This window comes from Triturus cristatus, chromosome 10 (genome assembly GCF_964204655.1).
Source record: "Triturus cristatus chromosome 10, aTriCri1.1, whole genome shotgun sequence".
In the NCBI taxonomy this organism is placed as follows: domain Eukaryota; kingdom Metazoa; phylum Chordata; class Amphibia; order Caudata; family Salamandridae; genus Triturus; species Triturus cristatus.
Window position 1 is genome coordinate 1,195,952,062 of NC_140593.1, and position 144,179 is coordinate 1,196,096,240.

Genomic DNA, 144,179 nt, shown 5'->3' on the forward strand with positions numbered 1-144,179 from the left:
GGAGCTTCTGAGAGGCGGTCAGGTGTGACTTCGGCACATTGATGGAGAACCCCAGCGAATGCAGGAGGTCGGCCGTAGCCTGGAGATGGGAGATGACTGCTTGGGGCAAGCCCTCCAACAACCAGTCGTCGAGAAAGGGAAAGACTGGAAACCCTGATCTGCGCAGATGAGCTGCGACCACCGCCATCACTTTCGTGAACACCCAAGGGGTGCAGGTAAGGCCAAAGGGGAGCACGGAAAACTGAAAGTACTCGTGGCCTACCGTGAACCGCAGGTAACGCCGGTGGGCCGGCAATGTGAAAAAAAGCATCCTGCAAGTCCAACACTACCATATAGTCTCCAGGGTTGAGGGCAGACAGGACCTGGGCCAGGGTCAACAATTTGAACTTCTCCTTCTGAGGGAAGCGGTTGAAGTTCCTGAGATCAAAGATAGGACGCAGGCCCTTGTCCTTCTTGGCACCAGAAAGTAGTGGGAATAGCAACCATGACCTACTTCTGGGGCAGGAATTCATTCAATGGCTCCCTCAGGTGTTTGTTTGTTAAGCGCGACTACTCACCCATAAGGGTCTCAAGGCGCGGAAGGGGGGGGGGGGGGTTGTCGCAGGTTCCAGTCCATCAAGGAGGGGGTCTGTCGAAGAGCCAGGTTTTGAGGTTGCTTGCGAAGACGGGGAGCGATGTTATCTGTCTGAGGTGGAGCGGAAGGTCGTTCCAGGCTCTGGCCGTGAGGAAGGAGAATGAGCGGCCTCCCGATCTGATCTTTCTGGTGCGGGGGACCCCTGCGTAGGAGAGCTGGGCTGATCGTAGGGTCCTTTTGGGTGTGTGGAATTTGAGTCGGCTGTTCAGGTATGCTGGTCCGGTGTCGTGGGGGCCTTGTGAGCGTGGGTTAGTATCTCTAAGGTGACTCTAGCTTCGATGGGGAGCCAGTGGAGTGTTCACAGGTGCTGGGAGATGTGGCAGTGTCTTGGCAGGATGAGGCCCAGTCTTGCGGCGGCGTTTGGATGTTCTGTAGCTTGCGGGCAAGGTTTTTGTTTATTCCGGCATAGAGTGCATTGCCGTAGTCAAGCCTGCTGGTGACCAGGGCGTGAGTGACGGTCTGTGTTCAAGGGGGATCCATTTGAAGGTCTTACGTAGGAGGCGGAGCGTGTGGAAGCAGGAGTACGAGACGGAGTTGATCTGGCGGTCCATTTTGAGTTCCGAGTCCAGGATGATTTCCAGGTTGCATGCGTGGTCCGTGGGGGTAGGCGGGCTTCCGAGGGCGGGGGGCCACCAGGTGTCATTCCAGGCGTCTGGGTTTGGGCCAATGATGAGTACTTCCGTTTTGTTGGTGTTTAGTTGTAGGCAGCTGTTTTTCATCCATTTGGCGACGGCTTCCATGCCTTCTCGAAAGATGTATCTGGCGGTGTTGGGTTCGTTGGATAGGGAGGGGAGGAGTTGGGTGTCGTCTGCGTATGACACAATGTTGAGTCCGTAGGTTCCGACGACAGGGGCGAGCGGAGCCATGTAGATGTTGAAGAGCATAGGGCTGAGGGAGGACCCCTGGGGGACTCCGCAGGTGGTAGGTGTAGGGTCTGAGAGGAGGGGGAGGGGGGGGTCTGACCCGCTGTGTTGTGCCGGAGAGGAAGGAGCGGTTACAGTCGAGGCCCGTGTCTTCGATCCCTGCATCTTGGAGTCTGCGTATTAGGGAGAGGTGAGAGACTATGTCGAACGCCGCTGAGAGGTCGAGGAGGATGAGGGCTGCTGTTTCTCCTTTGTCCAGTAAGGTACGGATGTTCTGTTGCGGCGAGGAGGGGGGTTTCTGTACTGTGGTTTTTTCTGAAGCCGGATTGGGAGGAATCGAGGATGTTGTGCTCTTCGATGAATGTGGGGAGTTGGCTGTTGATGGCTTTCTTGATGACTTTTGCTGGGAACGGGAGTAGGGAGATGGGTCTGTCGTTTTTGAGGTCGGTGGGGTCCGCAGAGGGTTTCTTCTGGAGGGGGTTGATCTCAGCGTGTTTCCAGTCGTCAAGGAATGAGGTGGTTGCCAGGGAGCAGTTGACGGTGTGGCAGAGTATGGGTGCGATGGTGTCGGCGGCTGTTGAAAATGTGGTGGGGGCAGGGGTCCGTGGGGGCCATGGAGTGGGTTGACTTCATCGTCTTCAGTGTGTCTTCGGTGGCGAGGGCTGTCCAGTTGTCGATCGCTGGCTTTAGGGTGTCGGGGTGGTTGGTGAGGGTTCAGTGTGTTGGTTGTCTTCGTCGAAGTTGTCGTAGATGCTCTTGATTTTGTGGTGGAAAAAGGTGCTGAGTTTGTCGCAGAGGTCTTCTGAGGGAAGGATGTCGGTGGACTCGCTAGTGGGTTGGGCGAACTCCTTGAAGTTCTTTGTTGTTGTGTGCATGAGTGGAGATTCTGTCTTCAATCGTTTTTCTGATGAGTTGGTGGTGAGCGTTGGTGGCGGCTCTGAAGTTGTTGTGGGCTTCTGTGGATTTGGTGTTCCTCCAGGCCTTTGAGGCGGCGGCAAGTGCGTCTGGACTCTCGTAGTTCAGTGGTGAACCATCTAGCTTTCTTGGCGTGGGTGTTGTTGTTTTTCTTGAGGGGGACTATGGTGTTGGCGCTGTCGGAGAGCCATCTGTGCAGGGTTCAGGCTGCGGTGTTGGCGTCGTTTTCCGCGATGGTTGGGGTGGAGTTGCTGAGTGATGAGTGCTGGTCTTCGGTGATTCTGGTCCAGTTTCTTCGTGGGAGCAGGTGCTGGTGTCTGTGGATGGTGGGTGTCCCTTGGCCAAGAGAGCCGTAACTTCCTGTTGGAAAAGGGCCAGATGATCCCCGACATTTGATGGTACTGAGGTGGCATGGCTGGAGGGGGTAGTCTCGAAGGGGAGGGAGTAGGCCCTTCGGACTATTTGCAAAACCCACCTGTCTGACGTGATGGTACGCCAGTGGGGGAAGATGATGGCGAATCCTGCCACCCACTGGCGTGTGATGGGCCTGAAAGGTTGGACTAGGAGGATTTGGAGGCTGCTGCAGAGGGGGCGGTGGTGGACTTGCTCGCCCGCTGGCCCCCAGAACCACTGCGATGGTTCCCACGTCCCCAGCCGCGCTTGCGCCAGTCTGTGGCCCTGGAGGGACATGGTGAGGCACTCCTTCCGCAGCCACGAACGGGGCGAAAAGCAGACTGTGCAGGGCGTGTGGTGGAGAGGCCCAAAGACTTGGCCGTAGCCCGAGAGTCCTTGAAGCACTCTAGCCCACTGTCTGCTTTGTCGCCAAACAGGCGACGACCATCAAAGGGCATGTCCATTAGGGTGTTCTGGACAACGCCAGAAAAGCCAGTCGACCTCAGCCAGGTGTAGCGTCGAAGGGCTAAAGACATTGAAATAGTCCTACCCAGCGAGTCGGCGGTGTCCAGTCCACAGCAGATGGTAAACTTTGCTGCGTCTCTCTCCTTGGGCAACTGCACGGAGAGCACGGCCCAGGCCTCCCCCGGGCACTGGGGCAGCACTTGCGCAACCGTATCCCACACAGAGAGGGAATAACGGCCCAACAGACATGCAGTGTTACCCGACCGCAGTCCCAAGCTGGAGGAAGAAAACATCTTGCGAAGTTGGTCCAGCTTTTTGGATTCCCTATCAGGTGGCGCGTTAGGGAATGCGCCTTTGGATGTCGAGGGTTGGACCACCAAGCTCTCAGGGGTGGGGTGTTGGGAGAGGAAAGTGGGGTCACCTGGGGCTGGGTGGAGGCCTCTGGCAATCATCCTATCCACAGGACCTCCTGAGTTGGGCCTGGACCAGGTGCCCAAAAGGATGTCGGTTAGGGCTTCAATGAACAGCAGCAGGGGCTCCGAAGAGCTCGCTGCCGGCTGAAGCACCTGTCATGTTAATCCCAACGGCCACCGTAGGTAGAACGAGGTGGATCGCCTCGGCCGCCCTACACAACACCACAGCGTAAGACGCTCCCTTCTCCGTAGCCACCATAGGAGGAAACAATATGCCACAGTCTGGTGAAGTATCCAGGCCACTGGCATCCCCCAGTTCCTCTCTCCAGTCAGGATCATAATCCAACTGGTCGGTCAAAGGGGCTCCAGACCCCTCCCAGTCTTCCTCACCCTCCTCTGGCTGTCAATCTGGCTGTTAAGGGCCAGGGTGGAACACAGGCACAAAAATAGCCATCAGCGCCGGTCCGGCTCAGTTTCCACATCGGGCAGAAGCCGGGGTCCAGCCAAGTCCGCAGGGCCCGAAGGTGCACAGGCAGAGTCGAACTGCCCAAAGATGGCATGCATCGCAGAACTGACGAAGCTAGGCAGGGGGTCGCTGTCGCTCCCGCGAAGGGAGGAAAGCCTGGAGTCGACCCTGTGGGCTCTGCAAGCAGAGTCACGAGAGGGGCACCACCCTTACCCTTCATCGCGTCAGGAAGTCGAAGAGAGACTATGCTTCTGTAACTTCTTATTGTGCTTCGACTTACCGGACTCAGAGTGCGAAGACTTGGAAGAGGTATGATGATGGCTCAGCAACCGGTCCCTGGACCTCCCACGGGACCGGGAGCAACGCAGAGCCGACTGCTGGGCCTCGAGTAGCTTTCGTGACCGCTCCCGCAAAGACTTCGGGGCCATGGTCCGGCAGTAGGAGCACGACTTGGGGTCGTGGTCGCGCTCCAGTCACTAGAGGCCCACGCGGTGCAGATCCATCACCAGTCGGTTACAGGAACCACAGGCCTTGAAGCCAGGCATCCCTCGTGCACCAGGAGTCGATGGACTCAAAAAAACGATGTCGACAAAAGTCAGTCAAAAAGTGACTTGATGTACTGCTCTCTCCGGATCTGCGCTTGCTGGCACGGAGAATGAAAGAACTGACATCACATGAGGGCGGCGTCTATGTAGCTACCGCGAAGTCATCTCGGCGACCATGACAACGAACACAGAGTCGATGGACGCCACCTTCCGACACGTCTTTTATTTCTATTTCTGCTCCTTATAGTTCTCTTCCTTGGTGAAGAGGGTGAGTTTGTTAGTGAATCCAGAAAATTCTTCAAGCAGCAAAACTACACCGACAGGTAAAAAACGATTAGTTTAGGAGCGTGAATCTTTTCTGGATTCAATATGCTGTACATAGACTTTGTAGCGGTTTGCTAGTCTTGTGGTAGCTGGGTGGAAGATGAACTTTGGTTTGTAAATAGATGATGCAAGACCTTTTGTCCTACTTGTGCTTCCTTGTTCATTTGAATGTCCACACAGTAATGTTTTGTGAATGTGTGTACCAAAGACCATGTGGCAGCCATGCAAATGTCTTGACTAAGAGTGTTAGCAAGCAATTGTTGCTCCTTTCTTTCTGTGGAGATTCTTGTAAAATTTGTCCTGCATGCTTGTGACACAGTTGTATGGCTTTTGCTATCCATCTTGCGATTGTGTTTTTGGTTACTGGCCTTCCCAGGAAGCTTTTTGCAAAGGATACAAATAATTGTGTTGTCTTCCTGTATTCTTTAGTCTTTTCCACGTAATACATAATTGCTCTTCTTGCGTCAAGTGTGTGCAAAGCTCTTTCCGCTTTGTCCTTTGGATTTTGAAAGAAACTTGGTATCTGTATACTTTGATACCACCTTTGGCATGAATTGTGGATCTATCCTCATGACAATTCTGTTACTATGTATTTGAAAGTAGGGTCACTATAGTGTTAGCGCTTGTAGTTAGCCAACTCTACGTAGCGATTTTATTGCCACTAAAAATGCTGTTTTTATTGTGAACATTTGTAGCGTTGCCTCGTGCAGTGGTTCGAAAGGTGCCTTCATTAATTGTGCTAGAACAAGGTTTCGGTTCCATGTTAGTGCTTGTACCACTTTTGGAGGTGCAATTCTTTTTGCCCCTTCCAGGAATCATTTGACCACATGTGAGGTGAAGAAACTCTTCCCGGTTTCTCCTCTTGTGTACGCGACAATTGCTGCGAAGTGTACTTTTAGTGAGGTAAAACATAATTTACTTTGTAGTAAATGTGAGGTATTTCAGCACTGTTCTTTCTCTTGTGATCTTTGATGACAGACTTTAAGACACCATTGTGTGTATCTTTTCCATTTTGCTGTGTATCATTTTTTTGTTGCTGGTTTCCTAGCTTCTTTTAGAACAGCCATTGTGCTTTCGGGTAGTTTGAGGTGTGCAAATTCTAAGTCTTCAGGAGCCATGCTGCTAAGCCTAAGCTCTCTGGTTCAAGTACTTTCCCGTTTTGCATTGTTAGCAAATCTTTTCTTCTTGGGATTTTGTACATTGACCCCTGTGAAATTTCCATTAGTTCCGGGAACCAAGTCTGTCTGGCCCATTGTGGTGCTATGAGAATCATTGTCATCTTGCAGATTCTGCATTTACAGATTACCTTTTTCAGTAATGGTATTGGGGTGAAAAGCGTATGCAAATATCCCTGACTAGTCTATCCATAGCACATTTCCCAGGGACTGGTTGCAGGGTCGCCTAGATGCGAAGCGTTGGCATTTTGCATTCTGGGGTGTTGCAAATAGGTCGATTTGTGGAGTTCCCCATTTTTTATAAAATGTTTTGCACTTCGGTTTGGTTCAGTTCCCACTCGTGGGATGCTGCTGTCTGCTTCTAGATTGTCCTTCCCTGGTAGGTGTAGTGCTAACATACCTATTCCTTTTGTAATTGCCCATCTCCGCGTCTGCTGTGCTAGATGCGAGAGTGCTACAGTGAGAGTCCCTCCTTGTTGGTTTATGTAAAACATAGTTGTGGTGTTGTCTGTTTGTATCAACACCTTTTCCCCATATAGCTCTTTCTGAATGGCTTTTAAGGATAAGAACACCGTTTTTAGTTCCAAGATATTGATGTGCTTCACCGCATCTTGAGATAACCATAATCCCCTTATTTTGAGATTGTCCATTTGTGCTCCCCATCCCATTAGGGACGCATCGGTTATGGTCATTGTTGGAGGTGTGAAAGGTCTTCCCTGTGGTGTTTGCTCTGTTCCACCATGCCATCTCCTGATGAACTTCGTTGGTGACACCTACTAGATCCTCCCAACTCCCTGTAGCTTGTGACCATTGTGTTTGGAGCCATTCTTGAAATGGTCTCATGTGTAGACGGATATTGGGAACTAAGTGAATGCATGAGGCCATCATTCCTAGTAATTTCCCCACTGTCCTCACGGTCAGGTGATGCCGCCTTCTGGTATAGGAGAGTCTCTTTTAGTAGGAGGTGTTATCCTTTTCTCGTTAGTGAATGCTTTCCCAAACAGTGTTTATTTCTGCACCCAGACAGGGATCCTTATTGGATATAGTGCTACATATATCAAAGTATTGTTTTACCCTAATTATTCCCTCTCCTTCCTCCCTTTTTCCTTCTTCTTGCCTTTCCTTTCTATACGTTTCACAGTTTTACACTATCACAGTACTTGTTAAGACAATTTTCATGTATTATTTTTCTCACATTGGGTGCAAGTAGAATTTCGGTGTAGCTACTCATTATTGGGATTTATTTGGCAATACACGCTAAAAGAACCAATCACATAATTATGGAACTCAGTGTGGCCTCTTTTAAGGTCTTTTTAAGAATTGTGTTTTAGTTTTTAATCTGTTCTGTAGGATAAGGTCGTGGCCCTCCTGATTAAGACAGTGCCGAAATGCACGTTGAGAAGATCCATCTCTTAGCCACCAATTTTGACTTTAGATTTATATTTAAATGTATGGATGTTTGTCCAACCTTTCACTGATCAAATTGTGTTTTATATGATTTGTCGACACCATGTTGTATTGTAATTATGTATTGTCTTAATATTCTTGAAAAAAATCCCTTTTAAAACAAACCAAATAAAATGTATATATGTTTTAATATAGTTAACATGTGTTCACACTGAGTTCTCTCTATCATGTCTTCCTGTTTTCTAAGATTTGCTAAATTCAGTGACCGTTTTTTTGACCTAGGGTTTTTACCTTCAATTGTACTATTGCCCAGCCTAAGGAGCTCTAGAGCATTTGCAGGGGGGTATATATATATATATATATATATATATATATATATATATATATATACACACACACACACACACACACACCTGTTGAGCAATGCATTCGAATTTGCAATGCACCACTGGTTTGCTGCGCTGCTCTCCACCTTTCTTCTCACAAAGTCCATCCTCTTACTTTCCTTGTCAGGAGGTGGTCCCACAGTAGAAAGCACATTTGCCCTCTTCCTTGCTGTTAAGGCAATGATAGAGTCAGCTGGCACTGATCCCCTGATATATAAAGGGTCTTTAGAGGAGTGTTCATACTTTTTCTCTGATCTTGGTGTTATAGCCTTGCAAACAGCAGGCTCCTTGAATGCCTCTTTCCCGGGTCTAAGACACTAGGTAGCATTGGTAGGAATTGGTTCCTAGATTGTGTAGGCATCAAAGTCTGCAATTAAAAAAACAGGATTGAGGTTTTTCTTCCTCTAGCTGAACCCCATAAGTTTCTGAAGCCCTTTTTATCATCTGGTTATACATGCCAGTGTCATCTGGGGGTGATGGCCTCGAAGGATATGATTCTACAGACTCTTCGGTGTCGAGATCTTGCCATTGGAACTCTTGAGTCTGAGTTCGACGTTTCCGCGTATGCTTGTACATCGAGTTCTTCCCTGAAGTAGTAAGAACCTTCCTCCTACTCTTCGATTATTTCTGGGGGTTTTGGTGGTATTGTATCTCTGGTAACCCCTTGGGTTTCGGTTTCCCTTGTTTTCGCCAGTATCCTGAATTGCTTCAAGCTTTCGACTGAGTCTTTTTTGCACTGAAGGATATTCGCTATTTCAGCTTTGAGCCTTCTCAATCTCTGCTTCTTGTGTTCCAGGCGCCAAGATTGTCCGCTTTCTGACTGATGAAGCATCCTTTTCAAGACAGTCCTTCAACGTCTTGGTCTTTGAGGACCTTTGCCGCTCCGGAGTCATTACCCAAGGATCCTACGGTCTGTTTGGATGCAGCTACGGTCGCCGAATGCTTAGACCCAGAGGATCCCCTTTGTGGTGTAAGAGTTCAATTTTCAAGACTCTTCTGTTTTTTTCGAGGTCGACTACTCTTACCTCCTTCGAAGTCTTCTTCTCTACTTCCACGACCAAAACTTCTGTCTCCTCGTCGCCTTCTGGTCCTTCTGCGACGTCGTTTTCCTCCTCACTGGAGAGGCCCAGGTCTTGCAGCGGTGGTCCTTGGCCTTGCATGTTGTAATTGGCTCGTCGCTGCCTTTCTCTTACCCTCAACGTCTTCGGGGTGAAGACTGAGCAGGCGTTAGTCATCGCTTCGATGATCCAGCGGCAGGTACAGGTTACAGACTGTGTGCTGATCCTTTTGAGCGTATTTGTGGTGGCAGTTCTTACAAAACTTGAATGGCATTTTGTCCATTACTGCGCCCGTGGAGCCCCCTGCATGCGCATTCTCCGGTCGTCGACAAAGTTCTGGATTTCTTCTTTTCATCAAACTGCGGCGGTCACAGATTTAAAGATAATGGAAGATAACGCTCTACCAGTTTGCCAACGATTTTTCTCAGTTTTTCGACGATTCTTCTCTCCAATCTCAGGAGCTTCTCCGTATCAATCCAGACCCAACGGCAGAAAAAAATAATCTGAAGATTGTTACCAAAGGTGGGGCTTCCGGAGGAAGTCAGTCAACTTCATAGAAGGGCACCAAATAGTACTACGTCATCAACACCCACCAACAACAAAAATACAATTACGGACCCAACCACTAGATGGCGGAATAATGCACAGCATAGCGAATCCAGAAAAGATTCACGCTGCAAAACTATAACTAACAGTTTCTTTGATAGTTTGCTTCATGGCATTCGTGGGACTCCAGAGTCCTGACTTTCAGGTTGTCCATGTACACTCCAACCCTTGTTGGATGAATCAGTCACTGTCATCACCATGGGGGCTGCTGATCTGAACAGTCTACCCATCCCCACATTTGTCAGGTTCCACCATTCCATTTCCTTTTGCACGCTTGCTGTGACAACCACCAAATCCCATCCATTGCAGATCCATTCTTGTATGGGGCACATGTGTAGTCTTGCATGTGGTATAGGGAAATACACGATACCATTATGCCCATCAATTTAACAACAGTCCTCACTGTCAGATTGACCCTACTGGTAAAGGGAATTTGCTCTATAATTGCTGCTGTTCTGTTAGTGTCTGGGTATACCCATTCAGTTCTTACATTTGGGTCACTACTAGGAAGACTTTCACCTGTCCTGGTGAAGATTTCTCATGGCGAACCCAAGGTAGTGTACCGTTGCAATTACTGTTTATATGTCTTGGTAGCATTTTGGACTTTGCTTTTACCAGCCAGTCATCTAGGTATGGGTAGACATGGATGTCCTATCCTCAGTTATGATGCCAATGCTGCTAGACATTTTGTAAATACTTGGTGCAGATTTTATGCCAAATGGTAGCACTCTGAATTGGTAGTTTACCCTGTCCAGGACATATCGGAGGTACTTCTTGAGGCTCTGGTTTATTGATACACGCAGGTAGGCATCCTTTAGATCCAAGGTGGCCATGTAATCTCTTCCTTAGGAGTGGTGTTACCTCTTGTTGTGATGTCATTTTGAAGTGTTGAGTCAATATGAACTTGTTTAGATACCTACGGTCAGCTTCCCTTTTAAGTCTGGTTTTAGTACTGGGCAGTATGTGAGGCGATCCCACTGCCTGCCTCCCTCAGGGCAGGAGGCCTTCCCTATATGCTCATTTTCTGGATGTCTGACTTGTGCGATTTCCTGCACCCTTTAGGGTTTTGTTTTACTCTTGGAGGGGCGTGTGGCAGAGGTTTGGGGAGTCCTATTTAGCAAACACAAAAAGTGACAGAGGAATGATTGCACTTGGTCTAACCACTGGCAATTACACAGTGTAGCAATCCATCACTCTTACTCATCATGCCACCTCAGTGTGGACCAATCCATACTCAATCAGGCTTGACCCTTCTCTGCAAAAGAGCAATCCAGTATGAACTGCCGCCAGGCCCTCCCTGAACTGGAACACAAGCAACCCAGGACTGGTTTTGCCCTAGTTATGGTCTCATCACCCGGGTACAGCTTGGTTCCAGTGAGCACGGGACTCATGTCAGGGCATACCGATGCCACTTAGGGCAAGGTGCGAAACAAAAAGTGATGGAATTAATGCTTGCAATTGGTCTAACTATTGGCATTCGCTCAGGGTAGCATCCAAACTTACTCTTCTTTTGCTCACCATACTACCTGAGTTTGGACTCTGGCATGGTGAGCAAAAGAAAGCTGGGTTGGGATTCTACCTAGAGACATTGCAAGTGGTTAGACAAATGCAAGTATTCCTCTCATCGTCTGTTGTGTTTCGAGTCCCTATGCAGTAGCCAGGTCTTATGAATACGAGACAATTGCCTGAGACGATTGACTGCCACTTCTGGAAAAACCCTCCTATTCAGCCCCCACCCCTCCCCCCTCTGGTTTTTCGTGGTGGGGCTGTGTGGCAAATGAGTCACGTATTGTTGATCCACCATCCAAGGTTGGGTGTGGCCTCTCCTCAAAAGGGCTGCCTTGCTGGATGCTGCCCCTGCTGGTGTGCCTGTTGTGATGAGTGAGGCTTTGTTGTTACTGGCACTGTTCGGTTGGAAAGCCTGCCCTGCCTGTTGAGTGTTCTGGCAGTCGTTCCTCTTCTAAAAGATCTTTTGCACTGCCCCTTTTGCAGCCTTTTTATTATTTGTTGCAACGCCTCATCTGCTTGTCCAAATAGGGTTTCAACAGTGAAAGGTGTATGGATGACTGAAGTCTACACTTCGTTTGAAGTGCGAGACTCTCAACCAGGTGTGCCCCCTGAATGGGGTGCCTGTAAACATCTGTCTGCTGCATCCAGCAGTTGAGGCAGGAGTGGCTGGTTTTTTAACTTTCTGGACCACTGCCATGTACCTCTTGCGGAACTCCTCCCATCAGCCCTTCCATCTCATCCCACTGCTGGTGCACATAGCAGTTAAGGAGCACATTGGAGTTGGCTATCCTCCATTGTGTGGTCACCTTTTCATCTTTCTGCCTACCAGGTCCACTCTTGCTCTCCTCTGGTGGTGGAGGCCCGGTGATGTGGGGACAATGTTTCTCTTCCTTGCAGCAGTCATAATGATCGAATGAGCAGGGACATTCCCTTTGATGTACTTGGGGGTCCTGTCAGGAATGCTTGCACTTTTCCACACAAGGGGTTATTGCTCTTGCTATGGCAGGTTCTCTGAAAGCCTTTCCCCTGGTCCAGGTAGCTGGGAAGCATGGGCAGATAGAGGTTTGCTTTCTAGCCATGCAAATTGTACCCCATACATGGCTGCGTTTTTGATAATACTGTTGTACAGGGACAGGTCACCCGGGGGGGGGGGGGGGGGGGTCGAAGGCATAGAGGGGTAGTTATCCATGCCCTCAGGGGACTCAGCATAGTTTGTTGTACTCCTCCTGTTCTCCCTCATGCGGGTCTAGGGTCCTCAATGTCTGGTTGCTACTTATCCTCAGATCCAGACGGCCTGGATTGGATGCAAAACTCCGGGGTTGAAACTCCTTCCTACTCTATAGAAGTGCTGCCATTTCGGCTTCGAGCCTTTGCTTTTTCCACTCCACCTAGAGCACTCTTTGACAGCATGGGTGGAGTCTTACTTTTCAGAATCAGCAGCTCCCCATACCTCATGTCTTTCCTCTTCTTTGTTTGCTCTAGAGTACCAATTTGCGTCACAGGTTTCGAAGGTTTGCCCAATCGGTGTCCTTTGGTCAGGATCCTTCACAGCTCCCTATGCTAGTGCTGTCCTTCAGCCATCAGGTGCGGATGCTGCTCTCAAGGAATTTAAGTCTGAGCATGTAACACCCAAGTCTTTCAGCAGTTTAATTACCTTTTGCAGTCTTTCAGCATCTTTTGCTGCCTTCTGACGCTTCTCTCCTGTCAGCGTCTTAGATGTCGGATTAGCGCCGGTTCAGCATCCAACATTCTTAGTCTTTGCTGGATAGGCCAAGGTCGTTCAGGGAATCCTGCATCTTGTGGGTGCAAGTCGTGGTGTGCTAGTCTTTGTCCGCATCGTACCTAGTCGCTCTTTAGCACAGGCTTCACAATCTTGGTCCTTGTGGTCTTTCGGCAGGCTCAGATTGCAGACCTTGTGTGGATCCCTCTGCGCAAACCTGGGGTGACTGTTTGGGCAAAATTTTAAATGGGTTTTTCTGTGACGCATTGCGGTCTCTCTCCTCTTCATTCTCTGGCCACATGGGTTTCACCGGCAGGTCCCAAAGGCTCCTCTTTTCTGTTAATTCTTCCAGTGGCTTTAGGTGTTCAGTGCTATTCTGGTCCCCCCCCCCCATTACTAGGAAGTCTTCTGTGCTCATCCGTCGTACTTCCAGACTTGAGGAAAAAAAAAAAAAAAAAATAATCTTAAGATGGCAACCACGCACTGGAACTTCCGCGGCACTGTCTGACGTCACACAGGGGATGGACTTGCCCTCAAATAGTGGTCGACAACCCAAACACACACACGAGAGAAGCATGTTTTCAGACCCAATCACTAGATGGCGGAATAGATGCACAGCATGTGAATCCAGAAAATGAATCATGCAGCAAAACACCAATTGAGTTTTAAAAACACAGAAGTAAAGATGAATAATCCAGAAGTCAATTCCTCCTCCACCTTTCATTCATCTTGCCACGGTAACCTGCTGGTCTAACTGCTTGACATTTAATAGAAAATGGGACTGACGGGAAGCAAGCGTGCAGACCAAGACACTTTCCTGCTCCAGTCCTCCCCTACAGTTAAACACACTCCTGATGATTTACTTATGTCCTGCTCCGACGTAATTTAACCCCACAGTCTATAGCTACAGCATCAGTTTTTGCAAGTTTAACATTTTGTACAGCATGATACGAGCTTCGAAGCACCACAGAAAGTAGGAGTAGTCATAGCTGCTCAAATGAAATGGGGAGTGATTGTCAGAACTTGGATCAAATTCCTTGCAGGATTATTATAATGGACATACCAAGAACACATCTTAAGGGCAAGAGAAAAAATGCAAAAAAAACATGTCACGTTTGAGTGCACTTTATGACTAATAAAGAATACGACACATTAGAAAAAAATTCAGTATAGTTTATTCAAAATAAAAATAAACGGAAACGGAGACTGGCAATTGTATGGCTTTTAGGTGCGCTACCCAAAAGCTTGTTTGTGGAAAGGGACAACCAAGGGGTCCGTGCTCCTTTTGTTAAGTCAGGTTCCTTAACATGAATGGGATTAAGATAATTTTCAAATAACTGTCATTTTAGTTGCCTTTAAAACAAACTAACTGCTCCCATTGAGAGCAACTCAATCTTCTTGCAAAGCCTCCCAAGTTTGTAAATTAATCTGGCCGGTGTTAATCTTCAGGCATCTATTTTGTGTACCTATCAGTAGCGTTACACACTAGTGGCACATCCGATAATGTATAAATAGAAAACAAAAAAAACATACCAGCCTACGTGGGAGGGCACAAGCCATCTACTCGCTTCAAATTAAGAGCACTTGAAGAGGTAATTATAGAAAAAAAAAAAAAAAACATGGCATAGAAGGATGGGAGGAGAGAAAACCTCTACCTCAAAGAAGGAAAAAATATAAAATCAAAAAAAACACCTCTGCTCCTAATTCCTGTTCAAGTCTTAAATTTGTAAAAATTTTATATACAAAAATGAGGTAATACACATACATATTTACATTCCAAGACAGACATGAGGTCTGGCAGTGTATGCCACAATGTAGCAAGCCCTTATTCATATGGGCTAACCACTCACAGGAAATAGGAAACTGGGGCACTGCTGGAATCAACAGATGAAATCACAGCGGAACCAAGGAGGCTTCCAGCTTCATCAAGCGCACACTAATGCATATATGGTCTCACTCTGGTCACTAAGCAATAGTCCACTCAAAACTGGCAAAGTGGTGAACAAAGGCTAAGCGATAGGACCAACACATGACCTGCTACCACATTAAGGGGACAGCTACGTTTAGTTTGATGTGCATTGGCATACGCAATAACAAACCAATCATTTCAGAGACATTTCTGGCTACCTTGCAAACGCCACCCTACCAGAATACTACAGTTCTCATAAGACACCTAGCAACTATAAACAAAAAACTGAATCCTTACCCACCTGTCACTTGATGCTTTAGTAAAAGAATCTAGTCTTCCTCCAAAATACACCCAGGTAAGCGCACCCCCATTCCAAAGGTTCCACTTTGTAAGGCGCTATATGATCAACAGAGCAATGTGGCTGTTTGAAATTCCCCATGAAGAAGGGCCATTCTATTTTGGGACAAGAGAAAGCACATACCTGGCAAGGTTGCAGATCATCTCGGGTAATTATTGCAGTTTCCCTGGAGAATATCCCCCCCCCCCCCCCCCAATTCCAATACAGATTCAACTGGAATAGATATAAAGACTACATATATAGTACTTCCTCCCTACTACACAAACATCACCTCCGCTCTTAGAACGAGAGATGCAGCAGTTGTATACCTTATGGAATGACACGTTTACTAGCCAAGAATCGTGACACAGCAAGTTGGATTCTGCTACAGAACTGGGATGCCACACCTCATAAAAAGAAGAAACGAAAGACAAAAAAAGGGAATATAAAAATTGTAAAAACCATTCGATAGGGTAGAACCAAACTCCAGTTCTCAAACGATCAAGGACGGGGAGCATCAAAACATTGTGGCGTACGGCCTTAAAGTGACCAAGGAAAGGGCACCACCTCCATTGGGAACCACAGAACAACCAAGAGTGGGATGCAAAATGGTTTAACCAGGAGAGCTGTTCTATGGCTTTGCTGCAGGCACATGCTTTTATACCACAACTCATGTTCCAGCCTCTATTCAGACATGGCCAGTAATTTCCATCCACAAGTTAACTTCCCCAGTCTGTCTTTAACGCAGTATACAAATAAAAACCAGAATTAAAAGAGCTGTAAAACTTCTTGTGCTGGGCTGAAGAAAGTGCATCCCTTGATGTCTTTTAGAAGAGGTACTTCCGGCAGCCCTCTGTCCCACATTTGCACTCTATCCGCACTCGCTTCTTCGGAGACGCCGCCAGACCGGCTAGTCCGAAATTGGAGTCCATCCGAGTACTTTCAGCATCCACGGGATCCACTGCAGACAAGGTGACAGAAAGGAACACTAGTACCAAACTACTTAAAAGTACCACCCATCTCTCACCCTACAACCGCACAGCCATAGTCCGGAGTATTGTAAACTCCTCTGCTAGCACACCTCACTCATGGCCCTAACATCGCATGAGCTAAGAGCGAGCAAACCGCTTCGCCTGGGAACATGCATCATACCTGCTAGCGAGTAGTGAAACACATTACCAATGCACGTCAATTGTTAAAAGCAGGACCCCATGCACAGCTTCTACTGGAGCAGACATGCAGCATCTCCTGAAAACTCAACATCCTAACAGAGCTCCAAGATGCACTCTAACAGGACCTCGCCACTCGTGTGACTGTATACCTTGCATGTTGTAGTCAAAGGTGAGCTCCTCCCCGGGGCGGATGGTGCGTGTGGCAAAGAATGCAATCCGAGGTAGCCTTTCATCGATGTTTTCAATGAAGACATTGTAGACCTGGAGATTTGGGTTACACTGGGGAAAGAGGACATGATCAGAAAGGCAAAGCAGAAAGAACGGAAAAAACCACCAAGACTATCCTCACAAACCAGAATTAAACACATGCATCCCCTCGTTATTTATATGAAAGTTAATTATTAATCCAGTACAATTTTCACAACAAAAAGTGGGTGGTATTGTTCAGCTCAACCCACATACCACTGTTGCTTTCTGTGTCAAGTCTGGAAGCTATCCCGCACCTGTAAGACTGACCCCCAACACCCAATCAATGGTGAGGGCACCAACAAGTTGTGTCAAAGCACACCCACCCGCCAGGTTACATCAAGGACCCTCGGGGTATGATGTCACAGATGGCCCCAATAAGAAAGGAATGCCTTCTAATTTGCTTACACTGTGGTTGACGAAGTGGGAGATGTTGCCATAGTAAGCCGCATCCACTGTGTACACATCCTCCACGTAGTCCAGATCGAAGAGATACGTGGCACCCTGGCGGTCATAGACCTGCCCCCGGCGCTCTGCCTCCTCGGAGGTGATGATCTTTCATGAGAAGAAAAACAAGCATGAGGATTGGCTGTGAAGGGAGAGAGACCGCGAGCGCAGAAGAGTTATGGTCTATAGTAAGAGGGACGATGCCCCTCAGGCTGGGACGTGGAACAGGGGGAAAGCATTTAAAGTGGAACAAAAGAGTCCGTTAGTCAGACTGACAAGAAGCAAGTGTATTAAGGAGGGCATCTCAGTACTGGGATCAAACAATGACTTTTTCACCACATTCAAAAATCTGGATTTGGAGTAATAGTGCTATGAAGGACACGGACACATGGGGACACACACATGGGAGGACACACACACACACACACACACACACACACACACACACACACACACACAGAGAGAGAGTCACACACACACAGTGAGACACACACAGGGAGACACACTGTGGGTGTTAATGACAGTTTAATTGGACACAAAGGACCACCAGGATTTCACATCATGTCTCGATAGAAGCTCTATTGAGAATGTCATGCTACAGACCCCCATGCTGATAATGGGGAATCCGAACGCAGAGACTGCAGTGTATTATTTAGTTTCATATAGAACTAGCTAGACCTGAAGGTATCGGAGCGCTTTGCACGGTATGTGAGTAAGTTTACAAGAGGTACATGAGGGACTCCCAAGAATAGTAGTTGAAAACATACAGCACTAAGTGGTTACCAAGCCACCCAAGCACATGCTATACCCGCTGCAGTGAGAGCACAGCACTGATGATTTCAGGGTCTCAGCTGGTCACAGCTCTGCGACGCCACATGGGGGACTCCAACTCGAAGCCTGGTGAAGTACTGCTGACCTCCCCATCCAGAAGCATCATAAACCGGGCACACTGCTAGCTGCCAATGTCCCTGCCTCGTGTTGGCGACTTTCATACTGGAGCGCAGATCACACGGCGTACCCATTCATCCTTGCAAGCCAAAAACAGACACCGGACGGCCACGCCGCACTGAATTATTAATGAATGATTGCCCTAGCAGCAATAATCCAAGGAGATAAACGTACAGGGGATAATCGGGATTTGGTCAAAACCTCAAGTGCCTATTTGAGTGCATGTCCAGATGTAGTTTAAGGCAGCTCCGGGGTCCTCCGAAGAGCCAGGTCTTATCTGAAGGCTGCCAGGATGAGACCTCCTTCGTTCCTTCCTGCAAATTTTGCCTGGTGATGTCGGGTTCCTTGGTGAGGGAGAGGATGAGCTGGGTGTCGTTGGCATAGGATACTATGCAAAGTCCATGGTTTCCAACTATGGTTGCAAGGGGGGGGGGGGGGGGGGGGGGCGCCACGTAGCTGTTGAGGAGCATGGGCCCGAGGGAGGATCCTTGAGGTGATTTGCATCTTATCTCTGTTGGTTCAGAGATGTAGGACGGGAGTCTTATTCCTTGTGTTCTGCAAGAGAGGAAAGAGCGAATCCAGTCTAAGGCAGTTCCCTGTATGCTGGCATCGTGGAGTCTGGCAGCTAGTGTGCGGTGGGAGACGGTGTTGAAGGCTGCTGAGAGGTTGCAGTGTGGCCATGATCTAGGAGGGTGCGAATGTCATCAGTGGCAGCTAGGAGGGCAGTCTCGGTGAAGTGTGGTAGCTGGGCGTTGACGAATTTCTCAATGACTTTGGTGGCAGAGGAGAGAGATGGGCCTGTAGTTCTTGAGGTCTGTCGGGTCTGCAGAGGGATTGGACTTCGGCGGGATCCCAGTCGCCGGGAAACATGCCTATGTCGAGGGCGCAATTGATTGTCAGTTGTAGTTCCGGTGCGATGGTGGAGGTGGCCCTGAGGAAGATGGGCAGCAGGCAGGGGTAAGTGGGTCCTCCAAAGTGGATGCTCTTCATAGTCTTTGCGATGTCTTCTGTGGGACAGGGGTCCAGGTGAGTAGGGTCGGCTGGGTGGCATAGCTGGTGGATGGTGTTGGGCCGGTGCCTTGGTAGTCAAAGTGGTCGTAGTGTCTCCTGATTGTGGCGGAAGAAGGAGCTGAGTTTATTGCAGAGGTCCTGGGAGGGGAGTCGGTGGTGGTTTCGCTGTGGGGTCTGTGGAATTCTTGTATGATGGTGAAGAGTTCCTTGGAGTTGTAGGATTTGAAGAGGATTTTGTCCTGAATTTGTCCTGAATGAAGTGTCTCTTCGTAGATCTGATGAGTTGGTGATGTGCTGTGGTGGCAGCCCTGTAGAGGGTCCGTGCGAGCTTGGATTCTCGGCGGTCCATGGTGAACCAGGTGGCTTTAGTGTTGTCTGTCATAGTTCTGGGAAGGGAGGGAGTGGGGTAAGAGTGTCTTGGCGCAGTCAGAGATCCATTGGTGGAGGTAGTTGGCTGCTGTGTTGGCGTCTGTTGAGGTAGGGGGGAGGAGTGCGGCTGAGGTGCTCTTCAGTGATCTTGCTCCAGTTTCTGCGCAGCAGGTGTGGCATCGGCTTGTGTGCGGTGGGTTTCGAGAAGGAGAAGTGGACTCAGTGGTGGTTCCGTGGTGCGATTGAAGCGAAGTTTCCTCCGGCGAAGGAGGGAAGGGAGGGGGCAGGGGCGTCGAGTGTCCCACTGTGTGGGTGTGTGTGGAGACGAGTTGCTTCAGTCCAATGTTGGAGGTTCTCTAGGAGGGTGGTGGAGTGTCTCCAAGCAGTATGTAGTCCGTGAAGTCAAGGGCGTGATGTAGTCTGCGATGGTGTTTGTGAACTGGGGCCGGGTGGTCTGTAGCAGTGTGTTCCGGAGTGTCGTTCTTGTGTTGGGCTGGATCTCGAAATCGATGTGTTCCAATGGGGGTGGGAGGGCGTAGTTTAAAAATGAGGCTGCCAGTTGGAGTAAGCTTTTATGGACAATGGCGAGGCCTCCTCCGGGGCGGTCTTTCCTCAGGATCTTGTACTCATCTGGGATGGCAGTTGCAGAGCTGGTGTTGGTCCAGGTCTCGGTGAGAAAGGAGACGTTGGGCGAGAGGGTGTTGAGGTGGTCCCAAACTTCTACTGTGTGTCTGTACAAGGAGCGGATCTTGGAGGATGCAGCTCAGGGGGGTTTGGGTGCGCTGGCGTCCGGTGGGTTGGCGGTAGTTGTCTGGGCACAGGAGGTGGGTGAAGGTGCGGCTGCAGTGTCCACAAGAGAATGGGCCTTGGGAGTTGCTCAGCGTCGAGAGCTGGCAATTGTTGATGCATCTAGGGTGGAGTGCGTGGAGAATGCATTGAGGGCCCCGTTCCACAAGTCTGTACACTTCCACATGGTCACAAGTGAGTGGACGGGATGCTCTCCGCGCAATTTCAAACTGAATGGCACGCGAGAGGGCTGCCCTCTCCCCCTCAAGGGGGGGCCCCTCCCTCCAACGGGTGCCCTCATACTGGAACCCACCGTTCGTAGAGACTCTGGATGGTCTGGAATACAGATAGAGGATAGAGCTTCATTATGCACTAATGACCTGCTTTTCTACATCCAAAATCAGGCCATCTCCATCCCAAGGTAGACTGAAATATGTAAGGTGTATGGAGGAGGTCTCTGGTTTACAAGTACACTGGCAGAAATCTACCCAAGACATACCAGAGGAGAGACCCGATGGTGCCTAGCCTCTACAGACCTTCAGGTCTCCAGTTATGCTCACTGTTTTGCCATGGAGGGTAGAAGTTGGGACCTGAATATGGTTTCCCTTCTGACAAACCTAAGGCGCCATCTCCGTTCATGGACTTGACTCCCCACTCAAAGGTGGTGTTTCAAAAGCGATAGCACTGCACAGATTATCAAAGCCTCCTCCACAGACCCCATTTTTTGTTATTTACAGCTGCAACATGACCTTTCCTATCATAAGGACAAACTAAGTAAGAGGCATTCAGGAATTTAACTACCTTGAGGCAAAACCAGTCTCCCAAAAACTAGGGGGGAAAAGCCTCCAGATTATAGCAAGCATTTGTGACTACCGCCCTAAACGCATTGATTCCACGGAGACAGAACTGGGAACAAGATGTGGGCCAGGTGAACGATGATGAATGCATATACAGCAGGATGGCCCAATGGTCATTGGCCATCTCCCCCCCCTTCCCTCCCCTCCCTTCGCATCCCACCAGCTTAAACGTCTTTATCGATACATCCAGATGCTGACGCAACTTCGGCATTTAGGGGGGATGGCTCAAATTCTCGACTTTACTAGAAGTAGTTTCCCCAAGGGTTACCAGTTACAAATGGTTTGGACGTCCCTTGGTGGCTGCCTATTGACAAATATGTTCAGTTCTCAGTAATATAACAGAGGACCAATAAAGCTCGACTCCAAGATAGGGTGGTTCCAGTTACACGTTCTTTTGTTGCCATTGGCCTCTTGGCGGCTAGGAGGGACATGGCGCGTCATCTGTGGGAAGCTGTGGCCCCCCTACAGTAGCAAAGTGGACTAATGGCACATATTTCTGTGCAAAGGATGAGGAGCTGGTGTACAAGGCATGTGGTGCTGCAAAAATAGATACAAAATAATAAACATAGATGGAATCAGTGGCAGAACTACTCACAACTTCAAATGAAATATTTTCCCTTTTGCCATGATATTGCATTTGTAAATGCCTCCGCACCCCCCCCTAAATTCCGAGCTTTTATCTTTGTTGATTTTACTCAATTAGTGGTTATATGCACTGCTGGGCAATGTGATAAATCTACATCTCTCTCTCCCTCTACATCCATCTCCCTCCACATCCATCTCCCTCTATCTATATAAATAACCTTCTAGTTAGCCTAAGATTTCACCTGTACAAAACCAGTGAAATTCAGCAATTGGTTACCTGAGCTAACTATAACTAGGTTCACGGAATGCACTGCTAATGACCTCACATATTACATCACTCATGACATGGTCAGTCACACCACAATATTGCCCTGGGGAGGTGGCAGTGATCCACGGGACTGCAGGATGTGAATTCAATTAAAGCCACAGGGGTGGGGCGGGTCGCATTGTTTGAAGATGAAGCCCCAGAGAGAAGGCAGTCCCTGGACATTAGTAAGCCCGGGGGGGGAGTGGGGGGGGGGGGCTGTGCGAACCCCCCACCAACACACACTATGCAAATGCCCCCAGGGCGTAGCCCTTGGAAACAGTGACATGAGCATTCACAATGAAGGGCATGAACACCACACAGGAGGATATTTAACAGGATTAGTTTTTTTCTGTCCAGAGGCACTACTGCAACAAAGACATGATTAGTTGAGTGTGCTCAATCACTTCCACCTAGGCAAACACTTGTACTAGTGTTGTGGGAAAGAGCCACTGCTTAAAGACTGCATGAACTAATGGGATAGGAAAGAAATCAAGGGCCAAAGGACTGATAATTTGAGGGTAGCAATATTAGGGGAGGACAGAGCAGAAGTGAGCAGAGTAAATCATTTGGCTTATTTAAAAAGGTCATAGTTGACAAGATTAGGGAAGCACAAATTAACAAATGGAACAGTGAAGTAGTATCTGGCCATCTGCCCCACTTTGGGGTTTGCCCAAAATAAGAATACAGGCTAAGTGTATGGACCATTCTCTAGGTGGCTGCTCTGCAGGCCAATAACAGAATGACTAGGGCAGCTATAGCTGCCTTCCCTCACAGCATGGGCCTCTGGGTAGCAAATATTTGATTAGTTCACCTTTCAACAGAATGCAGCTTTCAAATGCCTTATTTTGTCAAGAGCATCTAGCTCGACAAAACTTAAGTAGGCAGGTTTCTTGTATTCATCAACTCCTTTTATACTAAAATTGCTTCTAAATTTCGAAAAAAGGAACTACACAACTTCCATTCTTTTGATACACAGCACTGTATCAAGCAGCGTATCAAATATATATATTTTAATAGATGTCCCATAAATTAAAAACCCAGGCTGCTATAAACGAGATCTAAACAATCTCATTAAGGCACTAATAGATGGATTGTTAAAACAATGGATTGCTTCTCTGGTGGATCGAATATTTGCCTAGTTAAAAAATAAATCTGCGCAAACAAGATCTTCGACCTTGTAGATTGGGGCAGATACAAATATGTTCTATAGCCAGACTTTAAAATCACATTAATGATCTGAACAATTGCCCTATGTGTGGGTTTCAAGTACCTTCGAATTGATACAAAAGAACGTGCAAGCACAAGTCTTAAATATTTTTTTGTTTTTGCCTGTACGTTAAAAACAAAGCACAGTTGTTTTCAGACGGAGTAGGAATAAAATGTCAAGTTGCTATGTGGGTGATTAGAAAGAGCATAGATCTTCCAGTCTATAGTCCTGCTTAAACTTATTTTAATAGGTTTTTACGGGGTAGTCTTGAGACAGGTCAGGAAAATTGTGTTAGACTGCCCCAATGCAAAGTTCAGTTAAAAAAAAAAAACAAAAAAAATTACATTGCAGGTCCTTCTAGATTATCCACTTTAGTGTTAAGTCAATTGCATTATTACATCCACATAACTTGTACTGGTGAGGCATATAGTAGCAATGGTATAAAAGTTTGGCCGTCAGGGCTGTGACCAACTGGGTAATTGCTCCTCTTCCAAAGAGCTTGACAAACCTAATAGCTTTCCCAATTATGTTTTTTTTTGTTACTTCCTGGAATGTACATGTCCAGCCAGGAAAGTTTGGTGTCAATGATAACACCAAAGTACACATATATATCAAGTTGCGAGATTGCCTCCCCGAAAGACCAATTTATGGATTTAACTTCCCTCCCAAATGTAACCACTTTAGTTTAGGAATAATTCACTTGGAGCTTATTTTCCAAATTGTAGGGGTTTGAGCCAAGTTATGTTTCAGGACGGTTTATCAGCAGTGGGGAGGGGTCTAGGGGCAGGAGGAAAAGCTTCACATAATTGTTTTAGAACGCTATAAGTGGAGAATCAGATATTTGGCCTTTTTAAAAATATAAATCTGGTGCATAATGGAGCCTTTCCATGGCTCCGATATTAGTCCTTCTGAAAGAACATTTGGAAAGGAAATGGAAAATATATATATATATATATATATATATAAATAAAAGAGAGGCCCACAAACAAGGACTCACTTTTATAACATCCACTGGCAGGCCGTTCGGGCCTGCTGCTCTTGATGTTTTTATTAACTTTAATTCTTTAGTGATCTGGGGCAATGTGCTTCTGTAACTTGAACTTAAATAGTGAACTTAATAGAGCAGGAGTTTAACGCATTGATGTGGGATGCCGAGGTGTCATTGAAAACAACAAAATGGTTACTTACCAGTAGGAGTAGCTTTGCAACTTGAATTTTCTGGATTCACATGCTGTGCATTATTGCACCATCTAGTGGTTAGGTCCGGAATAGATTTTCTTGCTTGGTACATCTACCACCATTTGGTGCTGGGTCCATCTCGTGAAGTTAGACGGTGCCCGGAAGTTCCTGTGAGTGGTAGCCATCTTCGGATTCTTTTTTTCCCCCTTTTTTCTTTCGGGGAGGTCTTAAATCCTGTTGCCTTTAGGCGTTAGTTCTTTGGTTTCAGTGATCTTTTGTCCCACCCGTTAGCATTCCTCCTCTGAGGGGAGATGGGTGGATCGCATGTGAATCCATAAAACTCTTCAAGCTGCAAAACTACTCCTACTGGTAAGAAACCATTAAGTTTTGCATTATGAATCCTTTTGTGGATTTACATGTTGTGCATTAGATTATGTTGCAGTTTTCCCCTCTTTGGGGTGATTGTGGTAAGATGAGGAAGACTTTGCGAACAGGTGTAGAATGACCTTTTGTACCACTTGAGCTTTCTTAGGTATCTGTATATCCACGCAGTAATGTTTGGTAAATGTGTGTGGGGGATGCCAATGTTGCTGCAGCACATAGGGTGTCTATTGGCACGGCGGTGCCCCCTTTTTTTCCATGTTGAGTGGGCTCTATGCCGTGTGTAGAGTTTTTCCTGCTAAGGCATAGCATACTTGTACTGCCTGTACAATTAAACGTGCATTTGTCCCCTTTGTCACGGGTGCCCCCTTGTTGGACTTTGAGGGAGACACAAACAATGGATTACTTTTACAGCGGTTTGTCTGTTGGAGAATGTATAGTAAAGCCCTTACGTCCACGGTATGAAGGTTTCTTTCTAGCCGTGTTTGCAGGTTTTGGAAGAAGACTGCTAGCTGTATGCTTTGGTTCATGTGGAATTTGCTTACTACCTTACGTAGGAATTGAGGGTGTGTCCTTAGGATAACTTTGTCCTTTTGGATTTGCATGTATGGCTCCTCACTCCTTCACTTACTTGTCAGAGAGGTTATGACTATTAAGAAGGCAGTCTTTATGGTCATGTATTTGACTTCTGCTTTGTGCATGGGATCGAAGGGTCCAGTCATTTGTTTTGTTGGGACGGTGTTTAAGCTCCACATTGGGGCAGGAGCATTTCTTGGGGGTGCAATTCTCTTGAATCCTTCAAGGAATCTTTTGACGACAGGTGCTGTGAAAAAAAAAAAAAACACATTTACATTAATGTCTCCTTTTGTAGGCTACAATTGCTGTCAGGTACACCTTGAGGATGGAGTAGCTGATGTTATGGTCAAGCAAGTGTGTAAGATCTAGGGGCACTGTTTCCTGTGTGGAAATGGAGTGAAGGGTATTCTTTTTTGTTCGCCATATTGTGTACTGTTTCCACTTAGATGCAAAGCATTGTCTTGTGGTCTCTTTTCTTGCACCCTTTAGTATTCCCATTGTTCTTTGCGGAAAGTTTAAATGTCCAAACTATGTATTCAGGCGCCAGGCTGCTAGGCTGAGCGTTGCTGGTTCTGGGTGAAAGATTTGCCCCCTTTGCATTGTAAGGAGATCCTGGTCTGCCTTGAACTTGATAATTTGTCCCCTGGACAGTTCGAGTAGGCTTGAGTACCAGGTTGGTCATGCCTATTGAGGGGAGTATTAGATTGGTTTATGGTTGTTTGGCTTTCCCCAGAACCTTTTGTAGTAGAAGAACTGGAGGAAAAGCATATGCAAATGTCCCTGTTCAGTTTAGTGACCGGACATTCCCTCTTGATATGTGGTGTTGAAACCTGGATGCGAAGGGATGGCATTTTTTGTTCTCCATTGTTGCGAATAGGTCTATTTCTGGAGTTCCACAAAGGTTGAAGACCTGTTGCAGGCTCTTGTGTTTTATCTCCCACTCGTGCAAACTGCTGTTCTGTCAGCTGAATTGATCTGCTTCGGTGTGGTCCTTTCCTAGCAGGTGAATTGGTTGTAGGCTGATTTTCCTTGAATTGGCCAATTTCCATATTTCCTGAGCTAGTTTGCTTAGGGTGAATGAGTTCGTTCCTCCCTGTTTGTGAAAGCAAAACATGGTCAGGTTATTGTCCGTTTGGATCAATACTGTCTGTCTTCCTATGTGGGCTCAGAATGCCTTCAGTGCCAAGGAACACAGTCTTCATCTCTAGGAAGTGGATGTGTTTTATAGTGTCTGAATTGTTCCATTGACCCGTACCCTCAGGTTTTCTGAATGTGCTCCCTAAACCCTTGTGGGACGCATCTGTCACGATTGTCACTGAGGGAGTTCGTATTTTGAAAGGTGTGCCTAGTGTCATGTTCTTGGATGCTTACCATTGTATCTCCGTCGGAACCTTTTCTGTTAAACTAGATCTTCCCAACTCCCTGTGGTCTGTGACCAACTGCAGCACAGCCACTCTTGTAGAGGGTACACATGGAAGCGTGCATGAATGAAGAGGGGGAATGCATGATGCTATCATTCCCATGAGTTTGACAGTCCTCACTGTCAGATGGACCCTTATGGTAAAGAAGAGTTTGCTTGATAGCTTGTATTCTCCTTTGGGTCGGGTATGCCCGTGCAACCTTGGAGTTTAATCTTTCTCCCAAAAAGGTCTTTTTTGTTCTGGGTTTGTTGATGCATTTCTGGGGGGTTTATTGAAATACTCAATTTTTGCAGTGTGGTTATCACCCGATTGACCTGTGTGTAACATCTTTGCTTAGAATTTGCCTTCATCAGCAAATCATGTAGGGATAGGCGTGGATTCCTCTCCTTTTTAGGGATGCAGCAACCGCTGCTAGGCACTTTGTGAAGAATCTAGGTGCCGATTTTATCCCGAAAGGCAGGACTTTGAATTGGTAATGAGTGGTCTAGTGGAAGAACTGGAGGTATTTTCTTGTGAGCTTGGTTCATGGGGATGTATAGATAGGCGTCCTTTAGACATATTGTTGCCACGAAATCCCCTTTTTCTAGCTGTAGTATTACCTCCTGCAGTGCGGACATCTTGAAATGCTGAGTGCGAATGAATTGGTTTATGAATCGGAGGTCCAAGATGGGTCTTAGCATGAGATCTTACATTGGTTGCAAGGTGAATAGTTTCCTTTGAAGTGTTACCTTTTTGGAACCTTCTCGATTGCTTATTTTTGTAAGAGTTCCTTTATTTCTTGTCTTAATTGCAAGAGTTCTGTTCCTTGGAACCTCTTCCATTTTTTGCTGGGGGTTTATTACCTCTATACAATAGCAGTGGTGTACCAAATTTAAAATCCAACTATCTGTAGTGATGGCTTTCCATAGAACTAGTTGGTATGCTACTCTGCCACCCACAATGGTGTGTGGATGTAAGTCACTTGGAGTTTGCTCCTCCTCCTTTCAAGGTTTGTCCCCTGGCTCTTCCTCTGCGCCAAAAGGGCTGCCGTTACCATGCTTGGTATCCAGAATGCTGGTTTGATTGCTGTCCGCCGCCTAGCGCTTGTTGGCCTGTTAAGAGCCCCTTCATGTGGTTCTTCAGAGGTTAAAACCTCTTTTGAAAGTGCTTCTCTGTTGTGGGGCTCCCATAGATTTCCTCCCAGGGTTCCCCAGTGTTAGAGACCATTTCCTGTAACTTCGACACCATAGTATCCCATTGAGAAGCCAGGGTGGGCGTTGCTCCTCCTTGCCGCAGTGACAATGGAGTTTGGCACGGTGTTTCCCTGAATCTATTTAGGGTCTTTTGTGGAAGGTTTATATATTTTTTCAAACTTAGGGTTAACCAATTTGCTGAGGCAGGCGCCTTGAAAGCCTCCTTGCCCTGGTCTAGCATTGAGAGGTATTTTGTCCACTTGGTGGATGGTGCCAAAGTCTCTAGGAGGAAGCAGAAGTCTCCTTTCTACTCCTCTTAGGGGACCCCAAAGTTATCAGCTGCTCTCTTGATGAGGCTGTTTTGAGAACTTTCCTGAACTTCAGACAAGACCAGGGCAGATTTTGTTTTGGGTGAGGATTTAGAGTCTTGAGGCACGACACGAATGTTTGATTGAAATTTTTAGCGAAGGCCACAGCTTTGCAACTTGTCATTTAGTAGTCTCCCTATAGGGTCAATTTTTCATTAAGGAATACCATCTACCACAGTTACTCCTTTAAGAAAAGTTCAACACGATTAATGCTTTGAATTGTAGCCAAATGAAGTGACTGGATGGTTCTAAGTACTTCGCACCCAAGACTAGCCATAGTTCAGGATTCATTTTAATGTAGTGGCTTGTACAGGTTGTGATAGCGGTTCCAGGTATTAAGATAGTAAAGCAACAGATCTTCAAATACATCAATCTCCTGGGGACATGACTAGTGTTTATGTCCCAGCATGTGACTTTGTTAAAGTACTGCTTTGGAGATTGGAGATCTAGGACCTGAATATTACAATCAATAGAGAAACCCAGCAGTTTAGTCAACGCTACTAGGTTAGGAGCATGGCCACATGGATGATTGTTAAAACCAAAACTGAAAATTGGATTTGTATAAACTTAATCATAAATTCCTTCATGCGGAGATTATTGTGCAGGTCCAGGAAGGTTTTAAGAGGTTTGTCCACAGAGGACATCCAAAGCAATGTTGAGGTGTCAGGTTATTTTACCTGTCACCTTATGAGTCCAGGAATCTCCACAGAGTAGGTTGAAAATCGACCTGAGCCACTCCACAAGGCAATAGGTTATGTGATCTGGATCCTGCGGAAACTGGGACCATCTTTCTAGAAAGTAAGTGGACCAGTCCAAAGTAGACCAATGTATGTGTAGGGTGCCTGGTGTGATAAACATGCACTAAGAAAGCCAGGAACAACGCAGCTCCATTGTTCAATGTACAGTACATCACTAGCAGAGTGGCTGCCCTGCACCATTTAGAGCAAGCACCAGATTGGTCATTTCACAAAATGGTAATGGCTGAAGATGTGTTTGTAGTACAGTACCAACATGCAATCAAGGTTTTCCCCAAGGAATGGGAAATCATGCAGCAGATTTTCCCAGTTAGGTTCAGAAAGAAAGGCTGCACAAGTTTATGAAGGCTGCAAACTGGAGATTTAATTCAACGTTACATTCAGTTGAATTGTAAATGAGTCTCCAAAGATTTCACCGGGAACAATGGGGAAGGAACTGTGATGACATCAGCTATTCTGGTTATAGAACTCATGTGTCACAGAAACAATGCCATGCATTGCTCGCAGCACTTTCACAGTAAGCTGAAAATACATTTTTTTTAGGGTCAGAAATATTAACTTGTCTTTTGTTGTGCCTTTATAATTTACTAATGTAACCTCCTTCCCTAAAAAAAAAAAAAAAGGGGGGGGGGGGTCGGGGGGTTTGCAGACAGTATGAAAAGGTAGAGGCCGGGACAGGTGTTTGTAAACTACATTACAATTCTCAAATAAGTTGATAGAAAAATTGGTCCAGTCTCAAGACTATTCCCTACAAGCAGCTCCGCTTACGGTCGATCGGGGGGATATTAACTTTGCAACAGTTATGGGGAGTGGCCAACCGCTGACGGAGATAGCTGCTCACCGACTAAATCCCATCCAATCTTCGGCAACCACAGCGCTAAATGTCTGCTTCCTGACTCTTCTCCTCCAAACTCCCTCCCCCTCACCCATCCTCCCACCCCTCCCCACTATCTGTAGGCCATGCAACTGAGGAATAAGAGTGTGGCCTACCGCTCGAGATCGGAGGGGAGACCTGGATGATAAGGTGTAGCTGGGACCTCGAGTAGGCAGACGCCTCGGGAGACGTGAAAGCTGCAGGACACAATGCAGCCTAAACTTTGAGGCTCCGCTTCGGAGAATAGTGGATGCAGCCCAGAAGTTGTGTGGCCTGATACGGTTTGAGCGGCTCGCTGAAGACAGATTGCCTGGAGTTGCCAGGGGCGTGGACTGCCGCCTGATGCAGGAGTAGTAGGCCGGCCAGCATGGGACAGCCGCGACCACCATCGCTGCTGCTGGGCGGAGACTGGAGCCAGAGACCGCAGGCCACAGAAATAAAGGAGCTGCCCCCCCGGCTGGTTGCCACTTCGTGGTTGCACACCAATACATCCCTTCCCTGTAATGGAGCTGGGGAGGCTGGATTAGCCGCTCGAATGTCCTTCCAGCAGAGCGCCATGCCCCAAGCCCCAATTCGAAAGTACACAAAGCATGGACACATGTAAGGCATCAAGCGCCTAACAATCTAACATGGCGCGTGATACCATCTAACATCACTACATCACCTTCCCCCTTTACAGAAAGTAAAACATAAGATACAATGTACATTTCATAAAACCATTTTTCAACATATTTTGACTCGTACCTAAAATACATTTTTAATACCCAACAAAGTCTTCAAATCTTTTTGGAACCTTAGAGGTGCGACCACTGGAAGTGTGGACACTGCTTGTGCCCCCGGATTGTGAAGAAGACTTGTTAACACTAGAACGTAGAGGTTCCTCAATAGGTACAGTACCCTGACTGAGTGCACTTGAAGAATCAACGGCCCCATTCATTTTCACCCAATGACCCCAGTGTAGTTCGTCACACCTTTTTACTTGTCTGTCCAACAAAATTTTAGCTGGCACCTCAGAAACCCTCACGAGTTGTCTTTTGTTCCACCATTCCCTACTTCCAACAAAAGCAGCCCCTTTGCTCACTTTACATACCCTTTCTGGCATTAAAAACTTTGATTCCCTTTTTCTTACCTTGACAGGTTTTTTAATCAAAACCCAATCCCCCACCAATACATCCTCTTTTATAAGATGGCATTTTCTGTCAAAACTTTCCTTCAACAGTAATTACTTAGAACACTATTAGAAACAACTTTAATGTTAACCTTCATTTCACTAGATCTCTTTTAACCAAGATGGAAACAAAGATGTGTGGGCTTCCCTACCTCTTAATAACGTGAAAGGGGATACCCCAGTTGTACAGTGAGGAGAGGTATTATAGCTCCACAACTTCTCCTCCAAGGAAGTCTCTACATCCAGACCAGCAGCCAGGGCAGTCTGAATCCCTTCCTTCACGATTTTATTACCTCTTTCTACCAACCCGTTGGAAGTCAGGGAATACAATGCTACCTTCAGGTGCTTCACATCAAACAGTTTCAAAAACGTACACATTTTCTCTGAAACAAAATGTGTACCATTGTCAGTCACGATAACCTTAGGAGCCCATTCGATTGAAAAAATACTCCTTAAGAAGGTTAAAGTAGACTCTGTATCTGGAGACTCAACAAAACTGTGGTACATCCACTTTTTGTCATGGTTAAACAGAGTAGGGACCTGAAAAATCCAGGCCAATTTTTTCCCATGGTGTACTCGGAAAGTCAGTGGGCTGTAGTGGGGTCATCAAGGTACGCCAATGTTTGTCGGACACTAAACATTCAGGGCAATTGTCAATAGTGGCCTTAACCTGTGAATCTATCGCTGGCCACCAATAATGTGGTTTGATTTTCATTGCTGTTTTGGTGGATCCTAAATGACCCAAATGAGCAAACCAACCGGGGAATAAACCTGTCCCCCCCCCCCCCCCCCCCGACGGACAATCCCATTCTCAACTGACAATTCGCTTGCCACTTGAGCTAAGATTCTAAGGCCCCCCTTTAAACACCTAGGTTCAGGCCATGCACTAGATGAATACTTGGATCACCTTCCCTAACACAGTATCCCTGCTACATGCATCTCTCCACACATCCTCCGACAATACCGAATCATACGCCTGAACAGCATCCACCACTGCAACACATTCGATATCATCCATCATAGCATCTTCTTAGTCGTCCTTATCCGTAAGCAATCTAGACAAGCAATCCGCCCTGAAATTCTTCCCTCCCGGCATGTGCCTTACAGAAAAATTAAACTCTTGGACTTTTGAAACTAGGTGCATAAGTCTAGCAGACATGCTGGAGGTATTAATATTGTTAAAAATATACACAAGTGGTTTATGATCCGTTACTAACTCAAATCTTCGCCCCCAAATGTACGTCCTGAATTTATGTACTGCCCATACACACGCAAGTGCTTCCCTCTCAATCGTGCTGTACTGTTTCTCACATCGTCTCAAGGACCTGGAAGCAAATGCCACAGTCTGCTCGCATCCATCCACTTTTTGGCTTAGAACTGCTCCCAAACCGGACATACTTGCATCTACAGTTATAAAAGACATGCAGTCATCTCTAAATGCACATAAGGCTTGAGCGGATACGATCAGCCTCTTGACATTCTTGAATGCCAATTCAAGCTCATCATTCCAATTGAAACTATGTCCTTTTTTTTTTTTTTTAATAACTCGAGCAGAGGTTCCACGAACTGTTCATAATTAGGTAAGAACCTGGCGTAGTATTCTGCCAAACCGAGGAATGAACGCAATGCGTCCTTATCGGTTGGAGCTTTTGCCTCCTCTATAGCTCTGATCACCGAGAATTTCGGTTTAATTCCATTCTCGGACACCGTATGCCCCAAGTATTCAAGTTCCTGTACTGCGAACTTGCACTTGTCTGCCCTCACAGTCATCTCCCTAGACTTCAATATAGTAAGGACCCGTTTTAAGATCGTGCTCCGAGAGATTTAGCGAAAATTAAAATGTCGTCCAAATATGTCTGGACCCCAACAATCCCCTCGAAAAAGGTACCCATTAATTTTTGGAACACGCTTCTCGCTGATGCTAACCCAAATGGAAGGCGGAGGAATTTATACGCCCCAAACGGAGTCACAAATGTGGTTAAATCTTGAGATTCCTCCGATAATGGAACTTGGTGGTACGCTGACCTAAGGTCAATCAAACAAAACCATTTTGCCCCCCCCCCTAGGTTTGCTAGCAGGTCGTGGATTCTGGGCAGTGGATGGCAATCTACAACTATGTTCTTGTTGAGTGTGCGCAAGTCAGCACAAAGTCTGATCTCGCTGGATTTTTTTCGTGCGACCACGATGGGGGCCACCCACTGCGAAGAATCCGTAGGAATTATAATCTTTTGTTCACATAAAGTCTTCAAGGTGAGTTTAAGATCCTCACGAACGCTCATGGGAACCGTGCACACCTTATGTGCAATTGGTAGAACCCCATGCGAGCTAAATCCTTCCAACCAATTAGGTCTTTGCCTTTCTCTGCTACGTAAATCTTAGTTATAGTCTCTGTACCCAGGTATTGCATGCACACTTCCAGAAAAGTATCCTAAGATATCTATGTCTTTCTCCCCGAATGCTTTGGGATATACATCAGACTTAAGTAAAACTTTGACCTTCCAAAATTCATAAAATGTTGTGTCCCTTAAAATGAATATTGGTGACTCCGAATCAGCCATAACCTGCAAAGAAATGTTATCAATTGAAGCAACACATAAAGGACCTTTGATACAATAACTACCACAATCTAATGTTACAATAATATTGTTCAAAGAATTTGTACATGCATCGACTTTCAGTTTCAATACACTGAATATTAATCTGTTTCCTAGTATTCTTGCAAACCCCTTGGAAGTGACCAATTTTTTTGCAAATCACACACCGCTTGTTAATCGCTGGGCACCCAGGGAAGTTACCAATGTGGTTTCTGGATTCGCACCTATAACAAAATACATTTTGTTTCTTTAGTACAAATTTTTAACTTTTAGGCTTATTATTGACGGATGCCAATGTATTCTCCGGTTCCGATTCATTAGAGTTAATAGAGTGGATTCCAGTTTTGATATCGGTTTGCATGACTTTACTTGTGATAGTTGATCGCTCGATGCTTAGAGCCAGATCAATAACCTCAGACAATGGAGGGTTTTTACAACTCAAAATTCTCTAATCTTACGCGATGCACAATTAAACACGAATTGGTCCCTAATATAATTGTCAGTTAATGGGCCAAAACCGCAGGTAGTAGCCAGAACCATGAGAGCGGAAATGTATTCCTCCACCTTTTCCTCTCTGTTTGAGTGTAAAAATTGTGACGTTCAAGCATAATGTTAGGTTCCTCGTCAAATTGTTTTTTAAGTAGAGCAACGGCTTCTACCTAAACGTTCCATCGAGTATCCCCAGACTGACGATGGAGGTGGTATTGGGACAATACTATCGAAGATTCTTTGTGCCGCTTGCCCCAGGCAACCGAAGAGTAAAGCAAATTTGCGTGCAGGAGAATAATGGTCAGCATCTATAGCCACGAGGTGATTCTCAAAAAGTAAACCATTCAATCCAGTTGATTGGAGGGCTACCTGGTTTGCTTAGAAATGGTGGGGGTTGGGTAATCTGTTGAGCATTCGTGGCCATTTGAGAGTGTTATTTACTTGTTTACTAATACCTATCGATTGATCTTTTATTTATTTATTTTTCCTACTCTTTTTTCTTTAAAAAAAAAAAATAAGCAAGCAAGTTATTACTAAATTTGTAATGACCTTTGTATTATCGCAGAGAGTTACTAGTTCGCTGATAGGCACCAACTGGTTAGTAAGATATGCATGTAGATCAAGATGTTTTTAGAATGATAATATAATGGGTTGCAGTATTGAAGTCTATAAGTCATTAGCTCATGAGGAGTGACGCTTTATTAAATGCAGAGATGACGTGTGTATCGTCGAAGTGATCGGCAACACACGAGCTTCAAAATTAATTGTATCCGTGAAATGCACAGTAATATGCAGGATTCGTAAATTAATTCACTCGAACATGACGTGCGTGTCGTCGAGATGATAATCGGCAACACGCTGGCACTACCAGCTGCCTGACTGTCAGCGTTGCTTAATGGAGTTGCGGGCGAAAAGTCCCAATCCAAGATGGCGTCACGTGGAAAGCGCGATGACGTCGCTTGGAAGGGGGTAGTGCGCGAGTAATGCGCGCGCGTCCAAACGTGAACAGAGCAGCGCGCGAGGAACGCTTTTAGATATTACCTCAGAGGTGCTGCAGACTCCGAACCTTGACCCTCAGTCCACAAAGCGACCGCGGCAAATCGAAGGTGATGATCGGTCGACTGGCATTGGGCGAAGAGACGCCGTCCGTCAATCTTGCAGCGACACACTGAAAATCCGTAAATAGGCGTGGTTCGATGGGTGGAGCTGTTCCCAGCCGTCGCCAGATGAAATGAAGAGCAGAAGATGTCCAGGGTAAGATATATCCTTGATTAGACATACGGATTCACTCCACCCGTGGCAAGTAGCGTCCTCCTGGTCAGACGTCCGAACGGCAACTGATTAATGCCGCTCGAATGTCCTTCCAGCAGAGCGCCATGCTTAGAGCTCAAATTCGAAAGTACACAAAACATGAACACATGTAAGGCATCACGCGCCTAACAATCTAACATGGCACGCGATACCAACTAACCTCACTACACCGGGCCCTGAACACTGCCTGCAAGGGATCCGCCCTGTTGCGGGGGCCGGACTCTCCTGGCTAGATTCTTTTAAAGTGACGCCTTGAACACGTATACAACTCTGGGCCCTTCACTGCGCTACCGCTGCTAGCGACCTAAAGCAGCATCAACCTGCTGCAGCGCGGCACCCTTTATATTGGCGGCACTTCATGCAGGCGCCTCTCACTCTGAGCGTCAGGGCTAATCAAGAGACTTCTCCCAAACGTGGAGCAAATTGCTTACAGCCACTTTATGAACGGAGGCAATGGATAGGGTTGCGCAGAGGGGTGACGTCTGAGCTCTGCCATATTGAAAAAGACGTACAAAATAGTCACTCTGCACAACATACACACTCCCTCCCTCCTTCCCCCCTCCCCCTCCCCCTCCCCAGCCGCTCTCTGGGACTACTTGCCCTGGGTGCTGTTGTCGGGTTATGCAGAGTACCAGAGGGCCCCCATATCATACAAGAGGAGCCTTTAGCACTCAATGCAAGGCGGCCACGTGTCATTACTGGCAAGACCCATCGCATGAGGGCATACGCTGCTTGGGGTTCAGGAAGAAAACAAGAAAGCAGACAGGCAGCGAGTACTCGCTTATCTTCTCCCCAGCCCATTGTTCAGCGCAACGGTGGTGCTGTGGCAGATGCAAGGAGCGCCATCGGAAAAGACTATTGGCAGAGGTACGCACAGCCCACCAAACCAAACTCGACAAAATGTAATCAGCCGAGACAGTGAGTCAGTGCCATTGGTGGAGGAGCAACGCACCCCCCCCCCCCCCCAAAAAACCAAATCGCCCCCATTCTTTGCCCTCAAGAGTGCAAAAAACGCACTGGTCTTTTCTTGAAGTCAAAAGAGAATTGAGAGATCGCGCCATCAAGTACTCCATGATATGCCTGGCGAAACTGGGAGTGGCAACAGATGGGAAAACTTGAAACTTTACCACCCGAGGAGATTTGGGCCGGGCTGGAGAGTGGTGGGAAAGACCAGACTCCGGTCTCACCTGGACTGTGCCATGAGAGGATACAGGCTAATAGCATTGCCACGAATGAAGTAACTTTGGTACTACAAAGACGGTGCAATGAGCTATTTCTGAGTTTGCATGGATGGCACCCTCCGAGTATATGCGGACTGGATTTCTGTTTCTATCTAGAGACTTACGGTGGTAACATTCGCTTGCTTTATCTGGGTGGTGGTGGGGTGACATCCCTCGGTTAGTTTTAGGTTTTGGAGGCGACAGGCACTCTTCACAATTAGGACTGCAGGAAGTTCTAGGTCCGTCATGCAGAGGGGATATATTGGGATTTCTGGGGACAGGTTTGTTTTGCTACACTGTGGTAACTCCTGCACTTCATCACCACACACACGTCCCCAGCCAATCCAGAGGTTCACATCGGGAGGGAGGAAGAGGACCGAACCCAGCAGTCAGGATTAATCTGCACTTACGGCACCTGAGGTAAGAGTGGCACATCTTCGCCTTATGTCCTGGGTGACCAATTAAGAGTAGGGTTGTACTGCAATACATCAAGCCTCACTCACCAGATGTGCTCCTCCAAGCAACTCCTAGTGGACACAGCTTGTAGGACCATAGACCGTTAGGTCTTAAGATACTTGCACACGCAGGGTACTCCTCGGGTTCCAGGAGAGTAGTAATACTAGTTATAAAATCTTTGCCACTCATGGTTCACAATACATGGGCAGACACAAGCGGTCTGTGTGTAGCTCTTACTGGTACGAGAGGGGACAACCCTGAACATACTTGGTGTGCATGTCCCTCCATGACTGCATGACCTTAACCTCACAGGTTGAGCTCCCTACTGCTTAATCTCCCTGAAGGAGAACTATTTGTGGGTGGGGATTTAATTTATGACCTTCAGTGATGTGGAGGACCGTTGTCGCCGCCTACTCTCCCCCCACCCCCCATGGATGGTGTACCTAGGTCACCCCATAGCAGATTTCCTCTTGGCACTTGGCCTCGTGGCACACACCCAACCCCAATACTACACTTTTCACTCTGGGGCACATGATGCTTTTCCTGAATTTATTTTTATTTACTGTAGCTTATCGACTCCCTTGATTTCACAAGGTCGGATACTTGGTCAGAGGCATCTCTGACCACTCACCGCTTTGGGCTGTTTATTGCCTAGATACTACACTGGAGTGCCTTGAGATCACGCTCAATCACTGGCATCTACATATTCCCAGCATATGGGAGAGGCTTTTATAGACATACTACTTCGTGGGAAGCCTATAACGCAGTTATCAAGGGTCCGGTTTATTATTAATAGTGGGCTACAAGAAGGATAGAGGGGCAGAATTGAATGCACTCGAGCACAAGATCCAAGTTCTAGAGAATAAAATAGACCGGTCCAGTCCAAGAAGATATTGAAAACCCACCCTAACACTTAAACGAGAACATAGAGACATGGTAACTGAGGCCGGCATAGGGCGACTCTGCATCGCATCTATGAGGTGGGAGGCAAAGTGGGGAAGGCTCATACCCTGGTTGGATAGGAGGGTGGGGCAAGCTGCTGAGTCTTGAAAATTCGCAGAGAAAGGGCACTGGGCGACTGATAGGCAGGTTATTACTGAAGATTTTGCCTCCTATTACACCCAGCTTTACTACCAAACGCAGATCACTATGCCGGAACAATCCCGCAACCTCCTGGCAGATACAGCACTCCCAACCCTTACAAGTGACGACACTAACCTCAGTGGGTGACCAAAGATGATGAAATCTTCCTTGCTATCCAAGAACTGAACTCGAGCAAAGCAATCCGCCCCAATGGTATGCCAATAGAACTCTAAGATCACGGTAAAGAGACTTTCCCTGGGATCTGGAAATTTTGCGAGATCACCATAGTCGTTAAATATATGGCGGGCAAACCACCAGACATTCATAGACAGATTTTGCTCCTTAGCACGAACGTCAATATCCCGGCCCAACTCATGACCTCTAGACTGATCCAGATTATTGCCAGACTAGTCCATCCCGATCAATAGTAATGTCGGAGTTTCAGGTGGCGTGATTACCTGGCTGCGTTCCTTTTTAGATGGTAGAACGTTCCAGATCTTTGCAGGAGATACCACATCCAGGAGCTTATTGCTCAGCAGTGGAGTGCCCCAGGGCTCGTCATTGAGCCCCACATTATTCAATGTGTATATGAGGCAGCTTGCGATATTATCTTGCCATACGGGATTAAAATCGTCACATATGCTGACAATACGCAGTTGGTGGTTGCTCTTAAACACCTTCCGAATTTGCCACCTGACCTGGAATCCAGTTTATAGAAAGTGGCAATATGAAACACTCCTGTCTTCGGCTCAATGGAGAACAAGCATTTGCAATGAAATCGGTCTCCCATTTGCGAGAGTTTAAGCTATTGGTATTGTAAATGACAATGCCTTTTATTTAGGTTTAAAAAAGCTGCAAGTGGTTCAATTAACACACACTTTGTACTTATAGTCCTTGCTTACGAGAAGCAGCAAAATACTTAGTTACCGCCAGCGTTGCTTCTTGTAAGCAACCAGTGCAAGTACAAAGTGTTTGTTCATGCACCGCTGGCGGGTTCTTAAAATACATAAATAAAAAGTATTTACAATGCCAATAGCTCAAACGCTAGTCACTGCGAGACCTATTTCATTGCAAATGCTTGTTTTTACTGCTGACGGGAGGCAACACAGAGGGTAAGTTGGGGAAAAGAAAAAAAGCGCTGGTTCTTCCAGCAATGGCGGCACAGTGCTTTTTTATTTTATATATGGCTGGGGGGGTAGCAAGCAACAAGTTATTTGTAGCACTTGTATCGGGGCAGTACCAGCTCTTATCAGCAAGCCTGCAGCACTTTCAGTAGGGCAGCGCCAGCACTTCTGTGCACGAGTGGTGCACTTTTAGCAACCAAGAATTGTCACTGTCGCTATGCGGCACTTTCAACAGGACAACAGCAGTACTGGCTTTTTGCATGAGACGCTCTTCACGGAACAGCGCCAGCACTCTCGGCGAAGCAGTCACTTCTCTTTTTAGGGCCACTGGGTCCTGCTCAGTTTGCCAGTTCCTAAAAAGTCACGAAAAAAGCCAGAGTCCTGGAGTCAAAATGTTTTCTTGGTCCAATACGACATTAGGCAGATGCTGGTTTTTGCAGTATTTGTTCCCATTCCGACAACCAAAACAGTTTCACAATTTTTGCTAAATTTCCGTTGAAGCTGTGTAATATCGTCTAAGGTCTTTTAGTGTTTAAATAAAAAATAAGCTTGTGTTGCAAAAACAAAGTCTGAAATGGAAAGTAGTTAAACACTGCATTTTTTGGGGTGCAGTGTGGTCCGGCTCCCGGGCGCTGGACCCTTCCGTTGGCATGCAGGCTGGCATGATCTCACAGTGAGTGCTGAGGAAAGGTGGTGGGTGCAAGAAACGCACTGCTTCGGTTGCCTGAACTTTCCAACCTCGGCCATTTAAAACAGCAGCGTCCTGGAGCGCGGAGCTGCCTCTGCGCCTCGCTCCTAACAATGACCACATCCCTTAAACTTCACTCTCCTCACGGGGATCCCCTCCGAGTCCTCGTGTGAGCCGAGACAACCCACTTGGGTTGCAAACTTATGGAGCTCGCCACCCAGGTGGGCGGTTGTGGAAGAGACCAAAATACCACCAGGAGGATGACAACACAAAAACCGCCAAACTCCGGGGTGCACAGGGGGAGCTACTCAGGAGGCAGGTCCTTTTAAAGAGCCATGTGGCTCGGTGCACAATGGTGGCCGATGAGAGCTGCAGACAGGAGCTGTGTGTCCGCCCCTGCTGGCAGGCCCCACGCACACACACACGTGCAGCACAGCAGCGTGCTTGTGCGGTGTTGTACTAGGACTGTCTGCACAAGGACAGATGAAATTTGAAAAAATGATGGGGGCGGATAGCGCTGCAGGCAGGGAAAACAAATATTTGCAATGCAATAGGTCTCACATTTAAACGCGAGACCTATGCAGCTATTGTCCCGGCTGCTTCAAAAGAGTAAGTGCGCATGGCACACTAAATGTAGGCAGAGCACATCGTGCCTACAGCAACTCAAGAAAATAGTGCTCACAGCCCAAAAAAAAAAAAAAAAAATAAGGGACGTACCGTGCAACATCCGAAGTAAAAAGATCCAATCGCCATGGGAGGGTACAAATGAAGACACAGCAGTACGAAGGAGGGACTAAAAAGCATGTTTACAAATCAGATGCCAGCATTTACGAAGGACACCGACACAAGCCAATGGCAAATATGGCCAGAGAGTGGGCGGAGCTTCATTACATACTCCATTACAACAAGTCTCCCCTAGAACAGCGCTTGCGCACTGACTCTAGGCTCGACCTAAAAAACAGAGTTAATGCTCTTGGGCAATTCGCCTAATATGGATCTTAAATATGCATGTCCAAACTATCTTAGTCCGGCCCCGATTCCCAATACCAAGATTTAAAGTATAGGCGTCTGGCTGGACAAGTCAAATTTGTCAACCAAGCAGTGAAAGTGGCACTCAGACTGCTTCCGAAAGTCTTACCTCTCCTCCCCATGAGGGCAAGGAGAATTATGGTCCAAGCCCTGGTCCTCTCCCGTTTGGACTACGGTAATTCCCTACATATGGGAGCCCCTAAATCAATGATAAGGAAACTCCAAGTCGTTCAGAACTGTGCTGTTCAGCATTCCTAAAACTCAGTTGGTTAAGCCAGCCTTGAAGACCCTACACTGGCTGCCAATTGTGGAAAGAACACAATTTAAATCGGTGTATAGCCCTTAAGACCCTATGGGGGAAGGGCCCCTCAATTAATTGCCCTCATCACTTTCTACCGCCCTATGCAATGCCTTAGCTCGGCTAATTTAAAATTTAGCCATAATCCCTAAAAACAAAAAGGGTAAGATTGCAGGCAGTTCCTTTATTATAATATGGCTAGACTCTGAACACCCTTCCCCCACATCTGCGCTCAGTATCGCTATTTCGGGGGGGCGTGGCTTGCAGCCGATGAAGATGGCCGCAACCTACTTGGGCTCCGGGGAAGAGATCGACTCCCCGCTCATCCATCATTCATCCGCACACTGATCCGATCCCACAGGTCCAGAAACGGAGGTGGACACACGGCGGCGCTACCGGATCCAACTCAGAGTCCCTCAGACGTCTGGGACGGAAGCGGCAAGATCCGTAACTTTTTGGCCTGGTTCGGCGTGTGCGACCGGGGCCTCGAGTGGTGGGATGACCCCGGGCGCGGCGTGACCAGACCGGCCTGACCCGGAGGCGGAGGCTGGGCACCTACACGCAACTGCTGACGGCTGCGCTACCGGAGGCAGCCGGGGCTGAGATGAGGAGAGTGCTCCAGTGAGGGAGGCGTAATCGGGTCTGCTGATTTCGATCGGCCCGCAACGACGAACCTGCCCGGGGCTGAGGCGTGAGCTCCGCTACTTCTCCGGAGGGTTTCGCCCGCACTTGGAGGGCTGGTACCGGATGCCGAAGGGGCTTCCTCGAGCCTGCGCTGCTGGTGGGGACCGGTGGGGCGTACCGAGGACTGCGACCCTGCCCTGTGCCGGGCCCCACTGAGGCGTGCAGCCGGCCCGGCTGATCCGCACCACCCCTTGGGGGACGACCTGAAACTAAGCGCGCTCCCTGGGCTGCCTGAGGGGTTCGTGCCCGGCCTTTAGAGCCCTGGTGTGTCGACTCCCCGCTGGGCTGCGGGAGGGTCCTTTGAGAGGCATCATCCATCCGCGCCATGAGCGGGAAGGGAACCAAGGGGCACCATCAAGGCAAGCCCGATAAATTCGCCTATGCCAAAGACCCCGCGTGTCCGACCGCAGCGGCCGCGAGGAGAAGATGGCGGCGACCACCGACGCACCGAAGGTGACACTGGAGGACATTATGGCGGCCCTAACGCAGGTACAATCAACGGTGGGGACGATTTCTACGGACGTGTCCCTGCTCCGTGCGGACTTCCAGAAAATGTCCGCCAGGGTTGCGGAGGTGGAGCAGGTGACGGAGACTCTGGTAAAGGACTCGAAAGGCCTTCTGCAGAGGGTGTCGCAGTTGGAGTCAGAGAACAAACGTATGGCGGCCCGGTTGGATGACCAGGAAGGGCGTTCTCGCCGCAATAATGTGCGCATTATTGGGATTCCCGAAAGTGAGGGGCACCCAGCCATGGACCTATATGTCGAAGAACTGATCAAATCCAAGTTGCAGCCCCGGGGCCTCTCAGCGTTTTTCCTCGGTGGAGCGAGCACATAGGGTACCGGGAGGGCGTCCGAAGGTGGGAGCGCCTCCGAGGCCTGTCCTGGCCCGCCTGTTTACTTTCCGAGACAGGGACGCCATTCTGCAGGCGGCGCGGGTGGCACGACCTATCAAACTACAGAACTCCACGGTGTCCTTCTTCCCTGACTATACGGCTGCGGTGGCGGCGCAGCGGCGGAGTTTCGTGGAAGTCAAGAAGAAACTGAGGGCCAGAGAACTTCCATATGCAATGCTCTTCCCGGCCAGTCTTCGTGTGGCGGCGGAGGGCAAGACTCTCTTCTTTGACACACCAGAGGAGGCTCATGACTGGTTGGAGGGGTGGCGCCAGGCTGGTGGTGCACGGCGCTCTAGCCGGGGGACAAGGCGTCCCGGGAGTGCGGACGATCCTAATGTACAAGATCGGGGCCTTGAAGAGGTCGAGGAGGAGCCCACCGGTTGATGTGATGGCTTATATCGCTGCCGGAGTGTGGTTCGGGGCTTTTCTCCGGGGACCGCTGCTGCTGTGTGGTCCACACATTAGATGCTTTGGGACATGAACGATGGGACCTGGGGATAGGGGACGTCCTGGTCTCCCCCGGACTCCACGCTCCTTAAAGCGCAAGTACTGTTTGGGGTTCGTGGGATTGAGCACTCTGCTGAGTTGGGGTGGCGGGCAGTTCTGAGTCCGCATGGCAGGGAGGGGGCGGGGGGATGGGGTATGTTCTTTAGTTTTGTTCTTTGGTTCTGGTTATATAGGACACGGCCTTCAGACTTACACCACGCACATGCTCAACACAAGACCCGGGTTGCCTTCTGCACTATCCGACTCCTGCTTTGCCGCTTCACCCAGCCACCGTGAAGTTGAACTTGTTTAGTGAGGTAGCCCCCGACACTGACAGGACCCCGGTGCAGCCCCTCTCATTGCTTACCTGGAATGTTCGGGGTTTAGGAGATAAACTCGAGCGAGGCCTGGTCCTGCATAGTATCAAACGCTGTGCCCCGGCACTGGTCTTACTTCAGGAAACCCATCTCACAGGCACTGCTACTAAAGCACTGGACCGCTGGGGGTATAAGATGATGGTGCACTCTGAGTTCACCTCTGGGTCCCGGGGGGTTGGCATCTTGCTGCGCAAACAGTCCCACTTACTCGTGCTTGGTGTAAATACGGATGGGGCCGGGCGTTTTGCCGCTGCCCACATACAATGGGAAGGACATCTCTACAACGTAGTGTCGGTCTATATCCCTCCCGGGTTACATGCCGCGGCGCTGAGTGAATTTCTCCTCACCCTACCAGAGGGGGAGGTATTACTTGGGGGTGACTTTAATGCAGTGATGAATGACCACGTTGACCGGTCTCCACCTCGAACGCGCGGCAGCGGCGCAACGCGACTTGCGGGCTTCACGGCGGCGCTAGGGTTCACAGATCTTTGGCGGTGGTACCGCCCAGAGACGCGCTCGTACACGTTCCACTCCGGGGTCCACGACACTCTCACCCGTATTGATCACTTTCGGGGCTCCCCCGGTTGCCTTCACAACATTGCCAGTATTGACATTAAACCCAGGGGCATCTCTGATCACTCCCCGATCCTCTTGCACTACAATAGTCCTCACCTAATGCGCCGACGCGTATACCCGATACGCCCCAGTTACTTGCGACTCCCGAAGATTGGTAAAACCACCGCACGGGCGTCTAAACTCTACTTTCACGAAAACGCCGCTTCGGTCGACTCCCCTACGATTCTTTGGGAGGCGTACAAGACGGTGCTGCGGGGCCAGGCAATGGCTGCCATCACAGGTTATAAGCGCATGCAGACAGCGGAGCTGCAGTCGCTGGAGCTTGCGCTCCGGACTGCGGAGGCTCGCCAGGCCGAAACGAATAGTTTCTTACCTGTCGGTGTAGTTTTGCAGCTTGAAGATCTTTCTGGATTCACTATGCTGTGCATTATTCCGCGATCTTGTGGTTGGGTCCGGATTCGTAGTCTTTTCTGTGTTTTTTTATTTTTTTTTTCGTAGCCCAGGTGGGCGTCGACGTCCACCATTTGGTGCACCTCCCGTGACGTCGTCGTGCTTCCTGCGGAAGTCCCACCTTTGAGGCGCCATCTTCGGGTTCTTTTCCCTTTTTTTTTTTTCTTTTTTTTTTTAACCCTAGGCGATTGATTAATCCTTCTTGTCCCTTTATCTGTAGGTTTTCATTTCTTTGATCTTTTCCATTTTACCCCCTCTTCCTCCAGCCTCATCTTCCTGGCGGAGGTGGGTGGGTTCGCTAGTGAATCCAGAAAGATCTTCAAGCTGCAAAACTACACCGACAGGTAAGAAACTATTCGTTTTGCAGCATGAATCTTTCTGGATTCACTATGCTGTGCATAGACTTTGTAGCGGTTTTCCTAATTCTGTGGCGGCTGGGTGGTAGATGAGCGTTGGTCGTTGAAAATGTGCTGAAGCACCTTCTGTCCAACCTGTGCTTCCTTGTTCATCTGAATGTCCACGCAGTAGTGTTTCGTGAACGTGTGCACAGATGCCCAAGTTGCCGCGAGGCATATGTCCTGGATGGGCGTGTTCGCCAGGAAGGCCACGGTGGCCCCTTTCTTCCTTGTGGAGTGAGCCTGCGGCCCCTCCGCTAGCTCCTGTCCGGCCTGTTTGTGGCAGAATTGAATAGTGAGGGCAATCCACCTTGCGATGGTGCCCTTAGTCACTGGCCTACCCATGAAGCTAGTAGCAAAGGACACAAACAGCTGTTTCGACTTCCTGAGTTCCTTGGTTCTCTCAATGTAGTGCATCACCGCTCTTCTGGCATCGAGGGTGTGCAGTGCCTTTTCTGCGTTTGTAGTCGGGTTTTGGAAGAAACTTGGTATCTGGATACTCTGATTCATGTGGAACGCCGACACTACCTTGGGCATGAAGTGTGGGTCCGTTCTCAGGACTATTCTATCTTTGTGAATCTGAATGTAGGGTTCCTGCAGCGTTAGTGCTTGAAGCTCGCTCACCCTGCGTAGTGAGGTTATGGCCACCAGAAAGGCTGTTTTCATAGTCAACATCTGCAGTGTGGCCTTGTGAATGGGTTCAAACGGTGCCTTCATGAGCTCCGTCAGGACCACATTCAGATTCAATGCCGGCGGCGGCAACCTTTTCGGGGGGGGGCCATCCTTTTGGCTCCTTCCATGAATCTCCTCACCACCTGCGAGCTGAAGAAACTTCCACCTTTTTCACCTCTGGTGTAGGCCACGATGGCCGCTAGGTGTACCCTTAGTGAGCTCGAGCAGAGGTTACTCTTTAGAAGGTGTGTGAGGTACCTCAGTACTGTTGAGTCTCTTGTCATTCTGTTTTGCAGGCCCTTTTTCCGGCACCACACAGTGAACCTCTTCCATTTTGCGCTGTAGCATTTTCGTGTAGTTGGTTTCCTCGCCTCCCGTAGCACTCGCATCGTGCTCGGCGGCAATCGTAGGTGTGCGAACTCTAGGTCTTCAGGAGCCATGCCGCCAGGTTGGGGGTCTCTGGCTCTGGGTGCAGGACCTCTCCGTTTTGCATTGAGAGCAGGTCCTTCCTCCTCTCGAACCTGTATGGGTCGCCTTGTGCCATTTCTTGAATTTGTGAGAACCATGTCTGCCTCGCCCACTGCGGAGCCACCAGGATCAGAGTCATGTTGCTGGTTCTGCACTTGTCGAGCACTCTGTGCAACAGGGGTATCGGTGGAAAGGCGTAGGCAAATGTCCTCGACCAGCTTATCCATAGGGCATTTCCCTTGGATTGCTGATCTGGTTGCCTGGACGCGAAGCTTTGGCATTTTGCATTGTGGCGTGTTGCAAATAGGTCTATTGTGGGAGTCCCCCATCTCCGGAAGAGTTTCTCCGTTTCCTGGCCATTGAGCTCCCACTCGTGTGATGCTGAGGTCTGCCTGCTTAGCCAGTCTGCCTCCACATTGTCCTTCCCCGGTAGGTGAATTGCCAGTAGATCTATCCTGAGAGGTATGGCCCATCTCCAAATCTCCTGAGCTAGCGATGAGCGGGAACGACTGTGTCCCCCCTTGTTTGTTGATGTAGAACATCGCCGTGGTGTTGTCCGTTTGGACCAACACCCTCTTGTTGAACAGGTGTCTCTGGAATGCCTTCAGGGCTAGCAGGATTGTTTTCAACTCGAGGTAGTTGATATGGCGGACCGCATCTGCTGGGGCCCATAGACCCCTCACTCTGAGGTTGTCCATGTGCGCTCCCCATCCCTTCTGCGATGCGTCCGTGGTAATGGTCACTGTTGGGATTGGTGGTGTCAGGCTTCTCCCTTTTGTTATGTTGTCTCTGTTCCACCAAGTTATCTCCTCCTGCACTGCGTGCGTAACAACCACTAGATCCTCCCAACTTCCGTTTGCTTGTGACCATTGTTGTTGTAGCCATTCCTGGAATGGTCTCATGTGCAGGCGTACATTCGGCACCAGCTGGATACAGGACGCCATCATCCCCATCATCTTGCTCACAGCCCTCACTGTCAGAGCTCGCCCCTTCTGGTAGAGCTTCGCCTCCTTCAGTAGAGCCTCTGTCCTCCTGTCGCTGGGCACTACTGTACTGTTGCGGGAGTTGATCTTTGCCCCCAGGAAAATCTTCACCTGCTCCGGTTCCATCGATGATTTTCCCCAGTGGATCGAGAATCCCAGATTCGTGAGGGTGTCTGTTACGCGTTTTGCGTGCCTCTCGCACTTTCCGCCTGAGTTTGCCTTGACCAGCCAGTCGTCCAAGTAGGGGTAGACATGTATTCCCTGCCTTCGTAGGTGCGCCGCTACCGCCGACAGGCATTTTGTAAAGACCCTTGGTGCTGATTTTAATCCGAAGGCCAGGGTCGTGAACTGGTAGTGTTCTTGTTCGATGTTGAATCTTAGAAGGCCCTTGTGCCTTCTGTTTATTGGGATGTGAAGGTAGGCATCCTTGAGGTCCACTGTGACCATGAAGTCCCCTTCTCTTATCTGTGGCAGAACCTCCTGCAGTGAAGTCATTTTGAACCTTTGCGTTCTGATGAACTTGTTTAGGTAACGGAGGTCTAGTATGGGTCTGAGGTCTTCGTCTACCTTCGGAACCACGAAGTAGTTTGAGTAGACCCCTTTGTTGCGTTCTCTGAACGGCACTGTCTCTATGGCTCCCTTTTGCAGGAGTTTCTGCGTTTCTTCTCTGAGTATTGCCAGTTCTTGGGCCGATCTCAGTCTTCCCTTTGGGTTCCTGTTTGGGGGTTTTTTCTCCAAATCTACGCAGTATCCGTACTGCACAACGTTCCGTATCCACTTGTCTGTGGTTATACGCCGCCACTCCTGAAGGTAGAACCTCAGTCTTCCGCCTACTGGTGTCGTATGCTCGTAGGCTCTTGAATCTTCTCTTCCCCCTGATGACACTTTTTTGCGCCTCACCCTTGGGGTCCTGACGAGGGTAGGCGTCCTCTTGCGTGCCGAGTCACTTCGTCGAGGGCTGTTCGCCCCCTCTCCTCCTTTGGCCACGTCCGTTCCCTCTCCCGCGAAAGGACTGGCCCCTAGGTTGATATTGCCAGTTTTGCTTCTGCTGACCTTGTCCGTGACCTTCACCCTGCTGACTTTGTTGGAACGCCTGGTGCGACGTCCCCTGCTGGCTTCCTCCCCTACCGTAGGGTCTCCGAGGGATTTCCTCGCCTCATTCCCCTCAGCTGTAGGGCCCCCATGGACCTCGCCGTCTCGTTTTCTTTTTTCAGCTGGGTGAGCTTGTCGTCCACTGTTGCTCCGAACAGTGTCTCTCCGTTGAAGGGGGTGCCAAGGATGTTGTTCTGCACTTCCGGTTTGAATCCCGAGATTCTTAGCCATGCATGCCTCCTCTCTGTGACCCCTATGGCCATGAGTCTTGCTGAAGTCTCTGCCCCATCCAACGCCGTCTTTATACAGGAGTTGGCGATGTTCTTGCCTTCGTCTATCAGGTGAGAGGCTCTCTGGCGGTATTCTTCGGGGAGGTGCTTTACTAGCTCCCCCATCTCATCCCAGTGCTGGTATTGGTGTCTATTAAGGAGTGCATTTGAATTCGCCATGCGCCAGTGCATTGCGGCGTTCCTCTCGACCTTTCTTCCTGTGAGGTCAATCCTCCTGCTCTCCTTATCCGGAGGTGGGCCCGAAGTTGCTGGTACGTTGGCCCTTCTCCTGGCCGTGGAGGCTATGATGGAGTCCGCGGTCACGCTACCCTTGATGTAAGGGGGGTCCAGGGAGGAGTGCTTATATTTCTTCTCTGTCCTGGGCGTGATCGACCGGCAGGTCGCAGGTTCCTTGAAGGCTTCTCTCCCCTGGTTCATCACGCTTTGTAGCATGGGGAGGAACTGGCTCCTTGTCTGGATGGGGAGCAGTGTCTTGACGAGAAAATCGGCTTTCGGTTTTTCCTCGTCGAGTTTGACGCCGAAGGCCATTGCTGCGCTCCTGACCACCATATTGTAGACCCCGATGTCGTCGGGTGGCGAAGGCCTCGAAGGGTACGTGTCCACGGGCTCCTCCGGGTTTTCGGTGTCGAGATCGTGCCATTCGACGTCGTTGCTGGTAGATGCCGCCGATTCGTAGAACGACCGTTGGTCTTCTTCCTCGGCTTCTCCCTCATAATAGGGCTCTTCTTCCTCTTCGAGATCCCTTGTCAGCCCTTCGGCGTCGAACTCGTCTTCGACCTCACCGACGTCCGCCGATGAAACCGTTGGAATCTTGAATTCCTTCATCCTGGCGTCGAACTCCTTCTTCCTTTGAAGGATGTTCTCCATTTCGGCCTCGAGGCGCCTTTTCTTTTTCTCCATCTCGGAGATGCTTTCGGCGTCGACCGCGGGTCTTTTCGATGAAACTTGCGTCGACGTCGAACGTTCTTTCTGCGTCGATCGGCCCGTTTCATGGGATGCTTTCGACGACCCTTGCTTTTCGGCGTCTTTCGGCACCAGGGAGTCCTTTTCTAAGGATCCGCTCGGCCTCTTGTCCGTGGTTCCCCCTTTGGACGTCGAAGTTTTCGGCGCCGGGGCTCCCTTCGTGGACTTTGACTCAGATTTTCGAGTCACCCTCGTGTTGTCGAGGTACTTTCTGTTTTGCGCTCGACGATTCTCTTACCTAGTCTTCTTTTTTCTTGTCGGTCTCTACGACCGTGAAGTTTTCGGCTGTCTCGGCGACGTTGTCCTCGTCGTCCGTGGAGAGGCCCAGATCGTAGAGCGTCGGGGGCTTCCCCTTGCCATCCATGTTGGCGTTGGCTCTTCTCTGCCGCTCTCTCACCCTGAGTGTCTTCGGCGCGAAGGCTGAGCAGGCGTTGCAGTCGATACTCTGGTGATCGACCGGTAGGCAGAGGTTGCAGACCGGATGCTGGTCTTTCTGCGCGAACTTGTGGTGGCAGTTTGGGCAGAACTTGAATGGCGTCTTGTCCATTGCGCTCAGGGTCTCTGAGCGTGCATTCTCCAAGGCCGTCGAAGAAAAGGGGCGCTGGTCCTCCTTTCTTCGCGCTCCTGATGAAATCTCTTCCTTTCCTGATATCTTCTAGTGATTCTATCGACGAAACTCGCTTTTCTTCCTTCTTGTGTAATTCTGGAGCTTCCCGATGACGATCCAGACCCAACGGCGGAAAAAAGAATCTGAAGATGGCGCCCCAAAGGTGGGACTTCCGCAGGAAGCACGACGACGTCACGGGAGGTGAACCAAATGGTGGACGTCGACGCCCACCTGGGCTACGAAAAAAAAAAAAAAAAAAAAACAAAGAAAAGACTACGAATCCGGACCCAACCACAAGATCGCGGAATAATGCACAGCATAGTGAATCCAGAAAGATTCACGCTGCAAAACCCCCTCCCGCGAAACCTCCCATGACCTGCGGTTGGCTCAGGTGAAGCACAGGGAGCACCTAACCGACCGTGTTAGACAACGACTTGAGGCCTCACGGCACACGGTCTACGATGTCGGCGATAAAACCGGCAGACTATTAGCGTGGTTGGACAGGCGCGACAGCGGAGCCCGATGGATCGCACAGCTTGTCACTGCCGAGGGGTCGAAAACGTCAGACTCGCGAGACATAGTGCACACCCTAGCGGGGCATTTTCGTGACATATACTCCTCCTCCAATTCCTCCATGTCGGTGGAGGTGGCACTGACGTATATCAAGGACCTACGGATGCCCACGCTCTCCCCTGAGGCTAGAGAGTCCCTGGAGGCCGACCTCACGGTCGAGGAGCTACAGATGGCCATTACCGCGTTGCAACCCGGTAAAGCACTGGGTCCCAACGGCATCCCGGTTGAGCTATATCAACGACTGCCTGAGATGTTGGCCCCACACTTGCTGAATATGTACGAACACAGCCTGGAGGTGGGGGAGCTCCCCGCAGACCAGCGAACGGCCACCATCGTGGTAATACCGAAGCCGGGTAAGCCGGCGGATCAATGTGCCTCCTATCGCCCCATATCGCTGCTCAATGCAGAGGCCAAGATCCTGGCGAAACTGTTGGCCCTCCGACTCACGCCTCACTTGACAGCCATAGTGCACCCGGACCAAGCGGGCTTTATGCCAGGGAGAAGTACCTCACACAATCTAAGACGCTTACACGGTGTGCTGGCCCGAGTGGACCGGCTGCAAGAACCAGCCGTCATTCTATCTCTTGATGCCCGCATGGCATTCGATATGGTGGAGTGGCCCTTTCTCTTCGCGGTATTGTCACATCTGGGGTTTGGGCCGAAATTTTGTGCCTGGATCCGACTCCTCTACACTAAGCCGCTGGCCCATGTCGCGGCCAATGGGCATATGTCGGAGGATTTCCCTCTGGGGCGGGGTACGCGTCAGGGCTGCCCGCTTTCGCCGCTGCTTTTCGCTCTCGTGCTAGAGCCTCTCGCGACTTGGATACGGTGGGAGCCTATGATACGGGGCCTCCGCTGGTCGCCGAGCTGGGAAGACCGCGTCTCCCTCTACGCGGATGACATACTGCTCTACTTAGCTTCCCCTAGGCGCTCTATCCTAACGTTGCTTAACATCTGCGAGGTGTTTGGCCGGGCATCCGGCTATACGATAAACTGGTCGAAGTCGGTCCTCCTGGTGTTGCGGGTCCTCCTGGTGTTGCGGGGCCCCCCCCACTGCGGCTGCCGGAGGGCTGCCGGATACAGGTGGCGGAGGGGTTGTTTAAATACCTAGGGGTGCACATTACACGGGAGCAACAGGAATTTTACAGGCTCAACTTAGGCCCTCAATTGGACCGCCTCAGGCAAGATGTGCAGCACTGGGGAACGTTGCCCTTGACCCTGGTGGGGAGAGCGGCGCTCTTTAAAATGATGGCCCTGCCGCAGTTTCTTTATGTGCTGGAAAATACTCCATACCTGGTGCCCCCGACCTACTTCCGCGCGGTGGCGGCGCAGGTCTCCAACCTCCTCTGGGGCAACAAACCGGCGCGCATTGCACAAGCAAAACTAGTCTGTGGGTGGTACGACGGGGGCATTGCGCTCCCAGATATCCAGCTCTATTATTGGGCAGCGCAGCTCAAGGTGATCAACCAGTGGCTCCATGCGCCCCAGTCAGACCCAGCGTTTAAGGCAGATAGGGATATACTGGGTGAAAGGGGTCTGCTAACTCCACTATATGATGCCCGGTTGGCCCCGAAGCTGATCGCCCCCCTGCGACAGACTGTGTCCCTCTGGCATGCGGCGCAGGCCAGGCTGGGTTGGCGGGGAGTCCTGACGAAGCTAACGCCTCTCTGGGATACAAAACGACTGGGGTGTCTGAGGGACAGCAAGGGCTTCGATGCTTGGGACGCCATCGGGATCTCGGTGGTAGGCGACGTGGTACATAAAGGGGAGGTGGTCCAATTCACTCGCTTACAACAGCAATATGAGCTAGCTCCCTCAGAATGGTTCCGCTATCTACAGATGAAACATGCCCTGACGCAGTTAACCCCAGGTGTGCAGGTTCCGGAGGCGTCCCCACTGGAGGACAGGTTGTTGACCGAATACATGCCTAAGAGGGCCACGTCCTTCACATACCGTAAATTGGTCAACAATTTGCCGGACTCTATGGGGCTACTGCGGGAGAGGTGGGCCGGCGAGGTCGGCGAATTTGATGACCCAGACTGGCGGGAGGCGCTGGCCTCGCCACGCGAGGCGGGTATACCCTCGAGGCTGGTGCAGCTTCGTATTTTGCACCGCTCATATTTCACCAGGTGCTTGCTACATAAACTGGGTAGAGCGCCGCACCCCTTCTGCCTGCGGGGTTGCGGGGAGGAGGGAACCTTCTATCACCTGATCTGGGACTGTCCTGTTCTCCAGCTATTCTGGAGGTGTGTGCTGCGCACGATGTCACAGGTGTGCGGGGTGTCGCTGCTGCCGGAGCCCAGGCGTTGTCTCTTGAATGTGTGGGAGCCCACAGATCTCAATCGTCAGGCGCAGGGCTGGGTGACACTTGGGAACATGACGGCCAAACGGAACATAGCCCAAAAATGGGGAGCGGTGGAGACGCCGTTGCTATCAACATGGAAGAGCGAGATGGATAGGGCTATGTTTGCTGAGCGCTCCGTTTTTGTCAGGCGGGGTTGTCGTCGAAAGTGGGTCAGAGTGTGGGGAGCATGGAACAAGTATAGGGGTAACATATGTGATCCACCACCTCTTTCTGATGGGAAATCCTCTGATTCGGATGGCTAGGGAGGCTGGGGGGGTGGAGGGGAGGGTGGGGGATGCTGGTGATTGCCAGGTATCTGACCTGGGCCTATCTGAAATAATTACGACTGTGCATGGCGATTTTTCTAATGTACTATATTTACGGTCTGATTCTATATCTGTTGGTTGTATTTGTTGTGAAAACAATAAAAATTTTATACAGTATCGCTATTTCCCCTTTCTAAAAACTTCTTAAAACATGGTGGTTTCAAAACGCCACCCTATAAACCATCTAGTTTCTTCCTCATCTATGCTGCTAGCGCTGGGATGCCTATGGGTAGCTATGCGTTTAATAAATGTTATAATAATTCAGCTTTATGCCGGGGCGCAGTACTGCCCTTCATCTTCGGCTGCTCCCCAGGGTGCTTGGACGCACTGGCAGAATTTGAGAGGACGCTATAGTCCTCTCGTTGGACATCTGTGAGGCTTTCAACACTGTTGAATGGGCCTTCCTTTTTGAAGTATTGACCAGGGTGGGCTTCCGCCCTAATTTCGGAGCGTTGGTAAAACTACTCTACACCGAACACTAGCACAGGTTACTGCTAACTGGGAGACATTCCGGGTATTTAGCCTTAAGCAAGGCATTAGACAGTGCTGCCCGCTCTCCCCACTCTTAGTCGGAACCCTTGGTGGCCTGGATCAGGGCAGATCCACTAATCAGTAGTCAGATGGACTGAGCAGTGGGAGGATAGAATTTCGCTCCATACGGATGACATCCAGCTATACAAGGCGGACCACCAGTTCTCCCATAACAGAATTATGAACATGCCATCTTTGGGATTTGATTAATTGGGCAAAATCGCTAATCTACATTCTATATGGGCTGGAACCCAAGTTGCCCCAGGGGTGCGAAGCGCACAGTCTTCGATGGGGTTTGCTATATTGTATCTGTTACGGCCGGCCCAGCTCTCTTCTACAAAAAAACCTACGACCTCGACGTGACAAAAGCGATGTGCAGCACAGGAGGTCCCTGCTATTGTCTTTACTCAGTAGAGCTGCGTCATTTCAAAATAATGGCCCTGCCTAGTTTCCTTTATGCACTACACAATACAATATGCCAGATGCCTGCAGCCTATAGAGTCTACCCTCAGAATACCGCTTTGGAATGGCAGACCATCACACATAGCACTGAACAAACCCGCAAGGGGGTGGTATGATGGAGGAATAGCTCTTCCTGACTTCCAGAAGTATTACTAGGTCGCTCAACTTATGACCATTAACCAATGGATACACCTCCCTGAGGACGAGCCGGCATCTTGTATTGACCGATTAGGCTTCAACCCGGAGGATACTTGCAAACCCTCTACACTAAGACACTAAACTTAAAACTCCAGTGACCCAACGGTGTGACTGTTACAATCTGGAACTCTGTACTTGCAGCCCTGAGATGGAAAGAAAAAAATAACCCAGGCCACTCCCTTGTGGGATTCTGAAGCATTGGGTACCCTGGGAAGGAAACCCAGTGGGATCTTTTCGGTCTATCCAGGGAGGCTGATCTATGATCTCGGGGCTATGTCGTTTCTTTCACAGACTTACAGGGAGACTATCAGTTAGCCCCTACCGAGATCCTTCACTACCTGCAGGTCCGACATGCCCTCCAGGCAGTACTTGCCCAGGAACGAATAGTTTACCTGTCAGTGTAGTTTTGCAGCTTGAAGATCTTTCTGGATTCACTATGCTGTGCATTATTCTGCGGTCTGGTGGTTGGGTCCGGAATCTTAGTCTTTCTTCCTTTTTTTTGTAGCCCAGGAGGGCGTCGACTTCCCACCATTTGGTGTACCTCTCGTGACGTCGGCACGCTTCCTGCGGAAGCTCCCACCTTGGGGGCGCCATCTTCGGATTCTTTTTTTTGTGTTCCGTTTGTGAATCCTAGGCAATTTTATTATTTTCTCCTGAATTATCCTTTTACACACTTCTCTTAAGTCTCTGCTTTTTCTCTATTCTCCTTCTTTCCACCTTCTTCTCTAGCCTCATCTTTCTGGCGGAGGTGGGTGGGTTCGCTAGTGAATCCCGAAAGATCTTCAAGCTGCAAAACTACACCGACAGGCAAGAAACTATTCATTTTGCAGCGTGAATCTTTCTGGATTCACTATGCTGTGCATAGACTTTGTAGCGGTTTGTCATCTTTGTGGCGGCTGGGTGGAAAATGAGCGTTGGTCGTTGAATATATGTTGAAGCACCTTCTGTCCTACTTGTGCTTCCTTGTTCATTTGTATATCCACGCAGTAGTGCTTAGTGAACGTGTGCACTGAAGCCCATGTTGCCGCCAGGCATATGTCTTGAATGGGTGTGTTAGCCAGAAAAGCAATTTTTGCTCCTTTCTTCCTTGTGGAGTGGGCCCGTGCCCCTTCCGATAGTTCTTGCCCTGCCTGTTTGTGGCAGAATTGTATCGTCAGTGCGATCCATCGAGCGATGGTGCTTTTTGTTACTGCTCTACCCAGGAAGCTGGTTGCGAAGGACACAAAAAACAGCTTTGTTTTCCTGTGCTCCTTGGTTCTCTCGATGTAGTGCATCACTGCCCTTCTTGCGTCTGGAGTGTGCAGTGCCCTTTCTGCGCTTGTGGCTGGGTTCTGAAAGAAGCTCGGTATTTGTATTGTCTGGTTCATATGGAATGCCGACACCACCTTCGGCATGAAGTGTGGGTCCGTTCTCATTACGACCCTGTCCTTGTGTATTTGGATGTAAGGTTCTTGCTGTGTTATTGCTTGCAGCTAGTTTACTCTGCGCAGCAAGGTTATTGCCACCAGAAAGGCTGTCTTCATGGTCAGCATTTGTAGTGAGGCCTTGTGGATGGGCTCAAAAGGTGCTATCCTTTTCACCCCTTCCAGGAATCTCTGTACTACTAGTGATGTAAAGAAACTTTTCCCCGTCTCACCTCGTGTGTAAGCTACAAAATCGCTGTTAGGTGTACCCTTAGCGAGGATGAACATAGTTGCCTTTAGTAGGTGTGAGAGGTCTCTCAGCACCGTAGATTCCTTTGTCAACTTGTTCTGCAGTTTTTTTGCTGCACCATTGTGTGAACCTCTTCCATTTTTCCCCATAGCATTCGTGTCGTTGGTCTCCTTGCCTCCCGGAGCACTCGCATGGTGCTTTGTGGTAGCTTAAGGTGTGCGAACTCTATGTCTTCAGGAGCCATGCCGCTAGGCTGAGGCTCTCTGCCTCTGGGTGTAGAACTTCTCCGTTTTGCATGGAGAGTGTCTTTCCTTTTGGTGAACTTGTGGGGTGGCCCCTGTGCCATTTCCATTATTTGTGAGTACCAGGTCTGTCTCGCCCACTGTGGTCCTACTAGGATCAGTGTCATGTTGCTGGTCCTGCACTTGGAGTACCCTGGGTATCAGTGGTATTGGGGGAAAAGCGTGGGCAAATGTTTTTGACCAGCTTATCCATAGGGCATTCCCCTGGGATTGTTTCTCTGGTTGCCTGGATGCAAAGTTTTGGCATTTTGCATTCATGTGTGTTGCAAACAGGTCTATCATCTGTGTACCCCACCTTCTAAATAGCCTTTGCGTTGCCGGTCCATTAAGCTCCCACTCGTGGGATGCTGAAGTCTGCCTGCTGAGCCAGTCTGCTTCCACATTGTCCTTTCCTGGTAGGTGTATGGCCAGCAGGTCTATTTTGAGTAGGATGGCCCATCTCCCAACCTCCTATGCCAGGTTGGATAGAGGGAATGATTGGGTTCCTCCCTGCTTGTTGATGTAGAACATCGTTGTCATGTCTGTTTGTATCAACACCTTCTGGTTGTACAGTTTTTTCTGGAAGGCCTTCAGGGCTAGTAATACGGTCTTCAATTCCAGGTAGTTGATGTCTGACCACATCTGCTGGAGTCCACAGACCCTTCACCCGGAGCTTGTTCATATGTGCTCCCCATCCTATCTGGGATGCGTCTGGTGATGGTCACCGTTGGGCTTGGTGGTGTCAAGGGCTTCCCTATTGTTATGTTCTCCTTGTTCCACCACACTCTCTTCTTGCACTGCGTGCGTTACAACCACTAGATCCTCCCAACTTCCGGTTGCTTGTGACCATTGCTGTTGCAGCCATTCCTGGAATGGTCTCATGTGTGGGCGTACATTTGGGACTAGGTGAATGCATGACGCCATCATCCCCATGATCTTGCTTGCCGTCCTCACTGTCAGAGCTCGCCCCTTCTGGTAGAGGCGCGTCTCCCTCAGCAGGGCCAGTGTTCTCTTGTCGCTGGGGATCATCGTTCTCTGTATGGTGTTGATCTGTGCCCCCAGGAATATCTTCACCTGTTCCGGTTCCATTGAGGATTTCCCCCAGTGAATGGAGAATCCCAGCTTCGTTAGCGTCCTTGTGACCCGCTGTGCGTGTTCCTCACATGTTTCGCGTGAACTTGCTTTTATTAGCCAGTCGTCGAGATAAGGGTATACATGAATCCCTTCCCTCCGCAGGTACGCCGCCACTGCCGCAAGGCATTTTATGAAGACCCTTGGTGCGGACTTTAGTCCCAAAGCCATGGTTGTGAGTTGGTAGTGTTCTTTGTTGATGGAAAATCTTAACAAATGTTTGTGATGCCTGTTCATTGGGATGTGCAGATAGGCATCTTTGAGGTCCACAGTGGACATGACGTCTCCGTCTCTCATCTGAGGGAGTACCTCTTGTAGGGACGTCATTTTGAATTTTTGTGTCCTTACGTACTGGTTTAAGAACCGTAGATCCAGGATGGGTCTTAGTGTTTCGTCCACCTTTGGTACCAGGAAGTAGTTTGAGTACACTCCCTTATTCCTTTCTTTGAATGGTACTGGTTCTATGGCCTCCTTTTGGAGTAGTTCTTGTGCTTCCTCTCGGAGTTGCACTAGCTCCTGTCCTGAGTGTTCCCTTTTCTTTGGTTTCCTGTTTGGATACTGCATAGAGTTGGAAAGGAAACCACCAAACTGTGTGATGTGGAGTATCCATTTGTCTGTTATCTTCTTCCACTCCTGGAAGAAACGTCACAGCCTGCTGCCTACTGGTGTTGCATGTTCGTTGGCGTTTGGTTTGTGTAACCCTCTCTTGCTGACTTTTTGTGCTCTACCCTCGGCGGGATCTTGTGGGTGAGCACGCTTCGCCGGGCAGAGTCACTTTGAGGCAGGTTGTTCTCCCCCTCTTAGTCTTTGCACTCGTCTGTTTCCCCCTACTGCGAAAGGACTGGCCCCGAGGCCGGTACTGCCAAGTTTGTTTCTGCTGCCCCTGCTGGCCGTGATTGTCGCCCTGGTGGCCCTGCTGGAATGTCTGGTGTGACGTTCCCGGCTGGTTTCCACCCCTTCCGTATGGTCTCCGTGTCGGAGTAGCTCTTCTCATCCCTCTGAATTGCAGGGCCCCCATGGACCTTGCCGTTTCGTTATCTTTCTTGAGATGGGTGAGTTTTTCATCCACCGGGGCTCCGAACAGCGTATCCCCGTTGAAAGGGGTGTTCAGGATGTTGTTCTGGATTTCTGGCTTGAAGCCTGAGATCCTGAGCCAGGCCTGCCTTCTTTTCGTTATCCCTATTGCCATCAACCTGCTTGATGTTTCGGCTCCATCCAAGGCCGTTTTAAGGCAAGAATTCGAGATATTCTTCCCTTCCTCCACCAGGTGCGAGGCTCTTTGCTGGTATTGTTCGGGGAGGTGCTTGATTAGCTGCCCCATTTCGTCCCAATGTCGGTATTGGTGTCTGTTTAGTAGGGCATTGGAGTTCGCCATGCGCCAGTGCATTACCGCGTTTCAATCTTCCTCCCAGTCAGGTCCATCCTCCTGCTTTCCTGATCTGGTGGTGGGCCCGAGGTTGCCGGGACATTAGCCCTTTTCCTGGCAGTTGACACAATGATGGAGTCCGCTGTGACGGATCCCTTGATGTAGGAAGGGTCCTGGGAGGAGTGTTTATACTTCTGCTCCGTCCTAGGTGTGATGGCCCTGCATGTTGCTGGGTCCATGAACGCCTCCTTACCTTGGTCCATGACACTTTGGAGCATGGGGAGGAACTGGCTCCTCGTTTGAATGGGGAGCAGCGTTTCCAGTAAAAAGTCTGCTTTAGGCTTTTCTTCCTCCAGCTTGACCCCAAAAGCTGCGGCTGTGCTTTTGATGACCATATTGTAGGCCCCAATGTCATTGGGCGGCGAAGGGCAAGTCTCCACAGGCTCTTCTGGGTTTTCCGCGTTGAGGTCCTGCCACTCCAGGTCCTGTGTCGTCGACGGCGCTGAGCCGTAGTTTGTTGGTCATCATCATCCTCTCCCTCATAGTATAGGTCCTCTTCTTCTCCGGGAGTAATCAACGGTTCTTCGGCGTCGAACTCCTCCTGTTCCTCGACGTCTACGATGACGGACGGTGGTTTCATTGGAATCGTGTATCTTTTCATTTTATCGTCGAACTCCTTTCTTTGTAGGATGCTCTCCATTTCTGCCTCGAGCCTCCTCTTTTTTCTTTCCAACTCTGTGGCCTGTTCGGCGTCGAGCACAGGTCTTTGGCAGAGCCGGCGTCGACACGACCTTCTCTTTCGAAGCAGAGCGCCCCAGTTCTTGGCCTTGCTTCGACGACCTTGGCTTTTCGCCGGTTTTCGCCACCTAGGAGTCCTTTTCGAAGGATTCACCGGGCCGTTAGTCCTTGGGTGCAGCTGCGGTCGTCGAAATTGAGGACTTCGACTCTGATTTTCGAGAGTCTAACTCAGGCTTTCGGGGGCCCTGTCGAGGGTTTAGTGTTAGACGTCTCTCCTACCTTATCAGACGTTTTCTTATCGGTCTCTGCGACCGTGAAGTCATCTGGTCCCTCAGGGACATGGTCTTCCTAGTCGGTGGAGAGGCCCAGTTCGTGCAGCGACGGGGTCTGTCCTTTGCCCTGCATGTTGTAATTGGCTCTCCTCTGTCTCTCTCTAACCCGGAGTGTCTTCGGGGTGAAGACAGAACAGGCGTTGCAGTCTTTGCTCTCGTGGTCGACTGGCAGGCAAAGATTGCAGACCAGGTGTTGGTCCTTCTGCGCGTATTTATGGTGGCAGTTACGGCAGATTTTAAAGGGTGTCTTGTCCATTCATGCGCTCAGGGTCCCCGAGTGCGCATTCTCCGTTGGAAGTCGAAGATAGAGGTTCTCCTTAGTCGTCCCGGATTGTCGATCTTGTTCTCTGTAGTCTCTCAACTTGTTCCCCTCGATGAAACTCTTGCCTTTTCTTCCCAAAAAACTCGAGCTTCACGGTGACGATCCAGACCCAACGGCGGAAAAAAGAATCTGAAGATGGCGCCCCAAGGTGGGAGCTTCCGCAGGAAGCGTGCCGACGTCACGAGAGGTACACCAAATGGTGGGATGTCGACGCTCACCTGGACTACAAAAAACAAAAACAAAAAAAAAACAAAAAAAAAAAAAACCTACGATTCCGGAACCAACCACCAGACCGCGGAATAATGCACAGCATAGTGAATCCAGAAAGATTTGCGCTGCAAAACTATCTGACCCCCCCCTAGCCCCTCTGAGGACAGACTTGCCCCGCAAGAGGACTTCTCTCATACTGCAAACTGATTAACAACTTCCCAGACACTATCCAACATTCGCAGCAACACTGGGACCTAGATTTAGGAGGTTTGGAGGACGATTACTGGCCTAATGCGCCCTTGCCTCCCCTAAGGAGATGGTGATTAGGTCTGGGTTTCGCTTAATACAGTGAAAGATATTACACAGGTCCTTCTATGCATGCACCACCATGGTAAAAATGGGTAGGTCGACAGATGCGAACTGCTGCCAACAGTGTGGACAGTCAGGTATCTTCTATCATAATTTGAGATTGCCCTTCTGTGCGGTGCTATTGGGAGTCAGTGGTACATTCTATTAACAGCCTGTGTGGCAGTGAGATGCTAGTCTCAGTCAAGTGGTCTTGCTCAATAATTTGGACGTGACTGATCGGATTAGGAAGCGAAACTGGATGGCCCCGGTCTGGTAATCGCCAAGTGCAATATTGCACGTTTGCCTGGAAAGCGTGACATTGACTAGTGCATGCTGGCTGAAAAGGTGGTTTATGAGGGCAGGGTTTGTCCTAAAAAGTGGGAGAAAATCTGGGGCAGCTGGAATAATTATAGAGGAGGCCCCTGTACCATCCTCACTTAGGGAAAAGCAAGTGTGCTTCTTTAACTGTATCATTATGAAATACTCCAGTTACAGGGCAGGGGAGCAAAAGTTGAGAAATGTGTACGACCTGTATTGATGTTCTGATGCTTATTTGCCATCTACTGCTAGGATTGTGATGTAGTGTGGTGGACTGACCTATTGTTCTTTTAATATTATTTAATAAACAGATAAAACAATTAAAAAAAAAACTTTTAAAAAACCAAAAAACTTTGCAATTGTTTTTAGCCCCCAGGTAAAGTAGTGCTTAAAGGGCCACCCTATATTGCCAAATGTCTGTTCTGGACCAGTGTCCTTTCATTTGAAGAAAATTGCCAGGTTTCAGCCACTCATATTCGAACTTGTAGTTGTTAATTCAGGCATTAAAAGGAGCAGCTGAAGAATGCTCCGTTAATATTTTGATCTGAATAGAACATCCACATTATGGGTGACGATCAGGTTAGTCAGGCTTTTGCAGTTCACTTCGCTTAAACTTAATTTCATAGAAAACATTTAAGTGACTGGTCAGATGAAAATTAATCATTGTAATAGTGGAGGACTAGAGATTTTGCAATTCTATTTTCTAAGTTCTAGCTCTGTTTTCGGTCAAAGAGAAGGATTACTCATAAGATAATCATCTATTAGTTATTAGATCAGACTGAGGGCCACTTTCCAAATCTGGGCAATGGATTAGGGAAATCTACACTAACTGATCAAAGGGCATTACTCCCTTTTCAGCCCAGAACTTACGCAACGGTAGACAATATATAAGCATCTTCCTTTCACTTTTGCATAATTCCATGTCCCAACCCAATGCTAGGAAAGTACTTGTAGCAACTTTTGTAATTTTCTCTAAGTATATGCTCAACATTTGCTTCTTTATGTTGGACCTCTGGAAAATTAATTGCTATTGTAGATTAAAGCAAAAAATTATTTACCCTTTCCCCTGGCTATCATCTACCTTCGGCCCACTATGCTGGTTCAAGAAGTTCACATGATTGCAGACTCCGAAGTGAAGTAGAGTTGCGTTGTATAAAGAAAGCCTTTTTAAAATATCCTGGTAAGTATAAACACATTCTGTCCATGTTAAAGCGTTCGATTACTGAAGGTTGTAGAAATGTTATCATGTGCCTTTTCAAGCCCGTAATCAAAGTATTGGGTAAATGTACATCCCATTTCCATGGATCTTTGCTCCTGCTGCAGTGGTAGGACTTCATTTGAGCCTATTCAGAAAGATCCCAGGCAAGGACTGTCTGGGTGAAATATACGGTGGTGGGGACTGAAGGTACAGGAAACATTCAGAAATTAGTTGACTCACTCATTTCATACAGTAAAACATCTGCCATCCTAGAATGGATAACAATTGGGGAGCGAGCTGATTGTTCCACTGCTGTGGCTGATGACCACTCTTTCCTTGTGCAGCCTAATGCTTTGGTAATGCTGGTGTTGGGGTCTGGTGATGACCACTCTTTCCTTGTGCAGCCTAATGCTTTGGTAATGCTGGTGTTGGGGTCTGGTGAAAATTGTCGGTTTTACAGAAACTAGGCTTGTGGCAATGCCTTTTTCTAGGCTTACAGCCATCCAGCTGTATGCTTTATTTTCATGCCAGAGCGTTCAATATAAACGCTACGATAATAGGCGTGCTGCCACCTCAGAAACATGGACATTTGTCCTGGGGATTAACAAACTTCATGTAGAAATTTCTAATATACTAGTGTACAGTTTCAGGTAATATTTACTGCACGAGTTTCCAAACACAGATTTCGGGAAGTTCTGATGAATATTTAACATTAGCTGCTGCATCCAATCTGCACTTAATTTAACAATCCTTCTCTTCTGTTAGAGATTTAGGTTAGGTGGCAGATTCGAAACTGCATGAGCAGCTTCTGAAAGGGAGCAAATTGCACCGGTTACTCGGCTTTCAGAGTTGAAGTGTCCGACCGCCAGGTAAAACAGATGCTACATTGATCATTACCTCTACGTCCCTCGTCCCAGTCATTACTACGAAGGTATTCCACCTGACAGGAAACACTTTCAGACTCCACCCACCCTCCTGCCAGGGGCTATAAGTACATAGCCAACAGAAAGTACTTCCTGTTCGGTTTCCTGTCGGTGGACCGGACGGGTGACGCTGGGGTAGGTGCTGGGCCCTTACCTGCTACTTGCTTGTCCTGTTCCCTCCTTTGTTGGGCTCTGGGGGTGCTTCTGGACCCACGTGGGAGCTGCAGGAGTCGTGACGCCTGGCCTCCTAGATTCCGACAGTGCCTGGTTTCCTGTGCTGCTGGGCTGGACAAGTCTCTTTCGTCCGTGTCGTGGCTGCGGGTCTCTTTGGTGCTGGGGAGTCTCCCGGGGGTGTGTTCCCTCCTGCGGATGCTTGACTTGCTGCTTCCCACCGTCTGTCTCCTGCCATCTCGGGGGGTGATACGGATTTTCTCCCTGCTGCTGCTTTCTCTGGCTTATCAGGGCTCTGGTATGCCTTGCCCTTCTGGGGTTCAAGCTTTTTTCACTTGCTGCACTCCACTTTTGTGTTCGGTCTTTGTTCTGTGTATGGTGTTCCAAAGGCCTTCTGGTTTCGTGCTTTGGTATGCCTCATTAGTAATGACTAGGTCGAGGACGAGGGACGTAGAGGTAATGCTATGATTACTTACCGGTAATCCCCATTACTATTAGTCCTACTCGTCCTCGACCCAGTCATGCTTCCCACCCACCCTACCTGTTCAGGCCTTTGTTGCTTGGTATGTCAGGAAGTGCTTTCTGTTGGCTATGTACTTATAGCCCCTGGCAGGAGGTTGGGTGGAGTCTAAAAGTTTCCTGTCAGGTGGAATACCTCATTAGTAATGACTGGGTCAAGGACGAGTAGGACTAAGAGTAATGGGGATTACCAGTAAGTAATCATAGCAACATCAACTACGCAAGCAAATCAGCAGTTAACGTGAGCGGGCCAGTTAGATCTTACCTGTGTTTCTCCATCGTTACAAGCCTGTGCTTTATCTACACAGAACAGAAGAATGAGGCAGGTCTACCAGAAGGAGAGCCAAAAACCTTCTGGCTGACATCAGCTTGCACTTTACTCTGGCGTGATTCCAGTTACAGAAACACCATGGACTCAGAACAGGGTGAATCCAAGAGAATGAAAACCAACAGAGGAACAATCTGGTAAAGCAAGAGAATGCTGAAGTATCTACTACATCCATAACACTTCAGCCTGCTGGGCTCGGCCTAGGGGTTAAGAAGGGGGGTGAGCCAGACTGTGAAAAAATAAATCTTTTCCTCATGAAAGTGTAGAATGTTCCAGGCAATGGAGAAAGTAAGAGTTCAAAAAGTCTTTTCGCACAAGGAGGCAAAAAAGGCAATAAATCCTACCGAAATTACGTTCCCTGTAGATGTCCAAGGAAGTTAACCCAAGTTTCAGGGGCATAAGGATGAGATGGGCCAAAGATGAAGAGGGACATCAAAACCTTTGCAAAACAAAAACGGAGAACAAGATATTTGGAGGTAAAAAAAAAAAAATCCATACTGCACCCTCTCTAGGCAGCAAAGCCATGTAAAGTGCAGGAACTAGGTACACCACACCATGCCACCGACTCTTGCAGCTAGCCATTAACCTTCTAGGTTCCAAGAACAGGGCATGCGAGTATGCGCAAATAAATCAGATAAGATCAATAAAATACAAATGGGCCCTAAAAGTCCACACTGGAGCAGAGGATAGGACACACAAACCAGAAAACCTAAGTATTTAGACCCACACCTTTGTCACTTCTAACCCCTCCCCACTACTTTCATGAGACAGGAACTGTTCTAGCATTATTCAGTGACGCGTTTCATTATCTATTCCACAACATCCAGTGACTGAAGGAGTAAACTACATTACACATGCACGAAAATCATACTCCTACACCGCAATCCTCTGGTCGCCACTGTTTTAGTAACAGGTGAGGCTTCCTAACAGGAACTGGGACAGACTCTAGAAGCAGAATGCGGAAACTGCATCATTAAAGTGCAAAGCTGCCATTAACCCCAACCCTTCCTTACCCCAGTAACCGAAATCCACATTCCTCCATCTAGAATGCTATCAACTCACTTCAGACAACAAATTAAGACAGCTGGGAATCGGACACAAGACAGTACGCATGTATGTAGCAGGTCATTCCAGAATTTGTACAATCTCAAGAACTAGAACATACTACAATTTGAATTGTCAAGAAGCCTGCAAGCTACAAGCCGAGATGTGGGCCATGCTACGCAACATCACATTCCTGTTCCACCTTCAGAAGAAGCACCTCTTTATAGAACAAGACCTGCCAACAGAATAGTGAAGGCGAATACCACTGACCAACAAGACAAAAAAAATAAAAAAATCCTACCTCCCCAACATACTCCATGACAAAACTGTTCTTCCGGATCTTCTCCAATGTGCGCACACCCCAACCCCGATGGTTGGGGGTTCGGAATATACACATGTCGTACTGGATACCCTTCTGCACCACCCGGTTGGGGCAGTCCATGCCACACAGGCAGCGCTTGTTGCACTCGTAGATCGGCTTGCCAGCCCTAATCTTCACCTGGCCCTGGTCATTGTAGGCAAAGCGGTTCTGGGATGCACCAGGGCAGCAGCCGTCTACTGCTATCATGTAGCAGTCTTTGCATTCACAGCCCACTGCCACTTCAGTTAGGTTGATGCCATCACCGACCTTATACTCATTGATGTACACAAAGTCTTTGGGTGGGCCCTCCAGATCGACTTCATTTTCCACCTTGATAATGCCGTTGTGGTTGCGCTTGACATTGAGATGATGCTCCCACTGGCGCAGGGCTTTGCGTTGTTTAGCCTTTTGCACCAAGTAGCTGGAGAGGCTCTGGTCCAGCCGACGCACACCCTTTCGTAGCTTGCCCTCTCGGCGGATAACTTCATTTTCAAGGTCTTTGTGGAACTGCTTTAGTAGATTGATGCACTTTAGGTTCTTGCGGGGCTCCCAGGTATTTTGCGATTCAGGATACCCTTTCCACTTCACCATATAAAATTCCTCATCCTGCAAAACATGAAACACAAGGATAGCATTCAAGGTTCTCGTGAGACAAGAGTTCATACAATGCAGCTCTGGTTTCTAAAAAGTGTAGTCTTCACAAAATTTACTGGGATTTCACACTAGTGACCAACCTGTACAGTAACAGGCTGAGTCAATCTCTCTACCACCAGAACTATAACCTCTCTAATGCATGTAATAATCTTAGAATAATTATCCCCATAGTCTGAAATAACCTCGAGTAGCATTGGCAAAGCCAACAGGTCTCACTTATGAAAGGTATTGACTTTGTCAAACAAGTTACTTAACTTTAAAAAGACCTTTCCTGGGAGAGCCTAAACCGCAGATTTTTCACTTTGTGAATTGCCCCCGGTGAGACTGAATCTGGCAACATTTTGCTAGCACTTCCCTCACAAGTAATCAGGCAGCATTATGCAACTCCTCGTCTAATCAAATCACAGGTGTGACATCAGGGCCCCCCCCCCATTTATCCAACACCTCCGAGTGCAGAAGTCATTTTTTTTCTGATCTCGGTCCGCACTGTCAGAGGAGGAACCACTGGAATCAGAATGGCAGAGGGTAACAGAGGGCCTTACCGATTGCTTGATTAACATCTTTTGCCATCTCAGCAAGGCACGCCTCAATCGATTTTTCCCCATTTTTATGCAGGCTTCCCGAGGGGAGAAATCTTCCCCTTCCACCAGAACTGAGCTACTTTGCACTCAGATGTCAATCGGGTACTTAATTTATTCTTGTCCTGGCAACATAACAGGTTTGTCTCAAAAGGAGCTTTCAGCAAAATTGGCCATGCCTTGTGTCCTGCAGTATCTCCACAAAAGGGGTTTCTTTTAAAGTCAATAGACAGACTAAGTCCAATACTAGGGTTATCACATTGCCAGCCATTCTCCTAAGCTGTGTGTGGTGCAGTGCCTCAAGGTGTATGAGGAGAAGTCAGAGGAATTCTGATCACCAGGTGAACAGCAACTTCTTGTAGCCCCCCGTAACCCGCACAAGGCGGTTTCTTCTCCCACACTAGCCCACTTGGTTTGATGTGTAATGCAGAAAGCAAGGTGTTCAGGGAACACTCTGAGAGGGGAGATGGCCTCGAAGGCTTTCAGCCTAGGTGCCCATTTGAAGGACATCATGAATGCAGCAGACTGCTTCTCATATTCCACCTTTAAAAGATTCTTCTTTTAGCCAGTGCTAGGAATGGCTCATTTGGTGGCAAGCAAGCTTTGCACTAGCATAAAATTCGATCCAGTCCAGACATAGAATGAAAAATTTCCTAGCTGTCGTAACTCAAAGTTTCAATTCTCTTAAGGACTCTGAGGCAAGGATTTTTCCACCTGGTAATGAATCTCAACTGTACTGCCCTCTGGCGGCTAGTAAGTATTGTATTTTCTGCTAGTTTCAGATGGTTTTATACTGATGTGATGACCCAAGTGGGGTTGTAATGTGATTGAAACTAGGTTTAACATTGGTTATGTTCATGCTTGATTCCCCCCCCCCCCCCCTTTTTTTTTTTTAGGGGCTGAAGTTGGTAAACCGTATCCATGAAGACCGTGCAGTGGTATGAATCGTTCAAAGAGGACATTCGAACAAAGAAATGGGACTTCATCCGGACAACAAGAACAGCCAATTAATAACCAGCAGTCCGGATAAGTTCTCCCCAGTGCTGGAAGATGCTCAATGCCATCTCAAAGTTTAACTGCCATTCGGGATATGCTCAACAACGTTGCAAGTTTGTTCGCTGGGTATTTAGAGAGAAAGTCAGGTGTTGGGGGATATGCCCTAATCATTGTCATTTCCAGCCTCATTGTACAGGACCCTAGGCCCCATGCTAGTCTGTTTGTTGCAATAACACATGGCAGTATGGGTTTCCATGAGAACCTGTACCCATTTCTCTAAAGGTCAGGAGGAAATTTCTTCAGTGCCAAGCAAATAGCTAGCAAATCCAAAAACTGGATATGGATGCAAGCCTCTGCAAAGACCAGTCTGCTGATCTCCACCTCTGCCAAGCGGCACCCTCAACCCAGCAGCGATGCGTCCCTCAACCATTAACTCTGGGTGGGGTAAGGAGAATGGTCCGCTGCTGGTCCTTTGGCGGTCCAGCAGCCACTATTGGATGTCATTAGCAGTCTCCTTCAATGCCAGGGTGGACTCCAAGTCCCCCTGGCACTGCCCCCCCCCCCCCGAGATGACTCCAATGAAGGGTGATCCGTTGTGAGTTAGGTGTGACTTCAGCACTTTGCTGGAAAAATCCAACGCTGTCAAGTCAGCTGTCGTCTGGAGGTGGCTTACGAGTGCTTAAAGACCGCCAGTCTTCAGTAGCCAGCTGAAGTGTGGGAAGACCAGCTGAAGTATGGGAAGACCAGCATTCCCAACCTTTGCAGATAGGCTGCAGCCACCACCATCACCTTGGTGAACGCCAGAGGTGCTTTGGTAAGGCCGAAAGGGGAGGACCTTAAATTGGGACAGTCAAGTGGAAATGAGTGTTATGTTACCTAAGCTTGAATAGCGCAAAAGCTCACTTACCAAGGAGTATCCCGGCGCATTACGGCAGTCTAAGGGTAAACTAGCAGATGATACTTTAAAAAGTCACGTTTTCAGCAATTTTTTACACCTAAAATCCTGATGGGAGCGAATCTGCATGGTTAGACTGTTCCAATGGTGGGAAGCCGGTAAGAAAAACAACCAAATCCCCGCACCTGGGTGTGCATATGCGCCACGAGTTGAAAAGTGCTTTATTCATAGACCTCAAGTCTCCACCCGGACAGTACCATGAATGCCTCACACGAAGATATGTAGAACCAATTCTGGAAAAAGTGCCCTAGGAGTAAGGCACATGAGTTAACAGATTACACTTTTACAGGTAGCCAGTGCAAATTTCTTTAAATGGTTCAGAAGGAGAACTGGGAGGAAGTTAACTAACCAAAAGACTGCTGTATGTTGTACCACCTGTAGTTTGGAGAGGAGAGGCTCATATCCTCCACCAAAAGTGTGTTCCCAAGTCCAATCAACTCATTAGGAGGGCCTGGACAATCATTTGCCTGGAACTCTTTGGGAGCCAGGGGGACACTTTCCTGAGCAGTTGTAGGGTGCCAAAACAAGTACTGTAAATGGAAGTCATCTGCTCCTTCATGGAGAGCTTATTGTTGACCAGAAAACCAATGTTTACCGCTCCCTCAAGGCAGACAATAGTACCAAGATCTTCCGGCTTCCAGCCTTTTGACCACTATTCTTGCGCCTTCCTAAATAGGTGGATTTCTGCCTTTCCTCTGAGTTGTCAACAACTTTGACTCATCCAAGCCGCCACCTTGCTCATAAATCAGTAAATCTAGCTTTGTAGGCTGCTGGACAGAGGGCTAAATAGGATGTTGCCCCTGGGGGCTTGGCCACTGTTGCCTGGATCACTGTCCAAAAGGACTGGGAGAACTGTTGCTGCAGAGTTGTGCAAGGATGCTTCCTCTGAGGATATCCCTGGCCAAACCTTGAAGGGGGTTTGGGGTTGCTCTGGAGCCTGCCAATCAGGTGGAGCTAGGCCTAGAAAGTAAGCGGTATCTTTGCTCTTTAAATCTCTCCAGGGGAGAGTCCGCCTTTGCTACAAACACCCACAGCTGTCAAAGGGGATTTTCATAAGGAGCTGTTCGACGTCTGATAAAAAAAGCTTGTGGAATGACTACAGGCATGGCGCTGCAGCACCCAGCTGGTCCCGACTGCCCTTTGCAGTAAGCCATGTCCATGATTGAATATGGAGTATTTCACTGCGTCCTGGCCATCTGATCAGTCATTGTAGGGTAGGCCAGACATCAGGGACAGCTACCAGGGTATGCACTTCTCTGTCCCATAACATGGGCAAATATCTCCAAGAGACAGAAGTGTTAAAGGACTGGAGAGCAAGCATGGAAGGAGAACACCATGTGTTTAGCTAACCGTTCCATGCACTTAGATGGTCTGTTAGGCGGAAAAGCATTGGGTTGAGGCATATATGCTTGCACCACTAGCCTCTCCTGGGTGGGATGCTGAAGTAGGAAGAAAAGAGCCCTGGGAAACAGGTCTATGTCACATTGCCACCTGCCTGTTTTCTGGGTTACATCGATTAGTGTTTTACTGAACGAGTACAGAAGTTCATATGGCCTTACTTCGGTTATCAGGGGGTTGGCTGAAGTGAGGTCTAACCCCTCCAACACCTTCCTAATTGCATTTGAGGCAGACTGCTCAGTTGCATGCACATGCATTAGACCAATGTCTAGAGAGGCATCGCATCTTGTAGGTCATCAAACAGCTTGCCATCATCAGGGTCGCCATAAATGCCATTTGCATCATCAAGGTATTGGCTTTGCCTCAGTTGTGGAAAAATGATTTCATAGTCTGATGAGATAAATCGGCTCTGCTTCGGGTGTTGGAACTCAAGCTGGCGGTCTGTCACAGCATCAAAGTATGTGGTGCTGTGAACAAGGGAGGGGTCTGGTTTGAATCAAGAAACATGGAAAGTAGGCGTCTGGGACAGAACCTCAAGCGGTAACAAGACTGGAGGCCACCTCCGTTCCGTAGGGCCTCAAGACATGCTAGAGTGACTGAAAGGCAACCAAAATTGGGTCCAAGGCGTATTTCAGCTCTTGAGGCTTTCCACCTAGCCCGGAAAGATAGTGTGCACTGGGATCAATGTAATAGGCTCCAACATGGGAGAGCAATTCTGGTGCCTAGGGAGCTGTGGACTCTTAACAGCAGGAGTGGAGGGACACCGAAGACCCATGTTTGGACTGCTTATGCTTTTTCAGCCTTCCTGACCCACTTACTTCAAAGTCTACCATTCACAGGAGCGCGTCCTTGACTGGGACTACTTTTTCAACTTAGTCCACAGTTTGGAACAGCAGGTTTCGCGGCACGATCTTGGATAGTCTTGCGAATCATTTTCGTGCAGCACTCACAAGACACCAAGTTCTGTTTAGATCAGACACCACAGACTTGGGCGTCTTTCACCAACATTTGTCAATGGCAATCTAGACCCTGTAGTCTTCTGGAGAGAGACCTGTCTGCACGCTAGAAATTGAAGAGTAAAAATGTCAGAGTGACAGGATTGATGAAGCTCTGGATCCACACTGAAAAGAACAGACGTCAGTGTGCAGAGGTTGCTCACATATGGGGGCAGATACCGCACACCAGGGACGGGATGGATCAGAATCAGATGTCCTAAAACTCCTTAAACACAACTTTCAGTAAATTAGATTACTACCATCTACTTTTGGGAACTTTCAGATCTTTCTACCCCCAGCACCCCAAAGTTCCCAAATATTAGCTGTGTGGTTAGAGCTAATTAACAAGGATATTAAACACAAAGAATCATATTGAATTATATCCAAGTGACCAAATTAGAAGCTCAATTAACCCACCTACAAAGAGGCAAACTGTTGATTAATTGCAAGCTCTTGTCGGCAGACACGGTCTACTGTACCCAGACTGTTTGGCTAGCCAACCAGAAGCTGGGGTAAATTTTGAGAAGCAATGATAAAAATGCAATCTTCCTCCATTTAAGATTATCATACATGTTAAGCCTATGGATCTATTAAAAGTTGCCCTTCTATACTTTCCACTCAAAAGGGCAGAAATGCAGCACAATTTAAAATCAGCAAGGCAGCTCGTGGCAACATTCATCAAAAGTTAGCCCCAAAATTACAGGAGGGGTAAATGAATGGAAGCGCAATAATCTGACAAACTACAAAGAGACACTGCACACTGTTGTTTCCACTGCTATACAACTCAATTTGCTTTAATGTTCTTGTAATTCGGCAGCCCAATCATTTCACGGTCCCAGTTTTGGACTCAAGAGAAATGCCTCTATTTTCCAGCAGGGCTACCACCAGCTCCTCAAAACAAACCCTAGTACAGTGAAGTCAGAAGCCCACAGACACACCAGGAAATACTTAGAATCTGTATAAACTAAATTGTAGCCTGCCTACCGTCCCTAGCTGCAGTATAATCTCTGCCACCTTTCGTTCGGTATCAACCACCAAAACGAAGTACCCACAAAGCTCACATGTATTCAGCTTCAAACTGAGAACTATATATTTCTATGGTGAGCTATGGCAAGCCCCTATAAACTAAGCAGTGAATACTTTGCCACTGGTTAGCAAGCGCATGTGGAAACAGCCAGCTCCTAGTTGAGAGTCCGTTTGGGGGTGTGAAAAGACCCACACCAACTTTCCTGGTTATGACTGAGAGCAGCTCCGTTTACCTGTATTTCTAAAAAAATGTTATAATCACATAGGTACTCTACTTTAAAGTCAACTCAAAAGAATCTTTATTTGGTCGATCAAGCCATAAAAGACAAATACAATATATCACACGTAAAAAATCATTATGAATAATTACAGGAATCGAACACTGGTCAATTAAATGTTAAAAACAAGAGCAGCTAGGCACCATAAAAATCCAGTAAAAACAAGGTAAATTAAGAACCATACAAAGTAAATAAATCAGCAATAAAAAAAATCCATCCCAACATTAACAGTAGTAGCCCTCCATACTCTAATAGGGGCTTATAAAAAAAACATACATGCTAAAGCAAATGGTAGTAGCTTAAGAAGGTGCTTAAGTGCATGATTAAAATAAGAACAGAAATACAAAGGGAGGGAGCAGCTCTGCTTACCTGTACTTTTTTATAATCACATAGGTACTCTACTTCAAAGTCACATAGGTTCTTCTTATTGACATCGAGCAAAGCACATGACAACTTCTCCAAACGGCACAGGTCCTGCAGTCGATCCCAGGAAGATTTGCAAGAGACGGCACAACCTAAGGAAAACAGAAATAATCACAAATGGCATACATTAAGTAGCCAAATAACACTTTATATCAAAGCAGACAAGTTAGTGCTACTATTGAATTTAGACGCAGATGAACAAGCAGAGAAACTGGACATCCTACCCAACTCATGATAGCGGTTACCAACAAACGTTTGAATGGCGTTTTGCAAGAAATGTGTTCTTTTCAAAGCTTGCCTGACAGGTCATCTAAACACCGGTTTTAAAAACAGTATAACCTTCCTTTAAGAGACCAAGCTGCTCTGCCAGCTAATAAAATACGGAGTTTACGAATTTACTGGATAATGGATCCAGTAGATTTCTTCATAAGCACAGAAGCAACTGCAACAATGAATCTTTAAAGAATAATACATCTCAATTCACCAGTGAGTAGGTAACTTGACGGGGGGTTAAAACACTGTTCAGAATTTCCATTAAAAGCCTTAGAGTGAACCTTGCCACTTACTCTGGTCCAAAAGTAATGCCATCACCGCCCAAAGGTTACACATTATCCCTTATGCAGTGAAATGTATTACCATAAACACTAGAGAGACTGACCTGGGCAACCAGGCTAGCAATGCCAAATAGTCATTCTACGGACAGTGGCAAATGCGTTCTAGTTGGACCAGCAGGTAGTCCCATCCATCTACATGGCAGATGTACCTTAAGAGGCAAATGAGTCCCTCACCTAGAAGGTGACCGAGGTACAAAGCTACTGTAGTGTCCTTCATCCGGCTTTTACTAAACACTTTCCCATTACATCAGGTATGAACATGCTCCACAGGAATTATAAAATAGCGATTGACAGGCAGGCAAGATAGGTGGGGAGGGAGTAGATTCTAAAAAAATAAAATAAAAAAAACACCACACTGCAATCAGAAGGTTCGGCACAACATGACATCTAAAATGACAATCGTAAGTTAGCTCCAAGTCATGCACCTTTTTAGGTGTATTTTTCTCTTTAGCGTTTTTTTCCCTCACAGAGGTTTTGATAACCCTGATCACTGGTAGAGTCCCCCACCTTTGGTTTCCTTAAATTACCCTGCCACATGTCCTGTGCGGCTTCGGATCTCACAATCATTCATGGAAGGAATTCAGCTGAAGAGTTCATACTACAGAGTATGCAAGAACCATTTGGGCTCCCAGGAAGACAGTGGATTTCTTAGATAGTATCATAACATTTGGCATGAGTTCGAAAGATTTGAGTAACATTCAATTCTTTACTTAAAACAAATGAGAAAATGTAGACTGGGGGGAGAAAAAAAAACAAAAAAAAAAAACGGACAAGGCGACAGTCCAGCAAAAGGTAAAAAAAAGTCAGGAGTGAAGATGGACCAGCTGAGAAGCAATATCATGATGTACTGTATAATGGCGAAAAGCAACAGTATATTGTAGTATAGTAGCCCTAAATTCAATCCGTCAAGCAACAGGACTCAAGCACCTGGAAAGAACAGGGTAACTAGTTTTACAAGTAGAAGTTACAGTACCAACTACAAGAAAATAAAACTGTTAAGCACCTGGTAATTTAAGGGCTCGTTCCTTTTCCTGTTGGAGTGACTGTTGAGTCTCGCATTCGAGCTTTCTTCCCAAGGCCTGGAAGTCCTTTGCTGGTTCCATTTCAGGTGAAGACAAAGGTACAGCTTCAAGCCTCAAAGCAAAGCCTTCTTCTGTGTAATGGAGGTTAAGACTCGTGGTAGGGTTCAAACTTTTGTCTTGATAAGGCCCTCGAAGTGGCCCGAAGAGATCTCTCGGCCGACCTGAGCAATAGAGAAAAAGAATAAAAGTAAAAACCCTTAACTACAATTTTTTGAAGCAGGTTTTAATTTTATTCAGTTATTTTTATTTTATTCCTTGCCTCCTGAAAGGCTTAAGACTAAAAGGATAATTCACCCACCCACACCTAAACCTGGAAATCTGACGCAAGAAACGCGGTCCCACTACATAACAAAAAGCCTAGTTGACAAAGCCCATTACATCGAAACTTACAAAAAGTAGATCAATCCATTGACTAATCTTAAACAGCTGTTACAGTTTGAAGCATATACTAAGAAAGGATACATTCGGCCTCAGGTACCCAACAGAAATCACTACATTAGCTACAGGTACCGAGGTGACTTGGGATCATAGTATTGGTGTACATGGAAGGTCTCTGCAAGGGAAAATAGTACACAAAAAGGGTTTCTATTGGACACATAGCACAGCTAATTGCATCCCCACTTTGTACAGCACAAAAGGGCAGACCGGAAGAAAGTAGGTGTTCTAAAAAGCACCTCTGTGAAAAGGAATTAAATGGCCACAAAACTGACAAAGTGGATCCATCAGGTGGGGATTTTCTTGAGACAATTTTAGTAATAAAAAAACTGAAAAAGGAGGAGGCAAATGTGGAGATCATCACAATCCTGTTTATCCTGCTGGACTAGCGACACAGCCACGTGCGTAGCCATGTCGAAGAAAGGGCGAGTGAGAGCCTTTGTCTAGATAACCATGTGTGCATCAGTCAAGAAGGCACTTGCGACAAGGCAGCCAAGAACCAGGTACAAAATGCTTCCCAATATAGATCCCGTCAGTGTTGCATGACATCTCATTTTTACAATCTTTCTTGGTCTGGCTTTTTACAAAACATACACAGGTGGCAGGCAGGGTTATTATTGGGCAGGGGGGGGGGGGGGGGTTCAGGCTGGGGTTTCATGGGGGAGGGGCACACAACTGGTCAGTGTCCTCCCACCCAGAACATTAGGGAATTCTAGCAAACATCCTTTGAGAGCATCGGTGTTTCCCACCTCTAAGTCGCCCTTCCAAAAACATGATGGTTTCCAGTAGAGAACAGTCAAGGTGCGCCAACATCATTAAGCATTCTGGTATCCTACAGTGTGACCTAGACTAAGGGACGATGCCGGGACATGGCTCCACGAGAAGGATTTGTGAAATAAGACATCCCCCGAGTGACCAGAGGATACCTGGCTTGATCCTAAACCAGGCGGTGCAGACATTCTAAAGACCAAGTGGCGAGGAGCAAGCCTGAGGTGGCGGGGGCCATCTTTCACAGTGCGAACCCTTTCACCCCCTACTGAACAGACACCAATTGGAGTCAGGATCGGATTCAGTGGCTCACACTACTCAACAGGCGGGGATCAATGCAGACCGAAGCTTACTCCCAGGTCAGCAGATGATCTGAGAGTATAGTCATGGGGACCTTGCTTGCGGACATTCTGTAAGTAGCATGACATGGGCACGGGACTGAGTGACGTTTACACTAACTGGGCTCACACCATTGCTCCAGTTTAAATTGCTGTTGGACGGCACTAGTGCCGCCCACACCCCCTAATCTGAAGCCACGCCTCCCACAAACTCCTACATAGACTGTTTCAATGCTATACAGTTTTTTTTTTTTTAAAACAAATTGCAGTTACCCTCGTTGACTGGTTATGGGATGTTTAAGTGGACTGTGCCTGAGAGGCAATTATCGGCGGGGGCGGGGGGGGAGATATATGGGTGTTCTGTTTTCACATTACTGTTGCAATTTTACAAGTTGCTATACTAAAGTCCGGATTGATCCTCAACATTAACCAGCATGCCATTGTATATATGCTTACCGCAAGAGACTACAGGTCCATGTAGCGATGCTTCAGTAAACACCTCATCACCATCAAATTACACAAACTCACAGCACGGTGGCGAGGACGAGTACATGGCACCACGACCTCTTCCTTTGCCCGCAGGGTTCGAATGCGGATAGCACCATGAGTACCTTATGTCGTGGCCATTTAGAAAGTGGACGCAGAGGGTAGCTATGTAGTGCTGGGGGGACAGCTGGACAGTCCCACCCGCCCCACCCCCCAGGCTCTTGCTGCCGTATACGTTCCCAACACCCACCAGTGAAAGTCCCTTAACGCCCTGACCCCAGCACTTTGTTGCGACCAGTCCTACCCCACCATTTGGGGCGGAGATTTTAATTGCATCTTGGACGTAGTTTTAGATCGCTCCACGCCCCCGTTCCGAGTGACATCTGAACACGCTGCTCGCCATCTTTGTCAGGGGTGACGCACATGCATCTACATGATGCCTGGCGGCTCACACCTGACAGGTCGTGAATACTTTCCTATTCTCCCGCACATGATGTTCATACCAGAATTGATCTTGTAGTGAGGACTGCTATTTATATATGTACATTGCTAAGTTAGCACAACCGCGTTAGATGTTAGAAAGCCATCTTGCCACTTTTGCTGCTTTTGCATGCGGCACTGCAGTTACATGATATTATTTGAGAAATGCTTGCTCGCCTTTGCTTCACATAAGAACTGTCTGTTGTTCACATCCCTAACAGTGAGCCGCAACCTTGGTCTGAACATAGTGTAAAGAAACCGTCTGGGTCGCTAGACGGTGCAGGTTGTTGGGTTCAGGTTGATCGGCCCACTATTTAGCCATAACACGCACGCAGCTGCAAATACCTGAAAGTCGAGTGCTTTTAATATTGCAGGCTGCATGCTTTAGACACATTCGGAAGAAGAGCTTTCCCAGGAGCAGAGTATACCTGATCCTGTGATGCGATTCCACTAAGCTGATCTTTACGGTATGGGGTTCCCCATTCAAGCCTAGAGACCTTCTATTAGTCTAATAATAATATTAGTTTACTAGTGAAGGGAAAGTGGCTGTAATCCACTGTCATTTTATTATGATTTCTCCTTTCATTCTCTATGGTATTGTAACTATGCTGATGGTTTTGATCTTAATCATTTGTCTGCTTATGTTAGCCAAAGTACTGCATCTTAGGACACGAGGTTTATAAAATAAGCTCTTTAAACTTTACCGTGTCTCGGTTTATTCTGTTGTGGACTGATATGAGAATAATAACGAACAGGTATTTCTGATTCCCACCATTCCTGAGAATACACTAAGTCGCTTGTTCTGGGTTGTCTATACATTGAGACCGCCGAGATAAAAATCGGATAACGAATGGGACACTGATGCTGGTCGGATAAGGGGTTCTGGGGTGAGTTTTTGGTACACCACAATTCACGGAGGTCCTGGTTTCCTGTGCATAGTTCTGTGCATAAGCAGAAACCCTGCAACATGGCACACCTAACGTTTGGTCTATTGATTTGAAACGCCTTAGTAGTGCTTATATTAGTCCACGACTCCCTCACTCTTGTTTCCGGATAACGGGAGTGACGGATTTGACCTACCTGTTTCTCGACCAATAGGTTCTTTCAAGCTTGATCATTAAAAAGGTTTCTTCTGAACCCTAGTGCTACCGTTGATGATACTTTGTGTCCCCTTATGGCGGTTGATATTGCTGCGCACAGTCCTGCACCTCTGCGCCGTCAGTTGACGACGTATGGGGTACCAGAAGATGGGATGGCTGTTATTTTTGTGGTGAGCGCCGACACGTCTTTCCCTTATGAGTTGTTTCACTCGTGTGTGACTTTTCCGGCGGTGAACGCTGACGATGATACGTTTCATTCCTATACTCCCACGCAGCTACCTGCAATCTATACGCCGTATAGGACACAAGAAATTCCTATTTCTGCCTGGCAGCATACCATTTGGTTTAATGGCTCCCTTCCCCATGCGGTTACACTGGCTAGAATGGGCCAGTTTTCAATTGCAGGGGCCACATGGCCGGATTTAAGCCTCATCCCCGCTATCTCACGATAGCGGTGGCTGAGTTGCGGGTACTACACACAGCCCCGATTACAGTGCATAGGGCTTTAGTGCAGTACGTGTCACGCAACGTGCAGGTGGGGGCACCTGCTGTTGACGGACAACCAGCGGACCACCACGCGGTGATTAGTCCTGTTATGGTTAATTCGGTAATGGGCAAGCACCCCCAAAATAAGGATGATTTACCTTATTGGCTGGCTGAGAAATTTGACCAACTGGAGGCGGTTTTTCCGCATACTACTCCTGTGGAGAAACACAGGATTCTCACCATTAGTTTGCCGAAAGACTTAGTTCCAGATATGGCCGATTGTGACAACTGGGGCAAGGTCTTTGCCGCGACCTACTCGAAGTGCTTCGGCACTCCGTCTATGTCTGTACTTCCCTCCGTCATTAAACGTGTTCAGGAAAATCAGTGCGGAGGCTGCTGTAGAATTAGGAATGCGGCTAGTCGGGGTGTTCGATGTGGTTGCTTCCATGGTAATGGGCAACCTCAAAGGCGATGCCATGCAGTTCCAAGTGGCTAATAAGCTGGACCGCGTGGACGAACTCGACAGGCCTAAGAAGTTCACTAAGATAATTGCAGAAGCCTATAGGACCATTGGCCGCAGTGCCTTAGGTGTTAAACCAACTGTTATAATTCCTGATTTGGTACGGCAGACTAAGGTGAGCTCGTCTGGTAAAGACGAACGCCCAAATTTTCCAAAACAAAATTGGCGGGCAAAGAAACAGGGGAAGCAGCAACAGAAACAGGGGTCTCATCCTGCCTCACCCGTACAGACTACTAGTGAACGCACATATGATCTGCGCGATCGATCTAGTATTAAGTCACCTGATCGATTTCAGGTTTCTGACCAACGTTCTCCTCGTTCTTCACAGGAAACTTCGGCTTCACAGTCCGGTGGCGGAGACCGTGGGCAAGGACGGGGTGCCCAAGGACGTGAGCAACCCAGTCAGACTGACGGTAAAGGCAATCAGGACGAGTCTGCACGTCAACGACCCCCGTTTCAAAAGAAGAAGGTTGCTCCACCAACAGAGAGGTATGCCACAGATAGTGCCCATGTCAGGATCTGAAGCTGCGTCCGCACTAACGCTGCTCGACAGCGCGGCGGAAGTTACAGTAGTGCGACCAGGTCAGGATCTGAAGCTGCGTCCACACTAACGCTGCTCGACAGCGTGGCGGAAGTTACAGTAGTGCGACAAGCACTGCGTCCATATCTGGTGGCGACAGCAACTGACACGTTCATTACTGTAGAAACTGCTGACACTGGAGTGGCTCCCCTGACAGACTATACAATATAGCCCTTTTAATTGAAGGGGACATACAGCGTACAATTCCAGGGATTTTTAGGGATAATCTGACCTCTGCGTACGATATTTTATTGGCAGAGGCAGACTGGCCCCCGGCTTTCATTTTAGATGCTCCTAGAGGGGAGGAGGTGATCCTCCCGTCCTTTGCGCACACAGTGCCGAAGGACCAAGCTAAGAAGTTCACCGAGTAGTGGGCTCTGGTGCTAGCACCTGCTTTGTATCGTAATCAGGTGGGCTGGGATAAATTGTCCCCCGGCCATGAGATTCTGTTGCGCTCCACGCCCCAGCCAAAACCCCAATATCCCATGAGTCGCGAAGCAAGACCTCACGTCGCAGCAATCCTTGAACAATTGGAATATCAAGGTGTTATTGAAACATGTGTCACCAATGAATAATCCTTTATTCACTGTGACGAAGCCTGATGGGTCGTACCGCCTGGTTTTAGATTACCGGCATTTAAACTCATTGCTGGAAATGCGCAGTACAGAATACCCACAGTTCGGCTCTCGTCGATAGCCTCGTTAGAAAACGGTTTAAGACAACAACACTTGACATTTCCACTGGCTTTTACAGCCATAACCTGTCCTCTCTTAGTAGTCAATGGACGGCATTTACATCGGGCGGCAAACAAAAACATTTTAAAAGATTACCCATGGGCTATAAAAACAGCCCTGGAGTCTTTGCCGCTCGTGTAGTCTCTCTGTTGGAGAGCATAGACCCTGATGCGTACTCGTATGTGGATGATATTTATCTCACAGATGAGTTATGGCCGCACCTGTGTCGCGTGGATCGCATTATTGTTTTGTTTGCAGACTTCGGTTACAAATTAAACTTTGCGAAGTCTCACATTGCAGAGTATACAGTGTTGGTTTTGGGATACGAACTCCACAATGAAGGTCGAGGACTGGCTCCGCACTTCCTAGAGAAGTGCGCATGCCTGCGTGCTCCTACGACACTGAAAAAATTACAATCTTTGCTGGGCTTTCTGAATTTCGGTCGCACGTACATTCATAATTATGCCCAGCGTATCAAGCCGCTTTATGCCTTGGTACAACCTACGTTTTCCAAATCATGCTGGCTGCCGGAGCATTCAGCCATATTGCAATCTTTGCAAGCTGACCTTCTTGCTTCAAAATACGCGTGATAACCACACTAACCTGGTCATAAGAATTGTGCCAGGCGCAGTGGGTTTCACGTACCTAACGTTCAATGAGGGAGACACCGTCCCAATTGCCTACAAATCGCACCTGTACACTTCGGCTGAACTGTGATTTTCCGCTGTCGAGAAAGTGGACAGCAGTGCAGATGGCAATTCTTAAAAAACGAGCGCTATCGCAAGGGAAACGCATGTTGGTGGTCACACCAGATCCTGCCCTTGAGGCAGTGAACAAAGCAAGTGTACCAAATTCTAAAGCTTTGCATCCACGGTGGATACAATGGGCCATTTAATTGACATCGCCCGACGTCACCTATATCTTTGACGCAGCACTACAGACTCAGGAGTGCTTACAATATGAATTTGTTCATCCAGCTCCTCTGTCCTTGCGCCCGCTCGAGGATTACCATGGTGTCATTTACACTGACGGTTCTGCGCAACCGTCGACTGGATCAAAGCACGCCTATTCAGCGGCCTGCGCAATTGTGGTGGGTACTTTCGTGAATGGTGAATTCCGATCTGATGTCGTGCATACGCAGTCATTGGGTGATTGTACTGCACAGTTGGGAGAGCTCCGTGCACTGGTTCTTGCACTGGAGTTTGCGGATTCTTGGGTCACCACTCTTATAGTGAGTGACTCGTTTTATTGTGTTCAATCTTACAACAACAATCTACATTTTTGGGCTCAAAATGAATACCGTGATTCCAGAGGTAGCACAATCAAGCATAAAATGCTTTGGGTTCGAGTGGCAGAACTTAAAGAACATCTGCCTCTCGTGAATGTTATTCACACTCTTGGTCACCAACGAGTTGGTGTCCATGCTGTCGGCAACAGCCTAGCTGACGAGGCAGCAAAACCAGCAGTGGCGACATACTTAGTGGCAGCAGTTACAAGATCCAAAAGTAAGATCGATGACGACATCTTGGCAGCTATTGCTGCTACAGATAAGGGAACAAATTACCCGAGAGGTTTCCCTTCTCGTTACCATTATCGCTTAAGTCCTGATAACGTCCCTTTAGTGAGGATTAACGACGTTGGTGACAGATTGATTCCCAACGCGAACTGCAGGCCATCTTTGATATTAGCGGCTCACGAGGGCATGGAGTCTGCCCATGCCGGCGTTGCAGCTACTGTATCTTTGTTACAACAACGTTACTGGTGGTGCGGTTTATATAAACAAGCTTGCGCTTATGTTCATGACTGACATTTGCCAGCAGATTAAACCTTCAACTGTGGCGTGCCCACCACAAACTCAGTTGTACATATCTAATAAACCACTAGGGTGTGTTTATCTAGATCACTGCGGTCCATTCACCTCCGATACTGCGTACAAGTACATCTAAGTTGCAGTGGATTCGTGCACACGTTTTCTGTGGGGATGGCCACAAAGGAGTGCTGATGCCCGTACTGTCATCAGGGATTTGCGTGTCTTTGTGGGAAGTTTTGCATGTGGTACCTTTCATTCTGATCAGGGCCCTGCGTTCACCTCTAAGGCGTACAAAGAAGCCATGAGAAATTTGGGAGTCCAAGTCAAATTTTCGTCTCCCTACCGACCGGAGGGTAATAGTGTGGTGGAGCGAATGAACCGTGACTTAAAGCAATCTTTGACAGCTAGGGTTTTAGGCACTGGCCGGAACTGGCTAGCCCATTTGATTAACGTCCAACATGCACTTAATCTCCCTAGAAGGTCTCTGGGTGGGCGGACTCCATACATGATGCTCTTTGGCATACGAATGTTTGACCCGGACCTTGATGGTCTAGACATGGCGGCGTCAGCCGCACCCTTTGACGTAGATGATCACTGTGCTGTATTGCAAAATCTACAAGAAGCCAGAGACAGTCTAGTGAAGGAACACGTGTCCTCCACATCTGATGCTGCGCTTCAGATTCCGGTAGTCGGCTGGCTACCTCGAGTTGGTGATCTGGTCCGTGAGAAGGTGGAGAACAAGGAGTTCGGCCCCTCTTATCGTGCACCAGTTCTGGTGCTTGGTATGCAGGGTACACGAACAGTCATTTTACCTCTACTTCCTGGTCGCAAGGATAACGGGTACATCTCTATTGACAATGTCAAGCTACAGCGAGTGGCCGATTCTTCTTAATATAACTCCAGCGGTTTCTTGCCCTGCGATGCTGAGAAATTGTTTTGGCTCCAGCTTCTACCACCTTGCCTGATGTTGCCGTCGAGATGCATAGTTACTGGACGTTTGTTGCCACCGACAGCTGGTGGTCTACCTGAAGATATTGAGTATGCTTATCCTGCGGAGGTCCCGTTGCCTGTTTTACAATCCACCACAGTTAACCAGTCGCGCTTCTCCTTTGACACTAATTCAATGACTTCCAATGCCCCATCAAAAGTTTCAATTTTTGCTGTCTGGTTTAAAAGACATTTTTTAATTCCCCCTTGGACTTACACTTGGCTGGTGCTCATATGTATTTTTGTGTTTATGTCCATTGGATTTGTGGTAGTGTTTTTTCGACTTCTAAATGGACACTACCTGAAAGAAAGATCTACAATTAGATTAATTAATGGAACTTTGACCCCCCCCATTCCTCATCACATATCATGAAAAGGGTCCAGACTTTTGTGAACATTACTGCCTGGCCTGTACTGGGTGGGATCGCGTGGGATTCTGTTAAATTTCAAATTCATGGTCCCACTGAAGTAATCAATGTGCCAAATGTATTTCGTGTTTCTATGGGTGATTTAGTTAAGCGAAGCATCCGCTCGGATGATTGGGATGTTCAAACCATAGAAGCACTGTTTTCTGATCAGTTTTGCTATCAACATTATGGCAATCATTTCCTTCACAAAGCGAATACATTTAGAAATTTTGAAAATTATACGCAATGGGAACACTGTCCAGCGCCTAGGCTGGGCAGCTCCACCACGTTAGTGGACAAATGCACATATTTTTCTGATTTCAGTGTGTCGAATCCTGCCTCCTTTTACTTTAAAGTGGCGTCTGAGTCTACCTCGAAGGTTAGGCGGACACACACTAAATTGTTGTATTCCAAGTCCTTTATGGATGAGTTGGCAATCGGAGGTTATGATCTGTGGAAAGCTACTATCAATCTAAAATCGGTTTGGGGTTCTAAACCGTGGCAGGTACAGGGAACAGAAGCTTTGCCTCGTGCCTGCCTCATCCCGAACCACATGTTATTTTTGAATTTGTCAATTCTTCAGACCACCTGTTTTGGATTGGCTACTTCTAAAAAATTTAATTCTCCCTCCACTCCGGATCTGGGTGCTTATCCTAATTGGGATAAATCATACGGATCTGTCCCTTGCTAAGTTGCAGTCATACATTTCTAACATCCTTCAATATTTCCAAATTTAATCCGGATGGGTGGTTAATACGGCAAACGAGCTCAGATTCCTGTCAACATCGGTTTCTGGATTTGATTACGGGGTATACGCAAGTTTGTGTGGACCCCCGTTTTGAATCCTCTCATACTGTAACTACCTACTCAGTGGGGAAGTCATGCCAATCTTGGCTGCAACATTCCACCGTAGCATCTGTTGAACTTCATTTATCAAAATTGAACGACAAAATAGATTTGAATGATTTTGTTATGGGTCCTGCGGTTGGCAGGACCAAAAGATGGGTATATGCTGTTTATAACGAAGTTTGGAAGCTATCACAGATTGAAGCTGCATCCAGATTGATCAAGCCAATATGGAGAAAGTATTGGCTGTTATAGAGAATAGCATTAACACCCTGTCTTCCAGAATTTATACGTTAGATAATATCGTTTCATCTGTTAACATTGTGCAGGATGATTGGTCTGTTTTATATCATGGTCAAAATCAATTGCGTTCTATTATGCAGTTTGCATGGACATTGCAAACGTTAAAGGCTGGGAAAGTCCCTTGGGATTACATGAATACTTCATCTTTGTTCCTTCCTTTTAATTTAACTGCAAAACAGTTCATGTCCATGAAAGATGCAACATACTCATTGCTGCACATTGAAAAGTTTGAACCTTTACCTTTCTCTGTTGCCAAATTAAACTCCGCTGTGTGGCTTATCCACGGGTTAATCACATTACCGTTTCCCCTGTTTAAGTTCAGTTCCTGCATGAAACATTATGCTCTAGGCAGATATGAACAACTAGGTTCTGCCTTCCTGCATGAAGTTTGGTCACTCCCATTCACGTACAGGTGCGTGAGGGACGGAAAAGAAGTTTACTTAAAAGGTGAAGAGTGCACTTCCACTCCGGATCACTCTGGTGTGTCAGCACATTCAATTGCATGGTGCATGTAATGTGCACGCTCCTAATTTAGCTTGCGTCCTGAAAGGGATTCTAGTGCCAGTTATAACACCGTCTTTTAAGCTGCTGGCTAACGGCAGTTATTTGTTATTAATTAACAAAGCTTGCTGTGGGATGTTAGTGGGAATTCCCTACATAGTGACTATCACAGAGAGTAGTCTGCTGTAACAACGTCCTTTACCCGCCCCGCGTGGACGGCTCGATGTATCCATCTGGCCTTCCATTCCAACCTTGAAAGCAGAGTTCAACAAGATGAGCAGAATAAGGGCTCTATTGTCTCAAAAAGAAGTTGCGTTGACTTCATCCCGGGAAACACTTGTCCTTCACGTAGCAAACACGCGCACCGAGGTACAAGTGCTTTTGAATACTGATATCCGACTTCATTTTGGTGCCCCGATTCAGACTATCTTTAATGCCTCGTCAACAAGTGGCCTGGCACATTTTTTCAAAATTGTGGGCTCCGGCCTCGTGACCTCCTTTCAAACTAGTTTTGGTGTGATCCCGGCATTTTTTCCATTCTATTTTTTCCAGCGTCTTCAGAGTTTTCGCGTTGATTCTCGCCCTCGTGGCTGGGGTACTGTTGTTGGTCTGCATACTACGCTATGGATGCACAACTTGCGTCACACGACAGCATGTCCCGGCTGCTCCATCTCCGTAACCGGATGCTTGAATACTATGGAACACTACCACTGGCAACATGGAGCATAGCCTATGGGTTGTCCTTCCGGTTTCCCTACTTTACTTGCGTACAGCCTGTCTTTCATTGCCTAGAGTGTCCGTTCCAATGGGCTCTGGATTTGTGCTTGTCAAACTCTGTCTCCCGCCCCGGATTATGATCGACTAATGAGCCCCTTAGTGGCACATGAGTTGGACTGTTCTGGTGTCAGGATTATGGCCTGTGGAGCAGCACATGGAGTCCTAGGGAATTGGGACATCGGAACGGCTGCAGCTGAATTCTTGGCAAGACGTTATCTGGAAGAACACGCCAGTTGTCCTCTAATGGTACTAGAGGCTCCAGTTGTCGAGGAACATGTGTGTTCATTCCCCTTACTGAATTGGATGTCAGATCATTTTGCAGAACGTTCCAATGATTTCCTCTTGGAAGCCGTTGCAACTTATTGTGCTTATACCTTGATGGATTAACTTGGAGGTCATCCAAAACTCCTGTGGAATACCTTTTGTTTTTTTCGTTGAACATCCATCGATAATATTTTTTCCCCCTTTAAATGGTTTTTTTTCCCCCTCTCTTTTTCTCTTCGAACTTGTCACTTCCCTTATATGCTTCACATGAGAACTGTCTGTTGTTCACATCCCTAACAGTGAGCCGCGACCTTGGTCTGAACATAGTGTAAAGAAACAGTCTGGGTCGCTAGGCGGTGCATGTTGTTGGGTTCAGGTTGATCGGCCCACTATTTAGCCATAACACGCACGCAGCTGCAAATACCTGAAAGTCGAGTGCTTTTAATATTGCAGGCTGCATGCTTTATACACATTCGGAAGAAGAGCTTTCCCAGGAGCAGAGTATACCTGATCCTGTGATGTGATTCCACTAAGCTGATCTTTACGGTATGGGGTTCCCCGTTCAAGCCTAGAGACCTTCTATTAGTCTAATAATAATAGTTTACTAGCGACGGGAAGGTGGCTGTAATCCACTGTCATTTTATTAGGATTTCTCCTTTCATTTTCTATGGTATTGCAACTATGCTGATGGTTTTGATCTTAATCATTTGTCTGCTTATGTTAGCCAAAGTACTGCATCTTAGGACACAAGGTTTATAAAATAAACTCTTTAAACTACAGTGTCTCGGTGTACTCTTGTTGTGGACTGATATGAGAATAATAACGAACAGGTATTTCTGATTCCCACCATTCCTGAGAATACACCAAGTCGCTTGTTCTGGGTTGTCTATACATTGGGACCGCCGAGATAAAATCGGATAACAAATGGGACACCAATGCTGGTCGGATAAGGGGTTCCGGGATGAGTTTTTGGTACACCACAATTCACTGAGGTCCTGGTTTCCTGTGCATAAGCAGAATCCCTGCAACAATCTCATATAGCCACAATAAGATTGGGGGGGGGGGGGGGTGGAAGTATGTTGCTGTACACAAAATTGGATATCAAAGGGCCCTTTGGGGATTACTATAGCGGGCTCTACTCCACCCAGGCCTGAGCCTGCATGGTTTGACGATTTGTGAATGTACTACAAAGAACTGAGCTGGATGAACCCTGCGGCTTGGAGAGGTACCCACTGCTGTGTCCCAGATCGCCCGAGCCAAGACCCCGGGCTCCGATTGTCTACCCATCAAGTACTATGCTACATTCCCCACCCAGACCACACAGCGCCTCCCAGACATCTTTAATGAGGCCAGGGAGCATGGTCACTTGCCAGACACGGTAGGCAAGGCTCACTTAGTGGTCCAGCCCAAGCCGGGTAGGATCTCCTGGATGTCGGCTTATATCGTGCCCTATCCTCCTTAATCTAGATTGCAAGGTATTTGGTAAGATCCCGGCTAACCGTCTTACCATTGTACAGTCTTTGGTCTGACTAGACCAATCTGGGTTCATCCCAAGTCGCAGCACATTTTTTAACTTGCATCTCTTGAATAATACCCCACCGGATGCCAACGACCGGGTGGCAGTACCGTTGGACATCGAAAAAGAATTCAACCCCCTAAACTGGGGATACTTATTCTCAGCTCTTACCAACATGGGCAGGGCTCAAAAAAATCCACTTGCATTGTTGAGCAAGATTTAATCAGGGCAATCTTTTTTTTTGGGGGGGGGGGGGGGGGGGGGGAGAGAAGACTACTCAACGTTTCTGGTGAGCTGAAAATCCTCTAACTTCAGCCACAGAATAAAAAGTAGATTAGGGAAGACAAACTGCCTTTTGACCTTGGTCTCTGAAAGTGAAGCAAATGTGACAAGATAAGATTTAAAGGCATCTTTATTGCTCACAAAGTGAAAGTAATAATGATGCCTTTAATTCTTGTTATCTTTTCACATTTGTTGGCTTTGGGAGACAGAGTTCAAAAGTCAGTTTGTGTTCCTACATTTATTTTTCTTTAAGTGGCTGAAGTTAGAGGATTTTGTAAAGTGAACTGTGAGGCAATTAAACTGTGCAAAGCAAGTGAAACGAAAGGCTATAAGATGTCAGGATTTTCTCTACCACAGCACTGAAATAGCTAAGTGAACTGTTAAAACATATTTCCCTAGTTATGAAGAAACATTTTTGTAATTCTGTGGTGGAAAAAAATATTTTATAGGATCAAAACAAAATTAGAATAATTTAGTTGGTGATGTGCAAAATTTTAATATTTTTGCAGAAACCCAATTTCTAAACATTTGTTTATGCCCTATTATCAGCACAACTACATGTTAGTGGGAAAGTTGTGGCCATTTGAATGAAAAAAATGCTATCTGTAAATGACAGTGCACTAATACATCATGCTTTATAAATATACATTTATGAAAAGTGAGTTTTTAAAACATGAACTGGGTATTAATACTGCTGCAGCCCAGATGACAATGCTATTAGTAGTGAACTAAGAGGTAAGCCATACCCTATATATGAGCTGAGTTCTTGTTATACATGGAGCAAACATTTAGTCTAGTAAATATAAAGTGTTTGTACAGCAGAAATAATGAACTTGCATATTTGAATGTGTGCTCTTATGAGGTAATAAAGACAAGCATTGGCATAGTCAATAGGTCTCGCCTTTTGGACCTTATAAGTATTTAATTATGCAGCACAAAATCATTGGTACATCATCAACTGTTGCATGGCTAAACACTTATAAAGTCCCAAAGGCGAGACCTATTAGCTATGCCAATGCTGGTTCTATCTCCTTATTACGATTATCCACATTATGCCCCCCAGCCCTTGGCTCTTTGAAGAGGCTTGTAACATAACATACTATCACAGTATAACATCACAAGGTTATCTGTGTAAGAAACATTTCAATTTGATTAATGAAGAGTGATAATTCAGGGCAGTCAAAAAACATGTGAAGAGAATCCGCAGATGGAAATTTGCATCTTGCACATGACAAACTTGTGGCCCCAGGGGCAATCCCCCATCTGGCTAATTTGGCAGGGGTGTAATAAAGATTAAACATAGCCATATAACTTTGGGTACGGAGAGTACCAGAGACAAAAACCGTCTTGGCTAGCATAAGTGGTACCTTTAAATCTATAGTGGGTACCCCAAATTTAACCGCCCATTTGTTATTAAAATCCGAGAGATCATCTGGTAGTCGGGACAACAAAGTTTGATACAATATACCAATTTTAGCTTGTTTAACCAATTCGAATATCAAAATCTTTTCAAACAATGCTGGATTTTCTAAGAGTTTTTTCTCAAGAAAACTTCTAATTTGAAGATATTTAAAAAAGTGGTTAGATTGTAAATCAAATTTATGTTGTAAAGAAGAGAAAGATGCTAGCATGCCAGAGTCAGCTAAGTCGCCTATATCAGTAAGGCCTTGCAAGGCCCAAATAGCAGTTATTGAATCTTGAAATATCACTGGAGGAAGCCCGGACGCATTCAATGGAGTATGGAAGTTGATTTTATAGTTAGAGAATAGACGACAAATTTTTTGCCAGATCATAAACGGGGCCCATGCTACCTTAAACCTCGTTTTTTTTTTAAGTAACTTGGTTCTAAAATACGTGTTAATATCCCTTGTGTAGCGTTGCCTAATGAAATTGAATAAATTGAAGGAGCCAAAAATGGCGGTAATACCACCTTCTTACCAGATAGTGGAAAGGCGAAATGTTGAATCATCGCCGCCCAATAATAGTAAGTAAGATTTGGAACTGACCAGCCCCCGCGTTCTTGCGGGAGATAAGTCCATTTAGCAGCTCGTCGTGGCTTACGATATGCCCATAAGAACCTCTGACAAATTCTTTGTGCTTTTGTTAGAGTAAGGTTAGAAACTAATAACGGGATAGACCTAAATAGATATAAAAATTTTGGAAGTACCAACATTTTAAGAACATTACAGCGCCCGAATAGGGAGAGATGGAGGTGATTCAGCCGTTCTAGTTTTGTTATGAAGCTGATCGATAATGGGAGAATAGTTTAAATCTGAAATTTGGCCTACATCCGCCGAGATCTGAATGCCTAAATATGTCGCTTGTGAAGCAATAGGAGCAGTTGTTATTGGCATAGCTGACGATTGCAAGATTTGAGTTTTTGTGATATTTAATTTATATCCGGAGATTGAGCCAAATTGAACTGCTAAAATCTCCAATGCAGGAAAAGAAACAGTAATATTATTTGTTAACACTACTATATCGTCAGCATATGCCAGTGTTTTGTACTCAGTTCCATGAACGATAATTGGAGAGATGTTTTGTGCTCGTTCTATCAGGGATAAAAAAGGATCAATATATAAAGCGAAGAGGAGAGGGGAACAAGGGCACCCTTGTCTGGTGCCACGAGTAATAGGAAAATAACTTGATTCCTCTCCTGAAATACGGATTTTAGCGATTGGGGAAATATATAATGTTTGTAAGGCTAGAATAAATTCAGGCGATATCCCTTTCCAACGAAGAACGGCCCAGAGATAGCCCCAGGAGACCCTGTCGAACGCCTTCTCGGCGTCCAACAGGATCACACCCAGGGGAGATTTTGTAGTCTGAGCCCAATCTAAGAGTGCAATAACACGCTTGATATGATCAGTAGTATCTCTACCCTGAATAAAACCATGCTGACGGATGGAAACTAACGGAGAAATAATTTGAACAAGACGAAATGCTAAAACCCTGGAATAAATTTTACTGTCGGTGTTAATTAATGCTATAGGCCGATATGATGCTGGATTTAGTTCATCTTTTCCTTTCTTTTTAAATAATACAATGGTCGATTGTCGCCAGGTCTCAGGAATGACCCCCCTCTGTGCAAGCTGAAAAACTTCAAGCATCTGTTGTTTAAATAAATGTGAAAAAGTTTTATAAAATTCAAGATGTATGAGATCAGGTCCTGCCGCCTTGCCAGAAGACAAAGATTTTATGGCGGCTTCGATTTCTTCCCAACTTATAGGTTCGGCCAAGATTAAATTCTGGTCGGGAACAGTCTTCCGAGTTTCGAGAGATTTTAAAAAATGATCCAGTTGCCTTTGTTGCTGCTGAGAAATATTTGGTTCCTCAGTATATAAGGTTGAATAAAAATCCACAAAAGTGTTTAACACACCATTAGGTGAATCTTGTAGAGTACCAAATCGTTCTTTGACCTTTGTTATATGGCTAGCTATTGCCCTTTGTTGTACTCTTTTTGCCAGGACCTTACCTGATGCTTCACCAAACTCATAGATTGATGTACGAAATTGAAAGTACTTAGTAGCTATATCAGCATATAAAGGATCAAGGAGATTAGCCTTGGCAAGAGCGACCGCTTTCTGACAGGTGGTTAGATCTCCACCGATACGGATACTGGTGCTCAGGTCTAGCTCGGCTTGTTGAAGTGCTAGAACCTTATTTTTAAGATTTTGCTGTTCGGTTTGCCATCGATAGGACGCAATTCTCTTGGTTATCCCGCGCAGGGCAGCTTTAAAAGGTATCCCAGACCAAGCCTACAGATGCTGAATAACTATTGATTGAAAAGAAGTCTGGAATCCAAACTGACATCCGTTCCTGATATAGTTTATCCAACAGTAACTTCCTGTCAAAAGTCCAAGGTCTAATATAATGCGGAGGTCGATTCCAAGGAAAACTAAAAATTATGGAATTATGATCGGATATAGTCCGTGGATCGAGCCATACCTTAATAGATTTCAAAACTTCAACAGAGGCAAAGACATAATCTATACGAACCAATTTTTGATGGGGTATTGAATAAAAAGTAAACCCATTAAGGGCTGGATTACTAGCATGCCATATATCTACTAAACCATGTTCAAGTATTAATATACGAAGTGCTTTATAAACCTGGGGTTTCCTACCGATATAATTGGTTGATTTAGTGATGTCTAGCCCGCTAGGAATATTAATATTGAAATCACCACAGAAGATTAACGGGTGCGACCAATTAGCTAATTCTACGTTTAAATCCATCAAAATCTGTGGATCATCCAAGTTGGAGGCATATATTGAACAGATCGAGAGTACAGAATTATTGATGAGCAATTCAGCGATTAACCATCTACCTGTATTATCTTGTTTAGTTCTCTTAAGTTGGGCAACCCCTGCTTTTGAAATAATAGCAACGCCCCTAATAGTGGAGGTTTGTCTGGTGGTAGCCACTAAATCATAGCCCAAAAACTTAAGGTAGTGCCTGTTGGCCCAAGAAATATGAGTTTCTTGCAAGCAGATCAAATCCACTTGCATAGCCTGCATCAGCTTATAAAAGATCCTACGCTTCTTAGGATCATTTAACCCACAAATATTCCAGGTTGCACAAGTCAAATTACGATTTGCCATTTAAACATAATAAAGAAAAAGAGCATCATATATATATACGTATGTATACCTTGGAAAAAAAATTATATAGAGTATACCAGCAACATATCAAAGAAGAACACATAATTAACATCTTAGACGAAATTAGAATCACCCTGCCATGCATCTTACTTATATCGCCAGTCACCTCAAATATCCACCACAGTACCACCCAGTGACCCTCCCAACCCCCCCAACCCACCTTCCAACCCCCCCTCCCCCCCCCCTACCCCTTAACCAAAAACAGGAGCTCAGGACCAGGGTCCTTGTGATGGTTGAGTAAGCGTCACACCACGCTCCGCTGGGCCTACAACAATATACTTATTATAGGAGAGTCGGTCCTATCAAAATCATGTTAAAGTAATACAGAGAAAAATAGATCTGTTAGCATCCTTGTAACACATTGACTTAATAAAGGAGAAAAGAAATGCAGCAACATTTTTTTTTTATGTTATATAAATCAATACCCATAAAATAAATGATAATCCCCATTCTAAACAATGATTTTTTATATATATATTTTTTTTTTTTACCACTTTTTCCGCTCCTTTTTCCCTACATTGTGTCCAGATAGTCCCTTGCCGTTATTTCAGAAAGAAAAAATTTTGTTTCTGACTTATGTATTATTTTCAATTTTGCTGGGAAAAGCAAAAACGCTTGGGCACCTTTCGCTTGAAAAAGAAGGATCTGCTGACGGAGATGCCAACGGCGTTCCACTGTCTCTGCTGCAAGATCAGGCCGAGCAAAAAACTGGCAGCCCTTGGCAGATCTTTTTTTATTAGGTCGAGCTAGATCAAATACACATTCACGAGCAAGAAAAGTGTTAAAGCAAACCAGAATAGCACGTGGATAGGAACTGTTGGTATTGGTAGAGGATGTTTTCTTTTTGAAAGCGGAAAGCGATGTGCTCTCTGAATTTCTTGGTTCCATTTCCATTGGGTAACCTCTGGAAATGCTTCGGTGAAAAGCTCAACTATGAATTGCCGGACATCACCTCCTTCAATATCCTCCTCAACTCCCAAGATGCGGAGGTTATTCCTTCTTGAGCGATTCTCAAGGTCCGATAATTTCCATATTATATCTTTTCGCTGTTCCTTAACCTCGGTGACCAAGTCTCTTTGGACAGCTGCAGCATCTTCAAGTGCTGAGATCCTCTCTTCAGCTTCAGTAACTCGTGTTAATCTCCGCTGTTGATTTTATTACACGTCGAAGGGAATTTTGCAATTTACGACAGACTGATTGAGTGCGTAAATTCTCTTGCTTTGTTGCTTCTCTATGTTGGATAATTGTATGATATATTGTTGACAGAGAAACCTCCTCCGGCACGTCAGATGAAGCCCCAACATTGGAATTTAATGATGTCTGAAGGTCAATTTGGGATTGATCTCCTAGAGGTTTAATACCAGGGGCCTTACGGACTGTATCAGTAGCCAGGGCTTCTGTAGTCACACTAGGTCGCCAGTCACCAGCTTCGCTGTCATAATCTGACCATTCTAAATCGGGATCACCCTCCTCCTCGTCAGACAACGAGTGATCTGATACAGAATAGAATTTCAGTTGAATCACTAATCGCACCTGTAATATGGCAATCTGCCGAGGCTCCCGAGCCGATAGTATCTTGATGAACTGTGGAAACCACATCATCCATAATGCACTGAGATGATGCAGAGCCAGATGCAAACACCAGGGGAGCCGAGAGGAGCGGGTCTGTCAACAAAGAGGGGTGCACCGTAGATTGGGATATGTTGAGTGTATCAGGGATAGCCACTGAAGAAACCAAGTGGGGAGAGTCGGTCGCAGCATGAAGAGGACGAGCATGGATATCCGTCAAGGAGGAATTTTGCGCTGCGAGAGACAAAATAGCGGAGGTAGAAGCTACTGTTGCCGGTACCAATATAGCGGACGAAGCAGTGGAAACAGATGTGACAGTTTTTTCCCTAGCTCCCAGTTTGGCAAAGATATCAGATAAAGTCTGGACCTTGCCCGGTATCGAGGATGAGGCTGAGGCTACTGTCGTGACAGCTGATGACCCCTGAGCAGGAATTTTATCCGACATTGGAGCTCTGCCCCTCCGAGTGGTCCGTGTGATGTTGGCTTCAGCGTCTGGCGGGTGATTACGAGTAGGATTACGAGACTTCGCCGGCTTGGGAACTGTCTTCGAAGCTTTTGGTGGCATTACCGATAGAGCAAAAAAGTCCGAAAAAAATCTGGAAGGAAGCCGGGAATCCACAGAGAAGGTAGGCTTTCTGTTAGACGTCGTATAAAATACGTTGGAATTCAAACACTGAGCAACCCGCCACCACCGTCTTGATGAGAGGGCAGGTCTTAGGATATCCAGGCAGAATGCTAGTGCCATACGTAATACGATTGCTTTAGCCTTTAACCTTTTAGAGAAAAACGATTTCAGTATTCAAAAACATGAAGCAGCAGCTAGTGCCAGTTAGATATGCGGATTAAAATCCCCAAGACTTGGAGAGAATAGCAAACTCTCCTCTCCTCTCAGCTGTGTGAAATGTCCAAATCCAAACCAAACAGCAAACCAGCACCGGGTTTAACAATGCATCAAATGTGTAGCCATACAACGATACAATGTTACAGAACCCTTTTCCGCAGCTCAATCGGCTCAATCGGCACCATTAAAGATTTTTCGAAACACACCTCGAGTTCAGAGAAGAAAGCGAGAAAACTCTCCGTTGTCCATTCAATCAATTCTTCGCTTACTTACGTTTTTGAAGTCCGATTGCCTGAAAGGGAAACAGGTCCGAAATTTCGCCCTGAATGACGGCGTCTCAGAAAACAGAGTCCACTCCGGGTGTACACTCGCACCTGAAGCGCTGAAACGCTGAATCCGAGCCGTCAGCCTCCCTCCAAATTCTCCGGCAAAGCACCATGCAAAGTACTAACGGCTGCTGCTTCTGGCTTGCTGCAGTAGAGATCTCTCTCGACGTCTGATATCTGATATTAGCCGTGAGATAGTAGCTTAGAAAACAAGGCTCCGGTCAGCGATCTTTCAAATTCACCGGCGCCCTTGCCTCGGTCGTCATCTCGCCTTATTTGGATTCTTTTTAAATTACGATTGTTGTATTTTTCCACCGTCCTTCTGGTGAAAGTGAACCTCCTCAGCATTTCCCCGGCATTTCCCCAGCAGCTCTTCGAACACAGCCAACTGCCAGAAGGGATAGGACCGTTAGGGTATCAGCGTGGTCCAGCGGAGTGAAAAACGCTACCTCACTCGGCCAGTGTCACGGCCGCCATCTTGCTCCCTCAATATGCTATCGATACTACCAGATCAAGATATCTTCATTCCTTTTTGTTTATTGCAATGGCAATGTTTAGACTCTGTATTACTTCTATTTGGATAAACCCTCAACCTCCTACTTTTTTTCATTGGCAGGCCAGGATGTTGGCTTGGTTTAGACTAGAAACTGCTGTACGTAAGTTTCAGGGAAGGAGAAGACGTTTAATTGCTGCTAAAAACTGGGCCCCATTTCAGGATTGGTTAGCAAACTAATAAGTTGTTTTCTATTATCAACTGGCATGTATTTCCTTTTCCTATGCTGTTTATTTTTTCTATTGTATATATTTTTGTATTTGTTTTAATGAAGCTCAAATCGCCAATCTCTTCCACCACTGCAAAAATGAAAAATAAAAAAAAAATAAAAAAGTATATCACAAGGGGTGAGTTATGAACTCTGATAAAAATTCTCTGTTATGTTTGTGCCCAAAGTATATCAGATTTTTTTCCCTCCGAGACTCTTTTAAAAGGAATAAAGAGTTTATACTACTCATGTCGAATATCACAAATAGGCTAGAAATATTTGTGTGGTTTTGAACGCAATGGTAAAAAGTTCCACTTTACAAACAAACGCAGACTTCGCCACGCCCACCCGCGGTCCCACAAAAGTGAAACACACAATATCTGTGTGAAAATATTGCAAAAAAAACTTCAATAGGAAGTGGAAAACGTGGCGCTTCTAAATAAACTGGCTAATGATTTGCTAATGGCACAAAGTTTTCAATCAAGAGACTGAACGGTAGCACGACGGTTCAAAGCAATATAAAAATGGTTTCAACCCAGAATTGAAATAGTGACTCAGTCGTGGCAACAGGTGTCCACGTTTAACTTGCGTTGTAGTCACTTAATCGTAGCAATATTTCCAGTAGGTGCTTGATAACATGAACGGTACCGTGTATGACCGTCTGGGTGTATACATTTCATTCAACTGCAAAGATGTGATACAAACGTTGCTGTGGGCTAGTGGTATGGAGAGTTGTTAAGTAAGGACAAGTTGGTTACTGGTAAACGTGACTTAAGGGGCTTTTTTTAACAAACTGAGGGTAAAAGTTCCCTTTAGGTCAAGTATATTTTGGAGTGGGGCAAAATGTAAAACCAGACTTTTCAGCATACAGCTTGAACAGCTAGTTCGGAGTAGTTTCAACTCAGACTTGGTCTGAATGAGAGCAGAAGTTGTCAAGCACAGTACAAGCAGGGATTGTTTATTCAAGTGAGGATTTCAGCAAAAGAGAAAGTGTTGCGATCCCGTGGTAATCAAAGACAGAAAGAGAAATAAGAAAACCATTAGAGTAATGTAACCCATGCAAGTTGCATGTATGGAGCAATTAGGTCCCCTCAGACTGACTGGCCGATACCAATTTGTACAGTTGGTAAGCATTGAGGAGCAGAGTAAATACGTGGTCGTGCACGAAAGAGACTGCAGAGTTTGAGACCAATAAGTTATTACAAAGTGCCAGCGCTTGACCAAAAAAAAGTCACCAGTGGAGCAGTAAAATTAGGTAGGGTTAACAGCAGGCTCAATAATGATTAAACAGCAAATTTAAAGAACAGAGCCATTGGCCGCGCGGCCGTGAAAGCGACACGGCCGTGAAAGTGATCGCGGCAAGAAGCAGCAGCTGTTTTCAAGCACACCCGTGCTTGTGGCACCTTCCGCCTTGCGGGAGCGAGCAACAGCCAATTAGCATGCGCGCCGCTGCTTGCTCCCGCAAGGTGGATGTCACCACAGAGTATGTGCTTCCAAAAACATCAGAACGACGGCTAAAGGTCCTCCTATGCAGCGCATGCGCGATGCGTAGGCGAGACCTAAAAAAGGAGGCTCCATAAAACAAAATATTTGCCGAGGATCACACAATTTGAGGTCACTTCATGGGTCAAGTACATTACAGTTAGGTGGAATAGATTATTCAAGTTACTAGACCTGCAGGTCTAGTAACATTTTTATGATTTTTCGAGCCCTGATGGGGTTTGGCCCGTGATTCTTAGGCTAGGTGCAGACGTTCTATGCCGATCCTAGGGTGCATGTTAAACCGGGGCAGGTGATCTCTAGAAAGTTAATCATCCACAGGTGCATGAGACATGGTTGCCCTCAAGCTCCTCTCATCTTTGCCTGTGCTATGGAACCTCTGGCCGGTCGCCCCTGCCAGCAATCAGTAGACTGGGGTATACACGAATATGACTTGCAACACAGAATTTCGTTATACGCCGACGATGCACTGCTTTACCTAAGCAATGTGGAATTGTCCCTCATGGACCTTATGCAGATCCTGTAGGATCTTGTCCACCCTCAGATTTACGAGTAAACTGGTTAAAATCCTCTGTGTTCCCTTTGAAGCACATACGATCACCAACCGTCTGGAACATCCGGAGTCACGCCTGCGGTGGTGCAAGGACACCTTCAAATACCTGTACATACAGATATACCACTCTGATCGAGACCACAGGGAGGGAAATCTAGACAGAGCAATTGGATCCATACGCCTCTTAGTATTACTTTGCGGCTCTACCCATCGTGATCCCTAGAGGCCTCTTCTGCAACTTGCATGGACTGCTGCTGGAGTTAAGCTCTGTCCGCACTGCAGCACCCACTCATGGAGTGGGATAGGGTGCCCAACTTTGAGCTGCATTATGCCACAGCACAAATACAGTGGCCTATATCCTGGCTGAGCACCCCAGCATGCCTAACTTCTTGATTATTCGCACGGTCCTGCAAGGAACAGCCATTTACACCCAACTATCTGATTTTACCATCTGGCCTATAATGGTAGCCGCACCTGCTGGCGTACAGATCTGCACCCCAAAGACCCCGTCCTACCGTACTCTCCCTCGATCCCCATCTGGGACTTACTGTTATTTCAGCAGACACCTAGGCATGTAGACTCACATCTGTGGACCGAAGTTACAATTACACAAGCAGGGAGATCTCCATAACGAGGGAGTGCCTATGCAATTCTCAGCATGGTTGGGACATATGGATTGCATGCTGATCAATTCCTATCATATACTCTACAACAGGTAGCCCATGAGACGTGGGGTGCCGAGGAGAGCAAACCACCAACGTCCCAGGCTCGGTCCATACTGTTGACGTCTGACTCCACAACCCATGCCATCACATTTTTTGTATTGCGCTCTTAATACCATCTCCCCCGAACATGACGCAATGTCTCGTGCCAGGTGGGACGCAGTGCTCCAACATCCTCTTACTGCTGCAGCATGGGCTCACGCCCTTCAGTTGAACAAGGAGGTCTCCCGTAACCCCAGGTTTCGTTTCACCGAGTTTAACTACATGCACCACACTTATCTATTGCCAGACCGCATTCAACGCTTGTTCCTAACACAATCCCCTGAATGTCCCCATTGCGAACAGAACGCAGATTTCATGCATATGATATGGACCTGTGCACTGTTATCACAGACGCAGGCAGAAGTAACATCAACTGTGGCGGAACTGCCCACACACCCGCTCACCCCCTCCTCTGAATCCTGCCTACTGGGTCTACAGCCCCATGTAAAGGGGAACAGACACGTGCATCACTTCATCGACCTAGTCATCGTTCTGTTTAACAGAACATAGCCATGGCTTGGAAATCCCCGGCTCTCCCGGAGATTCAGGTATTGTGGACATGGACCAATGCAGAGGCACTCCTCGTACGGGGGGGGGGGGGGGGGGGGGGGACATTCTTGGTTGAAATTGAAGCCAAGACTGATGAACGTCCACCATGAACACCGCTCAGTTATTCCCCAGGCGCTCCGTTATTCCCCAGGAACCCAATTGGCACTTCATTTCATCACTCCTGGCGTAGCTGGTGACCACAGAATCCACCCACCTGTTTCCACGACTGCGACACTCGCTTAGGACTGATTGCAGGGCAGTTCTCCGCTACAACTGAGAGAGAGCAGACCCTTGGGTCTCACATTACAAGCTTTATGGACTGTAGAGCTCTCATACTGTTGTAATGTTACCCCTTTTTCCCTCCTCTCCATATGACAGTGAGCCATTTATACAACGGGTCGATCTGCATGTACAATTTGATTGCTAATTACCAGCTGTGTATCTTGTTGATCCTATGTATGTGCAAATACCACATAGAGCTACACCAATTGTCGTTGGCTGCATTTTGTGGTTTAACAAAAAAATAAAATAATAAAGTCCCCACACTACTGAAGAAACTATCGGCAGACCCCAGCGAACTCAACTACAGACCGACCTCCCGGCTCCAGTTCCCGGCCAAAGAATTAGAAAAGGCCATCAACCAACAACTCTCCTCTCATCTGAGCAGAACCTCCTACTCCACTCCTCCCAAACTGGATTCCGCAGCAACCACAGTACCAAGACAGCCCTCATTGCGGCCACCAATGAAATACAAGCCCTACTTGACCAAAGAGACTGCGCCTCAACCTCCTAGACCTCTCGGCAGCTTTCGATATGGTCACACACCACACACTCATCAATCACAAGGCTGTACAACATAGGCATACAAAGAGTCGGTCTCAAGTGGACCTCCTCTTTCCTCACTGGAAGAACGCAAAACGTCCACCTCCACAAAGGAAATCATCTGTGGAGTACCCAAAGGATCCTCGCTTAGCCCCACCCTCAAACACTTATGACACCTCTGGCCAGCATTGTCAAAACACACTCACATATCCTATGCCGAAGACACAAGCCATCCTCTCCCTCGCCGAAAGACACAACCAAGACCAGATTCCACAACTGCATGACAGACAACTGCCGGAAGCTCAACACTGACAAGACAGAGGTGCCGATTTTCAGAAACAAAAGCTCCCCAATGCGACGCATCCTGGTGACCCTCAGAACTCTAACCTACTCCTACCCACACAGACCATGCTCGGAACCTAGGCATCAATCTGGACAACAAGCTAACCATGACAATTCGAGTCAACGCCGTCTGCTCCTCCTTCACCCTCTGCATGTTTCGTAGGATATTCAAATGCCTAACCAAAACTTCATGATGCATCATCAACAGGTCTAAAAAAAATTTTAAAAAAAGCTCATAAGTGTTACTAGACCTGCAGGTCTAGTAACTTGAATAATCTACTTGACTTAACCGTAATGTACTTGACCCGTAAACAAGCCTCAAATGGTGCGATCCTAGGCAAATATATTATATATGGCGTTGCCTTATTCTTCATCATCACATATGAGAGCACCTTCAATGTGAAAGTTCTGCATTTCCGCTGTACAAATTGTTTTTTTTCTTTTAATTAAAATAGACTAAACGTTTGGTCCTTGTATAATCCGAATCAATCCCACATATATGACCCCTGACTTGACCCCTTAGTTAACCCCTTAGTTCACTAATAGCATTATCGGGGCAGGAACATTTCTCAGTACAGGTTTAAAAAAACTCACTTTTAATCAATATATTACTAAATCATGATGTGGTAGTGCACGGTCATTTACAGACAGCACATTTTCCATTGAAATGGCAACCAATTTTTCTGCTAACATGCAATTTTACTGATAAAACTATATAGCGTGTGAACAGTTTTAAAACCTAATCCAGAATCCTGAAAAAGCTCTTAGTTGTGGTTAAGCCCCTGTCTTACATACAAGAACTGCTATAGTCTCTTGAAATGGAGGACAATGATGATCTTGTTATGGTAGATACAATTTTATGTAAAGTGATTATACAGGTTTAGCATTTCTTTACTAAGAATAGTGCCCAACTGTTTGTAGTGATAGCATGTTTCTCCATAGTCGTTTGTTAGTATTCATGCTTTATCTATGTGTCCCTTTACATTCTGTGCCTTGCAACAGCGTCTTGTGTGTTGAAATTTGTGTTAATGATCGATTCAAGCCAACGCATCGCATGCCTGCTCCATGGCATCCAACAACTGTTGAGCAAGTTGCAGTTTGGATTCCCTGGAGGCTGGACCTGGGGACGAGGGCTCCTGCATTTGTGACAATATACGTCCACTTGTGTATCAATGCCTTGTGGCATTTAATTTACACTCCAACATATTGGGAAACTAGTGACGAACCAGCAGGAGCCCATTGTCTAATTTGAGCCATATTACCTGGAGCGTCGTCTACTTTGGTTCACTTCATAAGGGGCATTACTCCAGAGGACCACGCGCCACCCGGCTCCTGGATATACAATGTGGAACGCAGGGGGCTTTCAGTCAATTGGAGCCGTGGTGAGTTTTCAATGCATTTGGTTCTTCTTGACATTTCCTGGCCATGACGCTTCAGTACGTATTCCCTGGAACGCAGTGCATATGCATCTATTTCTCCTTCCTACGCGTGCCGAACATATTCAGACATGCCATGCCACTTCACCTCTACGTAGCAGCCATCTTGGATTTGGCTGCATTTCTGTAATCAGCTACACACCACTAGTTTCAGAACCCTTGCAACTTTCACAAGCTGTGGATTGACGTTGGCTAAAATGCATTTACACTTAAGAGCTTGTTTTACAGCTTTAGCCATATCCACCGGGATTTCGAAAGGAAAGTAACCTTTCCAGTGTTTTGTTTTTTTAATATAAGAGTTGCACCCAAAAACAAACTGGCCCCTGATGGCAAAGTCCCAAGTAGATCCAAAGTTGCACTTTGCAGCAAGAATTCCAAGTGCAGAAACGTACTCCTCAATAGACTCCTGAGTTGGTTATCTTTTTCTGACGCTAGTTCAGTAAATTTGTTTTTTTAACCTTGTAATAGGCTCCATATATTGAGCATGTTTCAGAAGTTGATGGATATCATTTTGGCTGACATACCAGGTACACAAGCTTACCAGGGTGACATTTTAATATTTTCAGATACAGTTACAGATCATAAGCTGCAAAAAGTGTTGTAGGTATTCAGGGAAGTATGCATCACCATTAAACCTAAAAAGTGACATCTACTTAAACAGGAGTTAGACTATTTAGGTCATCATATCTCTGATAGTGGTAAACATCCTAAATTTTCTTTGGTACAGGATGTAACTCCTCCCAATGGTCAGGACACCTTGAAATCCTTCCTTGGTCTGAGTGAATATTATTCAAGGACATGATCTAACTACCACTTAGAAAATTGTTGCAAAAAAAAAAAAAATTGCCAATTTGTCCAGGATGGTGCAGCTGAACAAGATTTTGCCAGTCAAGATTGTGATCGTGAAAGCACAAGCTTTATCTGGTTTTAAACCGGACTGCAAATGCATGCTAACTGTTGATGCAAGTCAGATTGAGAAATGGGCTTTTCACAATTGTATGATAACAGGGAACACACTGTGATCTTAGTCTCCTGCTCGTTGAAAACATCAGAATCACATTACAGCACAATTGAGAGGGAGGCGCTGGCTTTTATTTGGGGCATGAGTTTTAATATTTTCACAGACCTTAAGCCCCTAGTTCACTTACTCGACCCGATTAGCTCAGGAAAACCTTCAGCAAGATTAGTCAGACTCCTCTCACAATTACAGGAGTACAATTTCAAAATGGACTACATCCCTGGGGGCAAAAACATGAAGGCAGATTTTTTTTAAATCTAGAATGCCCCTTCAGAACGTTAACTCTATTGAAGATTGTGAAGAGGTTGAGTCGGTGGTGGCTACTTTGGAAGATATGTTAAGCTCCTCTGATCTGGTCTTCCGCGAAGAATGGCTGCCTGCTGTGAAAGATGATAACGTATTATCCCTGGTGATAGAATTTGTCAACAATAGTTAGCTAACATAAAGGTAAATAGCTTCTCTACTCAGACCTTCCTAGTATATAGCAAGTGAACTCAATTGTTGGTGGAATTCTCTTGAGTGACAACGTCACAGTTCCCCGAGCTGCAGTAAGACGCAAACTCTTTCAAGCTGCTCACCAGGGTCATCTAGGAGCGGGAGTTACATGCAAAAACTTAAAGCAATATTTTTGGTGCCCTTCAGATTCCCAAGTGGCTAACTGGATCTCTATTTGCTACTGGTTTACTTACAGATAAACACTGGCTTTCCCACATAACTGTTACACACGGTTCCCTTTCCTGAGGAACTCTGGTCAAAAGTCGCATTAGACTGCAGGGCCATTTGATTTACTACCCACAGAAAAGATATGTTTTACTAGTGTTTTGATTTTGTTCCAGCTGCCAGTACTTCATTTGTTATAACATTTCCAAACAAGATTTTTTTTAAATGAAGGACCACCTAAAGACCAACACCTCACTTCCGGAATTCAGAATACCCTCAAGAGCTGGCTATTGGAATAAGACTCCAGGACCTGCAAGCACCTTGATACCCTATTGAGTGATTAACCACACTTTATAGATCGAGATGGATGTGTTCAACCCACAATGGGACATACTTTGTCTCTTCTAAGATGAAGGAATTTGTTCAAAACAATCACATCAGACATTTAAGTGGCATTGTACTTGCTAACCTCGAATAGTCTGGTGGAAAGAATTAACAGATTCCTGAAAGAGGTGATACAATCTGCATTACCTAGCAGGGTTCCTGTTGCAGATTTTTTTAGAATTATTGGCTTTAGTCCAATGACCTACTGGGGTCAAAAAATGAGAATACATTTTTTCTGGCCCTGTTCAAATTACCAGTTTCAAGAGGTTCAGTTTGCTGAATGGCAGAGGTTGGTGGCGTAAGACTGCTCGTCAGTTTTACTCCTGAACAAGCATGTAACATTTGTGAGCACAAAGGTCAGAACAGTGAGGACTGGTATGGCTTGGAAGCCAATAACCGTTTCTTGGATATGTCTCAACCTGCTTCTTTAGCTCATAATTCTGACTCGAGTACAGACTTGGATCTCACCTGGCCTACTTCAACAGGTATTTCAAGTGAAAGCCTTGCATCAATCTGAGTCGGTTAGAGATCTTGCGTTGTCTCCAAGCCTGCGAAGTACAAGGATTTTATATACACTAAAATTCTTCTGTTTATTATAAAGGTGAAGATGTAGTGATAGCATGTTTCTCCACAGTCCTTTGTTAGTGTTCATGATGTGTGCCCCTTTACATTCTGTCCCTCGCAAAAGCGTCTAGTGTGTCATTTACATTTGTAAAAGTTACCTATTAATTCAAGCTCACACATTCCTTCTCCATGGCATCCAACCACAGCTGAGCCAGTTGCAGTTTGGATTCCCTGGAGGCTGGACCTGCGGGGTGTGGGCTCCTGCATTTATGATAATAAACTTCCCCTTTGTGTGTATCGGATGCCATAGTGGTGTTTCATTTACACACCACAATTGAAGTTTAGGTTTGATTTTGCATTAAACACTTAAGTAGCGAAATAATGTAGTACTCATACATGTACGAGTGCCCTGACCAATGATTTCGCCTATTCATGAAAAGCTCAAATTAGATCCAGACAGGTTTTTATTATCCATACCTATACTTCTAGACGATGTGCTCCTGGGAGGGTATTTCAATTTCTTTTCAAATATCTACAATAGACTTTAAGCTATTTGCTCATTTTTAAAGATGATATATAAGGAACGAAATCTATTCCTGTCATACTTTCACAGCTTTGCGTTAACATGTAAATGTGTTATGGTTATTAAGGAAGATCAATGGAATCATGCCTCAGGAAAGGACCAAATCATGCAGATAGTCCGACTAAATTACACAGCAAGAGAAGGTAAGTTATACAGCACATTTCTTATTTTGTCATGTCGCCATCACACAAGTCAACTCTGTATGGGGAAATACAGCAAACAAGAGGCGAGCTACCTCCGCGACAAAAGGCCTAATGCACTGCAACGTGTAGTATCGTTTTATGAAACGTTTGAGCAACAAACAACTTTTTGTGAAGATCTGCAAGCTATGCAGACGGATAGTTTATGATGCAAATTCATAATCGTGCAGAAAGCGTGGCATTGCATAACTTCAATGGCGCTGGAATTAAGCTGCCCAATTACTCGAATTAATACACAAGTCTGAGAGCTCGGGAGACCACCATAATCAGGTGCCGTAAAGTGCGAGAAAGGCGAATCAAATAATAATAATAATAGTAATAATAATAATCAGGTAGTACTAAAAGCAGAGTTACTAGAAAAGATTAAAGTAAGCAAGCAATGGAAATGTGAAGAGACCGTGAAGGGCCTTTCAATTAAAATCACCAGGCTGGCCTTCCGATTGACACTTGGATCAATGTGGTGAGTTTAAACTAAAAAAAATACTGAAGGAGGAACAGCGTGCTGCAGGAACGGAAACCCTGGGGAACGCAAACACGAAACCACGTAAGCCACAAGTGATTTGGATATGACTGCGCCGTCATCTGATCATAAGATACTTAGGACAGGTTAACATCTTAGGTTATTGTTGCTATGGAAGCAGGAGCTCAACGTGATGTCACTGCTAGTATGACGCAAGATTTTACCGCAATTCACGAAAGCCACATGCATGTGTCTGCTTTAAAGCCCTCGTCAGGGTTACACTGCAGATGGCCCGAGGAGACAAGACAACTAGAGGCTGACCGCGCTCAACCCTTCACACGGGGTCCATCGAACGGAGGTAAATGTGTTGAGCAAGGGAGCTCCACGCGAGCCTGGAGGCTACTTGGCTGCTACAGGGAAGGGAGGCAGTTTAAACTCCAGGATCGCCAGTAGCAGTAACGATGGCCGGTCACTGCTCGAGATAATACACACAGCTGCCTCTCTCGTCGAAGAGCGTTTTTTAAAAAGCCCGGTAAGGGTCATACCAAGGAGATATAAAGCTGGTCCCTTCATTCTTCATATCCTGATAAAGTGACATTTTGAAAAAATGAACGGCAAAAGCGGAAAACAGATTGGCTACGGTACTGTAGCCCCGAGAACCGCGTGCGAGAAGCCTAGCCGTCCGGAAATCGCCGAGGTTGTAAATAACCCGAGGGGGTTAGGATACCCCACGCAATGAGGGGCATGCTAACCCACCAGAAGCAGCGTTAGTGCTTTCCCGCCACCCCTCCGTCTCAGAGATGCCCAATTCAGCGCAACCACCACGGGCTGCCTACATTTATATACGCGAGCGCGTGGCGACTTCCATCCCAGCCTTTGAAAAATCACACGGGGTTCCAACCGCCGGCACAACCACCAATCGGAGTGCCGGTCTAACGCGCGTGTAGATATATATACACACACACGCACCTACTGCTTTTCCAACGCGCTCGTTAGCCTATCATGCACAGAAGAACCAGCGCGAGGTTCGAACTTTCCCCCGGCCAATCAGCACTAATGAAAAGGGAGACTCGCGCCGTTCACTTGAACGCGTAACCAAAGCTGTGGCTGAACAGCTGCCACCGGGAATGCCACCCTCCAGCTTCCAATAGAGCGTGGTTCGGGTCGGACTCTACGATCGTCGAGTAGGGAAGCGATGCTCTAGCTTCAACTGCCTCACAACAACGGCCCGAGTTTGGACCGTTCCAGAAACAGCTTGTTGCGACTGTCCAACTGACCACACACTGTGCCGCATATATTATTTTACTTAGTGACAGTTGAGCTCCCCATGCTGCTCCACTTACCTTTTAAATTTTCCGCCATCTTCCAACAGGCGCCAAATTAAGAAAAAACTTTTTCAGTTTTCCTGTACAAGCCTGCGCGGATAGCCTCTCTCCCAAGCTAGCGCGCGGGCGAGGAGAAGAACGATCCCGGGATTGGAGCAGAATTGGCTGCAAGACGTCAACCTCGACCAATGGAACAGACGGCTCGGCTAGGGAGGTGGGAGACAGCAAATGTAGATTCCTGGAACTCTCGTAGAGGAGGTGACAAATTAGAATGGCTGGGCAAGGGTGATCTGGGATTGGTTAAGTAAAAGATGACGGACACACGAGTGGCCAATGGAGGAAGGTCATTAGGGACGTTTCTGGAGCCGACCAGGGGAGAGGCGGGGCTTTGAATTGAAAGGCGGCAGTTTAATCCGTCGTGGGAGCCCGTGATAAGCATAGAAGAAAGACTAACCGTAGTGCACCCTGACTAGACACGGAGGGAACGACAAACGCCTCCCTGACCGACAGCCGAAGTCTGAGGCAAATTCATCGTGTCAAGGTCACATCGCCGTTCCGATTACAGGCTCTTTTTGCATAATTCCTGGGCGATAAACGTTTCGTTGACATGTCTATTATGGTGACTAGTCTTGAAATATAGCTTTCAAGTTACGCAGCACAAGCTGCCTGAAATATCAGGCCGGTCAAAGTGGCGCTTGACATCGCTTTGTTGACAGCCACAGAGGCACAGGGTCAGGGAACAAGTCCCCTTTATATTTAACTAACAATAGGAAGGTTAAACGGTTAGGTTACTGTAACCTTTTTGCATTTATAATCCTTTCCTACATAAACGTCAGGGGTAGCAAAAAAAACGATTGTTGAACATTCTGTGCATTTATTGTTCTTTTTGCATTTTTCACCCCGAGTGGAATTGGTATGCCAAAACGTGCGGGTATGCCCAGACGTGGGTCTCCAGCCCTCCGTGCCACTGGAGTCCTTTCCTCCTACATACACATCAATATTTATTTGTTTATGCAATTTTATATAGCGCGGACATGGCCCCAAGGTATCAGAGCGCTTTACAACAAGCAGGATACATTGGTTACAGTTCTAATAATCAAACTTGGGCGTTTACATCAGTAGATGTGTGCAGGAGTTACCACAAGAGACAGTTAACATCAGTTGGGCAGAGGACATACACAGTTAAGGCGTCGATTTAGATAGGGAGGTCATATAACAAAGTAGTTCAGATCACACTGGAGAGAGTACATCTGTCTGGTCGAGGCTGATTAACTAAAAAGTCTGTCAGATAGGAGCAGATTGAGGTCCTGTTTTGAAGGTGACTAGGCAGGTGGTTAGGCGGAGGGAGGGAGGCAGAGAGTTTCAGATTCTAGTGGTATTACCAGCGAAAGACCAGTTCATGTATCATTCTCAGTTGGGGGGGGGGGGGCAGGAGCAGGGATTGGGCATTCCTGGAGCCCCTGTTTGCTCCAGAGATTTTCAGGTTCTCGTTTAGATAAGAGGGTGAAGATGAGTGTGGGAAATTCAAGCGGTTTTGAATTGGGCTCATACTTCAATGGAAAGTCATAGGGTTAGCTAGTTAGGAGTAATGTGGTCGGATTTCTTGAGACCTAAAACAAAGCATGCTGCAGCGTGTAGGGTTGCTCTCAGTGGTCCTAGGTAAACTTTGGGAATACCGGAGAGATGGGCAATTCCATAGTCTACTCTGGAGAGAATGAGAGACTGCACCACTGCTTTGAGGTCTTGTTCCGGAATCAATTATCCTATGCCCCAAAGCTGCGTAGTTGATGTAGTGCGCTTGTGGCCATGGTTGCGATGTGTCTGAAGGTTGAGAAGATTTTCAAGGGTGATGCAGTTTCTAGGTTCTATTTGTCGATGTGCATTGTACCGAATGTGAGCAGTTTGTTTATGAAACGCGCTTTCACAATGCTACAGTAGTATGGTTATCATCCATTGATAACTAAATCATCGATAATCAGGGCTTTCCATCATTGTTCTTCCCTTAGTCTTACAGAGAAGAAGCATTTTATTACGCTAAATGTATGACATAGACAAGGGTTACAACTGGCTACGAGCCTGATGGCTGCATATGTCACACTCCAGCAGTCACCCAGCAACAGTTCCCCTGAGTTCAAGCCCAATCTGTCCAATTCAGACCTTCATTTGCACAGTACGTACAGCGACTTCAGCGAACATCCCAAAAGGAAGAAGCTAACGAAACCCTTGTTTGATAGTAAAACAAAGAGAGATGAAGCATAGCAAGATTCAGCTCCAAAGTCCACCAGTTTTAAAAAGGAAGCTAATGCAAAGAGGGGCGGAAGATCCAGTGAGGAGGAAGAAGCAGTCACAGGGACAACCAATGTCCAGATGGATGGCCCTGGACTGTTAGGACAGGCATGGCTGGGTAAGATGACGGAGACGATGCCTGCAGCTGTTGTGAACAACATATGCAATCCTTTACACCTTTTTTTTACTTGAAAAACGTTTGTTCTATACATGTTCTGAAGATAATGTACAAGAGCAGCAGGCCGCACACATCTTCTTCCCTATCCATCTACTTCACTGTCCCCACTTACATCACACAATCCTCTTACATGCTGACCATTATTACACACTTATAATTCTACATAGATTACCAAGCCTACAGCACATCCCCCTCTTTACTTAAAACAAAACTCATAACAGCATAACCACATCCTGAATGTACACTTAACATGTGACAACTATGCCAATAACATAAATAAAAGAACAATATAACACTAACAATAAAACCACAAAATTAAAAGTTAATGCCAATTAGGAATTTTCACATATGTAATCTTCCGACCACTTAGGTGGTTTCTTTATTTTCTTGTTGCAGCTCAAATCACCCTCACACACACAAACTATCATTAAATCCTTGTCCTCACTCACACATGTACTCTCATTAACATCCTTGTCCATAACCGTAATACCCTGGCCGACGCTAAATCAGAACCGTAAGCAGGTGAATTATTTTTGTCAAATTTTCAGAGGACAGTGTTAAATCAGTTAAATTACCATCAATATCTTGACAGTTCTTCCAAAGGATTCTGAATAGCAGAAAAGCTCTCACTCCAAATTTTCTTCCATACTTCAGAAGGTCCAAGTGCCACTCTGTTGAGATCCCACACTTTTACATCCCTCACCCTGACTGAATTTTTCAAAGCTTCATTTACTTCTTCAGGTTCATAAAACCGACTCTCACCCATGACAACATAACTAGGTTTCTTCACACAAACGTTAACATTCACAACCTTAGTACTTTCTTATGAGTTATAATACGATTTATTTCTCCTTAGTCTGTCACAAACGTTGTCACACGCCACCTTCATTGACCACTGCTCCACACCAGTATGGAATAACCATCCAGGATTATACTTTGTTCTAGGATTCCTCCATCTTATCATCACATAAGAGGATATACCAGTGGTTTGATTATTAGTAACTCTATAAGCCTGCACAGTTTTACCAAGCTGTGTGACCCAATCCTTGTTACTAGCTCTGGCCAATTGTACTGGCCCTTTGGTAAGACGGTTGAACCTCTCCCCTATATCGATTCCACTTGGATTGTATAACAAAGTAGTCTTATGCTGAACGCCAACTCTCACAAAGTAACATTTACCTTTACCAGCCACAAATTGCACCCCATTTTCAGGTAAAATGGTGACAGGAATTCCCTCTGAAACAAAAACGTGATCATGAAACTCCAGAACAAAATTAGTATCCGCCTTGTCAACTACATTCACAACTGGCCATCTAGAAAATAAATCACTAAGAACAAAGAGCTAACACATACTTCTGTGGATCCCAATTGGTCCCAGTATATCTACTGCAACAGATTCCCAAGGATTAAGTGGATACGAACCCTGACACATTGGAGGTATGGCCATCTTTAACAATTTGTGTGCCTTAACACATTCCAAGCATCCTCTTCCAAATCTTCCGGCTGCAAGATCTACCCCTGCCCATCAGAATAACCGTTTCACAGTAGATTTATTTCTAGCAATACCAAAATGTCCCTCATGTCCCAAACCTTTGACCATTTCACGCAGGGAGTTTGGCAGGATAACTAATTCACCCCTCGAAAGCATACCATTGTCTTCTGTTAATTTTGGCTTTAATGTCCCAGAAAGTTCTAATAGAGGTGTCCACACCATTCTTTTTCTGCCACCCTTCATTCAAATACATGAGTACCATCTATAAGGTTTAGTCTTTACCACACTCCAAATTCCACTCATCAACTCTAACAGCAGAGCGCTACGATCATGCACCAGTGCCACTAAAATCCATTCCACCGTTAATCCTCACATTCTTCCAGGCCATTCCATTCTTCTGGATAAAAAATCCACAGTAAGATTATCTTTTCCAGGCACATATAATATCTTGTAGTCATAATCCCACATTCGCCTTGATAACTGAGCTATACTGGCAGATGCTTTCACAGTGCCCTTCTTTGTTAGATTCTTCGCTAGAGGTTTATGATCACATCTCCAGTAAACAAAAGGAAGCTCAATAGTAGGGTAGTTTTTCTCTGTGTGTGACAAGGATCTGGAGGCATATGCAACAATCCCTTAATTTCCATATTTATCAACTTGAGACAACACAGTGCCTAATCCTTTGTTTCTGGCTTCTGTAGTAATGAAGTTGTCTGTACTAGGATCAAAGCTTTCCAAAGCAGAAGCTTTCACCATGGCCGTTTAAATAGCCCAGAAATCATCGTCCCGTTGCTTCGACCATTCAAATTAGTTTTTGTTCTTTAACAATTGTCTCAGATGAAATGTTCTTTCTGCAAATTTAGGAATTCATTTGCCAGAGTATTTAACCAAACCCATAAAAGAATGCACATAATCTTTGCAGGTAGGTGCAGAGGCTTCTTCAATTGCTCTGATAAGACGGTTTAAGTTTTACCCTATCCTCCCCAATAACGTAAATCCCAAAGTCAGGGCCTTAGATTCCAAAATCCTCAACAATTTCACCAACCTTTCATCATGTTCCTCCCTTGTTTTACCAAAAACTAAAATATTTTTGTGGAAGAATTTCACACCATTTTCTTTGCGAAAGAAATTAAACATCAGACACTGGAACACAGCAGCCATTGATGCAACCCAAATGGCATACGCTTAAAATTGTAAGCAACCCTCGTGTGACAAACGTGGTATATTTCCTAGACTCTGGAGACAAAGACATTTGATGGTATGCAGATGATAGGTCAAAGGTGGAAAACCATTTTGCACCATTAACATAAGCTACCATTTCGTTTATTTTAGGAAATGGAAATTGTTCAATGATTGTTATTGTTGAGATGGCGTATGTCAACAAATACCATAATCTTATCATTTGTCCACCGAGCAACAACCACATGAGATAGCCAATCTCAAGCCTCCACTGCTTCAATTACTTCTGAGTGATAAAAGTTTTTCTTGCTCCTTTGAAACCTCCTTAAGAATCATGAATGGTATGTTTCTCACCTTTTGTATCGTAGGATTCGCATGATCCTTCAATAAAAAATCCTGTGCTCCAATCCTTGTAGATTTCGCAACTTTCCACTAAATAGTCCCGGAAATCTGCTGAGCATATCACTGGCAATACGTACAATGTAAAAGAAGAGGCCCCCTACTACTTAGATAAAGGTTCTTTAAGGTAGGGACTAAGTCAATCAATGTACATATTTAAAGGCTACCGACCATACATGACAATAGAATTGATAATAAGGCAATAGAGAACAGAAATAACCAAGGCAATCATTGCACAGTAAAATAAATTGCTATTCCAATACATTGCACTAAAAAAAACTTGATACTGTGGATGTGAATTACTGTGTATATTTTGGTTATTGTGTACTACTTGACCATTTCGTTATTGTACTGTACTATTAACCCGGGTCTGATAGTCCTTCGGGTGCCCCCATTGATACACAACATACCATAACAAGATCATCATTGTCCTCAATTTCAAGAGACTATAGCAGTTCTTGTGTGTAAGAAAAGGGCTAAACCACAACTAAGAGCTTTTTTCAGGATTATGGAAATGGGTTTTAAAACGGTTCACACGCTATATAGTTTTATCTGTAAAACTGCAGGTTAGCAGAAAAGTTGGTTGCCATTTGAATGGAAAATGTTCTGTCTGTAAATGACAATGCACTACCACGTCATGATTTAGTAATATATCGATTAAAAGTGAGTTTTTAAACATGTACTGAGAAATATTCCTGCCCTGATAATGCTATTAGTGAACTAAGGGGTTAAGTGAGGGCTCATATATTTGGGCTTTATTCTGATTATACAAGGACCAAGCGTTTAGTCTATTTTAATTAAAAAAAAAATACAATTTGTATAGCGGAAATGCTGAACTTTCATTTTGAAGGTGCTCTCATATGTGAAAATGAAGAAAAAGGCAACGCCATATAATAAAATATTTGCCTAGGATCACACAATTTGAGACTTGTTTACGGGTCAAGTACATTACGGTTAAGTCAAGTAGATTATTCAAGTTACTAGACCTGCAGGTCTAGTAACACTTATGATTTTTAGGTCTCGACTACGCAGCACACATGCGCTGCATAGAAGGGCCTTTAGCCGTCGCTCTGCTCATTTTCAAGCACTGCACTCGTGCTTGTGTTGGCATCCACCTTGCAGGGGCGCCCCCACAAGCACAAATGCAGTGCTTGGAAATGAACAGACCACGCATGCACTACTCCCGGGCTTGTTACCCTTTCCTTTGTCACGCCTTTCTTTCCAGCTCTTTCTCTTGTTTTCCCTGTCCTACCTAAGCTCTTCCCTTTTTGTCTATATCTCACTCATGTTTTCTCTCGTCCCTTCCTTCTGCTCATCCTTTCTTCCTCTTTGACCTCCCCATTGCTCTCTTCTCCTACTTCTCCCTACTCAATTTTTCACCTGTCCCTATCTCCTATCTGCCCGTTCTTTCTTTTTCTCTCCCAACGGACGCCGTCCGGTCCGCTTCAGCCTGCCAGCAATCCTCACTCAAAGTATGGCCCCTTTGGATTGCTCCTCTTCTTCCTAATGCTACTATGTCCAATCCCACGCTCACCGTCTCCCCTGAAAGCTCCTCCTCCCTGTACCGCTTACCTAATTTCAACAGAGCTCTCATACCCTCCACAGACCCCAGCCGGTATTCTGTATCTGCTTGCTTCAGGGCTTCGTTCTCCGATCTTCACCTGTCTTGCCTATTCCCTCTCCTCCCTACACTTCCTAGCAGTTTTCACCTCACACTGTCAGTGCCTCTTACTTTCTCCGTGTGGCCACTTTTTCTTTCCGCTTCGACTCTACGCTAATTCCCTCTTCGTGTTTTACACTCCCATTTCTTCTAATCTGCTGCCATATACACTTTCTCCGCCCTGTGTTCGGCCTCTGACGTCTCCTTTCACCGTTACCTGCCCCCCCCCCCCTTGTACACAGTGCGCTTGCACATTACAATTGCATGCGTTAACAACTGTACCGCCGTTCCAGGAACGCATTTGGGTAAGACTGTTCCCGTAGTAAATCTGTTTCCTCCTCAAATAGCTTTGCTGCACTAAAATTGTGATATTTATCAGCCATAAAAAATTTCGAAGGAGGCACAAGGCGAGTTGGTCGCTAAGGACCAACTTGCTGCCTGTTACTTGAGTTGAATCAGGGTCAGTCGGGGATAACTACAGATACAAGAAATCCAAAACAAAACCGATACAGCATAAAATGGCTGCTGTGTGATGAAGTCTCCCATCGAAGTTTTGGACTATTTGTCTGTTTTCTATGTCTCTTACCCTGAGGCTGTAGAAAGCAAATCTACCATTATGCTTATCGTGAAGCCTATAAAGGGGCAAACCCTTCCATTAGGTATCAATTGCAAAACAAGCATTGGCATAGCCAATAGGTCTCGCCTTTGGGACCTTATAAGTATTTAATTATGCAGCACAATATCCTTGGTGCCACATCAACTGTTGCATGGATAAACACTTATAATGTCCCAAAGGCGAGACCTATTGGCTATGCCAATGCCTGTTTTTTTTTTTGACCTGTTGATGATGCATCTTGAAGTTTGAATATCCTACGACACATGCAGAGAATGAGGGAGGAGGAGACTGAGTTGACTCGAGTTGTCATGGTTAGCTTGTTGTCCAGAATGATGCCTAGGTTCGTAGCATGGTCCGTGCGGTTAGGAGTAGGTTAGAGTTCTGAGGGCCACCAGGATGCGTCGCATGGGGAGCTTTTGTTTCAGAAAATCGGCACCTCTGCCTTGTCAGTGTTGATTTTCCGGCAGTTGTCCTTCATCCAGTTGGTGACGTCTGTCATGCAGTTGTGGAATCTGGTCATGGTTGTTTCTTTCGGAAAGGGAGAGGATAGCTTGTGTCTTCGGCATAGGGTATGAGTGTGGGTTTTGACAATGCTGGCCAGAGGTGTCATAAGTGTTAGAGGGTGGGGCTGAGCGAGGATCCTTCGGGTACTCCACAGATGATTTCCTTTGGTTCAGAGGTGGAGGTGGACGTTTTGCATTCTTCCGGTGAGGAAAGAGGTGGTCCATCTGAGAGCGACTCTTTGGATGCCTATGTTGTACAGCCTTGTGATGAGTGTGTGGTGGGTGACCATATCGAAAGCTGCAGAGAGGTCTAGGAGGTTGAGGCGCTGTCTCTCTTCTGTCAAGTAGGGTTTGTATTTCGTTGGTGGCCACAATGAGGGCTGTCTTGGTACTGTGGTTGCTGCGGAATCCAGATTGGGAGAAGTGGAGTAGGAGGTGCCGCTCAGATGAGAGGAGAGTGGTTGATTGATGTCCTTTTCTACTTCTTTGGCCAGGGACTGGAGCCTGGAGGTCGGTCTGTAGTTGAGTTCGCTGGGGTCTGTCTATGGTTTCTTCAGTAGTGCGGGGACTTTTTTTTCCTTCTTTGTGTTTTTTAACACCACAAAATACAGTGAACGCTGTGGCCCTCTTCCTGACGAAGGCACCCTCATGTGCCAAAACGCGCGTAGAAACACCACCAGTCAATTGAATTTGTGTCACATTGTTTTGTTTGAACCTTTTTATAACACGTTTGTGTCCATTTATTATTTTTGTATAAATTGTCATCATAACAAATTTTTAATCTTTATTGCTTTGTTTGAATGAGAGTGAGATTGATGGACATGAATGTGAGAGTATGACTATCTTAGGCTATTTTTTGGTAAAAATATTTTAATAAATGATCATCTGTACTTTTGATAAATACCTCTGTTGCCTTGGTTCTTTCTGTTCTCAATTGTCTTATTATCAATTCTATTGTCATTTATGGTCGGTTGCCTTAAATATGTACATTGACTGGCCATACGTACACCATCAACAATAATCAGCTCTTGCTCCTTACTAATCAGTTCAAACATGATATGTAAGTTCTTTTGATCGAACCACCCTAAAACAGGGGGTCTTTTCTTTGCCACATACAACTTACTGTGGGTCGATCTATGTTTGAGTCTCAATGGGAATCATCTGAACCCAACCATATCAATAATTTCACCACTGTACCCTTTAGGATTAATATTAGGAGTCAATAACTTCTCCCCGACTTCTTTACAACATTTTTGCTCCATAATTTCATTGTTAGTAGTGTAGGGCGATCCTGAATCATCAAAGATACTCCCCTCAATGGTCATCCAACACTTTGGTATCGTTTTAGTGGATTCACTTTTTACATTCAATGCCAAGTTGCCACATAAACTTGCCACTTTCTAACAACACTGATCCTCATATGCAAGGTCTATCTCATTATCATTACTTGCCTCCTGATAGACACACGTAATGCTATTCTTTTTCTTGCAATATCCCAACTGGTAGCATTAAAGAGGACAATTAGATATGTATGTATAATACATTACGTGGAAAGGAAAGAGGGAGACTCAGAGATGGAACAATTTAATTTGAGCCACAGAAGGACATGCGCCACGAACGTGGTGGGTCCCGGATGACTACTTCTCCTTCGGATTTAGTCCGCGGCACCAGGTCTCCAAAATCAGCACCGCGGAGCCTCCCTCGTACTTACTGCCGATGTACACGGCACCCGCTACTTAATTACATTTTTTCCAAGCACCGCCATTACCGACAACCCGGTCCTGAAGATGATCCTGACTGATAGGATCGAAACGCCATCGACTCCTCAGCGCAACTGATGACGCATGTCCTTCTGTGGCTCAAATGAAATTGTTTCAAGTTCGCAAACCCAATATTGTAAATCATTGTCTTGAGCCACAACATCCACTGTATATATTTGTTCATATCCACACTTTACGCCGTTTTCGCTGATATCACAATTGTCACTTGCGTCGCCACCTGCTTGTGTCACATACACTATTGAGCACCAAGTCCAATTCGGGTTGTCTCACGCATTATTTGCTTACAGTGCTGCTACAACTGTACCTTTTAATTTTGTACATAATTATATGATGCCATGTGCACATTTCAAAACCATCTCTGAGTCTCCCTCTTTCCTTTCCACGTAATGTATTATACATACATATCTAATTGTCCTCTTTAATGCTACCAGTTGGGATATTGTCTTTTCCTTAATTACCTACCCTAATCCCAACGTGGTTTATGGGTTACACTCCTGTTGTTATATACAAAATTCTTTTTCTTGCGACACACTTCAGCATAATGTCTAACAATGGTAGAAGTGCTGCCTTTCTGTTTGGCAGCTGGACATTTTATGCTAAATGATCCTTGCTGGCACACCAATAACATCTAGCATAGTCTTTGACTCTTCTTTGGTCCTGTCCAAATGTATTTGACGTATTGTTGGCTGTCTTACTTCAGAGTTGCAAAATGTCTCACCCTCTCTGGTATTTTGTTTTAAAGCAAGAGCACATCTGCGTGAGATCTGTGCTTTATGCACAATTGCTAAAGCGTTTTCTAAAGCAGAGTCCCCATTGACCCATAAGCATTCCTGGATGGCAGGATTGCTTGCATGCATCGCTAATTTATCTCTAATGAGATCATCCTGTGAGACACCAAATTTGCAATCTACAGCCAATTTCCTTAATTCTGTAACATAATCATCAATGGATTCATCCTTCCCTTGTTTACGTTGTAAGAATTTAAACGGTGTTATGCCAATGGTGTCTTTAGGTCTTAAAAATTTATCCAAATCAAGAATTGCAGCTTTAAAAACACAAACATCTCCGATGACCACAGCTTTGGTCTTCTGAGAATACACTTTTAATCCTTGAGTGCCGAGAGAATGCAATAAAATAGATTTCTTTTGTTCTACAAACTTGAAATTCTGTTCATCAACTGCTGCAAAATAATAAATAAAAAAATCCTTCCACCAGTGGCGGCTGCCACAAACAAGGGGGGAGCTTGGGGTGGAGCATGCGGGGTGGTATATATACACATAAACAAGAACTTACCTGCCAGCTGCCTCCCGCGTTGTGCCTCCTGTCGTCTTCCTGGTCCCAGCAGGCCCTGGGACAGATTCCCATCCAATCCCAGTGCTGCTCTCATGCTATGATAAGAGCAGCACAGGGATTGGCCTGAGTGGGCTGAAAAGACGCTCCGCTCAGACCAGGGAGTCTGTGGGGTTTCTCCAGCCCGGCTGTTTAACGCAGCTGGGCTAGAGACACCTAAGTGCGCATGTGTGTTTGGCCGGCCTGAGACAATGCAAGATCATTGTTTAAATTTTTATTTGCTGGCTCTGAGCCAGGCATTGGGGCGCCGCTCCTTCACCATTGTGGAGGAGTCGCCGCTGCCTTCCACTATCTCCATTTTAAGGTAGGTTATGCACCAGAGGGCCAAAAAGGTTGAGGTGGATTGATTGTTAAACTTTGTGCACACGTGTTTTAAATTAAAGTGAATTGTTCAGTGTCCAATCTTCACCAAATTTGGACCAGTGCACTGTCCTTGCTTCACCACTCAAAAAAAAAGTAACAACGCAAAGCTTCTATGCTTCAATTTCTTCAACAGATTCCAGCTGTATATATCCAAAAGAAAATGCACTGGAATCTTAATGCTGCATGCACATGTCGTAATAAAATCCTCACCTCAGAATAATGCAGATAAAGCTCAAAGATTGTCAGGCACCAAATGCAAAGATCTTGCTCCTAAGATGCGCTTGTGAGAGACAGCCGGTAAATGAAAGAAATTCTCTTCATATATAGCAGTGTCGCAAAGTCACGTAACGTGACCTCACGTTGTGACGGAGAAGGAACACAGGCCAATAAAAGGAAATATGTGCGCAAGCGTGTGTGAAGACGTAGCAAGAAAGGGAATCCTCAAATATTGCAACTGTATGCCAGTGGCTTTCAAAAATCCCTGACGTGGTGGCTTCAACAGAAAAGTACCACCTCTGCTGCGACCAACGGTAAGGTAACAACAGCTGTGCAGTGGTGTAAACAACCATAAAATCCACACAAATGGACAAAGTTGTAAAAAAGAAATAAAAAACCAGTAGCAATTTTACCAGTTGGCGCCTGCTTCTCTAACCCAAAAAAGGATTCTGGTGTTGGTTTTGCTTCAAGTTTAGCTCGTTGCCACATGTTGCAAACAAAGTACTCGATCCGGGACACTTGCAGGACGTTTATTCTACGAAGGACAGTCTGAGCACTCAAATAGTAAATTTACGTCAATGTCCAAGCATGGTAGAAAGTAGTAAGTCTAGTTTTAATCCATGTATGACTCCTTGAGTATACAATCACAAAGGTTCTTTACATCCAGTGGAAATTTTGATATACTCCATGAAAGTTTCCAACATCAATGGTGTTATGTGTTCATCACAAAGAGATCAGCCAGCACGTGTTTCTTCATTGGGTAGATAATACCGCTTTGATGGCTGAGGGTAACTTGGGCTAATCAGCTGGCTAGCTTTAAACCTCTCCTGAATGTCACACAAGGACGTGAACTAAGAAATGGGACAAACAATTTATCTGAAGTATATGCCAATATTTGCGAAGTATAGGAACAACTTTTTCCATATTAGGGTGATGGTTGGTAATCAATCTAACTTGTTTAGAGACAACAGCCTTATTTGTCTTTCTAGATTTCGATGTATTCTCCCTCGTCAGGTGTGGTGCACGATTCGAGCCTTGACTAATTACGTGTGTTTGGTAGCCCCTGTTTTTAAGTCTTTGTTTCCATGTCCATAATGGTCCTATTAAAATCAATATCTTCACAAGTTTCTACAGGCTCTGACCATCTCCCCGTATGGGATTGCATTATTCTGAGATTTTGGATGACTGCTGGATGCATGTAGTAAGGCATTACATGCAGTCTCCTTTCTGTAAATCCAACTGCAGATCTTATTGTCCACAAGGTATAGCTCAACATCCAAGAAAATTATACTTTTGTGACTATGTTGATATGTAAATGATAAGTTACAGTCATTAACATTGAGATAGACAAAAAATTGTTGCAGTTGATGCACCCGCCCAAATCAACAAGACATCGTCTATATATCTCTCCCAGTAATGTAGGTGCTCCAACCAATCCGCTCCGCCTCAAACCATCCCATAAAGAGATTGACAAAGGACAGAGCGAATCTAGAACCCATCGCAGTCCCACATAACTGTTTGTACCACATATCGTTAAAGAGGAACACATTGTTCTGAAGTATAATTCTTGTCATTTGCAACATCTCAGTATGCTTTAAGTATTTAGTAGGCCTGCGATTCAAAAAAATATCTCAGAGCATCCATTCCTGATTCCTGTTTAATGTTAGTATAAAGGGAGACCACATCCATAGTTACCAAGGTCATTCCTTGTTCCCATGTGTTGGAACTGGGGTTGCCAATTCACAAAGGTAGCCTGGCTCGTGGCAGGAAGGCTCCCGAAGGCCTCTGGTGTAACGTAGTCGTACAGCACGCACATCCAACCAAGCAGAGTTACGCACGCAATGATAACACACCACACCACTTGGGTTTAAAAACAAAACCTTTTATGTAGTAGGTCGTAGCAGGAAGTGATTTAGCATAAATTCATTTGTATCTATAAATAACTCCTATTCAGAAAATTAGCATGGAATCATTACTATCTGCGGATAACATATGTAATTCATTAGCATAAACTCATTACTATCTTCGAATAGCATAAGCAATAGATTAGCATGGATTCATTACTGTCTGTGAACAACTTATGCAGTAAAACAACATGAATTCATTAATCCATTAGGTATATCATATAGAGGAAATCAGCATGAAATCATTAATATCTGTGAACAACTTATGCCGTAAATCAACATTAATTCATCAATCCACTAGCTCTTCAACCCGCTCTTCTAGTGACACGATAACTGGGGTTCTTATCCCCTTGTAACAGGAACGATCTGGTATGGCTTACAGTCACCTCAGTGGAAAAGGGGGGTTCCAGATGGCACATTGGCGCTGTCCTAGTGGCTCTTTCCCCACCTCATACACTCGATGTGCTAAGGCCCGGGATGTCCCACTTCTCTCGGCGTGTCCTCAGCACCCTCGGCCCAGTCTTAGACTTTCCCGGGGAGGGGCGGATGCGGGGGCTGCCTCCGGTGAGACTGGAGACTTCTCGGCAGCCCTCCCGCGCTGTTGGGATCTCCGCCCCCCTCCCCGGGGATGTTACCTGTTCTCTTCGGCCCTCCGGGGCCCTTGCGCAGGCCTCTACGATGTCAGGGAAGTCCCGGAGTCGCTTCACCCCCGCCGTTGCAGTGCCGCTCGCAGGGAGTGCTTACGGCGCTCTGTGGAGGCTGGACGTGGGCGGGAGCGGGGGCGAGGCCTGAGACGCGGCCGGCGCTCTCGTCACGTGATAGAGGGGGGTTTCCTGGGAACGGCTGCGATCGTCAGGGGATAACACCGCCTATTTCTCCTCAGCGGACGCGGGGCCCTCGAGCGGGGCGGCCGGCCCTCCTGACAGTGGCAGTCACCTAGGGCAGCAGCGGTGAGTCTGGGGCACCCGATTACGTCTTGGCTCTCGTGCTGCAGGACTCGGGCAGCGGCGGTGTATCGGGGCACTTAGCGCTTCCCAGCCTTAGGGGGATGTAGGTGCTTCAAAGAGTTAGTTCGACGGGGCTCAGCGCCTCAGGAAGGTTACGGCGCTCTTCAGAGTTAGCGCCTCAGGTGTCAGCGCCTCAGGGGGGTTACGGCGCTCTTCAGGTATAGCGCTTCAGGAGGTTTCTGACATAGCGCTTCAGGAGGTTTCTGACATAGCGCTTCAGCAGTTCTTCATAGCTGATGATTCCTTATGGCGCTGATGGTACACGGCCCTTTCTCCTGACAAGGGGTTAGTTAGTCAGTTCGGGGGATGGGGGTTTGAGTAGGAGGCTGCTGCCAGTTAGGCCTCTCCTGATGGTCCCTAGGGGATTCCCTCACACTGGGCCAGGTCAGTGGGTTTGGTCAGGTATCCTCACGCAGCTTAGCGGGCAAGGCCTAGACCTAGTCACCCCTAGTGGTATAGGTGCCCCCTCCCCCTTCCGCCTAAACTCCAGCACAGGGTCCCCCCCAGGTCAGTGGTACCTCATCAACTCACTAGAAAGTTTCCCGCCCTTTCTATTTATACTCCCAGGTCAGGTGACCTCCCTCTATTCCGGAAGGTTCCAGGGCCTTCTACATTCTAGGGATGGTCAGGGGAACCAGGCTAGTGATGTCACAATACCTAAGGGTTCTAGGCAGCTCCTGGCAACTAGGGCGCTACTTGAAAGACCGCTCCGCAGTAGCAGGGGTCTGTGGCAGCCATCTTAGTGGTAGAGAGCACCTGCACCTTAACATTGACCAGCAATGGTAAGGTGCCCGAAGACCTAGAGCCAACCAAAAAGAGGGTGGAAAAATGAGGCAAGGGCGAAAAAACACAGGGAAGGTCACCCTAGGGCGGACAGGTCTAACAGGCGCCCCCCCCAGCCGAAAGTGGGGAGACCTACCCAACCTCTAGGGAGCTCTCCTCGCTAAGGCGGAAAAACCGGGAGAGACCGTCCGCATTGGCGTGGTCAACTCCGGGCCGATGTTCCACCCGAAAGTCCATCCCCTGTAGGGAAATGGACCACCTTAGCAACTTTGGGTTCTCGCCTCTCATTTGCATGAGCCAGCGAAGGGGGCGGTGGTCGGTCTGTATGAGGAAGTGAGAACCAAAAAGGTATGGTCTCAACTTCTTCAACGCCCAGACCACCGCAAAGGCTTCACGTTCAATGGTGCTCCACCGTTGTTCCCTGGGAAGGAGCCTTCTAGATATAAAAGCCACCGGTTGATCTTGGCCATCCTGGTTCAGTTGCGAGAGCACAGCGCCTATACCATGCTCAGAGGCGTCTGTCTGCACGATGAATTCCTTGGTATAGTCAGGAGTCCTAAGCACCGGGGCGGTGCACATTGCCTGCTTCAAGGTGTCAAATGCCTCCTGGCAAGCAGCTGTCCAGTTGACTTTCCGTGGTTGCTTTTTAGATGTCAATTCAGTCAGGGGGGCAACGATGGTTCCATACCCCCTGACAAACCGGCGGTAATATCCAGTGAGTCCGAGAAAGGCTCGGACCTCAGTCTGGGTCTTGGGGGGCTCCCAGGCCAATATGGCCTCAATCTTGGCCTGGAGGGGCTGCACCTTACCCCCGCCCACCAGGTGTCCCAGGTAAACGACAGATCCCTGTCCGATCTGGCACTTGCTGGCCTTGATGGTTAGACCAGCTCGTTGCAGAGCCCGCAGCACCTCCTGGAGATGCTGCAGATGGTCCTCCCAGCCGCTACTGAAGACAGCTATGTCGTCCAGGTAGGCCGCTGAGAAGGACTCCATGCCAGATAGCACCTGGTTCACCAACCGCTGGAACGTGGCCGGAGCATTCTTGAGCCCAAAGGGCATCACTTTAAATTGAAAGTGGCCCTCGGGGGTGGAGAACGCCGTTTTCTCCCGTGCTCCGTCCGCCATGGCAATCTGCCAGTACCCTGACGTCAGGTCAATGGTACTAAGGTACCGGGCTGCTCCCAGCCGGTCAATCAGCTCATCCGCCCGAGGGATCGGATGAGCGTCCGTCTTGGTGACGGAATTCAAACCCCGATAATCCACACAGAACCGAAGTTCTGGTGTGGTGCCCGGTGGGGCCGCTTTCGGCACCAACACTACCGGACTTGCCCAAGGGCTGCTGGAGGGCTCGATAACTCCTAGCTCCAGCATCTTGGTCACCTCCCCCTGGATACTATTCTTCACTTTGTCGGACAGCCGATAAGACTTGGCTTTAACCGGTGGGCTGTCCCCTGTGTCCACGTCATGGGTACACAGATGTGTGATTCCAGGCGTGAGGGAGAACAACGAGGCGTACTGCTCCAGTACCTGGCGGCAGTCCCTCCGTTGCTCCGGGGTCAAGGATGGGGAGAGGACCACTCCCTCTACCGTGCCATCCTTTTCGTGGGCCGCCAGAAGGTCAGGAAGAGGTTCGCTCTCTTCCTCCTCGCTTCCATCCGTCACCATGAGGAGGGTCATCTCCGATCTCTCATGGTGCGGCTTCAGGCGGTTGGCGTGGAACACCCGATGGGGTTGCCGGGGGGTCTTCAAGTCTACTACATAGGTGGTCTGGCCTCGCCGCTCCACAATCTCGAACGGACCAGTCCATCGGTCCTGGAGGGCGCTAAGCTCCCCAGGCTCCATGACCCACACCTTCTGTCCAGCATCCAACTCCACCGTCCGAGCGTTGCGGTCATACCACTCCTTCATGACGGCTTGACTGGCCTCTAGATTGGTTGAGGCCTCCTTCCACAGCTTGGCCATCTGGCTGCGGAATGCCAGCATATAGCTGACAACATCCCGGGGAAGCTTCATCGAAGTCTTCTCCCATCCCTCTTTGACAAGGCTGAGGGGCCCCCTAACGGGATGGCCGTAGAGCAGCTCAAAGGGGCTGAACCCGACTCCCTTCTGCGGCACCTCGCGGTACGAAAATAGCAAGCAAGGGAGGAGGATGTCCCATTTCCGCCTCAAGTCCTCTGGCAGGCTCCGGATCATCCCCTTTAAGGTCTTGTTAAAACGCTCTACGAGTCCGTTAGTCTGGGGGTGATAAGGAGTGGAGAACCGATAGGTCACCCCGCACTCCTTCCACATGGCCTTCATATAGGCTGACATGAAATTTGTGCCCCTATCCGACACCACGACCTTGGGGAATCCCACTCGGGTAAAAATCCCCATTAGGGCCCGCGCCACCACGGGTGCAGTGATGGTCCTCAGAGGAATGGCCTCCGGGTACCGGGTGGCGTGGTCCACTAACACCAGGATGAACCGGTGTCCCGAAGAAGTCGGAGGGTCCAATGGTCCCACAATGTCGATCCCGACCCGCTCAAAAGGGGTCCCGACTACCGGAAGCGGTTCCAAGGGGACCTTCACCTTGGTTCCTGTTTTGCCACTTGCCTGGCATGTCTTGCAGGTCTTGCAGTAGGTGTCAGAGGCAACTCTCATCCTGGGCCAATAAAAATGCGGAACTAACCGCGCGAAAGTCTTGTCCTGGCCCAGGTGTCCAGCTAGAGGTATCTCATGGGCTAACTCCAGCAAAAAGGTCCGGTAGCATTGGGGCACGACTAAGGCCCTTGAAGATCCATGCACCGGAACCTTCGGCTCGCTATACAGGAGGCCATCCTCCCAGTAAACGTGGTAATTACCAGATTCCTTATTAGTCGCTTGAGCTGTGGCCTGTCGCCGCATGCCTTCAAGCGTGGGGCATTCTCTCTGGCCCCGGCGAAATTCCTCCCGGGTAGGCCCTCCTTCCACGCACCAACCGGCCGGGATAGGCAGGTCCCCCACAGGAACAACATCCACCTCCGCGGATTCTGGAGCCACAACCGCCGGCTCCTCTTCCACCCCACGGGGGGTATCCACCTCCTCTACTGGTCCAACTTCGGGTTGGGCTGTACTTTCGGGCTCCAACTCGGTGTGAGCTCTCTGCCGGGCAGCTATGGACCTTGTGACCACACAGGCCCATCCTGGTAACCCCAGCATTTCTGTGTGGGCTCGTAGCTCCACTTCCTTCCAGATATTGGTCTCCAAGTCGTTCCCGAGCAGACAGTCCACCGGCAGGGCAGGGCTCACGGCAACTTTTAAGGGGCCTATGACTCCTTCCCACTCAAAGGAAACCTGAGCCACCGGGTAATGACTCAGGCTGCCATCGGCCAATACGGCCGGATGGAACATGTCAGGGATCAACTGCTCCGGGGACACCAGCCGCCTTACTACGGTGGTCATGCTAGCACCTGTGTCCCTCAAAGCCTCCACCTCCTGTCCGTTCACCTGCACCCTCTGCCGGTATTTGGCAGTATTCGATGGTAAGGAAATCACTGGAACCTCTTCCCTATCCCCCAGTGAGACAAGGGTCAGGCCTGTCCACTCCCCCTCCCTATCTAGGGGCAACTCCACCCCAAGCGCTATACTAGCCACCCCAGGGGGCTTACCTCCTGTGGGGGCGGGAGTTCTTTTGCGACACTGGGCATCCCCCTTATAGTGTCCCACCTCCCCACATTCATAGCACTTGACTATTCTGGGTGGTTGACCCTTGTCAGGGTGAGTGGACTTTGGGAAACTGGACTGAGAGGGGGTCCCTACACCTTTCCCAAACTGCCTGTTTGGTGGGCCTCGGGAGAGCTCCTTCTTTTTATCTCCCCCCTCTTTCCTCTGGGGGGTGCTCTGTCCACCCTTCGGGCCATCTGCCCCGGAACCCTTAAAGGTCACTCGGGTACTAACCCAAGTGTCCGCCTCTTCCGCAAGTGTCCGGGGGTCGGTCAACTTGCGGTCCACCAAGTGTTGGCGCAGCTCCGGAAAACACTTATCCAAGAGGTGCTCTCTCAGAAATAAATTGTACAGACCCCCAAAATCCTGCACCTCGCTGCCACGCACCCATCCATCTAAGGCCTTCCGGGCATAATCATAGAAATCCACCCAGTTCTGCGTGGTTAGCTTGTGACTGCTACGGAATCTCTGACGGTATCTCTCAGGGGTGAGGCCAAACTTTTTAAGCAGGGCCTCCTTCATCACCGGATAGTTGGTTTGGTCTACCTTCTCTAAATACAGGAGGGTGTCCCTCACTACAGGAGGTATATATCTGTACAGGCCACCCCCCCAGTAGCTTGTGGGCACCCCATGGACCTTCAGGGATACTTCGTACGCCTCCAACCACCGGTTGATGTCATCCCCCACCCCGTAACTAGCAATCACATCTTTTGGGAGGTAGAATTTAGGCTCCCGTGGAACCTCTGGTACGCTTGGTACGCTGCCACCATTTACATTCCTTTGCGCACTGATCTGTAATGCTCTCAACTCCAGTTCTTTGAGTTGGAGCTCATGCGCAAGCTTCCTTTCTTCCATTGCTAGCCTCTTATCTTCCTTTTCTTTTTCCAACTTTGCAAGCTCCCACCTTAGTAACCTCTCCTCTCTCCTGTCCTCATATTCCTCCGGCGAGGCACTCCTTCTAGACACACTACTACCTGCCCCAGAACGTCTCCCTGGCGACAAGGTTTCACTGACATCAACATGCAGCAGGTCTAGTTCTCCTGACGTGCCCGCCTCCCCTAAGGCCCCTTGCTCCTCTGGCTCCTCGTCCCCTTTCCTCTCTGGGTGGGCTAATACCCATGCTTGTAAGGCTTTACGGAGCTCTTCTCCTTTGGCTCTCTTCCCAACTGCCACCCCCATCCCCTGACAGAAACTCCTCAGCTGAACCACCGAGTATTCCTCTATGTTGGCTAGCTGGAACTCCATTCTGACAGGTGGGGACCCAGACAATATGAGTGAATATCAGGACGTAGGTAACAACTAGGGCAATCCTCTGGGCACACCGTTAGACAGTAGGGGCCACCTGGCTATGCTTGCTAAAACAATAGGTGTCCAATTGCGGCGTACTCTGCTTCACTGAAGGGTGCTGCACAACTACAGGTTTGTCATCCCACCGCTGAGCACCAAATTATGTTGGAACTGGGGTTGCCAATTCACAAAGGTAGCCTGGCTCGTGGCAGGAAGGCTCCCGAAGGCCTCTGGTGTAACGTAGTCGTACAGCACGCACATCCAACCAAGCAGAGTTACGCACGCAATGATAACACACCACACCACTTGGGTTTAAAAACAAAACCTTTTATGTAGTAGGTCGTAGCAGGAAGTGATTTAGCATAAATTCATTTGTATCTATAAATAACTCCTATTCAGAAAATTAGCATGGAATCATTACTATCTGCGGATAACATATGTAATTCATTAGCATAAACTCATTACTATCTTCGAATAGCATAAGCAATAGATTAGCATGGATTCATTACTGTCTGTGAACAACTTATGCAGTAAAACAACATGAATTCATTAATCCATTAGGTATATCATATAGAGGAAATCAGCATGAAATCATTAATATCTGTGAACAACTTATGCCGTAAATCAACATTAATTCATCAATCCACTAGCTCTTCAACCCGCTCTTCTAGTGACACGATAACTGGGGTTCTTATCCCCTTGTAACAGGAACGATCTGGTATGGCTTACAGTCACCTCAGTGGAAAAGGGGGGTTCCAGATGGCACATTGGCGCTGTCCTAGTGGCTCTTTCCCCACCTCATACACTCGATGTGCTAAGGCCCGGGATGTCCCACTTCTCTCGGCGTGTCCTCAGCACCCTCGGCCCAGTCTTAGACTTTCCCGGGGAGGGGCGGATGCGGGGGCTGCCTCCGGTGAGACTGGAGACTTCTCGGCAGCCCTCCCGCGCTGTTGGGATCTCCGCCCCCCTCCCCGGGGATGTTACCTGTTCTCTTCGGCCCTCCGGGGCCCTTGCGCAGGCCTCTACGATGTCAGGGAAGTCCCGGAGTCGCTTCACCCCCGCCGTTGCAGTGCCGCTCGCAGGGAGTGCTTACGGCGCTCTGTGGAGGCTGGACGTGGGCGGGAGCGGGGGCGAGGCCTGAGACGCGGCCGGCGCTCTCGTCACGTGATAGAGGGGGGTTTCCTGGGAACGGCTGCGATCGTCAGGGGATAACACCGCCTATTTCTCCTCAGCGGACGCGGGGCCCTCGAGCGGGGCGGCCGGCCCTCCTGACAGTGGCAGTCACCTAGGGCAGCAGCGGTGAGTCTGGGGCACCCGATTACGTCTTGGCTCTCGTGCTGCAGGACTCGGGCAGCGGCGGTGTATCGGGGCACTTAGCGCTTCCCAGCCTTAGGGGGATGTAGGTGCTTCAAAGAGTTAGTTCGACGGGGCTCAGCGCCTCAGGAAGGTTACGGCGCTCTTCAGAGTTAGCGCCTCAGGTGTCAGCGCCTCAGGGGGGTTACGGCGCTCTTCAGGTATAGCGCTTCAGGAGGTTTCTGACATAGCGCTTCAGGAGGTTTCTGACATAGCGCTTCAGCAGTTCTTCATAGCTGATGATTCCTTATGGCGCTGATGGTACACGGCCCTTTCTCCTGACAAGGGGTTAGTTAGTCAGTTCGGGGGATGGGGGTTTGAGTAGGAGGCTGCTGCCAGTTAGGCCTCTCCTGATGGTCCCTAGGGGATTCCCTCACACTGGGCCAGGTCAGTGGGTTTGGTCAGGTATCCTCACGCAGCTTAGCGGGCAAGGCCTAGACCTAGTCACCCCTAGTGGTATAGGTGCCCCCTCCCCCTTCCGCCTAAACTCCAGCACAGGGTCCCCCCCAGGTCAGTGGTACCTCATCAACTCACTAGAAAGTTTCCCGCCCTTTCTATTTATACTCCCAGGTCAGGTGACCTCCCTCTATTCCGGAAGGTTCCAGGGCCTTCTACATTCTAGGGATGGTCAGGGGAACCAGGCTAGTGATGTCACAATACCTAAGGGTTCTAGGCAGCTCCTGGCAACTAGGGCGCTACTTGAAAGACCGCTCCGCAGTAGCAGGGGTCTGTGGCAGCCATCTTAGTGGTAGAGAGCACCTGCACCTTAACATTGACCAGCAATGGTAAGGTGCCCGAAGACCTAGAGCCAACCAAAAAGAGGGTGGAAAAATGAGGCAAGGGCGAAAAAACACAGGGAAGGTCACCCTAGGGCGGACAGGTCTAACAGGCGCCCCCCCCAGCCGAAAGTGGGGAGACCTACCCAACCTCTAGGGAGCTCTCCTCGCTAAGGCGGAAAAACCGGGAGAGACCGTCCGCATTGGCGTGGTCAACTCCGGGCCGATGTTCCACCCGAAAGTCCATCCCCTGTAGGGAAATGGACCACCTTAGCAACTTTGGGTTCTCGCCTCTCATTTGCATGAGCCAGCGAAGGGGGCGGTGGTCGGTCTGTATGAGGAAGTGAGAACCAAAAAGGTATGGTCTCAACTTCTTCAACGCCCAGACCACCGCAAAGGCTTCACGTTCAATGGTGCTCCACCGTTGTTCCCTGGGAAGGAGCCTTCTAGATATAAAAGCCACCGGTTGATCTTGGCCATCCTGGTTCAGTTGCGAGAGCACAGCGCCTATACCATGCTCAGAGGCGTCTGTCTGCACGATGAATTCCTTGGTATAGTCAGGAGTCCTAAGCACCGGGGCGGTGCACATTGCCTGCTTCAAGGTGTCAAATGCCTCCTGGCAAGCAGCTGTCCAGTTGACTTTCCGTGGTTGCTTTTTAGATGTCAATTCAGTCAGGGGGGCAACGATGGTTCCATACCCCCTGACAAACCGGCGGTAATATCCAGTGAGTCCGAGAAAGGCTCGGACCTCAGTCTGGGTCTTGGGGGGCTCCCAGGCCAATATGGCCTCAATCTTGGCCTGGAGGGGCTGCACCTTACCCCCGCCCACCAGGTGTCCCAGGTAAACGACAGATCCCTGTCCGATCTGGCACTTGCTGGCCTTGATGGTTAGACCAGCTCGTTGCAGAGCCCGCAGCACCTCCTGGAGATGCTGCAGATGGTCCTCCCAGCCGCTACTGAAGACAGCTATGTCGTCCAGGTAGGCCGCTGAGAAGGACTCCATGCCAGATAGCACCTGGTTCACCAACCGCTGGAACGTGGCCGGAGCATTCTTGAGCCCAAAGGGCATCACTTTAAATTGAAAGTGGCCCTCGGGGGTGGAGAACGCCGTTTTCTCCCGTGCTCCGTCCGCCATGGCAATCTGCCAGTACCCTGACGTCAGGTCAATGGTACTAAGGTACCGGGCTGCTCCCAGCCGGTCAATCAGCTCATCCGCCCGAGGGATCGGATGAGCGTCCGTCTTGGTGACGGAATTCAAACCCCGATAATCCACACAGAACCGAAGTTCTGGTGTGGTGCCCGGTGGGGCCGCTTTCGGCACCAACACTACCGGACTTGCCCAAGGGCTGCTGGAGGGCTCGATAACTCCTAGCTCCAGCATCTTGGTCACCTCCCCCTGGATACTATTCTTCACTTTGTCGGACAGCCGATAAGACTTGGCTTTAACCGGTGGGCTGTCCCCTGTGTCCACGTCATGGGTACACAGATGTGTGATTCCAGGCGTGAGGGAGAACAACGAGGCGTACTGCTCCAGTACCTGGCGGCAGTCCCTCCGTTGCTCCGGGGTCAAGGATGGGGAGAGGACCACTCCCTCTACCGTGCCATCCTTTTCGTGGGCCGCCAGAAGGTCAGGAAGAGGTTCGCTCTCTTCCTCCTCGCTTCCATCCGTCACCATGAGGAGGGTCATCTCCGATCTCTCATGGTGCGGCTTCAGGCGGTTGGCGTGGAACACCCGATGGGGTTGCCGGGGGGTCTTCAAGTCTACTACATAGGTGGTCTGGCCTCGCCGCTCCACAATCTCGAACGGACCAGTCCATCGGTCCTGGAGGGCGCTAAGCTCCCCAGGCTCCATGACCCACACCTTCTGTCCAGCATCCAACTCCACCGTCCGAGCGTTGCGGTCATACCACTCCTTCATGACGGCTTGACTGGCCTCTAGATTGGTTGAGGCCTCCTTCCACAGCTTGGCCATCTGGCTGCGGAATGCCAGCATATAGCTGACAACATCCCGGGGAAGCTTCATCGAAGTCTTCTCCCATCCCTCTTTGACAAGGCTGAGGGGCCCCCTAACGGGATGGCCGTAGAGCAGCTCAAAGGGGCTGAACCCGACTCCCTTCTGCGGCACCTCGCGGTACGAAAATAGCAAGCAAGGGAGGAGGATGTCCCATTTCCGCCTCAAGTCCTCTGGCAGGCTCCGGATCATCCCCTTTAAGGTCTTGTTAAAACGCTCTACGAGTCCGTTAGTCTGGGGGTGATAAGGAGTGGAGAACCGATAGGTCACCCCGCACTCCTTCCACATGGCCTTCATATAGGCTGACATGAAATTTGTGCCCCTATCCGACACCACGACCTTGGGGAATCCCACTCGGGTAAAAATCCCCATTAGGGCCCGCGCCACCACGGGTGCAGTGATGGTCCTCAGAGGAATGGCCTCCGGGTACCGGGTGGCGTGGTCCACTAACACCAGGATGAACCGGTGTCCCGAAGAAGTCGGAGGGTCCAATGGTCCCACAATGTCGATCCCGACCCGCTCAAAAGGGGTCCCGACTACCGGAAGCGGTTCCAAGGGGACCTTCACCTTGGTTCCTGTTTTGCCACTTGCCTGGCATGTCTTGCAGGTCTTGCAGTAGGTGTCAGAGGCAACTCTCATCCTGGGCCAATAAAAATGCGGAACTAACCGCGCGAAAGTCTTGTCCTGGCCCAGGTGTCCAGCTAGAGGTATCTCATGGGCTAACTCCAGCAAAAAGGTCCGGTAGCATTGGGGCACGACTAAGGCCCTTGAAGATCCATGCACCGGAACCTTCGGCTCGCTATACAGGAGGCCATCCTCCCAGTAAACGTGGTAATTACCAGATTCCTTATTAGTCGCTTGAGCTGTGGCCTGTCGCCGCATGCCTTCAAGCGTGGGGCATTCTCTCTGGCCCCGGCGAAATTCCTCCCGGGTAGGCCCTCCTTCCACGCACCAACCGGCCGGGATAGGCAGGTCCCCCACAGGAACAACATCCACCTCCGCGGATTCTGGAGCCACAACCGCCGGCTCCTCTTCCACCCCACGGGGGGTATCCACCTCCTCTACTGGTCCAACTTCGGGTTGGGCTGTACTTTCGGGCTCCAACTCGGTGTGAGCTCTCTGCCGGGCAGCTATGGACCTTGTGACCACACAGGCCCATCCTGGTAACCCCAGCATTTCTGTGTGGGCTCGTAGCTCCACTTCCTTCCAGATATTGGTCTCCAAGTCGTTCCCGAGCAGACAGTCCACCGGCAGGGCAGGGCTCACGGCAACTTTTAAGGGGCCTATGACTCCTTCCCACTCAAAGGAAACCTGAGCCACCGGGTAATGACTCAGGCTGCCATCGGCCAATACGGCCGGATGGAACATGTCAGGGATCAACTGCTCCGGGGACACCAGCCGCCTTACTACGGTGGTCATGCTAGCACCTGTGTCCCTCAAAGCCTCCACCTCCTGTCCGTTCACCTGCACCCTCTGCCGGTATTTGGCAGTATTCGATGGTAAGGAAATCACTGGAACCTCTTCCCTATCCCCCAGTGAGACAAGGGTCAGGCCTGTCCACTCCCCCTCCCTATCTAGGGGCAACTCCACCCCAAGCGCTATACTAGCCACCCCAGGGGGCTTACCTCCTGTGGGGGCGGGAGTTCTTTTGCGACACTGGGCATCCCCCTTATAGTGTCCCACCTCCCCACATTCATAGCACTTGACTATTCTGGGTGGTTGACCCTTGTCAGGGTGAGTGGACTTTGGGAAACTGGACTGAGAGGGGGTCCCTACACCTTTCCCAAACTGCCTGTTTGGTGGGCCTCGGGAGAGCTCCTTCTTTTTATCTCCCCCCTCTTTCCTCTGGGGGGTGCTCTGTCCACCCTTCGGGCCATCTGCCCCGGAACCCTTAAAGGTCACTCGGGTACTAACCCAAGTGTCCGCCTCTTCCGCAAGTGTCCGGGGGTCGGTCAACTTGCGGTCCACCAAGTGTTGGCGCAGCTCCGGAAAACACTTATCCAAGAGGTGCTCTCTCAGAAATAAATTGTACAGACCCCCAAAATCCTGCACCTCGCTGCCACGCACCCATCCATCTAAGGCCTTCCGGGCATAATCATAGAAATCCACCCAGTTCTGCGTGGTTAGCTTGTGACTGCTACGGAATCTCTGACGGTATCTCTCAGGGGTGAGGCCAAACTTTTTAAGCAGGGCCTCCTTCATCACCGGATAGTTGGTTTGGTCTACCTTCTCTAAATACAGGAGGGTGTCCCTCACTACAGGAGGTATATATCTGTACAGGCCACCCCCCCAGTAGCTTGTGGGCACCCCATGGACCTTCAGGGATACTTCGTACGCCTCCAACCACCGGTTGATGTCATCCCCCACCCCGTAACTAGCAATCACATCTTTTGGGAGGTAGAATTTAGGCTCCCGTGGAACCTCTGGTACGCTTGGTACGCTGCCACCATTTACATTCCTTTGCGCACTGATCTGTAATGCTCTCAACTCCAGTTCTTTGAGTTGGAGCTCATGCGCAAGCTTCCTTTCTTCCATTGCTAGCCTCTTATCTTCCTTTTCTTTTTCCAACTTTGCAAGCTCCCACCTTAGTAACCTCTCCTCTCTCCTGTCCTCATATTCCTCCGGCGAGGCACTCCTTCTAGACACACTACTACCTGCCCCAGAACGTCTCCCTGGCGACAAGGTTTCACTGACATCAACATGCAGCAGGTCTAGTTCTCCTGACGTGCCCGCCTCCCCTAAGGCCCCTTGCTCCTCTGGCTCCTCGTCCCCTTTCCTCTCTGGGTGGGCTAATACCCATGCTTGTAAGGCTTTACGGAGCTCTTCTCCTTTGGCTCTCTTCCCAACTGCCACCCCCATCCCCTGACAGAAACTCCTCAGCTGAACCACCGAGTATTCCTCTATGTTGGCTAGCTGGAACTCCATTCTGACAGGTGGGGACCCAGACAATATGAGTGAATATCAGGACGTAGGTAACAACTAGGGCAATCCTCTGGGCACACCGTTAGACAGTAGGGGCCACCTGGCTATGCTTGCTAAAACAATAGGTGTCCAATTGCGGCGTACTCTGCTTCACTGAAGGGTGCTGCACAACTACAGGTTTGTCATCCCACCGCTGAGCACCAAATTATGTTGGAACTGGGGTTGCCAATTCACAAAGGTAGCCTGGCTCGTGGCAGGAAGGCTCCCGAAGGCCTCTGGTGTAACGTAGTCGTACAGCACGCACATCCAACCAAGCAGAGTTACGCACGCAATGATAACACACCACACCACTTGGGTTTAAAAACAAAACCTTTTATGTAGTAGGTCGTAGCAGGAAGTGATTTAGCATAAATTCATTTGTATCTATAAATAACTCCTATTCAGAAAATTAGCATGGAATCATTACTATCTGCGGATAACATATGTAATTCATTAGCATAAACTCATTACTATCTTCGAATAGCATAAGCAATAGATTAGCATGGATTCATTACTGTCTGTGAACAACTTATGCAGTAAAACAACATGAATTCATTAATCCATTAGGTATATCATATAGAGGAAATCAGCATGAAATCATTAATATCTGTGAACAACTTATGCCGTAAATCAACATTAATTCATCAATCCACTAGCTCTTCAACCCGCTCTTCTAGTGACACGATAACTGGGGTTCTTATCCCCTTGTAACAGGAACGATCTGGTATGGCTTACAGTCACCTCAGTGGAAAAGGGGGGTTCCAGATGGCACATTGGCGCTGTCCTAGTGGCTCTTTCCCCACCTCATACACTCGATGTGCTAAGGCCCGGGATGTCCCACTTCTCTCGGCGTGTCCTCAGCACCCTCGGCCCAGTCTTAGACTTTCCCGGGGAGGGGCGGATGCGGGGGCTGCCTCCGGTGAGACTGGAGACTTCTCGGCAGCCCTCCCGCGCTGTTGGGATCTCCGCCCCCCTCCCCGGGGATGTTACCTGTTCTCTTCGGCCCTCCGGGGCCCTTGCGCAGGCCTCTACGATGTCAGGGAAGTCCCGGAGTCGCTTCACCCCCGCCGTTGCAGTGCCGCTCGCAGGGAGTGCTTACGGCGCTCTGTGGAGGCTGGACGTGGGCGGGAGCGGGGGCGAGGCCTGAGACGCGGCCGGCGCTCTCGTCACGTGATAGAGGGGGGTTTCCTGGGAACGGCTGCGATCGTCAGGGGATAACACCGCCTATTTCTCCTCAGCGGACGCGGGGCCCTCGAGCGGGGCGGCCGGCCCTCCTGACAGTGGCAGTCACCTAGGGCAGCAGCGGTGAGTCTGGGGCACCCGATTACGTCTTGGCTCTCGTGCTGCAGGACTCGGGCAGCGGCGGTGTATCGGGGCACTTAGCGCTTCCCAGCCTTAGGGGGATGTAGGTGCTTCAAAGAGTTAGTTCGACGGGGCTCAGCGCCTCAGGAAGGTTACGGCGCTCTTCAGAGTTAGCGCCTCAGGTGTCAGCGCCTCAGGGGGGTTACGGCGCTCTTCAGGTATAGCGCTTCAGGAGGTTTCTGACATAGCGCTTCAGGAGGTTTCTGACATAGCGCTTCAGCAGTTCTTCATAGCTGATGATTCCTTATGGCGCTGATGGTACACGGCCCTTTCTCCTGACAAGGGGTTAGTTAGTCAGTTCGGGGGATGGGGGTTTGAGTAGGAGGCTGCTGCCAGTTAGGCCTCTCCTGATGGTCCCTAGGGGATTCCCTCACACTGGGCCAGGTCAGTGGGTTTGGTCAGGTATCCTCACGCAGCTTAGCGGGCAAGGCCTAGACCTAGTCACCCCTAGTGGTATAGGTGCCCCCTCCCCCTTCCGCCTAAACTCCAGCACAGGGTCCCCCCCAGGTCAGTGGTACCTCATCAACTCACTAGAAAGTTTCCCGCCCTTTCTATTTATACTCCCAGGTCAGGTGACCTCCCTCTATTCCGGAAGGTTCCAGGGCCTTCTACATTCTAGGGATGGTCAGGGGAACCAGGCTAGTGATGTCACAATACCTAAGGGTTCTAGGCAGCTCCTGGCAACTAGGGCGCTACTTGAAAGACCGCTCCGCAGTAGCAGGGGTCTGTGGCAGCCATCTTAGTGGTAGAGAGCACCTGCACCTTAACATTGACCAGCAATGGTAAGGTGCCCGAAGACCTAGAGCCAACCAAAAAGAGGGTGGAAAAATGAGGCAAGGGCGAAAAAACACAGGGAAGGTCACCCTAGGGCGGACAGGTCTAACACCATGTCACATCAGACAACAGATTAAGAATATGTTTAGTATCCTGTATGTATGATCGTAAATTCATAACATATGGTCTCAAGAAAAAATCTAAAACTTGGGAGAGTCTCTCAGTAGGTCCCCCTATTCCAGCCCCTATATGTCTACCTGGTGGTCTTGAAGGGTCTTTATGTATTTTTGGGAGTGTGTACATACATGGAAAACGTGGACGGTCAATCAAAAGGTACAAATATTCATCACTACTCAAAAGTCCCACATCTCGCCATTTCCTCAGTTCACTATTAATGTATTAATGTACAGCCTCCCTGATAATGAGGTCTTTGTTATTTCGCAAGGATCTTAAAGCTTCCCATTCTAAAGAAGTAAGGTTATCTTGGAAAAAAACTTTATTTTTGTCTCTCTCGTGATCAATTATCACATCTAGCTCATGGGATATAGCTGTTCAAAATAAATCAATGCTATTAACAGATGTTAGTTGTGGTGTCCATTTAGATTCGAGTCAGAGAGCACTGTCAATACTCAAATCTGTATTAAGCTCTAATTCGAAAAGAAGTTTATTCAGTGTTATGGGGTCTTCTTCACATTCAGTCAATGATAACAGCATCTTCATATCATATACATCCTGTATTGTTAAGGTGCTCTTTATAGGTTGTGTATCTGGATGTGACTCACGTAGTGGATTGGAATTGAAAAACGTCTTAAGTTTGACCAACCTAATGAATTTGTACACATCAAGTTTAGCTGCATCCCAATCACAATGTTTCATAGGACAAAATCCCAATCCAAATTTCAACAGTGATTCCATCTCAGGAGTAATATTACATTCCGATAAATTGATAACATTAATGTCCTGTCCCTTCCTTCCACCAACCTCCTCTGTTTCTTCCAGGAGCGTATCTGCATGCCCTTCCTTTTTATGAATTGAACATTTCCCTCTGGTGCCTCTTCTAGTCTTGCCTTTCCTATTCCCGGACTTCTTGTGTTCGCTTCTCTGTTGCTCATCCTTATACGTATTATTTCTTTAAAAAAAGTATTTTCCAAAGCCTGGTTCGAAGTACCCTCTCCACGGTCATCACTCTCGCTGCTCGAACCGATACTCGATTTAGAGGGCATCTCACTTGCTACTAATGAACTACCCCTCCTCTCTATGTTGAGATCTCTGTTAACTAAGTGAATGAATCTTTTAGCAAATGTAAAAATCCTCCTGTTGTTATAGTCTATTTCATCGCGTTTCAATATCCTTGCCTTCCTCTGTTTAATTTCATCAGTATTTCATCAAGGATGGCATAGTTTTTTTGGGTAGGTTCAAGAGGATTAAGTGCCAGAATGTTTATTCTGTACACAACCTGAAGATAATGTACACCAGCAGCCAGCAGCAGGGAAGCACACAGCTTCTTCTCCCCTCTCCATCTACTTCCAAGTACCCCTGCTTAAACCACACAGAATCCCCTTACATGCTGACCAATATTGCATGCTTTCAATTCTGCATATATTACCAAGCCCACAACACCTCATTAAAAGCACTGGTTGGTTTGGACACGGAAGGGAACCAGAAAGGTCGCTCATAAAAATGTAGGAGCAAGCCAAGTTTGTGAACCAAATTTGCAGGGTAAAGTGGAGAAAGGAGAGCTGGCATGGCCGAGGATTGACCTGTGGAGACATCCACACTACCTGTGAAGACTGGAGACAGATTTGTTAATGAAACAACAAAAGATGGGAATAGTAATGGTGTTTTGGTAAGGCCTGACCACCCTTAGCCCCCATGATAACATGCAGGTGATCCCTGGCACATAGTGCCCGCTAGAGGCAAGGGAGATGACATGGAATAGGGAGTTATTGACATATTCTCACTGCTGACATTCGGCACAGTCAGTTCTGATATCAGAGTGTCTAGTACGGTGAGGACAGGCAAAAGTGAAAGTAGGTTAAGCCAGAACAAACAATAAATACCTGGTTAGAGGCTTTTGCCAGGCTGTCAACAATAAACCTGCAGATGTCAGAGTTCTGACAGAAGATGGAGTAGGCACCATAGATGTCATGGGGTTGTTGTGCAGTTGCACTTTAGGTGTGATAGGGGGGAGCAGGAACTGTGCAATTAATAAAGAATGCCCTGGGGTAAACACAAGCATTTGAAGCAATACCAGTTTAAGCTTGATTTTAGGCACTCCTTTTGGAGCAATGCGCTGAATTGAGGGAGAGGAATTTTCAGTCATAAGATCAGCAACGCCTGCAGGCTATACAGCAGAGGCTCCTGCTCATGGGGAACCAGTTTCAGATTTGTCGTTATACGTTTCAAATGCAACGCTGACACCCAGCAGCTGAGTGTAACAAAGAAGACAAGAGTGACAACCCCACACGTCCCAGGGATGATGCCAAACCCCACTACACTCACAATAGCACCATCCTGATAGGGTTAGATGTACTATTTCATCTCCTAATCAACTTCCCCAAACCTGCAGATTGTGGAGTATTGCTTAAAGTGATGGGTAATATTATAGATGGGACCAGCAGTCATTAGATGGCACAATAATTTGCACTTTCCCATGGTGGTTGGGGAAATCCATGAGAAGGTGGAGGAAGAATGTATGTCATCTAGGAAGAGTGTCAGCCCCATTTCCCCAGCCACCCTCCTGATTTAATTACATCATCCGCAGCCGTAGTGCCTAAAAATGAATCTTGAAAGTACAATATATGATCCATTATCTATCCTACCATAAAGGTTATCAGTGAACTTTCATCTAGATGAAGGGACATGTGCAGTGAATTATGCTCTATTTAACAATGCTTTTGACCTCATTCAAAGGGCAGGTCTCGGTGCTCTTCATGCGAAAGCTGACAAAGACTGCTTTCTCTTCTCTCCCTGATATGCTAGATCGTTTCCATCTGCTGGGTGTGTACTGGGACAGGCGGTATTTCTTCGAAAAATGCATGCCTATGTATTGTGCGGCATCATGTATCCTGCAGTGAGCACTGTAGCAGAAAAAATCTCAAGGGACTTCATTATACTATCTAGACTACTTCTTCATTTTGAGGGCAAACTATAGTGAATGTATTGAAACACTCCAAGCTTTTGAAGACCTAAGTCAGACTGAATTTTATGTCAGGACCGGAGACTCCTATTATGCTTTCTAATCGTGTGTTTTTAATATACAGCAGTCAGGAATGTAAAACTACAAATCCCATGAAGCTTAGAAAGCAATCTAGCCAATGGGATACAAAACGTAATCACAGTAGACACGAATAGCGTGCCAGTAACAGAGTATAACCCCTAACTTGACTGCGAACAGCCCCCTTTTTTATCTGATCGCAGTCAAGATAAGTACCTCTTACAACTTGATTTCCATTAATTTATAGGGTATTTTAATATGTTATATGCATATTGCGTATTGGATTTCATTTCTGTATTTTCACCTGACATTTCTTCGTTGTGTACGCTGCACTGCCGTTCCCTTGTGGCGAACTCCTCGACTTTTCCCTTCACAGCGTTCTTAGACATGCAGTCGCCATTTTGGGTGCACACACCCTTTCCTAATGACCGTTTGCTTGTCTCACGGTCTTTCCTAGTGTCAGCGGTTTGCCTTCATTTCTACAGTGCGTCCTCTGGTCCTTCTCCTACTGCTATTAGCGCTGCCTTGCTCCACATCACCGAAGTTGAGCAGCTTTGGTCTCTGCCTCCATCTGCCCTCTCAGTTCCTTACTCGGCATCTACACGCCCTCGGCAGTATTCTGGGCCTCAGCTCCGCCTTCAATAGATTTTAACTCTTTTTCTCCCTAAATGCATTAGTTGCTCACATTTAATCATACAATTGGACAGTTCCCCTTTACTAAATGACAATGATGATGATGGGGAAGCTTTTAAGAATGGTTTGAATGCATGTTTTTTATACATGTTGTTTCGTTTATTTATTTGTTGTTATGTCACTTGTTTCAGCCCTGAAGAAGTTCTTATGTTTAGAACGAAACGCGTTGGCTGAGCTTTTACCACACATTTTTATATTACAAGAATAAAGGAAATGTAAAGGACTTCATTTTGATCTTGGACTTTTGCTGGTTCACCTTCCTTTTTGTTTCAATGATTTGAATGCATGTATTCATTCTTCAGTGGAACAGACTGTGGCAGCCTCTATGACCAAGTTGTCTAAGAATATTGAAAATTCTGTATTAAATATGATGTTCAAGACATTAATGGCCCCTCCTGCGGGGGAAAGTAGAAAGAGAAAAATGCTATCTACCAATAAGAAACAGATATTGGCCCTCAATCATGAAGTATCACTTTTGAATAGTGAGGTTTCCTTACAACAGACTGCGGACGTAGTTCCTCCCAGGCCTTCTTCTAAGGAGGGGAATGCTAAAACTCATACAAAGTGCAAAAATAAAATGAAAAGTATTCAGGATGTTTCTCAAAGAACTGTCATTTCGCATATTTTGGATACTGATGATATGCGGAATCCTGATGATAATATCAATAATTTAGGATTTAATGACTCTGTTTTTTCCTCCTCCTAAAAAGTGCTAATTATTTCCTTCCTCTTCTGCTTCTTTTCTGGCCAAAACAGTTCTGGATTCAGAGGGGACTCCCATGTTTGATCCATCTCTCATTTACCATCCAAACTCCATGGAATGGTTTCCTGCGGACCATGTAGGTGAGTACATCGCTTCCAGATTACATTTGCCATTAGACAAACAAACTAGGGCCAAGTTGAGATTGGAATGCCCCAGGCCTTCCTTATCTTCCAACATTACCTCCATCGTATCTGATGACCTGTCTTTGCTTACCTTCTTTTCAAAGTTTGGCAGAGATCCCCATAAGGGAGTTCAGAAGACATGGCCCACTTGTCAAGACAAGCTTTCTGGCATCGCGGCTCCTCTGTCTCAAATTTTCGACATGGCGGAAAGTTGGATAACATCAATATTGAACCTGAAGATTTGTCATTATGGATCCAAAGAGCCTTTTGCTTGTTGGTCAACACAAACTCGGCCATAACACATTAACGAAGGAAAGGTCTCTTACTAAAGTTGCATCCAAAACTAGCTAATCTTGATCATGGCATCAAAGCGGAAGGACTTCTCTTTGGGGACTCTTTTATCAAAGATCTCAGTAGATATGTAACAACCATTTCATCTATTGATAAATCTGAACAGTCCCTTAAAAAGTGTTCTCCGAGTGGGTTTTTGCAAGGGCCTGTAGAGGTGGGAGCCGCTTTACAGGCCATAACTTTCATACCCAGGGATCCTGAGGTTCCTTTACCTCGAACAACTATGGCTACCAAGACTGCAAACCTCAATTCTACCCCAAGAGAGGTAGAGGCTATCGTGGTCACGGACAAAAGAACATCAGAGCTAACTATCAACAATGTGAGTCTTTCTTCCTGCCTTCCTCCTATAGGAGACTGTCTTCGATATTTTCTCACAAAGTGGCGATCCATAATGGCACACCCTTGGGCGTTAAGTGCAATACAAGGTTATGTTATAGAGCTTTACGAAACACCTTTCCAAAATGAGTTCCCTCTTCCTCGACTGATCTAATTTCTTTCAAAAAAGTTGTGAAAAAATCAGCACGAATCATCTCCTCCATTGAGGATAAGGAGACATTATCCAAAAGAGCGCATGGCTGGATCACACTCTGCGATTATGTAACACTGCAACATCAAGCGTACCGTAACATTGGAATGAATCTAATAACAAAAGAACAGTTTTTAAAGTTACGCCTTGGGGTAGTTCCAGCTGCCCCTTACTTGCCGCCTTGGGGAAGAAAAAACTGCCCGCAACAGTGTCGCTTGTGCAAAGCTGGCAAAGAAGATATCATTCACGCAATTTGCATCTGCACTAAATTAAAAGACCTGAGGTACAATTTATTACGTCCATCTTTTAAACTACATGGTGTTCGAAACATGCAGGCAAGTGGTCAAATTGTGTTTTAACCCAACAAAAACAAAATTGAACTGTTGGGTCACAAAGTTCTTTGAATTAGTAGCAGAAAGACATAAGAACACGCTGAGTGCGGATCAACAAGAGTCATACTGAACAGTTCCGTAATGCCTCCCTGAAGCATTTAAACTCTTAATTAAAATGATGATTAAAAACTGAGATTAAGTAAAATGTTAAGTTTTAGAAAGAAGTATAACATAAATTTTTTTGTTTTTTTTAGCAATGTTTTAGTTGTTTTGTAAAGGTTTTAATTAATCATGTTCAAATAAAAATTACCTTACCCTCTTCCTCGAAGGTTTTCATCGGAAATGTCCAGCCTGATTCTCTTTTCAGTCCCTTCTACTCAAGCAGGCAATTCAAGTGTCCGTTCCAAATCCCTCAGAAGTTTTCAGTTCCCTATTTCTAGTCCAAAAGAAAAAC

At 47.4% G+C, this 144,179-nt stretch overlaps 1 protein-coding gene across 1 annotated transcript; it reads right to left on the minus strand.

Moving 5' to 3' along the window:
• Nucleotides 1–14,037: 14,037 nt before the first annotated feature.
• Nucleotides 14,038–108,054, minus strand: SUV39H1 (SUV39H1 histone lysine methyltransferase). Its single transcript, XM_085629620.1, has 7 exons — nucleotides 107,818–108,054; nucleotides 74,779–75,018; nucleotides 73,108–73,253; nucleotides 65,799–66,464; nucleotides 16,952–17,098; nucleotides 16,447–16,576; nucleotides 14,038–16,086 (listed from the first exon to the last, which is right to left on the minus strand). Exons 1-7 carry the CDS (start codon nucleotides 107,834–107,836, stop codon nucleotides 15,953–15,955), a joined length of 1,482 nt encoding a protein of 493 aa, XP_085485746.1. The 5' UTR covers nucleotides 107,837–108,054; the 3' UTR covers nucleotides 14,038–15,952.
• Nucleotides 108,055–144,179: the final 36,125 nt, after the last annotated feature.

Bases quoted from the DNA above. Each gene is read 5' to 3' on its own strand.
- SUV39H1 (XM_085629620.1), bottom strand. The intron at 66,465-73,107 runs GTAAGCAGAGCT...CATGTTTTGCAG, and splicing joins GTGATTATAAAAAAGTACAG to GATGAGGAATTTTATATGGT. The intron at 17,099-65,798 runs GTAGGATTTTTT...TTCTCATGAAAG, and splicing joins TCATGGAGTATGTTGGGGAG to ATCATCACCTCCGAGGAGGC.